The sequence below is a fragment of the Amblyomma mixtum genome, chromosome 3 (assembly GCF_055824585.1).
Source record: "Amblyomma mixtum isolate Tamu chromosome 3, ASM5582458v1, whole genome shotgun sequence".
NCBI lineage: Eukaryota > Metazoa > Arthropoda > Arachnida > Ixodida > Ixodidae > Amblyomma > Amblyomma mixtum.
This window is the reverse complement of record NC_143014.1, coordinates 306,392,432-306,536,610: the sequence shown is the minus strand read 5'-3', so window position 1 is coordinate 306,536,610 and position 144,179 is coordinate 306,392,432. Positions and strand designations below refer to the sequence as shown.

At 47.3% G+C, this 144,179-nt stretch overlaps 3 protein-coding genes, 1 long non-coding RNA gene, 1 other non-coding gene and 1 pseudogene across 10 annotated transcripts in view; 3 read left to right on the top strand and 3 right to left on the bottom strand.

Annotated features, from left to right (window-relative positions):
* LOC149355504 (uncharacterized) overlaps nt 1-3,472 on the bottom strand; it is a 17,972-nt gene extending 14,500 nt beyond the window's left edge. Inside the window, exons 1-2 of one of the 3 annotated variants that reach the window (XM_089583817.1) lie at nt 3,109-3,472; nt 458-539 (exon numbers count right to left, since the gene is read on the bottom strand). In XM_089583817.1, the coding sequence (XP_089439943.1) occupies nt 458-539; nt 3,109-3,124 (98 nt within the window). In that variant the 5' untranslated portion in view covers nt 3,125-3,472. The remainder of the gene's footprint in view (nt 1-457; nt 540-3,108) is intronic. The other 2 variants (XM_089583818.1, XM_089583819.1) reach the window with 2 other exon arrangements.
* A 26,538-nt stretch (nt 3,473-30,010) lies between these two features.
* On the top strand, nt 30,011-30,082 carry TRNAP-UGG (transfer RNA proline (anticodon UGG)). Its single transcript has one exon. It is a non-coding gene; the product is annotated as a tRNA-Pro (tRNA).
* Nucleotides 30,083-63,254: 33,172 nt separating this feature from the next.
* Nucleotides 63,255-104,559, bottom strand: LOC149355502 (uncharacterized). Of its 4 annotated transcripts, none has more exons than XM_089577655.1 (5): nt 104,515-104,559; nt 80,950-81,103; nt 78,805-79,161; nt 75,155-75,343; nt 63,255-65,875 (listed from the first exon to the last, which is right to left on the bottom strand). In XM_089577655.1, exons 2-5 carry the CDS (start codon nt 81,063-81,065, stop codon nt 65,758-65,760), a joined length of 780 nt encoding a protein of 259 aa, XP_089433781.1. In that variant the 5' UTR covers nt 81,066-81,103; nt 104,515-104,559; the 3' UTR covers nt 63,255-65,757. The 4 variants fall into 4 exon arrangements, with proteins under 4 accessions (XP_089433781.1, XP_089433780.1, XP_089433779.1 ...); XM_089577654.1 differs by having other exon boundaries at nt 80,950-81,116; nt 104,515-104,550; XM_089577653.1 differs by having other exon boundaries at nt 104,451-104,547.
* A 4,686-nt stretch (nt 104,560-109,245) lies between these two features.
* Nucleotides 109,246-118,524, bottom strand: LOC149355501 (BEN domain-containing protein 5-like; annotated as a pseudogene).
* Nucleotides 118,525-118,816: 292 nt separating this feature from the next.
* On the top strand, nt 118,817-122,447 carry LOC149355500 (uncharacterized). Its single transcript, XR_016289723.1, has 3 exons — nt 118,817-119,905; nt 119,973-120,089; nt 121,845-122,447. It is a non-coding gene; the product is annotated as an uncharacterized LOC149355500 (long non-coding RNA).
* Nucleotides 122,448-124,662: 2,215 nt separating this feature from the next.
* On the top strand, nt 124,663-143,870 carry LOC149355499 (uncharacterized). The gene is made up of 5 exons (XM_089576131.1): nt 124,663-124,707; nt 124,962-125,027; nt 126,511-126,537; nt 127,387-128,134; nt 143,746-143,870. The coding sequence occupies exons 1-5, from the start codon at nt 124,663-124,665 to the stop codon at nt 143,868-143,870; spliced, it is 1,011 nt and encodes a 336-aa protein (XP_089432257.1).
* Nucleotides 143,871-144,179: the final 309 nt, after the last annotated feature.

The window sequence follows — 144,179 nt, the reverse complement described above, 5'->3', positions numbered from 1 at the left end:
CACAAAAAGCAATGAGGTGGCCCATGACAAAATAAATAAGGAGATTGTATGTGAAACACCCATACACATTCTTTGAGTACATTTACATGACTGTCATAACCACATTGAAAGATGAGCTGGCTGGAATACCGCTTTATTCTTATGCATGATGAAAAGAGCCCAACTATTCGAATATAGCATGCGCAGGCTTTAGTTAATTACTATTAGGGTGCCTTGCACCAGCGTCTAATGTATTCTTAAATTGAACATAGCACCCAGTCGACCAGTTTACCTTGCATAAATGAGAAGAGAAAATGCAAAAGACATGCATTCAATACCAAGGAGCCCGATATCTCACGTCACAACTGAGCATGATACGAAAATTAGTAGTGCATTTAACAAATTCCACACAAATAAAAACAGCAAAACATTTGTCGAGTGGTAATGCAAGTAGGGGCAAGAGCAAAAAAAAAAATACCGAAGAACACTGGTGAGTGAGGTGCAGGGAGGTCTGTGGGTAGGGTTCCGTGCCTGGGAACAGTTCCGAGCGCGGAGAACTGCTGCCGGCAGTCAACCAAGAATAAATAAGAGAAAGTGAAAATGAATAACAAACCATCACCAATTGCGAACGACCTGAAAGCGGGCCGCATAAGCGAGGCATACAGCAAAAAGCTTGAAATCCCAAATAAGTGTGCAGTTGCATCCCCAACAGTTCAGTGCCCTGAAGGAGAGGAAGCATGGACGCCTACAGTTCAGGGAAGACACAAGAACGACCTAACTGACATAATATTGCCAAATTCTGTTCCAATGGGGAAGCACAGATAAAAAGTTTACAAATGACTAGTACATATGCGCCAGCCTTCCACATGCGATCACTGTCTTCAAAATAATTTGCATGACGAATATTAAGAAGTAAGCACTGATCCGATGAGCACCAACACCGAGCAAAACCATCCGTCGTCTGTTCGCAGTTCGCCTAGCGCGAGTGCTTCATCGCGCAGCACTGCCGCTCATAATAATCTTCTAAATAGCACAAATCCATCCGATGGGTACCAGCCGCGAGCAAAATCACCCGTTGTCAGTTCCCTCGCCTGTTCTCAGCTGTCCACGCAAAAGCGCTCTCACCCGCGGCACTGATCGTCGTCTTCTACGCAGTACAAATCCATGCCAGTTGAATGTAGTAAACATTGTAGTTTTTCGCAGCGCTAGCAAGCGACCGCATAACTCTGCTGTGATCTCTGGTGGCATTTTTATTTACCACGGCACCTGAGTACTAAACGCAGACTATGAAGCAAGACTTGTCACGCAGGCTATACGTCCGTTCTTTTCAGGCAACGCATTATAGGCACCCTGCGCATCTAACTCCAGCGCGACGCGCGCGCCACTGGCGGCGGCGCGCGCGTCCCTGTCAGGAAGGCGGGGGCAGCCCGACAGCTCCCGCTGTGCTGCGCGCCGCCCCGAAGCAGTTCTGGGCGTCCTTACCGAGCAAAAAATGGCACATAACAACAGCAGGACACACTGCTGTGTTGCAGGATGCAATAATGCATATATAAATTCGCCTGGGACAAGGTTTTGTGGATTTCCGACGCGACATTGGGAGACTGCCCACCCTTCGCGACGGGCAACACGCACGTGCGGTTTCTGGTCAAGCAGTGGTCAAACCCATGCAGAAGCTTACTTGACTCATGCATGGCTGTAAACAATATGTGGTCTTGAAAAGCCGTGCATAACTCGCCCGCAGTCACGCCTGTGGAAGAAGCCGAAATTTTGCGCAGTAAAGAATCGTTTACCTTACTTCCAGTTATGCGCGGCATCCTTGCTCGCTTCCACTGCGCCTTGTCGTCCAGCGTCTTTTTCGACAGTAAAGGCACGTTTTCAGAGGAAACGGCAACATGTTCCTGATAAAGCTTTGCATCCACATCTGAACGACTGGGTGATAATTTAGTACAATGCTAATGTCGAAAATTTAGGGTACTTGTACTGAATGTGTAGAAATTAAACAAAGCTTGGAATGAAATCCCGCTTTTTGAGTACACGCATTCTGCAAGAATCCTGCATGAAATAGCTGGGATACTCCTTTTTTGCACAATCCCAGTCAAAAAGTTTTATGTTTTTCGCAGGAGTTTCAGTGCGCACAGGCGCTTCGCCGCAGCTTGCATCCTTTTCTGCTTGCAAAAGCTCGTTCATTGGACATCTCATATCATCAAAACACTGATGCACGTGTTGCAACGATAAGGACCTGGCAGTTGCTGGAAAAATTAGAAAATATGAGCGGCAGATTACGCCATGGGTACATCATTTCAAGGCGTAGTTTGAACAGGGCATTTCACATCGAACACCGAAGTTGCGGCAGACGAGAATGTTATGAAGTCAAGTTTGCGCCGCTCGCTCAAAAACTGGACTTTTCTAATTACCTTCAATGTTATGCCGCCTGGCCGTCTTTGAAAGTTTAGGGTAAGTTTTTTAAATGCAGGAACACTGCAGGCTTGCGGGTGGCTCGTTTTGGAGAGCGTTTCACACCGCTCCAAAAACACGGTAACGGCAGCAGCGTGTTTACATTTGCCTGCCTTGCAACTGCAGCTCGCGGCTACAAGCAGTCTACTGGAAGATAGCTACATAAAAAAAAAAATGAGTGAGAGTGCAGCGCTGATAGGCATTAGATAAAAAAATATTTATTAGCGTTAATTTGATCGTTTTCGGTGGCGCAGTGATGCTAGTCTGCGCAATGCACCGGGCTGCTACTTCGCTCCCGTCGCACGACACCACCTCTTTCACAGTGTGTACATGGCCTGCTTCAAAAAGCTTCGTTCCTTTCCTGACATTCGCTCGTCGAAAGAATTTTTCAGCCTCATGAATGAATAGGTCGAAATCCCGCCCCTACGAACAGCGGCAGCCGCTAGCAGACGCCATCCCTTCGCAGTCGCGGGGCGAGCCTTCCTGACAGGGACGAGGAATTGGCCGCGCGGGGGAGCTGAACGCAGCCTCGACGGTGGCGGTGCCTGGCGGGTGCCAGGCACCGCCAGGCACCGCCAGGCACGCAGACTGCCTCCACTGCCATCCCTATATAGCCGCACACTAATAACGCGTGTGAATACAGATCAGTAATAGAGAAGCGGTGACGGTACTCACCAATCATGCAGCTCATCCAGGCTTAGTAAAACCGCGCCGTCGTCTTCATTGCCTTTCCAGATGACAAGACGTCGTAGCGCTGCCTTTCTTCACGGCTTTGCCCGTCCAAACTCACCGATGTTGACTGGGCGTAATACTCGTCGTTGGCTTCCAAAACACACTTCTGTTCTTCACACATGTCCGCCGCACAAGCACTCAAACAATGCCATGAAAATCCAAATAACACAAAACGTGAGGCAACGCACGCACTGACATGGCGCCGGCGTCAGCGGCTTTGCCCTTGTTTTTGCGTCGTTGAAAAACTGCAACTCAAATGCGCTTTTTTACTACTAATATTTGAATTATGTTCAGAAGAAAAATATTTCAATTGTTTTAAATTTATTTTTTTTATTAAGTGCGAACACTAAAGCGCTTTTAAATACTTTTGTAGAAGCTGCGATCCTGTGATCCCATCACCCAGGGTGCCCCGGATGTTCTAGCAGACGATGGAGCAGACGACGGCGCAGACGACGCTGTTGACGGAATGAAATTTCGTTTGCTGCCAGCTAAAATCTCTTAATTGCGACAAAACGGGCAAAGAAATGCACCGTACCTCAAGCTGGTGCATATCAAGGATATGTTGGACGTGAGCGGTAGGACTGAGAGCAGCTGCGATGCATTACTTTGACTGACGCGGGCATGCTCGACGGAGATTTACACGAAACTGAGGGCTTAACTGTGACCCGTACAAGCGGATAACTTTGATATCAACTGCTTTGCGAAACTACGCCGATAGTTGCGTCACACTTTAGCTGATATGCAACAGCGGCTCGCACTCGCCGCATCTTGCTCGCGTGTACTTTCACAATTGAGCAAGAGCCCACATGGAAGCCGATAGAAGCAACTGTGTTTTCGAGTTCAGATTGTTCCGCGAAATACGAGCAGCTTGTTTTAGCACGCACTCGAATTGTAGTTCTCAGCCAGTGCGTCACGAGCGGTGACGATGGCCTCGATGACGAGCGTAAGAATCACCTTAAGGTGGCCGCAACGAAGCCGGTTTCCCAAGCGTATACAGTGAAAGCTCGTTAATTCGACCCCCGTTAATTCGGAAAATCGGATAATTCGACGCGCGCGCGAGGTCCCTACAATTATACATAGGAGACTATGGGGCGAAACTCTCGTTAATTCGAACAAATTTTGCCGTGCGTCGGTTAATTCGACTTCACTCCGCAGCCCGCCAAGCCGGTTTGCCGAGAGCAAAAAGAAAAAAAAAACTGCCATGAGCGGCGCTACTGTACGGCTGATAGGCCATCCGTATGGTCATATTATCATCCATCCATCCATCCGAGGAAGCGAGTTAGCGGCGGCCGAAGCGGCTGGCGTCTTTTTTTTGTGCTTTGTTGTGTCGCAGCAGTCGCTACGATCGCGGTTATTTACGGCGCCTTTTTTGGTAAATGCGCGCTTTGTCAGCGTGTTTACTGCGCTGCTTGTTGTTGCTGTTTTGTTGCGACTGAGAGAAGGGTGAAAGGAAATTGCAAGGGATTGCCTACTGGCTCAGCCGAGCCACCACCGCTGCCATGTGCAGATAGAGGAGAGTTAAAAGATCAGAGGAAAGATAAAGAGAAAAGATAAGACGCGCGTCCCAGCAACAACGCCGTCCCCGCGAACGCTGGCTGAAAAAACAGATAAGCGGGGAGCCGCGCTCCCTTCACCTCCTCCCCACCTCCTCCCCGCGCTGCTTTCGGGTGGGTAGCGCGCAGGGCCTGCGCGCCTCGCCTTTGTGTCCTGTCAGCTGACCGAGGATGAAATAATTAAAGTGACAGGCGCTGACAACGACGACGATTTACGATTGTGAGCAGTTGTCCCAAATGCCGAAGTGCACGGTGAAAGGAGCCGCAGAGAAGCCTTGTCTGTGCGGGAGGACTTCTGTGAACAAATCCCTGACGGCGCGTGTGCCGCGGAGCACCTGGCAGCTGTTAGAGCTATCGTAGTCGCTCAAATTCGCTCGAAAAAGCAGACGGTGATTACAGATTTCCTTGCCAAATAAAGGTATACGTCCTGTTGCGGCAAACATTGTTTTTTGTTGTTCATTCGAAAATTCGACATTCGGATAATTCGACAATTTTTCGCGGTCCCATCAGTGTCGAATTAACGAGCTTTTACTGTATGTGAGCTAAAAGTTGTTTACCTGTGCTGCAAACGTGGGCTCAGTCGCAGTCCAGCCGCTAGCTGCTCAGTTTTCCAGCCTTGCGAGCCCAAGTCGCTGGCTGCTGAGCATTGCGGGAGCTGAGCTTTCAGAAATGACACTGCCCGCGAGCGCGCCGGGCGACAAGTTTGCACTGCTCCCTGGATGTCGTATTCGTCGCTAAGCCTGGCAGGTTTCATATCGATGCCAGAGCTGAGAGTGCTTTCGAACTGGCTAGCGCTGAGGTGCTACTCTCTTCACTGTACGTTGTACTGTGAACCATGTCTCGTAGTGAAATAAAGATATGCGCGGTTTCCGCGCTAACGGTGACGTCGAGGACGAGTTTAATAAACGCTGTAAGGCAGCAGATATTCGATGCATATATGTGTGCTAAATTTGTTCACCTATGCTGCATGCAAACGTGAGAATAAAGTCTCGCTCAGTCGCAGGACAGACGCTCGCTGCTCGATTTTCCAGCCTTGCTTGCTCAGTTCGCGAGCTACTGAGCCAATCATTGAGCGAGCCGAGCTTTCGGCAACGACGCCGCCCGCGGGCGCGCCGGCCGACGAACTGCGCGCTGCTCTCTAGCTACCCTTGTCGTCGCTAAGCTTAGCCGATTGCACATCGACGCCTAAGCTGAGTGCGATTCGGAACTGGCTAGCACTGAGGTGCTACCCTCGCCACCATTTTACTGTGAGCCCCGCGTCATAGTGAAATAAGCTCGGTTTCCGCGACCCCTTCAGGAGCAGAGCTAGCAGAAGCCAGGCGAGCTGCAATGGGCAGCAGAAGCGGCTGTGGGAGAAAATTTGTTTTGCTGTTACCGCTTCTACCAACAACTCGATATTGGCTAACGATACTCTATCCCAGAGCTTAGTAAATAGACGTGAACAAACAATACCAGTGAATTTTTCTGACGCCGGCTTCCAGGCTGGCAGGCCGGTCCCGAGAAGAGCGCCCTTACGCTTGCATGGCAGTGGCGCACGTCAAAACCGCCCCGACATTCTACTCTTCGCTCAGGTTGTCGTAGCACACTGTTAATAGCGAGGGACCAGAACACTTTAGTGGACCGAGCGTGAGGGACCAGAACACTCTAGAGGACGAGGCGCGAGGGCGCAGGAGACTGAACCAAAGCGCGCGATCGACTGACGTCAGTCCCAAGACTTCTCATTTCACGTGAGAATCAAACGAGCAGGCGAGCTGCAGGTCACTCTTGTAGGTGTGAGGAAGTGTCGTGGAGCTGCTGCCCGATCGCAAGCGACTGCTGGCCGCATGACCTTTGCTATTGCGAGTGTGAATGGACATTAAACGCACGTTTACAGTAGGGAGTCACAGAGTTCGCGCGAGTTAATTAAGCCCCTTGGTCACGGAGGGGGAGCCCCGAACTAATACATCCTCATGGGGAAGTCACTCACTGACCGAATTCTTGCGGCGCGACTTCATGTCGCAGAACTCGCCACCCAATCCTTGGCGTCGCGGGGTAACGCCACGTCGACTGGCAAATATTCGGGTTCTTGCTCCTCCGGGAAATTACAGCGCAGGCGCGACGCAACGGTCCACGCGCGCGCCCTTTCTAGGCGTCCGTGTTCAAACACGCTCATGGCTGTACTAGGCCTTAGGATTCGTACGCTGTCTCTATATTTAGCGAGATGGTTGTGTCACTGTCATGAAATTTTCAATGGAAGCAATGAACGAAGTCGTACGTAAGAATATATATATATATTTTTTCATATTTTATGATGATCTTGCAGCATGCGCGGCTAAAAACTGAAACGTGGAAACTTGATATGGGAGTCGCCTTGATCATTTATACAGGCAACAGGTCATGCGTGCGTAACATACATGCTGCCTTTGTGATAGCAGGACGATTACTGCGAGTAATCTTCCAGCTTTTTCACCATCAGGTTACTCTCATTACGTGACGTTAAGCGACGCGTATATGTGACCTTAGCCTTTTCTCCGCATGTGGTAGTGGGTACAGTATGTTGCGAGACGCACAGGTCACAGCAGCCACGAGTACACTGACCTTCAGTAGCGCTATTCGTCATGCTCGCGCCGGATGGAATGAAGACGCTCGCGTGGCTCGCAGCATGCGCAAGCACTGCCTCATTCACAGGCACCGCTAGCATTCTCGCTGGTGCATATGCTTTCTCTTGAGCATGGTCTTCTTTCGCTCACACTGTCATGTGCGAACTGAAGGGAAGATTGATTGCGAGCGGCGCCTCTCATCCCCGCCAATTTTCGTGCGGCCGGTAGCTAGGTAGGGAAGCGAGTTGCAAACTCGAGTCGCGTTTGTGAATTAACACTTCATTTAATTCCCTCGATGATCGTCGCCAATCGATCAAAGCAAGTCGCATCGTCTTCGTGGCTCGCCAAAGTGCAAGCGATTTAACACGAAATTGGTGAATGTCCGCCTATCACTATCCCACGATGGCGCTACAGAAATTCGAGATTTCTGTAGAAAACCACAATTACCATCGACTGCAACCTCTAACACGACACTTGCCTCCACAGATATTTGTCCCAAGACAGAACCCACGACAGATATTTGTCCCAAGACAGAACCCACGACAGGTATCTGTCGCAAGACAGACCCACGACAGGTATCTGTCGCAAGACAGATACCTCGACAGGCTGTAGTGTCGCGCGACTGAACCCGCGACAGGCAACTCTGTCGAGGCACGCAGGCCCTGTCGCGCGGCACGACCCTCCCTGAAGCACGACAGCACCTACGACAGAAACCTGTCGCGCGACAAATCCTGCGACAGGCACCTTCTGCACACTACAAAATATAGGAATGATGACTGTCGTGCGACAGAACCCACTACAAACACTTTTGTCGCGAGAAAGAACCCACGACACGAGCCCCTGTCGCACGACACAATGCACTACAAGAGAGCTTGTCGCGCGACACAAAATTTTGTCGCGCGACAGATACGCGACAGAAAATTCTGTCGTGCGTTTTGATCGGGATGTCCACGAGGAAGTCAGTTTTTGATAACGGAAAATATTTTGAAGCCATATCTAATACTGATCTTTCATACATTTTGGGTCTCTCGAACCCAGAAGTGGCTGTACTTGAGCTGTCGAAAATAATTTCATCGGCAATCAATAAATGCACATCGCTCCAATCATCCACGAGAAAATACGTTACCCCCATTTCCCCATGGATAACTACTGCTCTGTTAAACTCTCTTAAGAAAAAAGAAAACATGTATAAGAAAACTAAACACCAGCCGTTCAATCTGCGTCTTAAATTGAGATATAAAAGGTATTCCAGTGTACTAACGTCGCTTCTAAAGAAAGCTAAACGATGTTATTATGAAAACCAGTTATCCACACATACTAACAATTCTAAACGAAAATGGCAGCTGCTTGACGAATTTCTGAATATTCGTAAGTCACCTAGTGTTGTTAAATCTATTTTTCACGATGGTGTTACTTTATCTGATCCCGAGGAAATGGCGAATACATTTAGCAATTATTTTTTCAATTCACCTAATTATCCTATCTCTTCGTTATGCACACCTTCTCTTGAGCGCTGCCCTCACTCCTTTTTCCTTACCCCCACGTGTCCAGACGAAGTTCTATCTGTAATTGCTAATTTAAAGACGACCGGCCCCGGCGTTGACAATATCCATGGAAAGCATGTGAAAAGTATCCGGTCATTGCTTGCTCCAGTCCTTAGCCACATCTGCAATCTCGTTTTTAAATCTGGCAGTTATCCCAAGCAGCTCAAGATAGCGAAAATAATACCGGTCTTCAAAAAAGGCGATCCAGCTTTGCCAAATAATTATCGTCCGATTGCAATTCTTCCTTTTTTTGACAAAATTTTAGAAAAACTAATTGAAGTAAGGTTGTCTAGTTATATTGAAAAATTTAACATATTGACAGATAGTCAACACGGCTTTCGGCGCGGACTATCTACAGATACTGCAATAGCGTCTCTCATAAATTACGTTAGGCTAACAATTGATAAAGGAATGTTCTCAGGAGCAGTTTACATAGATTTTAGCAAAGCATTTGATTCCATTGATCACTCCATCTTGTTTCACAAATTGGAATCTTATGGTATCACTGGACCTCCCCTAATGCTCTTGAAGAGCTTTCTCTGTGACCGACAGCACATAGTCTCTATTAATGACCATACATCTAACATAGCTTTAATTAACAAGGGTGTTCCACAGGGCTCAATTCTTGGCCCTGTATTGTTTTTACTCTACATTAATGATTTACCATCCTGTTTAAAGAATTGCAATAGTATACTATACGCAGATGACTCTACCATGCTATCATCGCACCAGGACATTAATCAGCTGATTCTTAACCTACAGAATGATCTTAATTCTCTTGAGCGTTGGTGCCACATTAACCGCCTGTCCGTGAACGTCACTAAAACTTGTTTTCAGATTTTCCATCCCCCTCAGAAGTCATTGCCCATCACACCACTTCTATACCTCAATTCTGCTGCTATTTCACCGCAAGATCGAGTTTCTTTTCTTGGTGTTATCATTGACCCTCACTTAAAATTCCATCATCATGTAGCTGAAACGTGCAAGAAAATTTCTTATGGATTACGCGCACTAATTAAAGCCCGAAGCTATTTTCCAGTCCAAACTTTATTATCTCTTTACTACGCATTCATCCACAGCCACTTAAACTACGGTATCTCATCTTGGGGTAATGCCTATCATATTCATCTCTGGCCTTTAATAAAACTGCAAAAGCAAGCCATGCGCATCATAACCAATACCCCTCGAATGTCACCCTCCCGCGTTTTGTTCATAGATTTAAACGTTCTACCTATCTCGGCCCTTTATTTTTACAACCTTGGTATCCTATTCTTTAAGATTCTTCATCATTATCTCCCGCTAAGCATATTTCCTCCCGGCACGATCATGAGCAACACCGTCACTCGTTTTGCGCTGCGTAATAACTTTTTACTACCTAAGGTCAGAACTAACTACGGGAAACAATGCCTTCATTTTTCATCCGTATCATTTTGGAATTCTTTGAACATGGACATCAAACAAACTAATACGCTTTCTTTATTCAAGGTCAAACTAAAGCTTTTCCTTCTTAATTTGTGATTTTTTGTTATGTTATTGATTCTATGTATCGCGGCATCTGTGAGTGTTTTATTTTACATTATCGTGCATTACATTGTTTGTATTTAAATATTTCAGTAACTAATATTACACTATGTGCCTATATTTATTCTGTTTCGTCGCTAGTTTATGTGTTGTGTATTTTATATTATGTTGCTTATTGAAATTTATTTTCATGGGAGGTCCCGCCCGCGGTCTTGTACCATGGGACCTCTCGCTGTATAGAATTGTAAATTTTATTGTATTAATCAATAAACTTTCAACTTCAACGGAATAATACAATTAAGGGCACTTAGAGGTGTCCTGAATTCGAGGTCATTAATCAGCGCTCGCTTTTAGCAGGTTGTAAATTTCACCGCATCGACTAGCAAAGCTTTCGTAACTTACAAATTCTATGTGCGCACACCTCCTTATCATCGCATCATTGCTGACCCACATATGACGCCCGTATTGTGTGCGTGCGGGCGCGTGCGGTCGTGTATGTGCGTGCGTGCGTGCGTGCGTGCGCACGCATGTACAAACCGGCATTCATTGGTTCTTTTCTTTTACGTCAATATTGTTGTGCACGTCTTCTCTGGCGCAGGCAGCGACGCAGTCCGACAATTGGCGGTGATTCCTTGGGCGGCGACGAAGACTGCTATCGCCTTCGTCACGATGGCTGAGCCGCTGAGCTTGTGGTACGCCTTGCCGAGGGAGGGCTGCCGCTCCTGCCAGCCGCTGCCGTAAGTTGCGTCTCACAGACGTCGGCTTACTGCTCCTCGCTGCGGCGTTCCGCGCACAATTGTGCACAAAACTCGCCACCTGAAGCAAACGATAGCTGAAATGCTATGGAGCTGCAGTGTCTGTGGAGAGCAGCCTGGTTTCGTGGTAACACAATGGGGGGGGGGGGGTGCTTCGCACTTCTTTTTCCACGCAGGGTGGTCGCGAGCTGATGTGAAATAGCCAAGCCACATATCACAGGATGAATGCATCGACCTAAGGGCACTGGTATGCGTGCAGTATACATGACGAGCAGGGTAAACAGACGGTGGATCCGGACCCATGAGGCAAACATGAGAATAACAATGTGCTTGAGTGGACTTTACAGGCAGCCAAAGACCATGAACAGCAGCTTGCCAGTACCCCTCAAAAGCAGAGCTCAAGAGGAAAGGATTCAATGGCTGTATCTTGTCATTACTCACCTATGGAAAGAAACATGGAGGCTAACGGAGAGTGCAGCCGGCTATGGAAAGGAACAAGATAGGGGAAATGTTAAGTCGGAGAGAGAGAAAGAGAAAGCTGAGTGGCCGAGGGGAAAGATGCGTGTTAATGATAACCTAGACGAGATCAAGGGGAAGTGGGCAAGGCAAAGCATCTAGCATGGAGAGCTAAAATTCCGACGTGCCCTTAGTGTGACGGAGAGGGTTCCCAGAGACGCCGAACGTAGCTGGATGTGGCACAGTCGTGGGGAGAGATCAGATTAGGAACTTTGCGGGACGCAATACGGGGGCAAATCTGGAATGTGAGACGCCGTTGTCCTGAAGTGGATGTTGCTGGGGTGATGGTAGCGATGATGATCATTTCACCGCGGCCACTGAAACATTGCGGGGCTTTGACTGATATATACCCCGTGTTTCATGGAAGACAATTAGGATTTTCGAGGTAAAGATATGGTTTTTTCTGCAGTTTTACCAGTGTTGGCGGACACCAGAAATCCTGTGAATCAGTTCAAGGAGTTAGCTGTTTAACTAATTTTTAATAACTAACTTTTAACCATCCGAGTTAGGCGTCAAGTTGCAATTAGCTACTTGTAGCCGCTCGTTAATAACAGCCATATCAGTTTTTATAATTTCGAAAATGCGATTAACCTTGGCGCTGTGCCTCGACAAAATGTGGCGTTTTTTATTAGTTACGTGCACTGGAAAGGTTGATTTGGCTGCATGTTTTTCGAAAGCGCATGTATTTTGGAGCGATGTCACCAAATCTTGTCTAGCCACAGCGCCGAAGATAATCTCGTTTTCGAAATTCTAAAAACTGTTAAGGCTATTACTAAGGACCGGTTACAAATATTTAATTGCAACCAGTTGCCTAGCTGTGATAGTTAAAAATTGATTATCAGAAATTAGTTAACCAGCTAACAAATTAGGACACCTCACCGTCTTTCCGGTTGTCGCCATCACTGGTGATACAATGCCGCAAAAGGCTTATTTTAACCCCAAAAAGCCTATCTTTGCAACTCACATGGTATTCCCTGAAACACCTGGTATATTGGCGCGAACAAAAAGTAAATTTTGCTGACCCACTCCGCCTATTGCGTTCATTATACTTGGCATCATGGCGGCATGGGCTTTTGAAAAGGTGACAATACTTGAAACCAAACATTAGATTGTATGTGTAGGGGAAAAAAATGCCATGCAGGGAATTTGGATGCCATAATTATGGCAACACAGACTTTATTGGTAGTTTTATAGGCTTGTCTTCTGTTCGGCACAGGAGCAGCACATGTCCCAGTTCTGCAGCGTTCGACTGGGTCTGTTGAACTTGAAAACAGTAGGAGCACGAAGCCAAAAGCTATACAAAATCCAAACAGTTTCGTACAGCTCTTTATTCCGCTTCAAGAGCAGATGCTCTACCAGTGGTCCTTTGTATCTGATGTCAGCTAAAGTGCGCACTCAACAGACGTTACTGACCGGAAGTTCGCGCGAAGAAGCTCCGACTTGCGAACACGGCCTAACCATTTCTCCGCATCTCTTGTAAGATTATGCCTTGCTCAGCTCTCCAAAGGGCAATACACACACTTTGTTGGGGTAAGATCAGTGCTGGCATGCTGGAACCGCACTGCCGTGCATTGGGCGGGCAGATCGCTTATTTTCTTCACGATTTCTTGTGGGGTACCGATAGGGCAGAAAGTTAGTCACTTATAATAAAGCAAAACGTCAACCTAATATGAGACCTAAAACGACACGAAAGGTCGTTGAACCTTGTTGCAACTAAGACGACGGGACCATGCGATTTCTTAGTTGAAGCCATTGTTTCGTTGCAGCTGTAGGGGACCTTGGCCCCAAATATCGCGTGCTAACTGGCATAGTTATCATTTTGTAGAGAAAGGAGAACATACAGGTGTTTAGTCTGCAGTTGATGTGTGCTGACGTTGTTGTGGCCTGCTTGTTCGTCTGTCCTTTTGTGAAACCATCCAAAGAGAGGCATTGGCAATAGAGTCGCCGCTGCTCGCCCACTATTACCGCGGCCCTTATCAGCTGCAATATATTGAAATGGGGGTTAAATAAGCGGCTCCCCCTCGTCTACGGCACTGATACCCCAGGACTCGTTTTGCGGGCGTTGAAACCTAAGCCGGCCGCGGAAAAAACGCCTACCCGCTGGCTAGGCTAACATGTTCGGGGTGCTAACCTGTATTTGGAAGCGTCGGGGGCATTGTGTGCGCGCTTTTAAGGCTCTCTTCGGGAAATAAGATTGCTGGCAACAGGGAGAGGTGCTCAGGAAATTTTTACTGCGTCTCTGTCAAGTCTCCCCTTGTGCAGAAAATACCCGGAGAAGAAACTCGAGTGGCCAACCTCGGTCACGTGACATTGTGACGTAACCCCAACCTGCCTACCTGTTTGTGAACAAACTGAACATCGTGGCAGGTGGAAGTTAAATAATTAATGTATCGCGAGACGTTGCCCAGGAGGAGGGTGGAACCAGCGGAACACAGACGCAGGACAAGAAAAAGGAGGTACACACACCACACCGCACCACACCACACACCACACCACACAATGGTGTGGTGTGCGTACCTTCTTTTTCTTGTCCTGCGTCTGTGTTCCGCTGGCTCCACCCTGACAACATTATGAACCAACTAGCCCAGCAATTTACGCCCCAGGAGGAGAAACCTGGGTCGCACAAGCGGCACGGGTGGAAGAACCTGCCATCGCTGGGCCATCGCTTAAATGCTGCACCACTGCGCCAGGAGTGGTACGAAGAATCCCAGGGCGCGAGGACTCCGAGGGCACGAACTGTCAGCGCGCTTTTCGTCAACGTATTTCCTGTGTTCATCTTTCATGTGTGAAAAACTCTTTTTTAACGGTAGGCATAAGTCCAATGACCTTGGTAAATTATTCGAGCGCAGAGCGTCATGTGCATCGCTCGCCGTGCCTTCGTTCAGCGGGCCTAGTACCCAAACTGCCACATGGTCGGTGAAGATAGACCTGCTTTAGCCCAAGTGGGATTAGCTTGAGGCTCGTCTTATCCATCTTAAGTACATGTTACACCGAAAAAACTAGATTTCATTACATGGGCATGAGCCGCCGCAGTGGCTCAGTGGCTATGGTGCTCGGCTGCTGTCCCGAAAGACGCGGGTTCGATCCCGGCCGCGGCGGTTGAATTTCTTTGGAGGAGAAATTCGAGGCCCGTGTACTGTGCGATATCAGTGCACGTTAAAAAACCCCAGGTGGTCGAAATTTCCGGAGCCCTCCACCACGGTGTCTCTCATAGCCTTAGTCGCTTCGGGACGTTAAACCCCATAAACCAAACCAAACAAAATATGGGCATCTGTAGCATCTATCCATAGTTTCGTTATAGCGAGGTTTGACTGGAGGTACATTCGCAAAGACCGCAGGCATAGATAGCACTTGACAACTCGCTCTCATGCCGTTATCGCATACACTGAAGCTTGGACGCTCGTTCCCTCAAGTGAGGAGCGGGCGCTCAAAGTGCCTCTCTCCAGACCTCCGCCCTCTCCTTGCGTCTCTTAACTTTGCTTCCACCGTGGTGCAAATAAACTTGGACGACGCTTAAGCTTTGCCTGTAAGAGTACAACCAGAGCTTTGTCTGACCGCCGCCATTAATCAGCAGCCGCTATATGCAGCGGCGCGGAGGGTGAGGATGGCACTGCTTTCTGTGCAGACGAACAGGCTGCAAGCATCGCCTGCATACTTTACGCGGCCATAGAAAAACTGTTGCTTCTCACAACAGTTTTCAATGGCCGCGTAGAGCACCGGCAAAAATAACGCCAACATGCAAAGGAAAAACCGTGCTCGTATACCTGCGAATACTTTCCTTCCTTGTGGGCGAAGAGTGCAAAAGCAAAGACTGACTGGAGAAACGTCTTCATTTGTAGCATGACGGTGGATTGTCGCTGAAGGAGCAGGCGGCATTTCTGAGGGTGGTGGTGGTAGTGGTTTATTTAAAAATAAAAAAAGTGCAGTAAAAGAGTGTTGCCGGCTGCGGCAATTGCTATCTAATATCTTAAGCACCCGAGCTGCAGCCGGCAGAAATGAAAGGGAAAGGGAGAGGATAGTGAGGAGAAGTATAGACGGGAGCGACAGCAAGAAAGGACAGGGGAGAGCTTTGTACACTATTTACAAAATACAAAAGTAATCAAGTTCGCGCCGCTCGCGCGCTAATGTCCAAGTATTGTCCGCAAATAGGTGCGCGTGAGCGGCCACTGCGCACAATCACAACAGAAGTAAACTCTATGTACATAGCCGCGCGCACGTAGCGTCCTATCTCAGACTAATCGCGCGTGCGACACACTGCGGAGCGCCCGGCCGCGTATTTCTGAGGGTGAGTCACTCTGAAAGGAACTGTACCTCAGTGTCTCGCTTTGTGCGACACCGCATGGGCCACAGCATTCACTGGGAATCAATTTGCTGCGTTGAACTGGGTTTCTCAGTGACCACTGTATGTCTCCCTGGTTCATTCGCCACCCTCATTCCCTCTTCTCTCGACTACGCAGGCTGCGGCAGCTGATGTTGGCATGCATTCTTGGCCTCCTGCGAGAGCTCTGAGCAGCCCCGGAGGAAGACGGCGAATATTTCGATTTTATTTTTTCATATATTTTTTTGTTATTAATGAATTAGACACACTTAACAATAATGTTATAATTTATTAAATCAAAAGAACGCAATAGCCGCCTCCTCATTCCTTTAGCAGCCTAGAAGCGCTCTGTGAGCGTTTATCCATTACTGTTCACTGAGGGGCTGCCCACTGTTAAAAAGCGGGCAAAACTGGAGAGAGAACTGCACTTAAAGTGCTTCCACGAGCTGTAAGAAAGGCTGAGTCCGTATCACATTCAGGATAAAGGATTCAATGGAAGCAAGTTCACAGGAGGAAGAGTCATTACTGACGGATTAGCTGCAGTACCTACTCCTAGGGCATATGTAAACTTGGATGGTACGGTCCAGGCAACGGCGACTTCACGTTAAAACTATCCTCAAGGGGAGGTCCAACGTGACAGCACGTCATCCCTCAGCAAGGGAGTGCTGGAGTTTTCGCTTAGGAAGAACTACGCTAATGGCACTAAATAGTCCTGGTTTGCAGTTGTGGACTGAAAAAGAAACTACATATAAGATAAGATAAATGGCTGCGTGTGTGAATGCGACCGGGCTGGAATACCGCGCCGAAATACATAACGCGTCATAATACGGTTGCCTAAGGACAGCTGTCGAAGTAGCGCGACTTGTTGAGACATTAGTTTCATACCCTCTCGAATTTAGGGGACAGGGTAACCTGTTGTTGAGGTGAAGAAATGATCCATTACATTTCGAACTGCGATCCTGGGGCTCCGAAGTCTATATTGAATGTAGTATTCAGTGCGCGTTGCAGAATTCTGCCGAGCCGTTCTTGTGCTACTTGAGATCCCAAGTCCATATGTAAAAGCAGCATGTAGCCCACAATGTAAGGGTAGTGGATGTGAGAGAAGTACGGCAAAGCAATAAATGCAAGAGTGCTCAAAATAAAACCTACGATTTGTAATGAAGTGGGATCCATGGGAAACTGCGGGCGAAACCCAGCTGCACTACACTTTCAAGAGAGACAGCGCAGATCTGTGTGTACAACTCTGGCTGGTTTTCCCCGCAACGGAAGCATATTTCCTCTTCATTGCATTTTGCACCGCGGTGGCTCTGCAATTGCGCTCGGCTGCTGACCCGAAAGACGCGAGTTCGATCCCTGCCGCGGCGGTGTAATTTCGATGAAGGCGAAATTCTAAATTCTGCAAAATTCTGTGCGATGTCAGTGCACGTCAAAGCACCCCAGGCGGGCGAAATTTCCGGAGCCCTTCACTACGACGTCCCTCATAGACTGAGTCGCTTTGGGACGTTAACTCCCATAAAACATAAGCTTAACAGGAACAAGATTGCACACTGGACAGAAAGGAAAAGCTACCGTGTGACATGACACTTCTTGGTGACGCTCGTTCATGACGTCGATTCGGTTGTGGATTGTAAGGCAGCAAACATTGCAGCCGTCCTTACAGCCAGTGGAAGCGATGACAGTCAATGAATTGACGTTGTTATGACAGCAGACGAAGCTTGACCAGGTGGAGTAGTCTGCAAAGCCGTGTGTCTATAACTTCGCGGGGCAAGGGCTGAAAATGAACAGCAGGACTAATTAATCCAATGATCCCGTTGTCTTACCGTGCTCCTGGCTGTCATGCTTTGTTACTTTGTCTTGAGACTTAATGCAGCTCGCACTCAATAGCTGGCAAGCAATGACGTACGTCTTAAAAGTACTGACCTTTTTCGGTCAAAACCGACTTAAAAAAAAATTAACGTCGGCAAAGTGTTGTCGATTTTTGTTCGGTTTATGCCGGAAAGTCCAACCCAGTTTATAATTAAATGATTTATGAGAGGACTCCTTCCTTGGACAACAGCGTGACTACGACAGTGAACAGAACTTCAAAATGCGCGTAAACCACTAGAAGCCAAATGAGAGAAATGTTTTTTTATTTATTTGCTACTTTGCGCAACATACAGGTATTACCCAGGAGGCAAGACAAGATGAGTTGCTAAAGCTCCTGTCTGGGTCTCGACCTCACGCAGGGTACAGCAGCAGGAGAGCTTCAATCTAGGCGTTACTTTAGTTCATCGTGAATTCCAACCGACACTTGCTTTATGCACAGTAGCACGTATGCTCAGCTTGTTGTAAGCAGGCGTGTGAGGAAACAGTACTGTAGTTTAGAATATACTGACCCTGATAGTACTTGTTGCATAAATTCTCTCGACTTGAAACAACGCACAATGCTCGGGAGGAAACACAGAAACGACGACGCTGACTCGCGACACATGAATTGACATCAAAAGCTATTCGCGTATTTAACGGGATATAGACAGCGCCACCAACCGCGCATAACGGCGGACAACTGGATCATCATAATGGTACAGTCGGATACAACGGATACAGCTCAAGAACAAAGCGGCAAGCACCACTCAAAGGACGCCCTCAAGCTTATCCGACGAGCGATTGTTGTGACTTCGCTGTTAATCCTATTTCACGGAGACACCTGCCAGCTATCTACAATGTCACGCTTGTTGGAAGTATACAACAGCTGTATCTAGCCGGTACTCGCGTATGGAGCTGAAAGGTAACGAAAAGCGTTCAGCCTAAGTTAGGGACAACGCAGGGAGGTATGAAAAGCAAAATGATAGGTGTAACGTAAAGAGACCGAAAGCGGGCGGAATGGGTGAGGGAACAAACGCGGGTTAATGACATCGCAGTTTAAATCAAGCGGAAGAAATTGTCTTGGGCAGGGCATGTAATGCGAAGTCAATATAACCGCTGGTCCTTAAGGGTAACGGAGTGGATTCGAAGACAGGACGAGCGCGTAGCAGGGGGCGGCAGAGAGTTAGGTGGGCGGATGAGATTAAGGAGCTTGCGGTGATACGGTGGCCGCAGCTGGCAAAGGAAATGGTTGATTAGAGAGACATGAGAGAGGTTCTTGCCCTGCAATGTGTGTAGTCAGGCTGATGATGATGATAATATCGTAACGGCGACGCCGCTGGCTCGAAAAGTTTCTTTGAGGGTTTTAGCTGCTTTAGTAATGGGCTTTCTGAATCAGCATTACTAATTCATGGTTTGTTTTTCTTTCGTTTTTTGGGCGGCATATTGTAATCAATGATAGTGACAACTACAGCGTCACGCCTTGAGATCACAACGAAAGTGCTTGAGGAACGTCAATGCGATGGCCAATGTCGATGGTGCTCATGGGATGCCTGCAAAAGATTTTGCTACGCATCGGAAGAATGGACCATTACCTTCAGTATTTCCATAAGAGTAGCTTACAATATTGCAATATTAAATTTTTTTTTTCAAGAATGCTCTATAGACTCTCTCTTATGCTGTACTGGGTCGTCGGCACGCCTGGCGACGATATTAGATCGATAGTAGCATTAATTCAGGAAGACTATGAGGTGCAACGCAGAGCGCAAAAGTGAGTTGCAGTTCAGCACCAGGCGTGATCGACTGCGGCGTAAGCCTATTGCTCTTAGTCTCTGTGGGATCATTGTAATGCGTTGCTGGATCGTCGGCACGGCTGGCCACGATATTAGTTCGATAGTAGCATTAACTGAAGAAGACTACGATGCGCAGGGCACAGCGCGCGAGAGTGTGCATATTATTTGGATTGCAGTGCTAGTAAAACACGACGATGAGCAATGCACATCTGTGAAGTTCGCGGTAATTCATCTATAAAAATTCACATTGGAAGTCGATAAACACATTCCGATACCTGCACGGCCTACACATGCCGACGTGCTATGTAATAGTCACGGAAAGATCAAAAGCTAGTGCACTTTGAAGCCACATTGTAAATAAAGGAAGTACTTTATAGGTTTACATGGCATTTCTATGGAAAGCTCAATTTTTCACTATCCAAAGATGTAATTTGTAAGCTGTAAATTGCAATTGGGCTATTTTGAAGTGCCAAAAAATAGGAGGTATAGCGTACGCGTTTCTACACTCTTAGAAAAAAGAGTGTGAGAAAGGGGTAAAAAGGGCATAGCATAGACTTTTACACCCTTTAGAGGGCCCTAGGAATAACTTTACACCCGTTAAAAACACGCTCCCGATCACTTACCCCCTTTCAGAAAACTTGCACCCTACTTACACTCTCTACCAGTGTTGATAACTACGCGTCCGTTCATGCCCCTAAAACAGCGGGAAGGCTATAGTTTGCTCGTGTGCCACGACGGGGCGCTCGTGCAGCATTTTGTGCGGAGTGCGTCTTCATAGAGTTGTCGTTTGTGTTCCTCGTTCTCCTGTCTTGTCCCATTCGTGCTTTTCTGCAATGAACCAACTAGGCCACAAGAACGTTCTACTTCATAGAGGGACGGCGAAGAACGTATATAATGGTCGATTTTTATTGTGTGGCAAATATATCAAGTAAAAAGATTAAGCTGAGCAGTCTATGCTGAAAACGGAATGCAAATCCTTAGAGCTCTTTTTCTTATAGGCTATTTCTAGTACGACAAAAAATATTCGATGCTTTAATATGACATGATGCGACGATAAACTCCTACGTTCACGTTCTATGCGCATTTAATCTGCGTCCATTATCAAGAAAATGCAATATTTACATCTCGCGCTCAGCTGCACGTAACAACAAGATCGGCGGGTCTTGATTTAGTGTGATAATTACACTTACATCATAAGCTCACGTTTGTCTGTAGGACATTCGTGGTTTACGTATTGCATCAGTCGATGTTGCGAGTGCTTAAATAACCTAAACGCAGTTTGCACTTGACAACTTTGCTGTTAGGAGGACGGGGGCGGGGGTGAGCCTACGGTAATATTTTACATAGAACAGAAGAAAAACATGATTTTTGGGAAGCAAGTTGAGTCCTCGGCCACTTTATCCTCCTCCCTAGCAGTGCAAGTTTTTTGTTTATTTCTCCACTAAATCTGAAAAGTTCTTTTGAATACTATGCGCCAGGAGAAAAACAGAGAGCAGAAATACTGCTTGTCATTAATTATTGTGTGATCAATGAATGAATGCTCAAACTTTGTTACATGCCATATTTCTCATGGCACACTCGCAAACAAATTTCTGTAGAAAGGGCTGTGTACGAAAGAGGGAAAGGAAGGCGCCTTCGGCCACGTATGACTGCAGCAAGTAGTCCGAATAGTGTTTTGTCGCGAGTCCACTACTCCGCATTTATAAACGACCAAAGGGGGCAAGAGCGCTTCGCTCGAAAACCGATGAAGCTCGCGGAAGGGCGCGCATTTGTCACTTAACCTGGTTTCCGTGTCTGCTGAATATATCATGATAAGAGCCTTCTGCATGGGCGTGGCTCGCTGTCCAGTGCAGTAGTTCCCTCGAAGTCAGTGTTGTGGTCACAAGCCTCACTCACAGTGTCCGCCACTGCGCTTCGTTGCCTGTTCATTTGTTTGACATCGTTTTGTTCAGCGAAGTTTTTGGTCTCGCCATGACTGTAATCTCGCCGATGTACGATGCCGATCGCGCCGCCGCAGAAGGCTCTTACTTGAGTCATCAGACACACGCGGCGCAATGTAAACCACTCCCAAGAAACTCTTCCCCCCCTATTACATCCACGGTTTACGTTCAGTGACCCGGCGGATGACTAGCAGAATGCTTAAAAATGCAAGCTACAACTCGCCCACAGTCGCACGTGGTGAAAAAACCGAGTAGGTTCCGAAACGTGTTTTTTTTTTTTTGGTTGGCGTTCTCTTGAATCAATTATATTTCAGTTGGAACCATTTTAATTGTAATCGGTTTGCTATTTTCTGTAAGGTGTACAAGACTGATTTATAACCGAGCTGTGTCAGCTGTGTCCTCATTTTCTGAGTAAGGAATGCGGTTTGTATCACTGTTCATAGTTTTCCTATGTACGAAAGAGGTGGGGGAAAAGGGTAAAAAAAATATTTTTTGTATTCATCTGTCTTTCCTCGGCTGTTCTGGGGGGAAACGGTAGAGGTGAAATACCAAGAAAGCAGACACGAGGGACACGCGGAAACCGGTTCAGAGAAGGAAAAGAAGAGAAGAAGCAAGAATCTGCCTGCAGGAGGAGGAAATAGTGAAGGGCATGAAGAAAGGTTGCAAGGGACACGTGGGTTCGCTCATTTGTCCTTCCGCGAATAGAGCGCGACCCGTCATTGTACTGCGTGTTACTGGCAGCTGCTGCCAGATGTGGTTTGGACTTGGCGCCTCTGGACCGTGCTTCTCATGTTGTCTGCTATGCGAACTCTGTGGTGTGCAGTCGCCGAAGGAATAACGCGTTTCGATAGCCTGCCAACAGGCTTACTTCGCGACGACGTCATCAATCCTGGTAAGTACTGTCGAACGTTTATCTGCTTGTATTCTGTAGAAGGGTGAGGAATTACTTATGCTCATGTACACTTTCACTAAAATAATTCAATTTCGTCACCGTTTTTCCATGCATCTTAGTATAAATATATGCAGACTAATCGTAATGGTGAAAATTGCACAGTGCAAACCTTATATCTCCAGCAATAAGTTTTGGACGCTCAGCTTTTACATGTTTTCGACGCAGTCGCCTTTCATGAGCTATTGACGGCGGATGTATGTTGTAAAATGCACGCAACTTCCAGCATGAGTGAAGCTATTAGGCAATTTAAGCTTCAGAGGTTGAGTCCTACTTTCATATATGAACCTTGATTATTTCTCTGAATGGTTGAAATTAAAAAGAAAATAATTGAACTGGAGACCAACACTTTTTTATTATGCGGCTCAGAGCCATTTGGCAATCTTTGTTCCAGACGCACGCGGTTCGGGTGGTCACCGTGATATGTGAGACACTTACTGCGTCATTCATTTCCTTTCCTCAAAACCAATTTTCAGTTCTTTCTCCAAGTCGCTATAGCCGTGCTCAAGCTTCACCCGCAAACATTTTTCTGTCGCTATTTCACGTCAATAAACCCTCACAACAGTTCACAACTTGCAAAATTGCCGCTGACTTAGAAGATATTTTTTAACACAGCAGATTTTTTTCCCAGACTGCATTATCACTTCCTGCTCGGCCCACAAAAGGGGAAATGCGTCAGTCGATCCCGAAATAGATTAGGGGCTTCTCCCACCTTCCTTTTCTAGAAAGAATGCGAGACTGTTCTCTGTGAACGAGTGCTTTTGGTCAGAAACCATCCTTCTTGAGGAGCTGACTTATATAATTTTGCAAGTTGTTGCAGAAAGAAACGCAAGATCTCAGTGCGCATGCGCTTTTGTGGAGGCTCTGTGGAGGCTTTGCTTTCGCTTTATTTTGTTTTTAGGTTTCCGTGAATAAATAGTTTCATTCGCAGATGATACATCCGCAAAATAAGGCCGCCGAAATAAAAATACGGGCGGACTGTTTCCTTCTACGGATTACTACGTATTACTCCGCCGATGGCAGAGCGGCAAGCCGCCACGGGACTGGGTGAAAGGCACTCCACGCGTTGGTCGACTCCGCCCACCGTACGGGGGAGAATTAAAAAAAAAAAAGCGGGAGCCGGACGTTAATTCGATTTAATTATGGAAATCGGCCACAAAGGGCAATAAATCGAAGTTTCTTAGAATGCTCGGAACGTGTAGATTGAGTTCCCGTGGCAAAAAGACGAGTTCAGATTCCTCTTCACTGCAACTTTAAATATTTGTACTTACCGGCATATTTCAACGATCTTTTTTTTTCTCACACAGGTTCGCTTGGAGAATGGATGCCATCACGACGTTGACAGAAGACTGCTGAGAATTATTTTGTTATTTTAAACTCAATACGAAATAAACCCTGTCGTGCGTACTGGTGTACTGTCACTGGAGTGCAAAACTGCCCTGTGATGTGCTGCACGGCACGCCACAAATTTATCGCACTAACACAAACATAACCAGGATTGTGGAAGAGAAAAACGTCTGTGAACTGCACGTAAATGAGGTAGTTATCATGTCTTTTCAGCAAGCAGCTTTGCTCTGTAGGTGTATGATAACATACACACTTGCAGGGCAATGATATGCCCACTGATACGGTGCAAAGTTGCGCTTCGGGAGCGGAGCGTCGTTATGAACTCATTAGGTAGGTTTAACTATAACCCTTGTGAGGGTAAGTTTACACTCTAAAAAAACCAGCCCAGAGGGGAGTAAAGACAATTTGAGTCCTCAAAAGGGCCCGCTAGTCCCTAAATTTGCACACGACACTCTTCTTGCCACAAATGCGCGCTGTGCGCAAACTTAACAGACTAACTGCCGAGAAAGAGACTAACGGGGGGGCGAACCGCAGCATAGCAACACGCGAAAATCGCGCGAGAAGACTCCGACTGCAATAGTACTCGATTTTTGAAGCGCAGGGCGTGGTCTAAGGCCAGTGAGAGCACCGCCGTTGCCTGTGACGAAGCGGATAGCCTTTCGCGTGAGAAAAAGGCTTCGTGCAACCGAAACGGCTGGCAGCTGTGCAAGTGCATAAACAAATACTACGAGCTTCAATACGTGTCGAATGTGAGTAGTAAAGGTTAGGGTTGGGCAAGTACACGTAGTTTCATATCGTTGCCGTTTGTTTACGAGCTTATGTGATACTGTGCAAGTATCGGCGACACTTAGCGAACCGGAGAGTGGCAAGCAGTCAATTCCCTGTTACCGCTGTCCGCCAGTAACAAAAAATGAGGTGAACCATCGCCTTCTATATTTGTTTTCAACAGGCTGTAATGTGCAGCTGGCAATTGCTAGAAGTAAGACCACCTTATAAGCAAAAAAAGAAACGAAAAGAAATCAACTGTTGTGGTTGTGAAGTACCGGCCGTAATGTACACACAGTTCAGCACCTCTTCTTTGGCCAAAACTCGATTTAGACAGTTGTGCGTGCGCATTAAAGCTTACCACAGGTTGTTCCAAAAGCATATGACACAAAAATTGCCATACTGTGCTCTAAACAGCAATATGTTTGATAACAGCTTGAGCGGTAAAGACAGACAATGTGTGTGTTTCGCATATAAGGCTTTTATTTTCTGCCTCAGACCGTCTGTTGTGGTGGTGTAGTCGTATCCGCGCTCGGCTCGTAATCCAAAGGTTGTCGGTTCGAATCCTGGTGTTTTCATGTATGTTTATTTCTGTTTCCTTTATCGTTGTTATGTGTGTTAAGCTCTGTCGGAAACTCTCCCCCTCTTAATTACACTGGAAGTCACGTGTAGTTTGCTTTCATTAAACGTCTGCTCCCGGGGACTAACTGGAGCACCGTTTCCAGGGGACCAACAGTTACACCCTGCCCCCTGTTAGTCCTTTTTTTACCCTTTCTAACATGGTGTAAATGTGCACCTGAAAAGATCAAAACCATATGCTCTTGCAGAGCAATGTTACGCCCATTGATAAGGTGTAAAGTTGCACTTAAGGAGCGTTGTAGTAAGCTCATTTGATAGGCTTAATTGTAGCCCTTGCGAGGGTAAGTTTACGCTTTGGGATAGAGCATAAGCTTATTCCGAGTGGATGCAAACATGCACCAGAAAGTAAAGCATATGTTTGCACTTTCATGGCCTAAGCGTTAGTCTTTCTTAGGAAGGGTAACGTTAGTCATCAAGGGCTTATACTTACACTTGTCCAAACGGAATAACATTAGTCCTATTGCAGCCTAAACATTACACCGTACGCACTTAGTCCCCCGACGAGGGTGCAAATTTGCACCAAAAGGGGCTCGCCACAGCGTCAGTGGATTTACCCCCTTAAAGGACTAAGATCACACCTTTTTTTCTTAGAGTGTAGAGCCTTTAGGCTAACAATATTTTATCAGCCGTTGTCGTCACCAGCGCCACTACCGTCCCCACCTCCACCACAGCAACAACCAACCACCACCCCCAGCACTACAGCTCCTATAAAGCTACTATGTAGTTGCCAGATCATATCTCCAGAGACACCATAGAGCAGCCCTAGGATGGTGAACTCTTTCTCACGAGATTCCCTCGCTGGAATTTTTGTTGGCTTCGTGAGTGAAGATACCAAAGGAGGCCTTCAAATCTTCCTCTACCGATATATGCTAAGATAGTGCTGTTTATTAAGGCGAAAGCCTTTAATGCCTCATACTGTCGTTGGCAAATGCGTCGGCAGGAGTGTCGACAGACGCGTCGGTAGCCGTGTCGACAGACGCGTCTGCAGGAGTGTCGACAGACGCGTTGGCAGCCGTGTCGAGAGACGCGTCGGCAGCAGTGTCGACAGACGCGTCGGCAGATTCGTCCGCCTTTGGCCATCACTGCTTAAAAGGCTCAAGCTTCCCGCATGAATAAAGGCGCACCTAGTGAATGCATGGGCTTCATAAATAAAATAAAAGGAGTAAAGTAGAGAAATGGAAAATAAAAAATAAAAATAAACAAAAATAAAAACAAAATGAAAATGATTTGGAAATAAAAATAAAAAACAATAAAACTAAGAAAAGGAGCTAAAAATAAAAAATAATAAAAATTAAATAAAAACAAACAGTGGCCAGGAAACGCTTTCGCCTTGCAGCACTTTAGAGAGCCAAAGTGCCCCCTGAATTTTTTATTGCCCGTCCAGAGAATGTGCAGTTTTCGTAACGCGAATATTCTGTCATGGGTGCTGATATCTGCCTGGTCTGAATCTACTCTGCCCTTGATGAAAATCGAGCGAGTGTTCACCTGAGCATTGATATAAGCGATTCTCACATATTTTTTCGAACAATTTGCTTATAGGATCGGCACAAGTAATATTCCCAAATGTTCGATAAAATTATTAGGATCCTTCTCGGTTTAGGTACTGGTGCCACCACTACTTTAATTTCTTGCATTCATAGTTCCCATCTATGCGGGAAGCTTCGTGATGCAGCATAACAGGCCTTGTTTTAGTGCGCAGCTCTTTGGCGCCCGTTTCTCCGTTTCGCGGCGTCGCTGTCGCCGTTGTCTGGTGTAATCAGCGGTGGACACCTTACTTGGGCTTTAAGCTGCGAAACCAATGTAGCGGGAGCTTCGAAAGCAAGGGAACGGCGCATCACTGCCCTCTTGGAGCAGTGGACACTTCAATCGTGCTTTAAGCTGCGAGGCGGTAGGGACCGATGTGCGCTGCATGCGTTTGTATTGACAACGTTGTGCCATTTTAAAAAAAGGAAGTGCGCATAACTGGTTCCCTGGGTCAGTGGACGCTTGAATTGCGCTTATAGGCACATACATGGGGCGATGAGAGAGAGATAGAGGCTGCATGCGTAAGCACTGACAAGAGTGAGCGAACTCTCGTGTTCAACCATTAGCTGCCACCTATCAGTGTGGCAGGGTGGGTGGGGACTTTAATATACTTATAAAGAAAAATAGGAATTAATTACCACTTATGCGGGAGAACATCGCGTTCCTCTCGCTCGTAACGCCTCCCACGGCTGTGAAACCTCGCGAAATACTTGCATAGACCTCGTCTTTGAGAACCAGGCGTTGGTGGAGCAAAGGGAGCATGTATCTATCTATTTCTGAGACCACAAAGCTTCCTTCATGATAGTCAAGACCTGTCAGTAGAGTATTTCTTGAAAAACGAAACTGTGTGAAAAATAACAAGTTGTCTGTAATTGTACATACATCTGTTGGTCGAATTCTTAGCCTCAATCTCTCGAAGAGCTGAAACATCTGATCAGCTACGCTCAGATGTCGCATTAGGAAGTGACGTAACATCGGCAATTTTTCTCGTGTCCCAGAACTCTCTGGATTATGGCTCAGGTCACCTCAACTTTTCTTGACATATCCTTAATGCGGACCTATTGACGTGCAGTGGACTGCCTCGTAATTGTAAAAAGGGCTTCAATGCTCTTTGTGGCTTGTTCTTAACCAGGGCCTTCGTTGTAGGGTTGAAAACCTGGGTCAGCTGGAGGAAATATGGTTGGTTCTATAAAACATTTTTGCCTTGCCTTGTGCCTGTTTTGATGGAAGTTTTCCAAGCATCTTATGATGTGGGTGTCCTGCCTCCAACTTTCTATTCTGGGCACACAATATTAATTCCCAAAAGCAAAGATACTAATCGGTTGAAAACTGTTGAGGGATATCGTCCAATTTCCCTCTGCAATGTTGATTACAAAATTTTTGCCAAGGTTCTTAGCAGTCGTCTGCAACTCGTCATTATGGACTTGATAGGTTCGCATCAGGTCTGTGGTATTAGAGGCCGCAGTATTCAAACACATATCCATATTGCACGTTCAGTATTAGAGACAGTATCAGATGAGACAGGCCAAGTAGCTCTGATTCAAATTGACTTGGCGAAGGCGTTTGATAAAGTTCGGCACGATTTCTTGTTCGCGGTCTTGGAGTATGCAAATATTGGTGACGTCTTGCTCAAAGGCATAAGGCTGTGCTATAAGAACTCCTATACAAGGGTTATTGTTAATCAGGAGCTAACGAAACCAATACCACTAGAAGCATCTGTTCGTCAAGGATGTCCACTGTCTCCATTGTTGTTTGCCCTATATCTGGAACCCCTCTGTCTCAGTATTATTAACAGCGCAGCTATCCGCGGTTTCTCTTTGACCCAATGTGAAGTTAAAGTTTTAGCCTACGCTGATGATGTCGCCCTCTTTTGTTCTGACAAAAAGAGTGTACTTGAGGCTCCAAACTTGACTAAACAGTTCTGCGATGTATCAGGCGCGGCTCTTAATTTAGAGAAATCCAAAGGCTTTTGGTTGGGTTATTGGGGAACTAGGCCAAGCCAGTTTGGTGGCATTGGCTGGGACTGTAGCCCTCTTGAGTACCTAGGCGTTCCGCTGCACCAAGTTCGCAACAGTACAGCCTACTGGGATTCACAAATTGTAACTCTACGGCGGCAAACACAGGCTTGGATGGGTAGGGAACTCTCAGTGTTTGCGAGGGCACAGGTCTGTAACACATTTTTGTTTGCAAAGCTCGCGTATGTCCTTCAAGTCCTGCATTGTGCGAGGAGGAAGGTGCAAGCAATACACAGAATATTTGCAACATTCGTTTGGCGCTCTCAATGGGAGCCCATGAGGCGTGACAACTTGTTCCTTCCCTTAGAAGGTGGTGGAGTGGGCCTTGTTCACCTGTTCGTGCATCAACTTGTTTCCCGTTTTTTCTTTTTCAAATCGGCAAACCACCCGTTTCTGGTAGCTGTGCTCATTAGGCGGCTTAGTTTTCATTTGCCTTACTTATTCGCACCGACTGCGCAGGCTCGTGAGGGGACTTTATGGGGATTCCTAAAGGAGGTTGCTGACACTTTCAATTTCCTCACTGTGCGCTTCTCTTTAGATTACCTGTATAGCCTCTCGAGAAAACAGATGACCCAGGCTCTCACTGAGTCTTTCTTCCCTACACCATTGTATCGGCAGCCTTATCTGGGGTCTTTGGACATCAGTGTTCTAAAGCGTGTTAGGCGGATGTGCATTCAGGCAGCCGCTAAAACATTCTTTTTTAAACTACACACAGCGACGCTGCCTGTCAAGACATTTCTTAGTGACAAGGGGATGTTTGTACCCTGGAATGTGAATTGCCGTCTGTGTAACGTGCCTGAGACAATTGATCATTGCTTCATCCTGTGCCGTGATACCATGTTCTTTTGGGACATACTACAACGAACTCTTAAGAAGGACATTGAAATTACATCATACACTATTAGATTTCTGCCTGTTGACAAAAACTCTCTTGTGCCTTATGATCTGTTTGTGTTGATGGGACTATTCAGTCTTTGGAAAAGCCGTATGATGGACAGACATGCCGAGCCACCAAGATCGTCCAAATCTGTGTTTCGTGAACAGTGTGCTTCCAAGCTGGCTGCCGTGTCTGGATGAATGTGTGTGCCTCCCTGAATTTTGATGTTTGGATAGAGATGCAGTGTTGAGGTAGGGCTATGGCGGGCTCCTATTAAGCAGCCCGGTAACTTGTGACTCGAACCAGTCTGACTGAAGTTTTCCTCCTTTCTACGGAAGTTCTTCCATGCAATAAAGAAAAAAAAAAGCGGCCCGTTGGTCTAGGGGCATGATTCTCGCTTTGGGTGCGAGAGGTCCTGGGTTCAAATCCCGGACGGGCCCGACGACGTTTTTTTTTCTTTGCACCTGTAGCCCGGATTCTTGGGATACTTTCCAGGCATTCACGCCTAACGCCTACACGCTCCCGCTTACGCCGGAGCTCGTCTGCGGGAGCGCTGCTGGGTACGCGGGCGCTGTCGTGGCTGGCATGCACCAATCGGAGGATGCGGCTGCCGCGACTTCCGTGGCGAGTCCTTGAGCTGACTGCAGCTGCCACAGGTGCTGTTTTTTTCGCGGTGTGAAATGATTACCAGAAGGAGTGCGTCCAGCACAGGCACATGGAGATGCTTGTTTTAAGTTCGTAGTTTTCCAGCGCAACGCTGCAAGGCCAAAGAAGGGAAGAAGAAGGACGAAAAGAAGGTCATAAATATCGCGGAGCTGTTAAACTATGAACTTCAATTTACAGTATCATCTATCCGAACAGCTTACTCCACTGGAGATGCGTCTCTCCCTATGCTATACTACGCCTCGCGCCGGGTGCTCTGAGTACGTATAGGCGCATGGAGCTAAGCATCAGATGTTTAGGGGGCCATGACGTATTCTGGACGCTTATGAATCATTGAATCGATATAGCGGCCAATTCAAGGAATTCTGCCAGCATAGACGAAGTAAAATTTACCGCGCCTCATCTCCCTCTTAGTGCAATATTTTCATCTAATTGTGAAACTCCAGCGCACATAGCACAGGAGTTTTAGGCCCAAGTTCCCGTGTCCAACATTGTCACACGCTGAGACATGGCCCGGATTATCTCACTTTGCATTGCTCATTCCCAATAACCTTCCTCTGCTGTGCGCCGCGAACAGTGGGCACAGATCGAACGGTGACCTTCTTGTGACGACCCCACATAATGCGCAGGTCCACACGGGACGGAGAGGCAAGAAGACACCGTATGGCTCAGTTTAAACAAAAATGATGTAATCAATAATTATACATGGTACATCAGAGGCTGGGGTGTCCGAGCTTACGTGGCGACGCCGTCATGGGGGCGATGGATGGTCTCCGGAGTTGCGATCCGTCGGTGGCTGGCAGAAGCTGCGCGCCGTCCGGCTTCGGCGCTGAAGGACCCTTTTTCGTGAACGATCTCGTCCTCTGCGTGCCTTTCGTCCGCACTCGCCAGCTATATCTGTTCCGCCGGCCACGCCCGATCTCCTGTCTTCCCGACTGGAATGTTTTTTTTTCTTCCTCCTTTCCACGGCGGCGCCCTGCGGCATCCCCGACATCCCTGGTTGGAATGTCGTTTGTCTCCCGCCGGCAGCTTTCTTCTCTTGTCCTTGTACGGCCAGGCATGCCTAATTGGGCTGGCTTTCCCTCCCGCCGGCGCCTTTGCTGTGGTCGCCTCCGCTCAAGGAATTTCGCTGGGGCTACTGCTGACAATGGCCCTAGACATTCCTGCTACACTAATCCGCTGAGGCTCGGAGGGGCATTCCAAGCATCCCACTTCCCATGGTCGTCGCGAGGTTGTCGGCCTTGTTGATTGTTCACGGTTGAGCACAGAGAAAATTCCGCCGAAGGTATGGGCCCTGGTAGCTCACGCACGGAACGTCACACTCGCTCACCCTCCAGAAGAATGTTCTCCGAACATTTCAGTCCAGGCAGCTCCCCTGCTTTTTCTGAATCGCCTCGCACATTCCGTCCGACAAAACACTTTTCGCTGCACACAACACCACTGCACTGCACCATATGCCGCAGCTGTCATAACTGGCGTCTCCAGGGGCAGCACTGATCTTCTTTCACAGACAAACATGAAACTCAGCACCCAAGCCTCTCCTTGCTAGTCCAAACTGGACGAAATAAATTTACCACAGTTACAAAGGAGCTCCCACTTCCAGCACAATCACGGCACAGACAAAAAAAAATATATAGATAACGAAAGGAAGTCGGGCATGTTCTGCATCCTGTGTAAAAGTGTTACTTAATGACAGAAAGGCTTAACTAGCAACTCCGATATTTTAACACATAAGCACATAGCAATGTTATGAGCTGCAGCATTACACAGTCTTAACCAGTCCCCAACTCCGCTCTGTTTACGCCATTAGTCCGACTTAGCTTTCCGATTTCGAAGTGGATATCGGCGTTCATGAGTCGTACCAAGTAATTCTGTGACCCCTTGTCTGCTTTGAGACTCGCGAGGGCTCGTGGCAGGAGCCTCTCCTGGCGTTATCTGCGCGGCAACCTCGCGCGCTCCTTCCTCCAGCAATGCATGAAGTAAACCCGGTGGCATTCCTGCCGTAACCTCTGGCGCTTGCCGAACAAATGCAGGAGAGGGCGTTTCTTGCGAACAATCTGCGCGCTCCGCTTCACTTCGGTCCCCATCAAAATCTGCGCTTTCCCCCTCCTCATTTCGTGAATACTGAACCGGTGCCGACTTGAGGCGATTTGCGTGTATCCTTATCAAGCGGCGGTTCACGTCTCGGACCCTGAAGTTTACCGGAGAAAGCTTCTCGACAACCTCGCACGGTCCTCTCCACTTCGTCTGGAACTTACGAGCCAACCCAATCTGTCTTTGGCAGTTTTCGATGTACACGCTGTCCCCCACATCAAACGGCGCGTCTCTAGCACCGCGATCGTGCACCTCCTTCCTGCGCTTCGCCGCTTTCTTTAAGGCCTCCTTTGCGATGTCCCTCGCCACTTGCAAGCGCGATTCTAGCTCAACCTTATAGTCGTCCAGTGAAGCGTATGGGACACGACGGGGGCCCTCTGGCACTTCACTAGGCTGGTCCGGGTCTCGGCCGTAGAGAAGAAAGAATGGCGATTCGCCCGTGCTCTCGTGTGCTGCGGAATTGTAGGCAAACATTGCATACGGGAGCCACAAGTCCCAGTCCCGCTGGTCGCGCGAAACAAAATGCGACAGGAACCCGGCCACGGTTTGGTTCAGTCGCTCCACCGCGCCGTTGCAAGCCGGATGGTACGGTGTTGTCTGCTTCTTAGTGATCTTAAGCAGCTCGCAAACTCTCCTCATTAGCTGCGACACGAAGTTTGTTCCCCGATCTGTCAAGAGTTGCCTCGGAGATCCATGTCGGAGCACGATCTGTTCGACAAATGCTCTTGCAACCGTGTCTGCTTTCTGATCTGGGAGTGCTACCGCTTCCGCGTATTTTGAAAGGTGATCGACAAATACTAAAATGTACCTGTTTCCAGAAGTGGTCGTGGGCAATGGGCTCATTATATCCATACCTGTCCGCTCGAAAGGAGCCGAAACCTTAGGGAACGGCTGAATTGGTGCTGGCCTGCGTCCCTTGGGTGTTTTTCTTTCCAGACAGGAATGACACTTCGCACAGTAGTCTCTAACATCCTGTCGCATGCCACTCCAAAAGTACAAACGCTCGACGCGCCTGCGTGTCTTCGCTACGCCAAAATGACCGGCGCACGGCGCATCGTGGAACGCGCGAAGAACCCTTTCTGTCCACGACCGAGGTATGACGACTCTCTCCCAAGCGGTTTTCTCTGGTCTCCCTTTCCTGGTTGGCCTCGTGCGCCGGCACAGGGTGCCGTCTTTGCCAATGAAATAACCTAGCTGTTCGGGGTGAGATGGTGCGCCCTCTAAGCTTTCGATTATTCGCTTCAGGTCAGGATCTTTGCACTGCTCTGTGCGTAATTCGGCGGGGTCGACTACGGGGACAAACTCATCTATAGCTGACACGGCAGCTGTACGGCTGAGCGCATCAGCATTCAGATGTGTCTTTCCTGACTTGTGCTCCACCTCAAAGCAGTATTCCTGCAGCTGTAGATTCCATCTAGCGAGTCGCGAGCTAGGGTCCCTGACACTCATCACCCATTTCAGAGGATGGCAGTCTGTGACTAGCTTGAATTGGCGGCCGTAAAGGTAGCATCTGAAGTGCTTTACTGCCCAGACAACGGCGAGGCACTCCCTTTCTGTAGCTCCGTACTTCTGCTCTGTGGGGCTCAGCTGTCGGCTAGCAAAAGCCACGGGATGTTCTTTGCCCTCGATAACCTGCAGATAACACAGCACCAACTGCGAACTTTGACGCATCTGTGGCCAAAACGAAGGGCAAATTAAAATCCGGGTGGCGCAACAGCGGTGCACTCATTAGCTTCCTCTTCAGGGCCCCAAAAGCATCCTCCTCGTTTTTGCACCAGCGAAAGGCGACATTTTTGGCTGTTAAGGCAGTGAGCGGCTTAGCGAGCTTGGCGAACTCCTCTATGTGCCTTCGGTAGTAACCGATCAGGCCGAGAAACTGCCGGACCTGGCGGACACTAGTCGGGGATGGAAAATCCGAGACACACCTTAGTTTCTCAGGGTCCGGTCGCACGCCGTCAGCTGAAACAACGTGCCCGAGGTATTTCACCTCGTTTTTGAGGAATTGGCACTTAGAAGGCTTCAGCTTGAGACCAGCTCCTCTTAGTCGCACCAAAACCTGCTCAATATCGCGCAAGTGGTTCTCAAAACTGTCACTGTATATGATTATGTCATCCATATACACGAAGCACAGCTTCCCCAGAAGACCCGCCAGGATAACATCAGCGGTTCTCTGCCAGACAGCAGGGCTGTTGACCAGACCCATCGGCATTCTTTTCCATTCATAGTGCCCTGAGGGCGTGTTGAATGCCGTTTTCTCAGCATCTGCCGGATCCATTGCTATCTGCCAGAATCCCGCCGCCATGTCCACTACCGTGAAGTACCTGGCAGAGCCCAGCTGAGAAAGCGTCTCCTGTATATTGGGAATGGGGTATGGATCGATGCGAGTTACGGCATTTAGTTTGCGGTAGTCCACCACCAATCGATACGAGCCATCTGGCTTTTCCACCAATAGTGCCGGTGCTCCCCATGGTGACTTTGAGTGTTCGACAATGCCGCGATCAATAAGGTCCTGCACCTGCCGCTCCACCTCCTCACGTTGGGAGTAAGGAATCCTGTACGCACGTTGGTAAACGGGCGATGAAGTGCCGGTTTCTATCCTGTGCTTTATAACGCCACAGCAGCCCAAATCCAGGTTGGACGCGGCGAATACCTCTGAGTAGTCGTTCAGCAAACCTACCAGAGCCTCCTTCTCCCTGGATTTTACGTGGGAAAGATCGAACAACGCATTTGGAGGAGTCGAAGGACTAGCATGCTCTACAGTTGCGAGTACCGTATCGGTGGGCTCATGGTTCTCTATCGCAGAGGTGAAGAAAGCCAATGTTTTGTTCCTGGGAAGGCTCAGTGGCTGCTGGCTACAGTTAACCACCCGTAGGGGCACTCTGTGGGCGTCATTAACAGTCACGAGGCACGCGGCCGCCTTCAGGCCATTACTAAGAGCGTCGACCGGTTCAAGCACTCCCACGGCGCCGCTCTCTACATCTGCAGGCACATAAGCGTACAAAATGTGCTCCGACCACGGAAGGACGACCGCCTCATCGACCAGCTTTACGGCAACCCGCGAATATACCTTCTCTAATGATCCCAATGTTTGACGGGTGTCAATATCGGTACTGCGAATCTCAGCCTTGCTCCTGTTCAAAAACGGAACTTTTGACCCCCCCGCATTAACTTCTTCCTCAGAGAATGAGACTACTACCTTCCCTTTTCTCAAAAAATCCTGCCCTAATATACCTGACACTCCGTTTGGCAGAGACACCGTGTCCGGGCATACGTAGCAGGGGTGCTCCAATGCAATTCCGCCGAGAGTGAAGTGTAACCGGTAGAGCCCACTTATGCCAAGAGGATCCCCCGTTATGCCTACAAATTTGGTTGCCATACCACCAGACGCTTCCAACACCTCGCGATCCCCTTTCCTTCGAAGCGTGTTAAAGCTGCTTTCCTTAAGCAAGGTCACCTTTGACCCCGTGTCTATCAACAATTCCATGCAACAACCATTTAACTTGCAACGCACAACAGGGCATGCCTCGTCGGCCACACAAACCACCACCACCTCATTAGCTGCTGCTCCCTCCCCACACTCATCAGGATGGGGAGGACAACCTAGTTTTTTTTTGTCCCTGTATCTGGAGCCTCGCTGTAGGCTTGCTTAGGGCGTGTCTCGCCTGCTTCTCTTTGTGGCTCCCCACGGCGCACGTTTGGGCAGAACCTTGCGATGTGTCCGCGACCCTGGCACGCAAAGCACACGATTTCTTCAAAATCTCGCATACCGCGCCTGTAGCTTTGTGGCGGTCCCCGGTTTCCAGCGAATGGGCGCCGTTGAGCGCCCGCTTCAACCTGGCGTTCCACCTGGTGAGATAGCAGCTGCTCTAAGCGATCTAACCGCTCTGTCAAGAGAGCAACCTCAGGGTTGGGCACCGCTCTCTCTATGACGCGAACTCTCGCTGCGGCCGCCGTTAGCGCCTCATTTCGTTCCTCATCCAATGCGGCCGCCACGGCTTGGTCGAAATTGCTCGGCTTGCGCGAGAGCACGAACCGGCGCACGGGGTCTTGCAGACCAGCCACAAACAAAGCGGTCATTTCCTCTTTAAGTAGTTCCTCCGCGTATTTCTTCTTTAGCTGGTCTCCTTCCTCCTCCCTACCCAGCGTATCGTGCGCTAGGCGCTGAAGCCGCGACGCAAACGTTCGCACGTCCTCCCCTACCATCTGTCCGGCGTCACGGAACCTCTGTACCCGCACATGACGTGGTTCAGTGTCGAAATGCTCGAACGCGAGCTTCTTAAATTCCGCAAATGATTTTGTGGATTTTACTTTTTCGTCTCGCCAAGCAAAATTATGAGCAGCTCCTGCCATCTTACACCTCGCCATTCCCAGCATTTGAGCATCGGACCATCCCCCCATTTTCCCAATCTCTTCTAGCATGGAAAAGAAATCGCAGATTGGAACCCCTGTCTTATCTCCCGTAAACGTCGGAATGACGCTTCCTAATGCCAGCATGCTTGCTCCGAGCGACGGCTGTGGAGTGGGAGCTCCGTCAGTTACAGACATTTTTTCCGCTCCAGCCCTCCGGTGCCTCAAGCCTCTCAAATGGGGGTCGAAGTCCCACAATCAGTCCCGTGATTCCCCTTTGATTACAATTTTGAAGTCATGAATGTCGCAGCATTCAGAGGACATTTGCTTTTGAGACCCCACTTCTGACACCAGTGTGACGACCCCACATAATGCGCAGGTCCACACGGGACGGAGAGGCAAGAAGACACCGTATGGCTCAGTTTAAACAAAAATGATGTAATCAATAATTATACATGGTACATCAGAGGCTGGGGTGTCCGAGCTTACGTGGCGACGCCGTCATGGGGGCGACGGATGGTCTCCGGAGTTGCGATCCGTCGGTGGCTGGCAGAAGCTGCGCGCCGTCCGGCTTCGGCGCTGAAGGACCCTTTTTCGTGAACGATCTCGTCCTCTGCGTGCCTTTCGTCCGCACTCGCCAGCTATATCTGTTCCGCCGGCCACGCCCGATCTCCTGTCTTCCCGACTGGAATGTTTTTTTTTTCTTCCTCCTTTCCACGGCGGCGCCCTGCGGCATCCCCGACATCCCTGGTTGGAATGTCGTTTGTCTCCCGCCGGCAGCTTTCTTCTCTTGTCCTTGTACGGCCAGGCATGCCTAATTGGGCTGGCTTTCCCTCCCGCCGGCGCCTTTGCTGTGGTCGCCTCCGCTCAAGGAATTTCGCTGGGGCTACTGCTGACAATGGCCCTAGACATTCCTGCTATACTAATCCGCTGAGGCTCGGAGGGGCATTCCAAGCATCCCACTTCCCATGGTCGTCGCGAGGTTGTCGGCCTTGTTGATTGTTCACGGTTGAGCACGGAGAAAATTCCGCCGAAGGTATGGGCCCTGGTAGCTCACGCACGGAACGTCACATTCTGTATTCTTTCGCCAGAGCGCAGCATTTTTAGCCAGCAGCAACGACAATGCGGATTATTTTTCTAGTGGCGCCGAAATATAGAGTCGATTCCCCTGAACACGCGAACAAGCGTCTTCCGTACTACTTTTTGCATCCATACTGACCTTTTGGCCACAGCTATTGAAAGACATATAATTTTGTAGTAGCGACATTTTGTTCCGATGAGCAGTCTTCCTTCCCCCCTTATGAACAGTCGCTTTCGCTCTTTACACCATTGCCCCCCCCCCCCCCCCCCCCCCAAGAGGAGGGGTCACGTTTTCTTTTTATAGATTGTCGAGCCCGTTGTTCTCAGGCATTCACTCAGAATGATTCTGTCGCTTCTGAGTGAGGCGCGTCGTATTCTAGGCCTTAGTTGCGCACGCAGTTTAAATATCTTTGTATTTGTGCCCTTGTACTCCTTGCTTTGTCCACATTTTTATGGTATTCCTTGTGCGATGTAACTGTTGCGTAATCTGCAAATAAAAAAAATAAAAACACCTGAATACCACAGTCCTATAAAACAAGGCAACGCCTATGGAATTTTAACTAGCTATAGCGGAGAGCTTCGTGAATACGAATATGACTCTCGGATGCGGAATAAAACCGAACGAGATCTTTGAACCGGTATCCTCAGTATCTTACGCAAGGACGTGTTCCTATACCGATATCCCATGTGGCCCGTTCATCTAGGGGTATAATTTTCGCTTTGGGTGCGAGAGGTCCCGGGTTAAAATCCCAGACGGGCCCCTTACATTTGCATTTAGGTTGCTCTGACGCAGTAATAAATGGCAGGTAGTGAAGATTTACCTTTCAAGAGAACTTAGAATCATTCATCCATCGTTGTCGTTGCCACCAGCGTCACCACAGCCACCACTCCTCACTACCGTTCATTACTACCGCTCCAGTGAAGTTGGAGTATTGTCGCCAGATCGTGTTTTCAAGGCCTGATAGCCTAGGAGAGCATTTGGAACGGGAGCTTCTTTTTGTCAGGATGCGCTTGTTGGAATTATCGCTTCGTAAGTGAGGATACCAAGACAGCTTTCATATTTGCCACTACCGGTATGCTGAGATGGTGCTGTTTATTTGGACCCTCTTGATAATGTGAAGTATTTGTAACAGGAATGTAAAATCATGGATGCTCATATCTGGCGGTGATATACGCTTCCCCTGCTGAAATCAGACAGTTCTTTTAAGAGTTCAACTAGGTTACCCACGTGCGCATTTTCGATTTTTTTTAGCATCCGCGCAATTAATATTCCGAAATGTTCGATAAAAGGATTAGGATCTAGCTCGGTTTCGACTGCATCGCCCTCAGCACGTGAGTCACTTGGTTTATTAGAGTTTCCTTGTACCGTAAGTTTTGTGATGCAGTCTAACATCTGTGTTTTCCGTCTCCGAAAACTCTCCCCGTCATCACGCATGTTATACCAATTTTTCTTTGCGCATTGGTAATGCGCACTTGTTGAAGTGCAGTGGACTTCTTTGTTATTGAGAAAAGTGCGTCAATTTCCTTCTGAGGTGGGTTCTTAACCCGGGCTTTCTTAGTATAGATTGAAAACCTGATTTGGCTGCAGAAAATATAGTTGACTCGCGGCTAGGCTTATCGTCTTTATTGCTCTGTTATTTAATCAACAGAGTGGACATTACCGCTAGTTGTTTGCTCCTGCTTTCCAAGGCTCGGATAAAGCTGCACAACTTCCTAACACCAATGTCTTTCCCAAATGAAGTAGAGTGTTGATCTGAGCTTACGCGTGTCAGGTGTTTAGATACCTCTGTGCCTGTGCCGTGACGCGTCCCTGGTTGACAAGATGTTTTAAAGACATTAAACTTACATGACATAATTTGTCCAAGTTCCATGGAACTCTCCACCACCTTTGGGATGTAGAAATACTGTGTGGGAGCTTTTGTTTCACAAGCAGATGTTAGCAGTCCTAGAGCCCACTTCCGAATATGGTGGCACTCTTCGACTTCTCTGTTAGGTCTGCACACTTGGCCACTAAAATGTGCAAATCAGAATTTTTGCTCACGACTGTGTTTTTTACAGGGATGTAACTTGTTCTAATGATCATGTTGTCCTCGAAAGAAATCTAAACTACATTCTTACGTGGCGCAGTGAATGGGGCAGGCATATTAACAATCAGAAATCAGTACTTCTCTATATAAATCGTAAAAAACCTCACTTAATTTTTCCTGCGCACTAGATTCTGCACACAGCTTATCGTACATCCACCGGGTTGCATCCATGCGTGCCTTTTCCATGAGACGCTGATGCTGCGCCGGTCACGTGGCGATGGTTACGCCCACCTCACCGCGTTTTGCGACGCGTCGCCTCTGTTTGCCGGAGGGAACACTTCTATCCATAGGATTCTTCCAAATAAGACGCGACTCGGGGTCTACACCGATGGAGCTCTCGTGGTTTTTTTTGGTGAAACATCGTCCCTTGCAGTCATATCTTTATTTGCCTGCATCGACGTCTTTCTTGAGGCAAAACTTCAGCAAAAGAAACGCAATCACAATACGACGACACATTCACACAGATGACCGCGTCATTAACGCCTGGTTTATCGTAAAAGGGCATGATGATATAAGCTCGGCGTCCCACGTACATGCACAGAATGCACAGAATGCACTAAGCCAAATGCAGAAAAACATGTTCTAGAAGTCAAACTATAGCCGATAAGCACGGTAAGAAAGGGTTTATATTGCGGCGGCGAAACGGTCGCATTCCTATCTTTACATCGCATTTTAAGCATCATTTTCACAGCCATTGCCCGTTTTCCTTTCTGGCATGCTTCCAGCAGTTCATGTGCGGTTCGGTCTTTACGGAATCTTTTATCCTGGGAACTGAAAGAAACAATTGGGAGCTGATATGTATAACTGCAACGAATTTCAATAACAATCTTTTGTTTATCAGCATGCCGCAGCTCCGTTTACGGACCCAGGTAGGAGGAGAGGGGAGCAACAATTTTAATGAACAAGAATGGAAGGAAACAACATAACTACGCACTACATAGTTGCAGTGAGATTCTACCCATTTATCGCATGCGGAAAGGAAATCTTAATGCAGTTAGTGAACCGGGATGACGCTGGTTACGCCCATCTCAAAGCGTTTTGCAACGCGTCGCCTCGTTTTTCCGGTAAGTTGTTTCCTTTTGACTGCAGAGAGAATTCTGGTATTCCTTCAGCTAAGAACATTGTTAGCAAGTCGTTTCTTATGCTTCGTGAACATATTTTGCGCCTGTAGCATAGGAAATGACCTGTAGCGCAAATTTACCGTGCAACCACCTGTTCGTTTTTGCGCCGTCTTTTGCGAACGAGCATTTCAATTGTTGTTCATGGTGTCTAGGCTTTGATCTGAAATCGTAGTAGTCGCTTTTTATCAAGGATGCAAGCGTACTTTTGTGATATGATGCACTTAGTATGTTGTGTTTGGATTTCTGAACAGCATTTTGCTCAAGGCTGATGTACTGGAATTGCGCGCAGGCCTTAAGAGACTTTTTTTCTCTTCTTACTGGTGTCTCGCAGTTGACAACTCCTTTAGTGTTATTTTCACGGGTGTTGTTTCAGAGGAAAAACGCGCAGCGCGTACGCGCAATTTTCTATTTTGTTCGGAACACGGTGCATGAGCTTCACCAAAACTTACTTTTTGTTGCTGATTGTACTATGCAGCATTTTATAAACAGTATGAATCGGTATTATTTCAGTGCGATTAACAATGTAAACAACAAAAATATGAACATTTTCATGAAACCATTATCTCCTATTGTGTGCAACTGCGAAAAGCGGAAAACCGACTCATTAACGGCAAAAATTGCAATAACAACAGGTCTGATCACATCATTGCATTATTCATAAACGAATTCAGCCATGCTTAGGTTCCACGAGAAGCTTGGCGGTATTTTCATAAAAGGTTGCGGTCCGCGACAATATTACGTCTGTATGCGCGGCATGCATAGAAATAACATATTAAAACAATTGCGCACCACTATAGATGATGTAGTTGAACACTTTAAAAACCAAAGGTAAATTAGAACCGAAAGCATGGCTATTGAAACCGAAACGGAGCTGAAACACTCGTCTAAAATCTCGTAGGATGAAATCAACGGTCTCACCAGCTGTTCCGGGCACTGGCGGCAGTGCCGAAGCTCAGCCGCAGGGACCTTACGGGAGTGTCTGCTCCTTCTCGATGCGCATATCCTTCTCGATACGCATTCTTCTACTTTTCCTACTAATTCTTCCTCTTGTTCTTTCTCCAAGCTCGCTTAGAAAATTGGAGTTTTGTGGTACTGTAGAAAATGACTCAGCCCCTCGAAACGGTAACCAGGGATCTGAAAGCATCTCCGCTTTCCATGACTTTCCCCTCCGCCTTACCAGAGCTCCCATTTAAAACTCTGCATTCTTTCGAACTGTTCATTTTTGTTCATCTCCGTCCTGATCATTCTGGAAACCAAGCATGATTCCCATCCTAACCTATTCACCTTCCATTGTGCCCGGTCAGAAACCCGCGGTCGTGACGGACTGAAAGGCTTCGCGAATGTAGACGTGAAATGCATTGCGGCCCTGGAATTAACCGCGTCCTCAGTGCTTCCAAGTATTGCCGTCATCTCTCCTTGTGCACGCGCCGAACGAACGGAAAGGAAGAGAAAAAAGAAATTCCCGTGGTCTTCGTTCTTCTCGCGTCTTCTGCTCGAGCGTCGCGAGACATCGAATGGACGCCATATTTTCTTTAGAACCGCCCCTTTTGGTGCATCGGCAAGCTATGTGCGTCCACCCAGCCTATCCCGACCCGTCGGCTGCTAAGCTCCACAAGAGTGGTTCCGGACTCCAACGCGAAATGGCGAACGATCTGAGACAAGGAGCTCGCAGCTGCCGGGGGAGCTGCCGTAACATCGCAGCCCTTTCCATGCGGCCATCGAGGCGGCCGCTGGTCCCCCGGCTCGCCAAGCGCTTCGTCGCCTCGGTCCGAGGCCTCAGCTGCACCATCGGAGCAGGACCCATTGGTGCCTACAGACCGCCCCGTGGTCAAGGCGAGGAGGCGCTTGAGGTCCGAGAAGCGCCTGTGCAGAAATGCACCCAGCCGGGCACAGCCGTCAGCCGTCCTCACAGCGACCTACTCCGTGAGTTGGCTCCTAACTCTTCTCCCTAGCTTCAGTGCACTTGGTGCATTTCCCTGCCAGCTGCTCCCCCGAGTTCTGCGAGTGTTCAGATGGTTCAGCCTGTAATTATGCAGGACCCACAAGCCGCAGTTAAGAAGTAGCCAGATGGTCTTCCACTGCGAGAAGCATTACGGTCCAACGCACAGTTATGTTTTCACGCCTAGGGTTTGGAACCGGCTCCTCGCTACTCGTAAGCTTTTTCTGGACATAGTGACATGGGTGTAGCATGTCTTGCATTAAGAGGAAAAGCTAGCAGCTTGATGTTAGGCCTGGTGAGGGCCTGCTGATTGCAGCTGCCACCCCGGATTTCAAAAAAAAGGGGGCACTTAACCCGCAACACGTGAAAAAAAAAAGAAATATCGGATGTTTACCGCTGCGGTGATGTGAACTTCAGTGGCAGCTGGGCTGAGGGCAAACACAGATATAGTTTAATAATGCAGGGCAGAGGTGCCTTTTGCGAGCTTGTTCGAGTAGCCAGGTGCAGTCTTCAGTCGCGGAGTGTGGTGGTGGAGTTGGGGAGCTGTGTAGTGCAGAGGGTAGCAATGCGTCTTCAGGACATGCATGGTCACGAATGATCCCTATATAAGAGGGGTGTTCGGCTGGACAGATACTGCGAAGGAGAGAGAAGACGGGACTGAAGAGGGAAGGGGAGGCCGCAGCTGTCTACTGCAGTAGCAATAGAAAATGGGAACACTCGCCAAAAAGAAGAAAAAGGAAAAACAAATTGACGTTTTTTCCTTTTTTTGTTTCTTCTTTTTCTTCTTTTTGGCGAGTGTTCCCATTTTCTATTGCTATGTTTTTCCTTTTTCTTCTTTTTGGCGAGTGTTCCCATTTTCTATTACTATGTTCCCTCCTCGCCAGACGGGATTCCGTCGAACCCTCGACTATGTCTACTGCAGTGTTCGGACCAATCAATGATCAGCATTCTGGCGCATCAGCGTGGCACTTTGCGATGAGGCATACGTGTCGTCAGCTCATGCTCGTTTGTGATGGCAAGAACGACGCCGCATGAACGGAGCCATAGCCCTCACAGCTGGCACGGCAAGAAGAAAATTGGTTTGGAACTTCTGAGTTTGAAACGGCGATGCTGAAACCTAGATGGCATGAAAAATGGTGACATACCCTCGCAGTTCGCCACTCCAGATCATCCCTCGCCAACTAGCGGATTGAGCGAAAAACCGCCGCATGAAGTCCTATTTGGTGAAACGCGCTACTTAATCGTTGCTCGTGCGGTGCGAAACGGTGTCGCAGTTCTCTTCTAGCTGCCGTCGTGCCAAGGCAAAAAAAAAAAAACAAACGAATAAGTAAACTTTGACGTTGTTTTTTTTCTTGCGATTTTGTGTGCCTTCTCGCTATAAAGTGCTCACAATGCAAACTCGTTGCAGCTCTAATTAACGAGACTATGCTCCTCGGAGAGCGGCAAAAATAAAAACCGTGAGCACAAGAAAAAACTTGGTTGGATCCGTGGTCATTTTCTGGCCATGGCTCCCCTAATTCCTTTCCGGTGGTCAGGTGGGCGAAGTTCCCGGAGCCCTTCACTGCGGCGTCCCTCATAACCGTAGCTTCTTTGGACGTTAAACACCTATAAACCATAAACCACACACTTAGCATGTAAGCACTAATTTACTGTTGCATAGTGCTATGATCTTCATTTCGTTTTGTAGACGTAGTGTCATTGATAACTGACGTTGTGATGGGGCACAGTGTATTATCTCTAGCTGCTTTTATGGTGCTCGAATTGATGCTTGCCCTCAACCGGCAATAGGCCATGAGGATTACATTTCAGTGCGATCGAGCTGCGACGCTGCCTTGCTGAGTGCAGCCAGACGTTACAGCGACGGCGCACGTAGAAGAGTGCCTATGTAATTTAGTATCAGTAGATATTAAGCACTACATCCAAGCCTATCCGCCCCCTCCCCCCGCTTTCTCGCAAGCTGATCCGGAGCCCATTGAGAGAAAACCCGCCTCTTTGTGCGTGCGCGTTCATGACTGGTCGGTAACGGCTGCTCGGGAAGAGCAACCTGGATCGCGCAAACCCAACGGCGGCAGCACCTGCCATGGCAGGGCAGTGGCGAACCGCTTAACTGCTCCACCACTGCGCCAGGAGGGCTACGAGGACTCCCAGGGATCTATGAATGTCAAGTTCAGTATGACCTCACGGAGACGGTCGGCGCATCCGAATGCAACCTGATGCGGCAGCTCTTGGGGAGCAGGCGCGTGCCGCCCCTTCACGAAGTTAGCGCGTAGATAAGGGGTGCAGCGTCATCGCGGCGGCGGCTACGTAGAGCAATGCATAGGTAGAACTGACAGCTGCGTGGCATCTGGTTACATCACGCTGCAGCGCTGGGCGACTGCGTCCATGAAGTGAGCGGGCGGGCTTACGCTTTCTCACACGAACGCGTATTTGAATTTTGTAATTCTATTTGCCGCTTTCTTCAAATTGTGTTTTCGGTTTTAATCTGCAAAAAGAACACCTGAACGTGGCCGCGCATTATGTTGCGGTGCTGCCTGCCTGCCCTTCTCGACCTCTCCGGACTCGCGCAGTTCGGAGCTATTGTTCATCGGACACAAATGACGAATCGGTATGCAAAGGTAGATTGGTCCCGGTAAATCAGCTCGTGCGCGTAACTACTCCTGAATAATTTGTCAGAATAAATTTATGAGGACGATTTGTTCCACTGAGTACCTTTTCACTGAAAGACGACTTTTCTAGGCACTCACAGGAGACGACAAAGAGTGGTGTCAGAATTCTTGGAGTCAAAGTATTGTTTAGGGTACTGGAACTTTACAGCCAGCCCAGACACTTCGCCGTTTCTCGGGCCATTATTTTATGCTGGTTTAAAGCGGCAACCGCAGAGAAATACATCCTTGTAGGAATCAAACGGTTCTGAAGAGCCGGCAGTCAACGTTTATATTTTCCTAGTCAGTTTGCTATAGGAATTAAAGCCACTTGCCCATAGCAGGGAGTATGTTCTTCCCAGAGATGCTCGCTAAATTAATGGAGCAGCCAGAAGACCATGTGTAGTGGACCCAGCCCATCGGGCTCCCTGAAAAGGATTTTTAACTTGGCAAGGATCTGTTGCTCGCCGTACTGCCCATAGGGCGAAAAAATCCAGCATGCTTATCGGTGTAGTTGCTTAGTCCTGTTAGAATGAATTCTCGACACACCTGCGAGAGTTCACACCACAAGGTATAAGATATTGAAGCACGGCACTATGCAAAAGTTACTCCGCGGACCCATAAAATAAAATACTGACATCTCTGTGTTCCGCAGTTGTGCAAGACGAGTCAATTTTCCGTAATTGCTTTTTAGGCTATGTTGCCTCGTTGGGGCGTTGGTGTGGTATTATAAATACCTGCACATTTATGAATTGAGTAAAAAATTTTCTCCGTATTTGTGAAAGTTAAACAAAAATTGACAGAGATGAGGTAATGACCTAAACTAGTTGTGCGTACGACTTATAGACTTGAATTGTGACCAAGAATGCGACAAATCATTTTTTGTCGTTATTTATTCTTTTGCTGAGTTAGCTGCTTTGCTTACTTACCATGTCAACAAAAGCGTTTAAGCGGTCAGGGCTGAGCTCTAAATCTTAACTGAAATTGGGATTGGTCTTGTGAGAGCAAATAAGATAGCAACTTTAGGACAGATAAAAGTGCTCTAAATTCGCCAATATTCCGTGAGAACTTTCTTTTCCTTCCTCCTAACTCCACCCCATCGACCAGCAGTCTTCATAGTTCCCAATTTTCGTGTACGCTTTTATTGCCCTGGCAGAAAGCTATGTGGGAAGATGTGATTAAGAAGTTTGCGGGGACCAGGTGGCCGCGGCTTCCACAGGACAGCGGTAATTGGAGAGCTATGGTAGAGGTGCTTGTCCTGCAGTGGCCGTAGTCAGGCTGATGACGGTGGTAATGATGACCCTTCACTGATGAGGACCCACTTTTGATGCACGAATGTTTCTTTGTTTGTGCGTTTACGCAGCAAAATTCAGCGTGCCTTTTTGTTTATCTGAATATTATTGCGAGCGTCTTCTCGGGTGCAGCCAACGGCGCAGTCCTGGAAGCCGTTTCCAGTGGAGCAAGGCATCTGGGTTGCGCTCCATGCATCGCCAGTGGTGCGGTGGACAGCCGGGCAGCACCTGGGATGCCATTGCCTTCGTCCTGACGGCCGAGCTGCTCGAGCTTGTAGGCCGTCCATCCGCGGCGCTGCTGCTGGTTCTGCCGGGTCCTCCCGTAAGTGGCGTCTCCCTAACGCCGCCACACTGCTCCTTGTTCGGCGTTCCGCATCTTCACGGGCAAACCTCGCTAGGAGGTGCCGACGTTAACCATGCAGACACGCCTAGTTTCAGGATGACACAGGAGAGGGAGCGGGCCGTACTTCCATGCAAAGCGTTGGCGACTAACTGGTAAATAACTGTGCAGTATGTCAGGATGGCTGTTGAATGTAGATTTCATGCAGTGGTATAGGAGCGGTTTATCAGTGGACCAGGGCATGTAGTGACTGCAGGTGCGGACTATGAGAGGGAAACAGGATACAAAAAAAGGCGACGGTTCATTTTGAAATACTCATAAGTATTGAATAGCAGTTTTGAGTTTCCCTCAAGAACTACTTATGCAATAGTTATATCTTGGCAGTAATCGCCCGTGGTGCGGAAACATAGAGGCTAACGAAAAGACTTGAAGTTAAGCTCACGAAAGTTCAGTATGCATACGCTTGCACGCGCGCGTTACGTCGGAGTATAAACGCGCGTGCAGCGCTGGAACACAGGGCAAGTAAAATACGAGTGGACGAGCACTGCAAGATGATGACGACGCTGGGCAGGTGGGAGGGTGGTAGTCTCTGTGCAACAGCGTTTATGTCAGCCGTTTAACAGGTCATGCCCGAAAGCGACGAGGGGCGTTGCAGGGTCAAGTCCCGGGAGGCGAGCCACATGGGCTACGGTGTGGGGGAAAGAGGGGTGGGGTACATGAACCTTGTGTGGCACTGTGAAAGGCGGTGTTGTATATTTGCGTACGTGTGTGGGAAGGTTTAACCACTGAGGTGTGAAAGTGTACCCATGAAAATAAAGTTTGGCTGGTGTATGAAGCAGAATAAATTTTATTTGGCGAAGCGTGCGAGTTTCACAAGTTTCAGTGAGTTTTTAGGTTTTGGCTGCGGGCACCGTCGGAGGGCTCGTCCATGTGGTCTCCGGCGCCAGACATGCAGTATCGCATGAAAGCCAGCCGATTGCCGGGGATGCCCATGTGAGGAGGGATTCATCGAAGAGTCACCGGTCGTGGGCTCAGGGCTCTGAGTGGGGCATCTATGGCCGACCCTGTAGGGAAGGGAAGGGCTCTTTCGTGGAAAGCACGTACGCTAACGTCTGATTGGAATACGTATGCGGTTGCGGGGTAATTGTGGTCAAGTGTTTGATGGAGTCTGGAATTCCTTGAACTTTAGGGTGATAGTGGTTGGTGGGGAGCTCTACGGGCCGGTTGAGTGAGTGCTGGTTGTTGAGAGGGAAGGGCGGAGGACGATGGCTGCTGCGGATCCCGCGGTTTTCGTGAGGCAGCCATCTGTGTAGGTCACCGCCGCAGTGTCCAAAGGTGACTTATGTTTTATGCATAGGCCTGGCGGCGGCCTGCGAGTGTGTGTGCAGACTTGCTGCGTGGAATGAATGCTAGGCGAATGTTAGAGGTGTAGATCGGAGACTGCGGTGCGTCTGGGAAGGAGATGGGTGCGTAGGGGGTCTGGGATAGCATTCACCGCCCAGCTGGTGAGCTGTACAGGCGGATGATTTTTCGCTCTCGGTGGAGGCTGAGGAGGGAGAATAGACCGTTACGTGCCTGCTAAAAAATTACCGCACTGCCTGCCATCGACCGGAAACAAAACTCGTAAAACACGGCCAACGGCACACTCGAATCTATGGATGATTTCTGGTTACTCGAGAATAGCAATAACCTTCTGGAAATAAGCATTGAATGAAAAACTGAGTTAGAAGATTTTCTACTTTATTATAGGAACCATTTATAGGAAGGAAATGGGTCTCTTGCGTCTGAAGTCCATGCAGCGTCGTCGGTTCCAATTTGCTTCATCGCGGCAGCTCGAAAGTCCACCTGCGCTCTATTGTGCCAGGCAATTTGTGCCCCTGGTTTGTGCCAGAAAAATTTTTCCTCCCGCCTGTTTCTGCACATCGGGCTCTATAAAGCGAACGTTGACGTCCGCGAAGCATTCTTAAAAAACGCTTTTACGCTACACCATCGAGAAAAAATTTACCTAATTATCTTCACCAAGCTTTTAGCTGCAGAACTGCGTCCACGTTGCAGCTGAATATGCTTTCAGTCATGTCTTGTAGCAAAGTGCTGCATAGACGGGATATCTATGAAGAAATAAAAAGTTATTAGAAGGCTCAAGACCTGCTAACACCGTCTTGCTAGCCATCGCAGTGTCCGTCGTAACAATTTGCTTTGGGCAACTTCCTCCCCGGATTTCGCTATTTCTTCTAGAAAATACAGGAAGAGGCACACAGACGCCTGCGGTGGTCCTCCATAGTTGCTGCGCCCAATTCTTTAGTAGTGGTTTTGTGAGGCTATATTCCGCTCCCAAACACTACTGCATTTGACCCTGCTCGTCGGTCTCCCTACACACTTTGGCTGTTGACAGCAACTTTTTGAGCTATTTCTGTTGGGGCTTATGTTGAGCTCATTCGGAGTGCCATCCGAATACATGCGTAAGAAGTCAAGTGCAGTCGATAAAGGAATGAACAGTGCATTAAAGTTCGAGGGTCACCTGGCAGTTGAAAGCATTTTTTTTTTGATTCGGACTCGGAGCTGCATAGAATGCCTCGCCATGCGGCCTGACTCCTTGTCCGGCTTTGCACAAAGCATGCTCTAATATCCCGCGCCTACCCCGTAATATTGGGAGCAATCTTGTCGTGCAGGTTATCGCACGATATATTAGGTAATGAAAGGTACAAAATTCGTGCAAAGAGCGAAAATGAGTCGTCTCGAAGTGCGCCTTCTCTTTTACTGGCGCTGTCAATCAAGCGGAAAATATCTCATCCTTCTTGCGAAATCTGCGCCCACTGAATACGTCAGCCATGGGGTGCAGACGAGTATTGATGAAGCGACACTCGAGGCAAACTGATGTTGACCTCTATCGACAAATTAAAGAGCTTTTATGAAATGCGGCTGAAATTGGTGGAAGCGCACCTTTTATCAGCAACAAATATGAATAAAAATGGCAGGTGGCGCCACCCTCCGCTGTTTTAGCAAGGAAAGTGTGATGCTTTGCGACATATAGAGGGTGGTGTCTTCTGCGTTGACCTCACGACATTGAATGGAAGGGCGGCGAAATGTTTAGGCCCAATTTTCTTGGCAACAGAAGCGCCTTTTGCTGCAGAACGAAGATAAATATAGCCAGAAAGAGCCACAAAATTGGTTGTTACTAAGAACAGAATTGGGATGTACGCGTGTTTAGTGTCCTTTTATGTACGGTGAGCTCATGCAAGGTCTCTTAAATATGCTCGGAGTGCACATTAACGGGGCCACAGGAAATGGAATTTATATAAGGTTGAAAACATTTACCAGAGTCGCGTCCACTTTTCGAAGAGGTGACTCGCTTTCCTTTAGTCTTAACGTGTCTGGAAGCATAAGTAACGGCAACATGCAAAGGAGCAAACGTGCATGCACCGCGGCAAATACTCTTGTTCCATGTGGGCATTAAATGCAATATCGAAGGCTGACTGGCGATAGCTCTTCAGTTGTCGCATTACGATTGAGTGTCACCGAAGATGTGGCCGGCATTTCTGAGGCTGCCTCGCATTGTCAGGAATTATCTATGAGTCCTTTGATTTGACTAAGAACGCACAGGCCCCAGCGTTCACTGGAGAGGAATTCGGTGCTTTCAGCATAATTTCCTAGTGTCTGCTGTGTTTGTCTCCTGTGATTCGTCACGCTCGTTGATTTTTCTCGCCTACGCAGACCCCTGGAGCTGAAGATTCTCCTCATCCTGGGCTTCTTCGAGTGGTCCTCAGAGCCATGAAGAACACCGGCAGGAGTTCTAATTTAATTTTGTCATATTATCTTGAAATCAGTGATTTGGTTATATTTTCAATTATATTGTAATGTATCAAATGAAAAGAATGCACCAGTGGTCTCTTCATTCTTTCTTAAGAACCTGCAAGCGCTGTGCGAGCGCTGATGCACCCTTGTCTCTAGGGACTGTTTATTGTAATAAGCGGCTAAAACTGGAGTTGAACGGCGTTGAAGATACTTCGATTCTGCAAAAGTGGATACCAGCGTGGGGGACAAAGCATTCGATCTAACGAAGGGTTGTTAATGATCCAGTACAGTCATCATTCGCCCAGATTCACGCCAGTGCCCCGCTTGTCACCTGGCAGCTAAAAGCAATTTCTTTTTATTCTGGCGGGAAGCTGCAGGGAATGCCTCGCCATATCGCTCGACTCCATGTCGCGCTTTGCACAAAGCATGCTCTAATATCCCGTGGCTACCGCATAATATCAGGAATAATCTTGTCGTGCACTGTGACATGGTGTCATGCTGCTACGCTTTCGACAGCTCCAACTTCACGCGAAGCCGAACGCCTTTTGGAGACGCCCAGAGATAACATGCTGTCGCTCAGGAAAGTATTACTTAGAGGTTACGTGTTGAGGTTACGCTAAAGGCCGGGCCAAGTATCCCGGAAACAGTTAATTACTTCGGTTACTGTTCTAAGAGTTGTGTGGTAACCCTTTCAAATAGCCAGCTGCAAAAATTGGGCTGTTGCGTTAGGCTACGATAAAGCAAGGATCCTCACGACGCACGAAAGCGCAGATTCGGGCGCGGACATCGCATCACGTGATTCGACGCCATTGTCGCCGCGTCGTCCGTCGAGAACAATCTGACGGCGGTCTCCTGCGTTTCAAGAAGTGAAACAATTCAGTCTGGAAGCAATGATGGTTTCGTTTCATCATCTTTTATTTGCTTTTGCGAAAGTGCATTTGCGAGCCCATTACGTTGGCGCTTTTCCATTCTGCTGCTGGGGTAGCGGTGTGTGGTACTTTTCTCGCTGTTCGAGAGATCCTAGGATGCTGCGGCGAGGAGGGCTACGAGGACAGCAGTTTAGAGAATTTTCAGGTCTGTCCTTTCCTACTCCTCTATCGCTTGCTTTAACACGGTTAAATATACAGGGTGTCCCAGCTAACTTGGACCAATATTTATAAAAAACTGAGCGTTCTTCAAGACTGAAATCGCGTGGATGTTATTCAGGTTTATCTAAAGTTACAGTACAATTTTTTGCTCCTCCTATTTGAATAATTAGTCGAGATAAATAAATTAACTTTTTAAATATAGCTTGAAACGTTCAGGCGTCAATGGGAAAGTTGTGGAGCTCCACAAAAATTGTCCAACCCAGGTGCTTCCAACGAGATAGACTTAGCGTGGCCGTTTTTATTCGGGAAAAACGAAAGCCCGCGGAGTTTAAAAAATACCACGTGACAGAGCGCTCCGTGCGCCCGGATGCGCCGCGATTACAGCGCTCTCATCCGTGCTTTGTAAGAAACATCACCCGCTTCGGGCCTTTCGTGCTGCCCAAGACAGGGCTTCGCGATGTGCTTGGTTCCAAGATAAGCGCCAGTGGGTTCGGGCAATAACGTTTCTGAGGGCAATAACTGCACACTCACGTTATCAGAATGCATGCGGAAGAACGATGACAATGTCATGAGTTTGAATTTGGGAGCAAGATCCCAACAAGCAAAGACGCATATAACAAGCCTGGTAACGTCGTTTGAATTACGCTGAAAAACAGGAGCCGCGCTTTCTTTTCATTGCCGCCCGTACCCACTGGCGCTTATCTTGGAACCAAGCACATCGCAAAGCCCTGTCTTGGGCAGCACGAAAGGCCCGAAGCGGGTGATGTTTCTTACAAAGCACGGATGAGAGCGCTGTAATCGCGGCGTATCGCGGCGCTCTGTCACGTGGCAAGTTAAGCCTCAGCCATTTTTTAAACTCCGCGGGCTTTCGTTTTTCCCGAATAAAAACGGCCACGCTAAGTCTATCTCGTTGGAAGCACCTTGGTTGGACAATATTTGTGGAGCTCCACAACCTTCCTATTGACGCCTGAACGTTTCAAGCTATATTTAAAAAGTTAATCTATTTATCTCGACTAATTATTCAAATAGGATAACTGTAAAAATGGTGCTGTAACTTTAGACAAACCTCAACAACATCCACGCAATTTCAGCTCTGAAGAACGCTTAGTTTTTTTAGAAACCTTGGTCCAAGTTAGCTGTGACACCCTGTATATGGAATCGAAGTATTACCGCTCCCGCTGAATAAAACTGCAGATTCCTATGACTACAACCAGCCGCTTCGTGTCCCAACTGGATGATTGGCGCTTCTTCTCTGCCTCGATGGCCGCACATTATATCCCCTTTTTCAGTAGCCCGACAGAAAATTACATTTAAGGCTGACCTTCATGCCTTTATCGTTAAATAAATCTCTCTTCCCGCCTCACTCATGCCGACCGCATTCTTCTTTGTGTATACGAGTTCCGCTGATAAACTTGCATAGCTCCTCGCAACAGCAAGCAAGGAGCTGAAATCATGTCGCCTTTCCTCTGCTGTTAGCCTTCCGTATAAAGCTCACACGTAGACTCCTGTATACTTTCAAGATTTTTTTTGTTCGTATGTGTATGCAACTTTTTGCAAACCTTGCTTTGACGACAGACTATGTTGTTTCTCTTTCACGTTGCCCAGATGGAAGGCCGTGGGCGTGAAGAGCTTCCAGGTTCCGCGAATGTAGACGTCAAATGCATCCGTCCACTGAAATTATACGCGTGCAAAGGAACGTCCGAAAAAATCAGCCTCTCCCGTAATCGAGAGTAGAGTAAGCATGAAATGTTTACGGGCATAACATATTGGTTGTAGATGGTACTAGTCAAAATCTTGAAATGGGTCCAGTGTTCACCACGCCACACCACACTCTTGTTGCGTCGAAGCGATCGCCTGCAATAGTGCGGGCTTAGGTAGGCAGCCGCTTACCGTGGCGGCCTGGTCGCTTTCGGGAGCGGCCGCATAATCATGGCTTTGTCGGCAGCGGCGAGCAGTCTTCTGCTCTGGCGTATCACTCGCAAAGGGATCGCTTTCCGCAAGACGCTTCCTCCCTCCCCTTCATCAGGCTTCATTGCTCGGCTTAAACAGCTGTGACGGTGGCGGCATTGAAATGCAGGACGATGCAGAAGCGTACGCGGATACGACGAGACGCAGGCCTGACAAGAATGTATAAGCAGCGCGTACTAATACTCCGCGATCGTGTATACGTCTGCCTGCCAAAGGGGCAAACGTCATGAGCTGAAGGCCCAGCGGCCGGTCTTTTACATGCGCGAGTGTTGGACCGCAGCGCCATCTTTGCAGACGGCGCGGAAGCGGCGGCCCCCCACGGCCCTCTCACGTAGTCTCTCCTTAAATCTCGTACGGTGCCCGGATGCTCTCGTTTCAGTGCCCGGATGAGTGGAATTCAGTGCCCGGATGTTGGCTCTCGGTCTCGGCGTGACGTCACCACACTCCCGACAACGGGAGCTAAAAGCATTTCATGCTTAATATCAGAGCCATGGTTCCTTGTGCACGCACCAAATGAAGGATAAAAAAGAAACGGCTGGACGTCCTCGTGGTTAAAATGATCATCAACATCCAAAATCTGCTGCTCCAGCTGCGTGAGACATCGAACGCACGCCATCTTTTTAGAACCATCCCTTCAAGAGGTATCGCCGCGCTATGTGCGTATACGCAGGATTTCCCAATCTGCCTTCTTGCCAGTTTCGTCAGGGTGGCTCCCGCCTCCAGTTTGCGATGCAGAACGATCTCGGACAAGGAATTGACTGTTGCCGTGACAGCTGCCCGAACAGCGCAACCCATGACCCGCAGTCACCAGGGCTGCCACTGGTCGCTGAGCTCGCCAAGCGCTCCGTCGCCTCGGGGCCACGCAGCACCAGTGCCATCGGAACACAAGCCGCTGCTGACTACCACCACCTCCCCGTTCAAGGCGACGAGGCGCTTGAGTTCCTAGAAGCGCCTGCGCAAGGATCCACCCTCCAGAGCACAGCTGTCAGCCGTTCCCCTAGCCGCCTCCGGGGTGAGTTTGCTTCTAAGCCTAGTGCTCTGCTCAGTTGTTTTCATACGTACACTAGATTGGTTTTACTGTAAGCTGCTTGTCCGAACCCTGCGTACAAGACATTCGGCCAGTGCGCGTGTTTAGAAGTAGCCAGTTGGCGATGGATTGCGAGCAGCATTGGGGGGCAATGCAGTTTGTATTGCGAAACCTTTACTAGTTACATTACAAAAAAAAAATGCACCACCATTTCAGACAATAATATACATATCGGTCCTCCATACGTAGTGCTCCACCTAAACCTGTATACAATAATTAAAAATAGGCTTTTTCTGTTAGAAGATGGCTTTTTTCGGCATCACATTTTATGCGGTGTAGTATGTACAGTATGGTCCACTGTTAAAGGGAACCTCGCGCAGCGTGGCCGGCGCGCTCCGCGAACCGCCCCTTTTGAGAAGCGGCGAGAAATGGCGACACCAGGCGCATGTGCAATAACCGCGGAAGGTGGATCCAGCCCCGCGTCGTCTGCTACGGCGCTCTTTCGGCGCTTGGCTTGCTGAGGTAGAAACTCTGGAACGCGACGGGTGAACTAAGCACAAAAACCAGGTTTTCCTCGCAGCTACGTAGTGAACGTGCGTTTAAGCAATATGTATTTTTTTCATTTCCGATTCTTCTTACGCAATTTTTCCGCGATGCAGTAGTGGTGCAGGACAGACGTGTATAGTTCTCGTCCACTTTCTGTTCTGAACCCACGAAAGTAAGTAGCTGCGGCGGGGCTATTAGTGCATTTGGTACGCCGCCATTAATATGCCGGTGATCTTGGCAAGTAATAATTACCGGAAGTTGCAGCGGATTAATTCCGAAATGTATTCATTACTAAATATTGAATAAAAAGGCTACCTTTGCTATAAACTGTCAATATTGTGAGGTAGTCTGTGTGAAAAGCAGATTGTTATTGGAACCGAATCTGGACTTGACCACAATATGAAAAGTTCTGAAATCTTTCCCTCGCAATACACAGCATATCGAAAGGACAGGGGCTTGGCGGGGGTGGTTTCGTTCTCGTTCGCGAAGATAATCAGAGCGTACCGTTCCGCCATGTTAATGATTGTGCGGAATCATTGTGGCGTAAACTAATCTTCGCTAATGCATGCAACCTTTTTCTCGGGTCTGTTTACAGGCCTCCAAGTTCAAATAACCCGGATGTATTTCAGAGCGTTTAAAATCACTGTCAATGCTAACGTCTGATATGATAACTACTGGAGGCGATTTCAACATGCATGTTGTTTGGAGCAGCCGCCTTCACCTCGAAGGAAGTCGATCAAAGCTTCACTGTGCTTTTTATGAAATGATCCTCATCTATGCGCTTTTGAAATATGTTGATTTCCGTACACGATTATGCAGAACTGGCTCAAGGGTATTAGATTTGTTCTTTTGCAACAAAAATGATGAAGTTGAATCTATCACATTGGCACCTGGAATAAGTGACTATGAAGCTGTTACTGCCACTGTTTTTTTACAGAAAATTAGCACTTCATTGTAAGCGTTCAAGACAAGTCTTTTGAGACGAAAAAGATGACTACATGCCTAAAAAATGTATTAGTTACTTACTTACCTTTGTTTCTCACTTATACCGAAACGTGTGACGTAGAGGGCTTGTGGGAAACATTTAAGGAAAAGCTTCTCGATTGGGGTACAGCCTGAATACCTTCCAAGACTGTGTCGGGTAAACAGCGCGCTGAGAAACATTAAATATCATGGGAATTGTGCACATCTATTTGAAAAAAGATATATAAAAATATAAAAAATATATAAAAAAGATCCAGCCATTATTCACTAGGTTTAAGGCATTGACGGGTCTACTTAAGAAACAACTCAAAAGTGGTATACACTCATATTTATCGTCTTTAGCCGAAAAAATCAGGGTTAACCCCAAAAAGAGATGGAAATATATTAAAAATACCAAGAAAGATAACATTGGAGTTCCACCTCTGCTGTACAGTATTGAATTAGTAGGAGAAGATTTGAATAAAGCGGAATTTTTTAATGCATACTTTCAATCAGCTTTTTTGAGTGATCAATCAGACCGAAATCCATTCCCAAATGATTCCGCCCGTTTTGCAGAAATGAAAGATTTCATAGTAACGGAGACAATTGTAACAACCCTGCTGTCTGATCTAAATTCGCATTCTGCCCATGTTCCTTACAATATACCTGACCATATCTTAAAGCACTTGTTATGGTAACAATATTCATTAAATCATTAAAGTCTCAAAAACTTCCCAGTGACTGAAAACTGGCGAAGTTAACACCCGTACAATACATAAAGACGAAAACATAGCAAAACATTGGAACATATCATATATTCTTGTCTTATGAAGAGCTTAAATGACAACTTTTTCACTCCAGCTCAACGTGACTTTCGTTCAGGTGTGTCTTGCACTATTCAGCTCAGGGAATTCATACATCATATTGTAGTAAATATGGATAGTGGTGCTAAAACCGAAGTAGTTTTTCCTGCTTCCGCAAGACTCTCGCTGTGGTGTCGCGTTCTCTCAAAAATCTCGCGCGCGCTACAATACGCATCATTTGGACTTTGTTTCATCAATGTATATAACCAATGACGAAAAAGAACAGCAGATACACACCAACGGGAAACTTTCGTTCAGACATCTGTGCGTCAAAAGCGAGTGCGGCGCTGTACAGAATACTCTCTTTAGTTTCTCCAGTAGGCGTTTTCTGATAGGTGCGTCTCCAATTCACAAACGTCTGTTTACGAGCTGGATGTTTCCACTTTCTTTACAAAGACCACGTGAGGGTGAATCTCGCTACTGCTCCCAGAGCACGCTAGCGAAGCGCACCGAGCCATCAGCAGCCCTGATGAGTTCGGTCGGTGAAATGCGTATCAGCAACGACCAGACAGAGGATCATCGCCAGTGGGCCAACGATAAATACGGCCACCACTATGACCACCGGCCGGCGACGTTCTCGATTCGGAGCGAGACGAAGACGCACTTGTAAATCTGGCATCAAGAGGGAGAACAAGATGTTCGTTCGCTTGTCGACCCTGTGTCGTAAGAACGAGGAGTATAGAAATATGACTGCCGTGTTCCGTGTTCGACCAAAGCACCATGAAAGGCTCATGTATTGGTCGTCCCACCGTGCATAATACGGCAAACGAAGCGGCGGAAACCGACCGATGCTCCAGGATGCTGCTAGAAGGGCCGTTCAAAACCTTGGTTGGGCGAACACTCTTGCTGTTAGCATTCCGTACGTCCATCCTGCGGGTGTTTCGCTGCGATCGTGAACTCGTTCAAGTCACTTTGAAACTAAGAATGAAGTTTAAATTCACATTCTGAGCTTCGAAGTGACTTGGACGAGTGCACACTTCCCTGCGAGGACGTAGTGAGCCAAGTGAGAAAACTGGTGCATACGATTTCACGGCATAAAGAAGGCAGGAACTATGGAATTTTTGACATTACAGAATGGACAATGCGCGGAAGGGAAGCCTCAGTTCCGCTGACAAGCACTCCGTCAAGAAGTCTCTTCTTCGTGTGATCCAGACTGAGACCAGTGTTTTTGCTGAAACGTTGTTCAGCTGCCTAGCTGTGAGAATAGTTAAGCATGACGATGAGAAGAACTGATGTTGGGCAGGGCCATTTTCTCCGCATTGTTTCACCTTCGCCGCTCTGCTAGCAAATTTCGATTGTTCTCGTGGTTGGAACACTTTGCCACTATTATCGTATGGGTATTCGTTTGATTTGATGCGAGTGGTTGAACGTCACGCCACTAAAGGCAACAGGAGCACAGGTTAGGGAGGCTAAACAGTATCGTTTTCATCGAAGTCAACTGCAGCAGTGCATTCCATCTTCCTTAAAGCTGTAGGTCTTAATTCATTGCTAGGTGTCCGCCCAAGCCTCCTAATTACCTGGATGTGAATTAGGCTGCAGTCCAAACCCTGCACACTCACTCTACAGTAACACCTCATTACAGCCTACCGGCTGGTAGACTTGTAGTTCGACCGAAACAGGTACAACTTTACTGGCAATGGTCTGTATGCTATCTCATAAATCCGGAGGATAATGAAATAGAACTTACTAGTAGAAACATGCGCGAGCTTTCCAGTGGGCTATTCTTGAGGGCAGCATGCCGAAGCCTTGTAAAGAGGGGATGCGAACACAAATGGCTTGCTCAGCAGGCGTGCGTGCACGTCTCGCTGTCACGCGCGAATGCTGTAGACTCCTGTATACTCTACTCTCTGCTGACTGTGCCTCCTGGAGAGGTCACGCGTTCTTCCAGAAGATGGAAAAGATTCTCTTGCTTTTCGATTCCTCTTCTTTCCCGCTGCTCGCGGCGTCCCCAGCCGAAGCAAAACGCAGCCGCGCAGCTGGATCATGTAACAGAGGGAGTGCACAGCGCAAAGGGAGCCGCTCAGTTAGGCAGCGCTACTGGTCACATGGAAATATTACCATTTGCCTCCTCACGCGACCACGTCTGGGACGTTTCCGACGCCGAGGAACATGCAGCAGCAGCAGCAGCTTTCTAGCTCGATGTTTTCACGTGACATCAACTATAATGGTAGTACGTGGCGAATTCCGCCATGTCCCTTATTTTTTCACCCTCCCTCGTACGTAGACAGAACACATTTTCCTACTGCCTCAGAGAACTTAATTTCGTAGCTTCATATGCTTAGACCAAGAAGCGGTCAGAAAGGGTGTGGTAATTATCGGTCGAAGGCATGATTGGGCGAATAAGTACGAAAGAAGCTAGTACCAGAAGCGCAAGAAAGTCACAGAACGTGGTCTTGTGAGTTAATTTCGTTTCCGTCGGCGGTGTTGCCCATTACGAGCATTTATGTCAAAACAAGTATGCCGCATCGTAAAGCCCCGTGCATGCGAAGCGTTGGAAATAGTGTCTCCAAAGACGCGCATAGCTCCTTTTTGTTAAGAACCCTCCCTGTTCACCTCGTTTCGATGGAACTTGTGCAATTTTCCCGCCGATGCACCCATCAAAGTCGTTAACCAGTTCGAGAGCAATAAGGCTAGATGTTCAGAAGAGATACAAATTATGGTCGGAAAACAACTTGAACATCAGATGTGGTTTGTGATCAAGACAAAATTGCTCGAATTCCCAGAGCTTAGCAGACGCAAAGTCAACATCAGTTTTCCTCGAGGTATGATTTTCTAGCGCAGTTGTACGACAAAAGCGTGGAATACTTTGGAAACATGTAATCTTAAATCTGTACTCTTGGACGCTGCACTAAGTGAACTGAAATCAGGGACCAATTCTGGAATGACCGCGCAAGTTAAAACTTTCTATTCAAATAATTTTTTAAACTATTTTCTCCCTTGCACTCGATACTGCTAAAGGCAGTCTGCTCTCTTTTTCGAAAATTGTGATTCATTCGCACGTTAGTCTTCCGGAATAACATGGTCGACTACGTAGTCGTAACGGCTCATACTGTTTGTGTTGCTCTATTTGCTCCCCCATTTACAGCCATCTATGATAGGCTTACGTTCAGGTGAAGGTTACGAAAACACGGCACGATCCACAACTAAGAGACACAGAGACACACACAGGCGCCTGTGTGTGTCTCTGTCTGTGGATCGTCCCGTGTTTGCGCAACCTTCACCTTAGCAGTAACATGTACCAACTAGGCCCTACCGAAGTTTTATTGTAGGCTTCCGTTCGCCGTAGCAATACGGCCAATGACCAGGTGCTTTTACCGCAGCGGCAGCCAGGACTGAACAAAAAAAGCCGTCTCAGCCCCACACCTTTTTCTTGTAGCCATTTTCATTTAGCCCCTCATCCTGTTACATCTCCTGCAATATTGCCAACGCTACGAAGCAGGCCGTTAAGCATCTTTTCGCTCATTCATTGCTGACTTCAGAAGCGAGAGCGTCCGACGCTTTCATGACCATATTTGCACGCAGTGACAAACCACGCATGCTATCAGTCAGCGCGGTTATCAGTTTTTAGCCCGTGAGGTCTTATTGTAAACATAAAAGAGTTTACTTAAGGAATACTTACTAGTGTATGCAACTAAAATTTCTGCAATGTGACAGCAGATACTCTATATGGAGCAAATGAGACTATTAACACACATATAGGAGCACTATTGTCGAGAAATACTAGTCCTCGTGTTGGAAACGCCTTTCTTATAAACAATAATTTATTTCGCAGCGTTTTGGTCCCACGCCTTCCATGCCTAGTGGCCCAGCGTTCTTTCGTCTACATAGCATTGAATCGAAAATCTAAACGTATACTCCTTTATACTTTGCCGCTTTTAATTCATTCGCTATATGACAGGGTTAGATAATTCGGCTAACTTTAAATCTAGGAGGGTAATGCAGCATTATTTTCCGAACGCTGCTTCATTTGTGAATAATCCATCTGTCGTGTGTGGATTTTTTGGGCCCATTCCAGAAAGAAAGTCATCATCATCATTTATTGAACCCTTAAAGATCCCGTCTGGGACATTACATAAGGGGGGGGGGGAAAGTATCATGTTTTGTTGTGGTCTTCAGCATTATTCAAACAACAAAATCTCAAGTTCAAAATCAGATTTTGCATTACAGCGTACCTTCATATTTGGTTGCGGCGGAAATAAAAAAGTTTCTCAGATATTCAAGGCGTCTTCGCGTGAAATGCAACATGCATGCCCGGTCGACATTATTATTGCTTAAATATATATCTCTGTATATATGTCTGCTCACGGGGTACCGTGAGAAGCACATGCCTACAAATTTTTCGAAAAATTTTTCTTCCCGAAAAAAATGTTAAGCACGATTACGATTCCCCCTAATGCGAAATTTCGGCGCTGCTCTGTCGGTGTCCCAAGCTCTGCAGGCTCACTGTTTTGCTTGGCTGGGTCGTCGCACGTCTGGCGACCATAATGGTGCGGTATTAGTATTAGTCGATAAAGACATTGTGCAATGCGCAGCGCGCTATAAAGTGTATATTAATTCGGTAGTAGTATTAGCAGAAGAAGGAGGTGTGTAATGCACAGCGCAAGAGTGTATTGCAGTTTAAAACGATGCGTGATAGGCTGCGGCGATTGCCTAGTGAATAAAAATAAAGCGATAGCTTAGTGCTCTCGTGCAGTGGCCAGCGAAGCTTATTTGTTTGCGGCGCAGTGGATTCGCAACCCAGTCGCAGAAAAGTTTGTTTTTATTTACTATTTGGCTCGGTTACACCGGCGACGGCGTCGCGGTTCAATTCACGAAGGGGCGCTAAAGAGCTGCGCTGTAAAATTGGCAAAGCTGGATGAACGCATGCCAAGCTCCGCATTTCGCAAAACTTTTATATTTGACCACTTAAGATAATACCCCTTGTATCTAGCTACATGTATATTTTCTTCTAATACTAACTTTGGTTTATTGATTTATTGGGGTTTAACGTCCCCCCCAGTGACTCAGGCTATGAGAGACGCCGTAGTGAAGGGCGCCGGAAATTTCGACCACCTGGGGTTCTTTAACGTGCCCTGGCATCGCACAGTCCACGGGCCTCTAGAATTTCGCCTCCATCGAAATTCAGCCGCCGCGACCGGGATCGAACCCGCGTCTTTCGGGCCAGCAGCCGAGCGCCGTAACCACTGAGCCACCGCGGCGGCTAATACTAACAGATGAGACAATGTATTTATTGTTTTCTTGACTGATCATTACAGGCAAATCCTATAAGGTGGCGTAATTTTAAAAAATATATAGAAAAGTAACGTCCTTGGTTTATATCCATTTTTAAGAAATAATGCTGTCGTTACTCCGGCATGTGTTTCGAAAACATGATCGATTGTTCGTATTATTCTAAACTAAAATTGCCAGATGTGACGATTTTAGTTAAAGTGCGGTCATATAAGGAGACTGGCAACGCGCATCTGGTTCTAACATAAAAACAACGAGGCTGTCATTGAATGTCGAAAGTTGTGCACAGTGCGAATATGTTTACCCTGTTAAAATATATAACGTACCATTATTCAATTCCCTTTGAAGCAGAAGTGCTCGGATATAAAGTCTCGAAGACAGAAAGATTTCTTACTCTTTCACGGAGACACAATACTGGAAGCGATTTTTTTATTGCAACTTTCCGTTCAGACAAACCTGCCAAACAAAGACCCCATCAGAGAGTCTATAACACTGCCTCTAATTTCCATAACGTTTCATGCTTTTCTTGGAAGTGGTCAGCCAAAGACCTTTTAAGTTGATGGAGCGTGGGGCCTCAATAATACCTCTTATCAGACAGTACGCAATCGTGAAGTGGGATAATTGGCCACTTGAATAATTAATGGTCCTGTAACTGTGGCTCAGGCAATATGAACTTCCTTCGTTGAATCTTGATTTCAATTGGTGTCGTTACTGGACCGTTAGAGGCTGTTGAGTTGGTCTGGCGCGCCAGTCTGCAGCTTCGGCACTTAAATGCGATGAGATATGCTTTTCGCGCCCTTCCCTTTCTTTCTGTAAGGAGAGCATTTCCCCATCGAAGTACCGCACTAAACACGACCACATGGGCATTAAAACTCCTGCCACACCAACTGAAGGTGCTACCAAAAAAGCTAAGCAAAACTATATAATCAGATACACGTGAAGAACACCATCACCAAACCACTGTGGTACTTGACCGGCAGCACTCTGGATCAATTAGCCAGCCTGACGTTGCAAAGAAAGAAAAAAAAGCTAAATCTCGTGTGTTCCAGCAGTTTTCTACCAGTCTCGAAAATTTTCAAATCACAAAGGCTAAAATCACAAAGGTATTATCACAAAGGTATAATCACGAAGGTATTAGCTTTTAGGTTCTTCAATCCAAAAAAACACTCATTATTAAAGTATCATTAGTAACGCCCTCAGTTTGCATTTTTTTGCGTAATTTGGGAGTAAATATTTCGCACAATTTTTTACTTCAGAATTGGGTAGAAATCGGACTTTTCAAGAAAAACTCACAATACTGTTTTTATTTTTGTTGTCAATAAAACCGCTCATTTTTTGGCTTATCATTTTCTTGCTGGCAGTTGGCAGCACAAAATATGCACAAAATGACACATCCCTTTATTTGCTTGTAACTCATTTCATCGCCTACATTAACGTCATCATACGGCAGACTTAATCGTCACTGCTAGGCTTGCGTGCCTTAGTGCGAGAAAATTCCCTCACCAACATAGCGCCCATTCTAAACGCGCACTGCCTGGAGCAGGACCAATACCAGTAACATGGGTCCGCTTGAAACAATGATGCCGCCATGACGTTCACCTGTGTAGTTTCTAAGACGCAATTTCTTAATTTATCTCTAAATTAACGAACGTAAGAGAGGTTGAAGATCAGCAACCAAGATGTGAAAAAATCAGTTTGATTGAGTACAAGACATTGGTCAGTTTCCGTGTGATGCCGTCAGCATTTTATACTGCTAAACTATATCATATTAAGGGTGTATTTTTGTGTAAAAATCGAGTTGAACAAATATTTCAGAAACACGGTCGGGTGGAAGCATAGGGCATAGGCCTTTTTTAGCGGAAAGTGAAGGGCACTGTCTACATGGCACTGCGGAGGAACAGCAGAAGATAGGTAGGTGCAGTTACTTTAAATTCTCAAAGAGCAAAGACAAAATTTACAAGCTCTAACTAGATCGAAGACACCGCGAGCAGTCTGACGCCTTCCGCTATGGACCAGACGCGGTAAGGAAAAGCACATGCAGGCCCGGTTACAGGCTTCCTTGCACTATGCATGGCAGGCAGAGGGAACGTGCCAGCGCCATAAAAAACAGGAAGTCTCGGGTGACGGCTGCAGAGGCGTCCCGGCGGATGTGAATACTACATCGCCTGGCATCCCGTTGCTCGGCAGGCGCAGGTACATCGACCTGCCGGAAAACGTCGCACGTTGAGGACAAAGGAGAGCGAGGTCTGATGACAGCGGGACACAGCACAGCAGTCGCTATCTTATTTCAGCCAGTTGAGAAGAAAACAAAGAAGGTCTATATGGCTTCTCCAATGCTTAGCAGTGCCTTCAGAACGCGAGGTGAACAAGAACAAAGACGAACTTTTCGGGAAAAACTTTACACCATTAAGTTGCAAATAAACACAGTTTCTGACACTATATTTACCTTTCTTTACGGACTAAAAAGAATTGTTTATTCGCCGGTCTAGTGCGCTGCTAATTTTATGTGTCGATTTCAGACTGGCCAGTCTAAGTCCTTTTTTATTCCGGAATTTTTCAGCGGCGTGAAGAAGTTAAAATTTTGGGCATCATACAATTTGCGACCGTAGGCATGAAGAGGTTGCCAGACATAGTTTAGCACTGCCCTGCACATAGTTTCATGCAGCATCAGTGAAACAATTCACTGCATGGTTTGGTGGATTGTATGAAGTGTAGCAAAGGTTCTCTCGAAACTTCAAGCCTTAGAAGAAATGTTAATAGGTAATGGCAACAATAGATTTTGCTTAATTACCAGTGTCCCGCAAATTCCCACGAAAATGGCTGCTTAGGCATTGCCCCAAAAGCAAATGTAAATCACCAGCTGTGCCTTGCAGAATTCTTTCCCTAAGGTATCAAAATCCCATCTAGACACAACCTTCAAAAACGCCGCACACAATGAAGAAAGCAAAGTACAAAACTGCCACAAGTGGTGCCCTTGCAGGAGACACGGCAGCGCCTCCTGGGCACGTGCAGCCAATGCGGGTCGCGCATGGCATCACGAAAACCTGCTGCGAGCGGCCACAGGGCTGGCTGCCATCCTCGAGTGGCGATTGGCGGGCTCTGTAGTACGGATCGCCGCCACCGTGAAGCCGTCAGCAGTCCTCGTGGCAGCCCTGCGCAGTGCCGTCTGCTCAGGTATTGGAAGGCAAACTATTTTCGAAATATTCATTATATTTTCTTTCAGAAGAACAGCAGAAAAAACAGTGATGTGTGCTGATGTTTTTCTTGGTCTCGGTCACACTTCGCTTGTTTCACGAATGTTCCCCAAAAGACTTCTTTTCTGCTCATTACCAACTGCTATGTCACAGATTCCAGATTATATGCCTAATAAAAGAAAATTTCAACTTATGATACACGTATCTGTCATTAACAAGCATGGAAGTGCGCCTGCAGATTTAGGTGACCGGTACATTAAAACACAACATAAAACTACAGTTTCACGAGTGAACACACCTTGAGTGTTAATTTTTATGTCCGTGAAGCACATTCATTGCTCGATCAACCTCTGAGCAGGCACTCGAAATCGAGGCATATATCACGTCCCCTGGTATTATAGAGGAGTATGAAGGAGTAGGAGATCGTTTACCGTAGCTTATTTCCAAAATTCTTTTCCCTTATGAGCATACTTGTACGCGTGAAGCAAAATTCACAATATGGGAAGCATACGCCGTTAACTTCGCCTCCTACAGCACTTGCGCTTCGGGCTGAACAGTTTTAGTCAGAAAGAAGCGGATCCAAACCCGGGTGCCCCAGCAAATCACCAAAGATGCACTTCCACGCCAGCAGCCACTCACGGCCTATGCGCTGCTTCCATAAAGCCCCTGTGCATGTCCGATGAGAACACAGAGGAGGGAACGCCACGCTAGCCACGATCAACTAACAAAAACACTGTGAGCGCGACAGCTTCAAACGATAAGAAGGCATCACTACTATTGCAAAATGACACTGTTGTACATGTAGCGAGAATAAAGAGGCAACAGGTCACGAAGGTAATGAGCCGAGAACCAGAGCCGAGAACATAAATATAACCGTTTCCTGAAAGATGGCCGCGAAGTTCTATTGTGTGTGTGTTTTTCATGTAATTTGTTTAACAAGGCCTTTTCGTATTGCTTGTCACGCACGAAACTAACTATGTGCATTTATGTGCAACGATTAAAGCCGCTCTCAGCTTTTTCTGCTGTGGTGGAGACTGTTGTAAGTGATACTTGCGCCTTATCTGAAAATTTCTTCGCCACCCCTGGACTCAACACGGAGACAGCGACGGCCTTTTTCTCATCCCGTTCACAGTAGGGCACACTCAACTCTGTAGAACGCCACCATCAAGACCGGCAGGATTTCTACAGCTAATTAACCACCAAAAATACTTTTTTAGTAGATTCGCGTGGATCTAAATGAGCCCTTCCCCACCTCGACATAGGTAATAAATTGATGGCGAACGAATAATTATTCCCGCAATGCAAAAACAATGCCAGTCTTCTAGGCGGTTGCTCCTATTTGCGAGAAACCTCCTACGTCAACTTACGACAATCTCGAACGACACAGAAGGAAGTGAACGCAGGCAAATTCATAAATCTGGTCGCTTCTCACGTGACAAGAACCATGACACACAAGTATTACAAGCCTTCGCGGTTCTGCGCAATTGCCTCTACTACTTTACTCGAAAATTCCCGCTTTGCCTCGCCAATGCGCTCCCACAAGTCATTTGAAGTTAATATAGGTGCTAGTGAACTTAGAATCAAAACCTTAAAGCATTCTCGTCACCAGACAGTGCGTGAATGACGAGGACATTTGCTGTCAACGGCGGGCTGTCGGGACAGCTGAAGAAACGGGCATTGCTCATTCAAGATCCGTTTTGCGCCCTGTGACAACTCGGCCCGTGAATAGCCCAACTAAACTGTTCTCTCCAAAACACTTTCAATGAATTATGACACAGTTGAAACTGTGGATGACTTTGCTCAGTCGATTAACCACGGAAAGCAAACCGACGCAATATTCATAGATTTCCGCAAAGCATTCGATAAGGTGTCACATAACAAACTAATTCATGAATTAATTTATTACATTAATTAAAAACGACAGGATACTTGCATGGATTACAGCTTATCTCTCGAACAGATGTCAGTTCGTCACTCTAAACAATATTTCTTCTAGCAGTGTCCGGGTTATGTCTGGCGTCCCCCAAGACCTGTTTTCGGACCACTCTTATTTCTTTTGTTTTTTAATGACATTGTGGCAGATCTTTCAGTCCGCGTGAAGCTGTACTCGGATGACTGTATCCTGTATCAAATGGTGTCTTCAGTTGACGGCCAGGTGCGTCTAAATAATGGCCTAGCGAAGGTGGTTGCGTGGTGCAACAAATGGCAGATGTGCATTAATTTTGAAAAAAACCGTCTTCATGAAAATTACAAACAGGAAAATGCCTCTTCATTTTGTGTATGGTACTAACAGCATATCATTATTAGAAGTGACAGAGTATAAATATTTAGGCCTATGGATTACTAACAACCTTTCGTGGGCAAAACTCATAGGCGCTGTATTAGCAACTCAATGCGGAAACTATTTTTCTTGAGGCGCTCCCTAAAGTCATCCCCACCTAGTGTTCGTCTATTGGCGTACAATTCCCTCATCCGTCCGTTACTAGAATATGCCGTAATCATTTGGGACCCTTTCACGTTAACAAACATTCAGAAATTAGAGCGAATACAGCATAAAGTAGCCAGATTTTTTTTAACTCATATGGCCGTGCATCTGTAAGTGAGCTCGTGAGGCGAAATGGGTTACCTCCCGTCGTTGAGCGCAATCGTGTTTGTCGATTAAAGTTTTTCTTCCAGCTTATAAAAGGACATTATAAAGTTGATACCTCCAATTATTTTTCTTACTCCTCAGGTTATAACACGAGACAAAGGCATGTACTAACAATAACCTCTTTGAACGCGCGAAATAACTGCTTTAAATATTCTTTCTTTCCGAGGACAATTCATGATTGGAACAAACTTAATAGCGAGACTGTTAATCAAAATTCTTTACTGCTGTTTGAAAAGTGCCTGCAAATATTATGAATTTCTTGTGTGTTTATATGCTTGCAATTTGTTTTGTCCCACCCTGCTATGATCTGTACAAGATCGCAGTATCTGTAAATAAATAAATAAAATAAAAAAAGTGTATATGAACGGTTTGCAGTCTTGAGCAGAATGTGGTGGGACAAATTTGAGCATTAATTTATTTATTACTCCATAATACGTGAGACAAGTACAGAACTACAGATCTTCCCTTCTTCTTGGCGCATGATATCCCCAAGTGATTCTAAAATCTACCGGAGAAATAACTAGAAAATACGCAGATTTGTGCAGATAAAGGTTGTTTCCTTTCATAATGCTCATGACTGTGCACTGCTGAAGGTCATTCTCTTCTGCAATACGCGTGTAATGGTCCCTGAAGGCGAACAAATGAAATTAAAGAGGATTACAGCCAATCTAATATCACAATTTACTTTGGCATATTCTCTTTTATTCCTTCGTGCTTTTTCACACAGACTGAACCCTTCAAGTCACGGCTTGGATGCAGCTTTGAGTACTGACGTTACCTCATCGATCTTTTTATTCAGGTTTTTTTTATAAAACGGGCAACCGTTAGGACAATTACACACGTTGATACAGGTACACTGACAAGAGGCGCACCGACGCTTAACGAAATTCATTACAAGCTCGCATCACAGGTGGTGCCCCGGTACTGCGACTGGGGGCTCCGTGATGACTGAGCGAGCGGGAGCCTTGCCTTGCGTCCTATGCTCATCAGCGCCAAGAAATGAAAACTTAGCGCACTTTACTGCAAGCATCTGCAAATGAGGATCACCAGTCTGCTGGCGCGTTAAACACCAAAACCCCAAAAGTGCCAAAGGAAGCGCGGTGCCCAGCTAATTACAGCGGCTGATGGCGGAACTGCTCAAGCAGCGGAAGCAACCGGGGAGACCATACGTAGTGCTTATGTTGAAGAACGGCAGCAGGCGAAGAAGCGACGGAGGACGTCCAGTTGCCTAAGCCCACGGGCAATACCATTGTGTGACTGCCACAACCTATAAGCCGTCCAAGGATGTGCTGCGTCTTTTGTGCAATGTTACTCTTACAATCGCTGTCGACGACGGCGCTTGTCGGAGCTGTCGACGACAGCACCAGAACTGTCCTCTTCTTCGTTGGTCCTTGTCTTTTCGCGCTGCATTATTTAACCATGAATAGACAATTCTTTCTTTACTTTCTGTTGCGCTGTATCAACTGGAATTTGCATGTTTTTGCGGAGGTTGGAGTACTTCGAATAAAAAATTAATACATGTTCCAAATAGCTTGAAGGTACAGTGCACATCTCAAAATGTAAATGATCCTTTCTTTTTTATGATTTACACAAAATAAAACCGGCTCTGATTCACGTATAAGAAAACTGATCCCAGAATGATTCCCTGCATGAAAAAAAGAGGTGGAGTAGAATCAAACACACTCCAACATGCCCCGTCCGTCCTGCCTCACGCTGTGTGTGTTTGGGTTTCAAAGTTTCAAAAACTTTTGGTTGGAAATGTGTCGAAGATTCCTCCAAGGTATCAAACCCAACAGGACCAGCAAATCTTTCTAAATGTTTAGTTTTCAATGTGTGCGTGCGTGCGTGCGTGCGTGCGTGTGTGTGTGTGTGTGTGTGTGTGTGTGTGTGTGTGTGTGCGCGTGCGTGCGTGTGTGTGCGTGTGTGCATGTGTGTGTGCGCGTGCGTGTGTGTGTGTGTGTGTGTGTGTTGTGTTGGGTTTTATGGCACATAGGCAACTGAGGCCATCATGCGCCACCCACAAGGTATTGTAAAAGTTTATTTTTGAATATTAGAGATATGTAAAAAGTCATCCTTGGTGTAAAGGCCTTCAGACATTAATATTACCTTTTGAACATGTACACAAATTTTAAAAATGGCTACTAGTAAAAGCTTTAAACGGGGCTGGGAAACCTCAGTAGCTATCCTTGGCTGGACAAGGACACTGAGACTCCCAACCAACCAAAATTAAATACCTCAGCCTTCTTCTCAGGCGTGAGAAAGTGGCTGAGGTGCATTAGAATTAAAACAGACCTGTGGGTAAAAATTTAGAGCCACTTAAAAAATCCAGTTTCTTTAAGAAAGCTGAAAACACATGATATATCAACAATTGAATCATCTCCTAAAAGCAGTGCGGGATGAAAAGGGAGGTATTCGTTATAAAATTGAGCAAAGTACTTTTTCCTTAGTTTTTCCAATTTCATACAAGTGAATAAAATATGGTTAATTGTAACTTCAACTCCGCATTCTTCGCAAAAAGGTTGCTCTTTTTTTGACAGTAGGAAATTGTGTGTCAGATGCGTGTGTCCTATACGAAGACGACAAATGATGACTTCTTTGAAGCGTTCTTGGTGGGTGCAAGATTTCCATTCGCCTAAAACTGGTTTTAAAAAGTGTAGTTTGTTGTTTGATTCATTGTCCCAAGCGTGCGTGTGTGTACGTGTGTGCGTGTGTGCGTGTGCGTGCGTGTGTGTGTGTGTGTGTGTGTGTGTGTGAAGAAAAGCTGGCACACTCACGTTTGTGCACTTTTTGTGTTTCTTCTTTCTTTTTAATCAAAAGTGAAAGTCATTAAAGCGTGAATTAGGACACAAATTTCATGTTGCAAGTATGATATAATAATTTAAATGGCAAGTGCTGAAGTGTATTTCGTTCCTCCCAATATTCCCGGCGTCAACACGCCCACGCATTGACATAGTGACGGACAGAATCAGAAATACCCAGGTGCTTTGATATTAATGCAATTCTAAAGCTGGTGCTACTGTTAGCTTTAAATAATTTGCTCGCTAAAACTTTAGTACCTATCGGGGCAGTTTATTTGCTTATGGCATATCTTTCAACCCAAGATATTCGCAACTGGAAAAGTACGCTTACAGAATTAACATTCCCTGTGAACTTTTCCTTGGGTGAAAAGAAATTGCCGAAGATACTTTGGAAATTCTAAAGTGTATTTGGCGAAAGCCTTGTGGTCAACCCACCGAACTGATTGGCGCGGAATCACTGGGCCGCTTCGGAGGAGGTTGCGTCGCTGCGCGGAGGAGAGGCCACACTTGGCACGATTCCAGCGCACGGACGGACACCGCGAGCATGAGCCATTAAAGGCTTTCGCCTTGAAACATCGACGTTCGATCCTTACACCGGCGCGAAGAAAAGAGACTGCTGGCCGTGCGGCTGAGTTCGAACCGTAAATTCCTGATGCTATCATTGCCTTTTTGTATAGGATGAAACGCTATAGGACAAGTTGCCGCTCAAACTTTCATACAAACACTATCAGTGCTCCAGGCCTGAAACGTGTAGGCCGCGCGATCGCGGTTGAAGTTCTGAGATGCCGGCATCTGAAAACGACGACACACTTTTCTTTTTGGTCGCAAGCTGATGATGCCATCCTGGTGTGGATACAAGATTGTGCTTATGTTTCAGTAGACATCATAATATGAGTCGGGAAGAGAGATGGCGTAATAGAAGACTTAGCGGTGCAGCTGCCACTGTGAGGTGACTATCACTTATGCCTTAACCTGCTCTGCAACTGCGCCGTACTCGTCCGGCGTAGCGTTGTGTATTTGGCCTCCGTTTTGCCCACTTTTAGTTCGGTGTCCACAAAAACACACTGCCGTTGACTCTTTGTAGTTCATGAAACTGGTCGAAAGACCTGGCTCACAGTGCGGTATTGCGTGTCCGTGGAGGAACGCTCGTCCACCTCGTAGTACCTACCTGGTGAGGGCATATAGATGCACCACCTATATATGCCATCTAGCGCCTCTTAGAAGGAGGCATCAAATTCGCATTCCTGCATTTTCAACCAAGCAATTAGTGCCGGTCGACGATCACTGCGACGCCGAATTTATAAATCGTGGCCGATATACCATATATATGGCTCACTATGCCCTCGAGCGTGCATACTGAAGCTGGCCCAACAAACACTCTGCAATGCCCGTTAAAGAGTTTGTGGCTAGAAATTTTCTCCCGAAATTAAGAAAATAAAAATGCGATTAACAAATAATAAAAATACTCATCGGAGGAATGTAACAAGTGAAAGCAGCGGCTTTGGCTAGCAGCTCTATCACTGCTCCGCGGCGCCGGTGGCTTCGGCAAGGTCTGCCAAGCCTAACTCCGCGTAGCTATACGCTTTTCAGCCAAAATTATATCATGTGGTCGCACCTTGTCTTTCCGGGTATTGTTTAAAAATAAGCACCCTCTGATGATATTGCCTTTCTAAGTCAACTAGGAGATGAACTACAAAAATTATCAATGACGTAAACAACCAAACCAGAACGGGTATTCTAAAAACTAACATGCAGAGTAATGTTCAATAGTTCGGAAGGGAACCGCAGTTTATGATTGGTTGCGAGGTGCCCCAAGTGGTAAGGGAACATGTCCGCTTAGGGCTGGTAGTGACCGCAGTTTCCGATCATGAGAGGGAAATAACTAAAAGAACAAGAATGGGGTGATGCGCATTTGGCAGGCTTTCTCAGATCGTGAATGGCAGTTTATCAATATCCCTCTAGAAATATAGAACAGCTGTTTCTTACCGGTACTCACCTATGGGGCACTATACACGGAGAATAACGAAAAGGGTTCAGCTTAAATTTATGGCAATGCAGAGAGCTATGGAAAGGAAAATGATAGTTGTAGTGTTAAGAGAAAGGAAGTGGACCGAGTGGGTTAGGAAACAAATGCGGGTTACTGACATCCAAGTCGAAAGCAAAAGGAAGAACTGAGCTTTGGAAAGACATGTAATGAGAAAGCAAGACAACCGATCGTCGCTAAGGGTGGTGGAGCAAAACGTGCTTTATCCGACCTTAGATAATTAATCGACCAATATTATGCTTCATGCTCACGGCTTAACCACGGAACATTTCCCATTTCAGCTCCAAGGTTGACGTTAACCATGTTTAATCCTCGTGGCAGTTCAAGCACTTGCGCTATTCTGACACGACAGCGTCGCACCAAAGATTCAAGTGCCATCGGCCATTGAGCAGATGAAAAAGCTTTGTAGCGCTTTTTAAGGCGGAAGCCTTTAATGCCTCATCGTTGTAAGCAGGAGCTGTCGACAGAAAATGTCACGCTTTTCAGTTGGTCGAAACGGTCGTGACGACACAGTGCGCGAATATCAAACGGGGCCAATTGTACTTCGGCTACTAACCATGCAACCAATTAAAGGGATCGTATAGTGATGCTCCAAGAAAGTTTGACTGAGTTTAGTTAATTGCTTACTTAACCAATTAGTCCAATAAACCTTTCTAGTCAGACCAGATAAATAAAGAAAACTTAGTAAGAAATTGGCCGAGCTTGGGAATCGAACCCCGGTCTCCGCAGTGCGAGTCGAGCACGCTACCACTCCGCCATGCCAACTCGATGGTTTGGAATGAACAAAGGTGCGTCTAGTGAATACGGTATCTTCGTTCACTCCCATCTTCCTCCCTTCCCGTTACGGCGAGGTTTAGGTGTCCACCGAGATATGCGAGACACATTTCCTTTCCTCAAAAACCAATTTACCGACGAGCAAGTCGTATTTGTCCGCGTTTCTGATTGGTCCAAATTGTCGTGACGTCACCATGCGCGAATTTTGACGGGTGTCCACCGAAATATGTGAGACAGTTACTGCGCAACTTCCTTTCCTCAAATACAATTTTCGTCTAGTGTCTACTGAGATATGTGAGACAGTGGCTGCGTAATTTCCTTTCCTCAAATACAATTTTCATTTTCTTCACTACGGCCCCTCTTTCTTCTTTCACTCACACTTCCTCCCTTCCTTTACCTTGCGGCTCAGGTGTCCACCGAGATGACAGAGGATTACAGCGCCATTTCCTTTCCTCAAAAAGCGTTGCGTTCAAAGGGCACGGCATCGCGCCGAACGGATGGTGGCGTTCCGTGGACTCCCTGGCAGCGCTGCAACACGCTGTCGCGTTCCACTCCTAAAGGCGAAGCTTAAGCGTCATTAATGAGCAGTTAATAAATGCACCAACAAAATGGGAAGTGAACAATCGGGTAGCAGAATGCAGCACTCAGGCTTTCGCCTTTCACCACTTTAGCCGCTAAAGTTCCTCGTAATTTTTCTTATGCTGGCATGAAACGAGCAGAAGGGGCCATCGTCACGGGTTCCTGGGTTACGTACCATCTAAGCCCAAAAAAGAAGCATACGATTATCTTCTTTTTACAACTTCGATTTTCATCTGCACAGCCCATCCCTATTCACCACTTTCTCAGCTGGGTCATCCTAAACCATCTCAGTTCTGAAGCTCTAACGCTTTAGAAAGGCTATACTTTTCTAAAGCAGCCTGATCGAAAAAGTTCGGCGTCTCAAGCTGTGGGCTCTCGCCAAATGTACGCACCATATGGTTCTGCTCAGGGTCGGGTTGGTCTGCGGAAGTTCTGCCATATGACGGCTTTCCGCAGTGGCACGAGCGGCGCCCAGTGGGAACTCGTTGAACGGCGCTACTCGGAGGTTCAACCCATTGCGGTGGTGAAAGGGATGACGCATGCCCCATGTCCTGCTTCCGGCTTTCATCCGACTACCAGCGCTGCGTGCAAACAGGATGGTGCAGTGAGGTCATGTTAAAAGCTGAAGAATGCGTTTAATCTGGGCGAATTGATATCCAGAACATGAAGTTCGCTGATAGATTAGATCACGCAGCAGCTGGTCGAAACAAAGTTTGCAAAGAACCAGGGCTAGTATACTTTACGCGGTCATCTTCTTAGATGTTGCTCGTTACAAAAGCGCATAAAGGTGCTAGGAGAACTTGTTTTTCGTTTTGTGGATATTGTGGTACGAATCTCAATGAATGCTATGAGTGCCGAAAGCCCAGATCCACGAGGTCTTGCTGAAAAAGTGAAAAGCTGAGTATTGATTATTCCGCTCCAAGTAGTGGTAGCTTCACAGTGAAACGAAACTAGTGAGCAAATCCTCAAGACAGCTGGAAATGGCAGTCAGATACGCAGGGGAAGTGCAAAAATGATTCCGCTGCCTTCTCATACATAACTACTTTGCCAGTTGAAGCACGACAAAGCAATATTTATCCCATGTCTGCTTCGGAGATGTTTGGATTCCCCTATGAACTAAACGGCAGTTAGCTAAATAACGCAAATTCTAAAATAGTTTTTCGTAAAAAATACTTTGACACAACTACATCCGGAATAATGGCCTCCGAAGTTAACAAACTTTGAACATCGTTGAAAGTCAGTGAAACATAAAGCGGTAAGAAGAGAACCAATCAAACTGAAGAAAAAGACAAATGCAACAAACAAAAACTTACCAGGACAAACCAGATATCACCAGGCGAAGCATTTTTTTCTGATTCTATGTGCACTGTGAAGACCTGCGCACTGTACACTCAGTGTCGCTGCCTGGGTCTTGTCTCTGCCTTAACGATACACCTCAGCTGTTGTGCAATGTAAAAAATACCTCCCACGTCAATCTTGAACTGTGTTTTATGGGAAAGAGGATGTTACTTCACAGCCCCTTTTATGAATGCTGTATGCACAGCGCAGAGATGATCGCCACCAACTTATTGTACAGTTTCATACTGATGCGTAGCAATGAAGAGATGAAGCGAATGTTTCAGGGCATCTCTACTTTCAAAATGCTGATAATAAAAAAGAGCCGTTATCTAATTTTTAGCTTTCAGTGAACGACAGCTGAAAACATCGTAGAAAGTGCATGGATAGGTTTCGCGAATAATTGTGGAGAAAATATCATGTTAACCTCGGAACTCGGATGTACTACCACACTTATCGTATGTCCGTAGCAAATGTGTACCACGCGACTTAACACAGGGACAGACCGCAATTATGTTTGAGACAGAGCTTCTTCTTGAGGCCTGGAACTACGACATCCTTATGTCACATTTTCATTTTGAGGGAAGAGAACTATTTCCGAGAAAGTGCGTTTCTGCGCTTATTCTATCTGCACCCTGGCCCTGTCGCCTCATTAGTGATGCCAACCTTGTGATTTCAAGAGAAATAAGGAATTGTAAAACCACAACTTTTGCTCCGTTCTGGAGCCTCGAAAGAGGAGCTTGGAACACAAGATGCTTTCATGCTTTTCTACTTCGGGTACACAAGCTTATGTGCATATTACGAGGGAAAAACATTAGACCACATCCCTACATTCCAAAAGATTTGAACATTAGCTGGCCTCTTTCGTTTCAAGTTCCTTCAGAGATTGAGAGGTGATACAGGTTAAAGCTTTCACTTGTCAATCCAGCGTCACCAAGCAGAGGTGAGACGGAACAAACTGCCTGCTTCAGAATGTAACCGCCTACCGAAGCCTTATCATAGGCCTTGAGTACTCGTTCCTGCAATGCAGACACGTTCGCAATATAATACCGCTGCAGTTGGAGTCGGAAATATTTGATTGGGTGTCATTTGGAAGCGGTATTTCTCTTGCAGTGAACGTAGTTTGGCTTATGGTGATGAATTGTTCTTGAAAAACTAAGCCAGTCTTCCGAGACTGCCGAGACTGCGTCCGTCTGATAGGACTGAGGTGCAATTCTCACTCGGTACACAAAAGTGCCATACCACAGGCATCGGCGCCAAATGCCTTGTGCAACAAAATGGTTAGAGCCAGTGTTCTTTTCAGCCACGTAACTAATAATAATCCGACTCCCAATGCAGTTTCACTCGGTTCGTATGTGCATAGATCAGAAGTATTCGCCGTGAGAAGAATTTGAAGGAAGGGCAGGCTGTTCCAAATCCCACAGCCGCAACTCCAATACACGGCTGCTGGGTTGTACAGGCGCGGCCATAAGTAAACGGAGCATGCTGTTGCGTTGGGAGTGCTATCACGCTTTCTTCATTGGTAATGAAGAAGCGTTGTTTGTCTACAAGAAAGCCCACCAACCTCTACTACCAGCATGCGCGCACCACTGCTGGAAATTTCAATGAGGTGACGCGTGAAAAAAATTCGAAGACAGTTGCGTGCTCCGTTTACTTTTGTCCGCGCCTGTATATAGAATTATGTGCCAGTCAGTGTGAGGGTGCCCTGCGCAACAAAGTGCAGGGCCGCCCTTATAGTGAATGGCACAAAATTCAGTTTGAGACATTTCAGTTTGAGGCATTTGAGACACAAAATATTGAGTTTGTTCTGTCCTTAATAATACAACTAATACTCCTGAAATTCCTCTGGTGAACAAGCCAGGTCACAGGCACTGTCCAGCCTGCGCTGAGGTGCTCACCGCTCCTGGCTGCTCCAGCAGAAGGACGGAACAGAAGGCCCCGTTGTAGTGCGCCGCGGAGCGGTATGGTTTGGTGTCTGTGCGCACCACAGGTGCGCAGTTTCCGAATTATGCGAGATACATATCAACTTTCTTCGGCCACAGCGGCGAGGGTACTCGCTTCTTCTAAATCTTAAAAACAAATATGGTTATCATTAATGGCCAGCTGCGAAGCTCTTACTGCAAAGAGACCGTTTAAAAGTTGACTATTAGAATTTAGTTAATCACTTTCTACTGAACATGATTACCATATTCTCTGGTGTCCGGCAAGCTGTTGCTACTATAGCAGAAAAAAGGCGTCTTTACCTAAAAAAATTTACTTTTAAAATTAGTGGTGGGCTTCCCGGAGACACCCGCTATATGAATGCAAATCTAATCGCATTCCAAAGTATTGCACTTGCAACGGAAAACCAAAAGGTGATAGCTGTGGCACGTCCTTAGACTAATGTGGTGCTCCAGTCCATTATGCGCGCTATATATTGCGGGGCAGTGGCTGGCACGTACGCATCCCAGCCGAGCTGTAAAACTAAAACCATACGTCCAACTTCAGCGCGTATTTTTTTTTTTAGTGTCACATCTCACTGTGTGATTGCCAACAAACAATAGTGGAAACCGTATCATTGATCATTTATACAATTACATTTCGAAATGTGGACACGTCGCGCATAAAATTTGCGGTGCGTGTTCATAGCCTCTTGACGCTCAGCGCCGCTATGTGAACCGTTCGCGACAAAGTGCAGCTCAGCAGTTAGCACTTGAATATCACTAACCTTTCTTCTTTGCCAGGCAGGGGAAGCACCAGCGAGAGCACGATGGCGATGGCATACGTGAAGCGGCGCAGCAGATGGCTTCTGGCAGCGCTGCGCCTGGCGGCGTGGCTGTACTGATGCGTGAGCCGGCCGGAGCGGTGGCGCGGGATCTGGGGGGAGCGCAGGCCGCTCCGCCGCATGTGCGCCTCGCTCCTGTGCCCATCAGCGTCCCCTCTGTGTTGTTCGCGCCGCGGCGGCTCAGTGGAGCTGCGACGCAGCTGGGGCTCCCATCCAATTATACGGAGCGTGCTTCTAGGGGCCCACCACCTGCCAGTTCTTGAAGGCGATGAGCTGGTCCCAATGGTCACCGTTTTCAGCCTGCCGTAGGGAGACATTAGACTGCGGCTCCAGATGTAGTACTTAAAGGCGTTTGAGGGCTGCGCTTTGCAAAAGGTCCCTAGGCATATGGGGCCATTATCTTGTGGTTTAGCAATTAAGGACGTCTGGCAGTTGACTATTCGGAGATTTAACAGGCACACATACTGCATGGTAAAATCGCTATAACTGACATTTTAGGAATTTTTCGCGTCACTTCAAACGCAGGCTGGTTCATACCGTGATAAACCTATTGCCGTAATTGCCGTCTAAAAGAGTTGGTGTTTTTTCCTTGACAGGCATAAAAATTGTTACGCTTTTAGTTTTCCCTTCTACGCAATACCAGCGATCATTTCGGTCTTAAAGGTGCACTAAAGAGGATTCTGAACTTGTCTTTTTGCCGCGGGAACTCGATCTACACGTTCCTAGCATTCCTAGAAACTGTGACTTATTGCCTTGATTGGCCGATTTCCTAAATAAATCGAATTAACATCCGGCTCTCGCCTTTATATTTTGAATTCTCCCCGTACGGTGGGCGGGGTCGACCAACGCCTGAAGTGCCTTTCAACCAGCTCCGTGGAGGCTTTGCTTTCACTTTATTTTGTTTTTTAGGTTTCCATGAATAGTTTCATTCGCAGATAATATAGCCGCAAAATAAGCCCGAGGAAATAAAAATACGCGCGGACTATTTGCTACTACGGACTACTACGTATTACTCCGCCGATGGAAGAGCAGCAAGCCGCCACGTGACTGGGTGAAAGGCGCTCCACGCGTTGGTCGACTCCGCCCACCGTACGGGGGAGAATTAAAAGAAAGCCTGAGCCGGACGTTAATTCGATTTAATTACAGAAATCGGCCACACAGGGCAATGAATCGAAGTTTCTAAGAAACCTCGGAACGCGTAGATCGAGTTCCCGCAGTAAAAAGACAAGTTCAGATTCCTCTTCAGTGCACCTTTAATGCAGCGTGCAGCCCAAAGGCTCTGCAAATGAACTGAATGAAAGCAACGCATGAGGAAACAAGCAAAGACTACTAATTCAATTCCCAAACGTTTCGCCGAAGTGCGGGGTTGGGATCTTCACGTAAGATTCATTTCTTCGAGCTTACCGGCATCCGGGGTTGAACTGCAACGGAGTTAAGCTGATGAGCACGAGGCGGGGGCTGCCTCGCTCTTACGCCCGCATATCTCCATCGTAGGACACAACTTAAAAGAAGAGAAGCTCGCAACAACAACTAATGGCCCGCAGTCATAGAACCAACGAAATCAGTTTTTGAATGTCCGACTCTATAAAACAAGCGAAAGGAATCGAAATTCTTGATATCATAATTTCATCTTATGATATTTCTGTTTAGTTATGAAAATCTTGAACAAATAACTATTTCCCTGCCTGGGAGAAATTTTTCGTGGTGATTATCATTTTTGGCAGAGCTTCACTGAAAACACAACAGAGGAAAAATAGGAGCACGGCTATGTACTGACGACCGGAATTCGGTGCATGCTAAGTACGTCAGATGGTTCGAATTATGCCGGAGTTGTGTTGCCTACTCAAGGCGCACCATAGGACCTAAAGATCCGTTCACCAAAGATACTTTGTACCCTCAGTTAATCCTAATTCTCCCATGGTCGTTTGTGAAAGAGATGAGGCTTCCCCGCGAATGCAAGCTTCTCAAACGCTGAGCCGTGCCAATGTTCTCAGACGACAGAATGCGGCACATGACGCTCGAACGTGCGCTTAGGTATGTTGTCTCAGTCATCGGTACAAGTTGGTCATTTGTTCATGCGTTGCTCACCGGAAGGTATTTAAAGCAGGCAACGCAGGATCTTCCCTCGAAGCATCGTGGGACGCTGAGCTGCCTGTGCTGCTCGCCACCTGTTCCGGCATCTGTGCGCCCTGTTGCTCGCTCATCTTCTCCGTTCCCTTCTTAGATCGGTCGACGCAGACACCTGCGGTAGGAAACTAAGATGCGTTATCGCCTATCTCATCTCTCCACAAAAATTAACATCACTCCACTCATGCTTTTTCAAAGGCAGTTAAAGAACAATTACGGGACGCTGCAGTACTAATGTAAAAAAAAAAGAAACAGCACTATCTCGTCCTTAAGAGTGCGACATATTCTGGGACGCATCACAGATGGCGGTGCAAGAGACGACAAAATTTGCGATGCACTATTTGCATTCTGCTTCTCTACGTTGCAAGCATCGTATTCATTCTGTAAGGAGCCGTGTGGTTAAAGCCGCACACATTTTGATGTCCTGTTTTTTGCGATTGATGCACTCAGCCATCGCTGTTAGCTCGAGTGAGACAGCCAACCAACACGTAGCACTCGTGAAAGCAAGTCAATCGTATGTTCACTCAATCGTATGTTCGACGTGGACCGCTATGCGTGATGCATCGCATGAGCGTTCAGTCATTTCGGTTACACGGTTAATGCCCACCAGGGTTTGTTCCATACGCTTCAGCAAAAGAAGGCAAGTTCATATTACTCGTTATACAGCGACCTGCAGCACATGAACGAACTAAACTGGAGTGCCAGCGAGGTCTACAAGTTAAGTCCTGGCAGCGTACCCTCTCCAGCAAAGTGGAACTTTTCACACCTCAGCAAACGATGTGTCCGGGCGCTCAGTTAGCATCTGTTATCCTTGATTGAAGAAACAAGTCCTGGAGCCGTATTTTATAAGTATCCATATGAAATGCATATCCATTTTTCATTCCATTTGGATTGAAATCAACGTGACGTCAGCATCAGCCGAAAGCAGCAAGCGGCCAATCGCACAAATTACAAGGTAGCGGGGCGCCACGTCGACGGATATCCTTCGCCTCTCGCCGCTCGCAGTGGTTAACCTGGCCAGGTCCGGCCGTCAATGAGCCAGGGGTCCGGTCGCTTGTCGCTTCGTATACGGACGCTCGAAAGTCACCGCTACATCACTGAACAACAGCGACCATTTCCAGATTATCAAATAGATCCGAAATCGAAAATGGACAAATGCTTCCTCAAATAATGGAGCTTCTGGTCTTTTCTGCTCCATTGCCGCTCATTCTATCGCTTATGAAGAGTAGCCTGGCGATAGACATTTTCCTGATTATTGATTTTTAGCAACCTTCGAGGGCGTGCAGCGAAAATTGCCAAGTGTTTACAGTCTGCGTAACGCCCTAAACACAAAGTTCTCGCTGCTAGCTGCCTGTCTTGCGCTAATGCCTAACACCTACAGCAACCTCCAAGACATACAAACTTTGCGGCTACCTGGGCTACCACAATGACCGCAACGGGTGCGCCGCCATGCGGGCGACGCTGGTCGCGTGATGACACGTGACTGCCACTTGACCGCATGGTGACGGCCTACGGCAAGGATGCCGCCGGAATGTTGTTTTTTTTTAGACAATGCAGCTTCGATTTGGCCTATTGCCGCGAAAACAAATCGTAACAGTCAGGAGCATGTGAGATAATATGAAAGCGCAAGGGAACGGCGCACTAAATACATGTTACCTACAAATCGTAGAATTTAAATATTCTTTCAAAGACGGGGCACGAGTACACCCAGGAAGGCAGCTCAAAATTTCTAAAGTGCGCGGAAAAAAACAGCATTGAACAAGCCAGTACGAAGAATGAAAGGTGAAATTTTTAGTTTGTGACAGCTTCTCAATGGTGATAATAGCAGAATTTAAAAACTTGCCAGGTCATCAGCGCAGGTCATCAGCTGCTTCAGCTTTTCGATAGATTGAGGCAAAGAATTCGAGCAAGACATGTATGTACAATTACAGACAACTTGTTATTTTTCACACACATTTCTTCTTCAAGAAACACTCCACTAACAGTTTTTGACGGTCATGAAGGAAGCTTTGTGGACGGAGAAATAGATGGATATATGCTCGACTTGCTGCACCAATGCCTGTTCTCAAGGCGAGGTCTGCGCAAGTATTTCGCGAGGTTGTCACAGCGGTGGGAGCCGTTATGAGCGAGAGGAATGCGATGTTCTCCTGCATAAGTGGTAAGAAATTCCCGGTTGTCTTTATATCTACATTAAACTCCCCATCCACCCTGCCACCGTGGCAGGTGGCAGCATTTCTGGCACAAAGTTGTCAATGCCAAAGCATACAGCGCAAATCTGTCACTACCGCCACGTAGCTTAAAGCACGATTGAAGTGTCCAGTGTTCCAAGAGGTCAGTTATGCGCCTTCCCTCTGGTTCAGGTGTCCACCGAGATATGTCAGACAGATCCTGCGCATTTCCTTTCCTCAAAAACCAATTTACAAATTTTACCCTCTGCTTTCCATGTCCCGGCTCTATTGGTTTCGCAGCTGCGGGAGACAGATACTGCGCATTTCCTTTCCTCACAAAAATAACGAAGACACTTTGGAAATTCTCAAGTGTACTTGGCGAAAGCCTTGTGGTCAACCCACTGCCGCTTCCCCGAACCGCTTGGCGCGGAATCACTGGGCCGCTTCGGAGCCATGCGTCTCACTCACTCGACTGCAACGAGACGTCTGGCGAAGGAGCGGCGGTGTAGCTGCGACCACCGACGCGCGCGCGCACTCGTTCTACCGCTACTGTGTGACGCCACGGTTGCTGTGCACAGCTGCGCTCCCCACTGGCAAGCCGGTTGCTAAGGAGGGGAGGAGGTTGCGCTTTTACTTTCTAATTTTCAAGTTCCCGCTCCATTGCTTTCGCCGCTTAAAGAGTGTCCGCTGTTGGTTACAACGCACAACGGCGACGGCGTCGCTGCTAAACGCAGAAATGGGCTGAGAGTTGCGCTCTAAAATAGTTGCCAAGCTACTCAAATCACGGATAGTCGAAAATCATGTGCGAGAACTTGAAACATTCAATGCGACGACTTGTGAAAAGTGGATTGAGCCCAAGGTAAGACAGATGAGAAGAAGGCCAAAAGTATCTGTGTTATCGGTGAAATATTAAACACGCAACTTTTTTTTTTGCGGGGAATCTATTTTTTTTTTACATGAGAAAAGCTTACTGGGACTCAGAACAGATGCAGCCTTATTCCAACATTGGGCGGATCAGAGTTCAGTATGTAAGCAACGGCATCTAATGGAGCAACACACAAATATGCCACGCAAGCATCCCAGGCTTTGGAACGCTTCATTCAAAAAAACTACTACTGGGGCTAGTTGAAAATACATTCTTGAAGGTATTGGTGGGCGCTATCAAAATACGGAAAAGGGTGGAACACACAGGACGAAGCGCTTTCTAACAACTGTTTAATCTCTGAATAAACACGACTATAAACACATATTGACGAATATGTGTACATAGTCATGTTTCTGCAGAGATTAAACAGTTTTTGCCGTGGTGGCTCAGTCGTTATGGCGCTCTACTGCTGACCCAAAAGACGCGGGTTCGAACCCGGCCCTGGCGGTCGAATTTCTATGAAGGCGAAATTCTAGAGGCCCGTGTAATGTGCGCTGTCAGTGCATGTTAAAGAACCACAGGGGGTCGAAATTTCCAGAGCCCTTCCCTACGGCGTCCCTCATAGCCTGAGTCGCTGTGGGACGTTAAACCCTATAAAACCGAACCAAGAAAGCGCTTCGTTCAGTATGTTCGTCCCTTTTCCTTATTTTGATAGCGCCTATCAATACCTTCAAGAACGCTTAATGAATCTGATGGATGAGTTTAGACAATGAAATGCCCTGTGTGAATGTAAGGCCGAGGTGTCTGTATTCCAAAACTCTCAATTGTATTTGAACGCATATGTTAAAAAGGAATCAGCGGTGCGCCTACAGGATGACATGAAAACAGCTATGGAGCAGGTCGTGCTCATTTGCCACGTGGCGAACCATTTACAGAAGTTTGAGACGTAGTTTTTAAGTTCAAGGTCCTGGAGAGAATTAACTGTACATTATTGTACGCAATCGTTAGCATGCAGGCATATGTTTGTTAATACAGCAAGCACTAGATCACTTATAGGTATATCAAGAAAAGAACTGGGTCCAGAACGAAATTATGTGGAACGTCTGATGAACGTTCAACGACTGATGATCTTGTAGAACTGAAATATACATATTTCGAGCGTTGAAAGAGATGACTAGAAATCCGGTTAACAGGATTATAGCTTTTTAATGCAAAGTTAAGCTATTTCATCAGTTTGCAGTCAAACGCAGTCTGAAATACCTTCGATGTGTCTATAAATATTCAGCTGATCACCCATATCAAGTGAACGAGAGATGTCATGAGACAGTTCATGTAACTGTGTTATTGTGGTGAGTACACGACGATAAGGCATGCTGTAGGTAACATATACAGAATATGGGTATCATATAAAATATAGGTATCAATGCATAATAGCTGATCTGGTTCCACTGGGGATGAAAAAACAGCTACAGAAAGCAGTTGTTTGCTCGCAACTTTGTTACGGGGCATTGGTATGGAGCTTCTTTAATCCATGGAGCACAACAAGCAAATCTAATTGAAGTTATTGTGCAAAAATGCGTTCTGCGTATGTTGGCATCTCGTCAGGACCCTTATGCAACTTTCAGAACAGCTCCGCTTTTTCCACAACATTCCATGTTTTGTGCTTACCGATTTGCTGCATGAAATTTCTTCAAGCCGACCAGGTATGCTACATAAAATTTCTTCATGTCATACGCAAAGAAAAAATATTCGTACAGCAGGGTTCTAGAAACGATGGTGGGTATAACTTCATACGCGCCAAACTACTCAAAAATGAGAACGAATTATGGAAAATAAGTGTCTGCGTTCCAGTCAGTAGATACACTTAATAGAATAGCAGAAATTGTAAAATGTGCCTGTTCTAAGCAGGCATTCAATAAACAGAATAAAAAATATAGCTGAGTAGAAATATTTGCCTTCATGATTTGACACTTATGTTTCTTTATTTATTTCAGTGTAATTCCGCTGATGCAATCGCTCTCGTCGGACTAGACCTTTCAGCTCCTTGTGAAGTTTGTTTTCTTAGGACTTGCGCTCCTTTATTTCGTTTTGCTTTACAGACTGTCAATTGTTTTTTGTCTAATTTTAGCACATGTGTGCTTACTGCTTTGCGAATACTAAGCAAATATATCTCCAATTTTGTAGTACCCGCTTGACCTCTATTAGATTTCTGCTTTCTATAGATAATTACTGATTATTTGATAGTGCTACCTTACTACATTTTATGTGCATTGGGTTTTTAACTTTTAATGGTTTAATTCTGTAATTTTCTTTGCTCGCTCTCGATTCAATACAAGAGGAAGCAGGGACTTCCATCACGCATTCAAATGCCTTTAGTCCCAGGCTCTCTTTGTACCTCAACGGTGAAGAAAAATAAAATCCTGAACATTACTCAGGATATTCCGGGACTCAAGGAAGACGACGATATGCTTGAAACTGGTATGTTCCAACGATTTATAAGGATGGGCTCTCCGTGAGAAAGGTCTATACTTGGAAAATATCTGCATGCTACCAGATTTGTATCTAGAGAGAATGTTCGCTAGGTTCCATGACGAAGGAGTTGTGTCGCTTGATAGAGATTTCAGAAAAAATAACAGCAAGGTATCTACTTGTGCGAGCAACATATTGCACAAGAAAGAATTCGGGTATCTCATCGGGTCCACCGCCATTTTTACTGTCCAAACTTATAATCTAATTCAGAACACCTTGTTCAGAAACATGAACATCATCAATTGAAGAATATGTAATACAAGTGTAGGGAACAGTTTCTGGCAGTCTTTGGTAAAAACTGTTTGAAGATAGCTATTCTATGCAGATCCAACAGACAAAGGTCACAGCTGGGAATGCGGCAGAAAAACTGCAGCAGAGTCTTCCGGTTAAGAGGTTTTGGTGTAAAACAGTGGGCTACGGTGCGCATAGTCCAGACGACGTTACCGTGTTCGTGGCACCTATCTTGGATTTACAAATAGCGATAGGAAGTAAAAATATTTTGAACGCTCAAAAAAATTTACAAGGTGAGGCGGAATTGCATCCGCAACCGTTCATGGCTCTGAACCACTAGTTAATATAATCTGCAGTTTCTCTACCCGGCCCACCAGCATAAAAGTCAATCCGGAAGTTTAGGAAATGCGGTGCATTCTCCCATTATAGCGACAAATGCGAGCAGACGCGTTCAAGCGCCTCTAGTTCAAAAATATTCTAAAAAAGAAAATATTGCCCTGCCTAGAATTAAATTTTTGTTCCTTTTTCTGAGCTTGTAAACTCTCTCTGGCTAATTTTGATAACCGGGATGTCGGTCGGTCGGAGTGTGACGTTTAACGTCCCAAGTGGTACATGGGCTAGAGGGACGCCGTAGTGGAGAGCTCCGTATTAATTTTGGCCCCCTGGGTTTGTTTAACAGCGCTGATAGTGCACAAAACAAAACAAACGGGTGACCAAATGTGGTCACCCGGGCGAGATTCCACCCCACTACCTTAGAATCAGCAGCCAAACGGTAAAGCCCGTTTGCCACCTCGACGGGTAGGTAACCGCGCTGTGACGCTTTAGTTTGTTGTCAAGCAATTTTACAATGTTTTTTTCAGTGGAGAAAGGAACAACATTAGCCTACGAACATACTTAGCAGGGGAGTTAAAATATTATTTTTTCCGAAACTAAACCTCCATCATTCCACACGCAGACTGGCGCAGGCGGGTACCTCATACTTGGATTCTACGGTAACAGTAAACTCTGGCGAGCTTTTCTACCACACTCGTACAAAAGGGATCACTTAAAAGCACCGCAGTGAGCTTGATGTGATTCTCAAAATTGAATCTTGCAAAATTTATTTGTTCTGTTTAAAACGCACAATTCCTAAAATGTTACAGTAATTCATGTAATAGAGGACTAGACAGTAGAGGAGTGAACTCTAGAAGAGGACTGATACGAGCTGGCTGGTACATGTTGACGGAAATGATGTAACAGTACTCAGACGGGAGAAAAGAAGCGAGTCAATCACATACAAACACAAAGCGCAAATGCTTGTCTCGTTCCCTTTGACCCGTCTTAGCATCTTGAGACCTCCGTTAGAATCATTAATGCTTAAAACGGGTTGGAGTACAGGAGAGAACATTCTTCTGAACCCATCTAGAAGGCGTCCATCCCGAACACCTAAATCGCAACCACCGATTTTCCGACCAACCCTAAGGGCCACGGTGCTGAGCATGCTAGAGATATCCACGCAGGGATCGGCAACATCGAGTCAACGGTCGCCTCACTCGCAAGCGCCAAGCCAGAGAAACGCTGCTGCCGTACCACTGGCCGGTACGGGTAGGCCTCCGCTGCCAGCGACAGGCTTTATTCTGGAGCGACAGTAGCACCCGCTTCTACAGCTGGAGACGAGAGTGACAGCCGGACCAGCGGCAGCTTTTCTGCCCTCTTCCGTCAACATGAGGAGCGCAGGTATTCACACGAAATGTTCCAGCGGATGACTAGAGCAACCCATTATCGTCCCACGATGCCCGGTACGTACAACATCGAGAGATAGTGCAGATGACAGTCATGGCAGCATAACCGAAGAAGCATTGGCAAACTTTCTCCCCTTTCATGATATACTGTTGCAATCTTGGGGCTGGTGCTTTCGAGTGAGTGACCGCGTTAAAAGCGATTCACGATTAAGAATGAATTTGTGAATTGGCATACTGAAATCCCAGGCGCTTTCAACGGCTTCACGTTTTCATGTGCGAATGTAGTCACCCATTGATTAAAACAATATGCTTCAGTTGAAACTAACCACGAAATCCGTGATTGTCGCGGGGCTTCTCTATAACACGCTGCTCGCCGCTATCTTAGGGTTTCTCCCTGTGAAGGAAGGATATATCCTCGTTGCTTGGTTATATAAACGTGTATGAGTTCCACCCGCACTCTAGTCATTTGACACCATGGTGGTATCAGGAGAAAGGACCTACAAGAGCGAGAGTAACTAAATTCACAAAACGAAACAAAGAGAAGCTCCATTCCGTTTCCAGCTGATATGAACTGCAGAAATGTATTGCATGCTGAAGAGTGTTTTTGTGCGTCTTTGTTACTCGGGGTGCATTCAAAAGCTTTAAGTATGTGGCTGTAAGATTTCTTGTTTTCAAAACAACCTCTTTTGGAACAACCCTGGCCAAACGCGCCCCTATAGCTAGGAGGTGCTATGATCGGCGATCACGAACCTGGATAGAATTCCTAGAAGACATGAGTCATCATGCAACAAAGGTGCGGCAAGGACTGGCGACGGCGGCAGCAGTGGCGAAAGCAGCGGCGACGGCGTCGGTGCTGCGTCAGGTGGCCGAATCTGCCCTCGGATCGCCGGACGGCGTGATGCTGTGAGAGGTCAAGCTGTTGATGTTACTTGAAAGACGGCGGTGATAGCGACAGAGGCCCCGCGATCGGACATCACGTGGGAGTGCAAGGCACTTCATTCATCTGCTGGGAAAGAGAGTGCACTTTTTTTCTCACGGAGGCACCATCCTTGCCTAAGGGCTTAAGTCGACACGACAGCCTTCCATGACGTGTCTTTTCTCCTGCCCACCGGCTGGGAAACGACGTGCCATTCCTTTCCCACGGAGGCGCTGAACCTGCCACAATGGTGAATTCGAAACGATAGTGTTCGAGGACTTGTTTTAGTCCTTTCCATCAGCCGAGAGGCGAGAGAGCATCAGCACCGCCCCCTGACGTGGGCGGTACCAGCAGTGCCCACATCTGCCCGCCTGATTGGACATTGTTTTCCGAACTTTATTCCCCAGTCAGGGACCTAGGGAATACGAAGTGTATTTAACGGGATGTTGTTTTGTGACTGAAGCACCCCTGTTTCGACTATAAATATGTACAAATAAACCTACTGTACAGTTTCCTCCGTATCGGAGTGCGAAACCGTCCTTCGGAGCCGGGACCTGCGGAGATGGACGAGTCACTCATCTCCAGGGCACCTCCGTCTCCAACAGAGGGTACGGTGGGTAGTTCCCTGGTGGGTCGTGCTTCTGGGGAGTAGATGCTTCGCTGACCGAGGCTTCACATAGACAACGCCGCCGGCATTTTCCTAGGTGCCACTGGTACTGGTATCGCAGTGAAACGCCTACCCAACCTGTAGAACTAGCTCAAAAAAGCAGATGGTCCGGCGGACTCAGTTCCAAGGGTAGAGTGGAAATCTTCCTCTGATGAAGAGGTTCCACATTTTAGGGCCGTTTCACATGCATGCGACTCTCGCCTGCGACGCTGCGAATTCTGTCGGTCTGCGACTGGGCAGGGCCGTCGGTCTAGCCGCAGACGGCCTGCGACCAAGTTCCGTCCGGTTGGAATCCAGTCGCAGCGTCGGTGTGTTCGCTCTGCGACTGACCAATGGGCAACGCCGAGACGGCACGTGAAATGACGTCACGCGGGAGCAGCTGCCGCGGCCACGACCGGTCTCCAGGCGCGCGAGCGAGAACGCACGTGCGTCGAGACCGGCCGCGGCAACAGCTCGCACGTGACGTCACGTCACGCGCCGTCTCGGCGTGGGGTCACGTGGGAGCTGTTCCCGCGGCGTAAGCAAAACTGTTTATTCTAATGAAAACATACGAAATATTCCCTTGCATCTAAAAACACGCTGGTCATAACATCGTCAACACATTCCGCGCAGCGTTTCTGTCGCGTTTAATCGTGGGTTGCCTATGCGAACATCGAGCAACCGTGTGTGTGCCTCCGACCGAATTCGCTGGGTACGCGTTGCATGTGAAAGCACTGTGCGAAAATCGCACTGCGGCGTCACCGACTAGGCCGACTATTTTCGTTCTAGTCGCAGCATGTGAAATGGCCCTTCGTCGAGTGATAATGAAAGATATTTTCGCTGTTTACATGCCTTTTGTGAACTACCCTATTGATTAATTCACAGGGCTGCTTTGAGCTCCAGAGCAGTATTCTTGCGAGTTTTTTTTTTCTTCTGAGGTTCAATCTACTTTCTACACCGAGCGTTTTGTTAAAAGGAGCTCGTTCACCGCGCAGTTGCCATTATTTTATTTATGTTTCACACAAAACTTGTATAGTACCCTATCGAACTTCGGGCGGTGACCTAGATGCAGAGCACGGTGTAAGAATGCCGTGATGCAGACTTACTGAGCTTTCAAGTTCGGCACGGAACAGCCAGCATGAGCCAACCGAGTGTTCGTTCTTTCGCGGACAGTTTCCCTTTTTAGACTAGCTCGCTTGTCCCTGATTTTCTCTAATATAACTTTCTCGACACCAATAGCGCACCACTTCCCACGTACCTACATCCCGTAAAGGGTGTTATCTGAGCTCCGTAGCCTGGACACGGTAAATAAGCGCCGTAAGAACAGTCTGCGAAGCTTTATGTTAGCCCCTCGTGATAGCATCCAGAGCTCTATTAATACTCAAGTGTCAGAAGTTGCCCATATCACCGCGTAGTATGCCCCAAGCGATGCCCCTACCAGCCCCAGGGCTTAAATTTCTCCAGGATTGTCCAGGATTGTTGAAGGGGACAAAGGTGTTCTCGATGACGAGATGAAGTTAGAGTGAAAGTAAAGGAGACGATTTCAGTTAGGGTTTGGAATGGAAGAAAAGAATACAGGACGTTCATAACCGGAGAGCTCTTTGCATTTTTATAACTTGTTTCATAAAGTTAATGCAAGCACACTATATTGAGAGCAGCTAAAATTGTTTTGCCGCTTTTCTGATGCCATTTTGATCTCGAATTAGTTTGTTGCAACCGTTTGCTAAATTTGAGGCTGGCGGGAGGAAAACGGAATGTATGCGGCGCCTTTTCGAAAAAAAATTCGCTGTTTTCGTGCTTGCAAAGGCGATTATTAGCACTGTCATATCTGAAAGATGAGCCGTTCAATGAGAGGAGGAAATCATTTTTTCAGTTTATTGCAATTGGCGGTTGTAGATTGTGGATGGAACTTCTGGGCCTCTAAAAACGAGCCCCAGTGCCGGTTCTGGTTCCGTACGATCGGACGGAGAGGGAAGTTTTTCTTCTTTGTTAGGCAGATGCCCCTAGTCTCTTTTCTACAACGACTGTGAAACCTGGATTTTTTTTAAACTCCTCGATGCAAAAGCTACCATGCGTTCTGTTTCCCTCCCTGCTGTTCCCATGGCAGCAAATTGACGCTGACAGCGGCTTCTTTGTCTAAGAAGAAAAGATAGCCCAGGAAGTCGGTTTGTAATGTGTGCCGCCACGCGGGCACAGAGTTAGAAATTGGTGACTGTGAATACCATAATTAACAAAAATGAAAATTGTAGGGGACGCTTAAAGTGCGACGGGTGTGGTGCGATAGCGTTAATGAGTGACTGCCCATCTATGCGCAATTGCTCCCTCTCTACTTTGCATTCATAGATCCCTGGGAGTCCTCATACCCCTCCTGGCGCAGAGGTGCAGCGGTTAATGGGTGTGCCACAGCCCCGGCCAGTGGCTGTTTCAAAGAGAGCACCGGTGGGGCTTCTAAGACGCTGGTTGCTCTTCCCGAGCAACCTCTCGCGATAAGTCAAGAATTTTACTGCCACGTGGGGAAGGGGGGATCCGACGATCCGATTATGCAGCCTTTTCGTGAACCCCCGCCACCAGTTTCGGGTCGTTGTAGTTTCCGCTACCAGACTCTGTTCTGGTGCAACGCCAGCCGGGGCGGTGGGTATAGCCGGGACCCACCCTATGGGGATGCGAACCCCATAGGAGTGGCAGCGACTCCTATGCGACTGTGGGGGCCAGTCGCGTCCGTGAGGTCCGATGCCTGAGCGGAGTAAGGCCTGGGTTTATACTCAGGATGCACCCACGGAATCCACGGCATGGAAGGCATGTACAAAGATTGAAAGGTTTTCAAATGCATGAAACCTCCCTCCGCACGCTGGGGCGTGCACGTCTGGCTGCCGGTGCGCCGGTTTCTGGTTCCGAAGAAACCCGGTCCCCGCGGGGGTTTGTATTAGGCTCTAAACGACGCCTCGGGGAAGCGGTCATACACCGACTGCAGGGCCGCAGAGGTCGTTGCGGGACGCCGGGGAGGGGCTTTGTAGTACGACCGAGCGCAAAAATTGTCGATGCTGTGGAGTATCGGTAAAGTAGGCCCGGGTCATCTCAGTTCTTGGCATGTGGCCCGGTCAGCCCTGCCTTGAACACTCGCTTCTTTGTAAGTGCTGAACAAGCTAGGGGGCAATATAAGTCAGCGGTTGATTAGTCGGAAGCACGAGTGGGTCCCCTTGGAGGTGTTACGTCATGGTGCCGAGGGCCGGAGAGCTGATAGGCTGACGATATAAGCCTCTACTGGCAGGATCCCACCATAAATGCTTCCGATGTCTGAAAAACCGCGAAAAGAATGCTACGGTTAGTAGCTAGTAGGTTGGAAGGACCCCTATTGTCGTGGAGGGACGCCAGATAGCTGACCCCGTGTTAGGATCTCCTCTCTTGCGGTTGTGGGTGGTCGGTAATCCTATGAGTGGGGCCCGCACCATTGGGCAATCTTGAGGTCCTCGCTGTATGTCCAGGCAGGCCAGTAATGCTTGGAGTCAAGATAGACTGAAGGATCAGAGCAAAGAACTACGTGTGCTTCGTCCTGCCTTGTGTCGTGTTATTGTAATACTGAGCGCATTTCTACTAGAGCTATGGAATACCAACTAGCCCAATTTGTCGCACTGTTAATAAAAAACTCGCTGTCCTAATTCTCATCTAAATTCCTATAACCAGTTTCCTGACAGCCTAACAACGCATCCTTAGAGCTCATCCTTACCGCTACTTCCCAGGATAACTCATGGCAGTCTTCCCGAGCCCGATCCCCCGGCTGTCGATCGGTATAGTAGCTTCCTCATGCCCATTTATTTGATTTTTCCACCTTCGGGTGGCCAAACTTAAAATTGCCCTATGGCTTCCTCTTGCAATTTATAATTAGTTTAGGCCTGTTGTACGTATGTGGTGCAGGCAGGGGCTCTTATTTTTCATTCTTTTTTGTTGCCCCAATCTACTGAATGACACCTGCCACGGTGGGCATATTGCGATTAAGAGATCTAGGGAGCCCACTCAGAATGCTTCGCTGGGGATTTTTCGCTCACGCCGACGACGACGACGAAGATGATGACGACGGAGGCGACGCCGGGTTTCCGCTCAACGGGGCCCTTAACTTTATTGCATTAAAATATAAATTTCAGCCACAGTACGCCGCATTTTGTTAGAAACAAAAAGCCTGCGGCTCAGCTCAGCTAACCCTGGTTATGCGAGCCAAGTCACGCTAGCATAAGCACCGTGAAGTCACGCTGTGGCCTATGGCTGCAGTGCCGCATGTCTGCCACATTACTGTCGGCGCAAGCGCATGCAGCCCACATGTCTCTCTCACCATCGCCACGTACCGCAAAATGAGAACTAGGCGTCCACTGACACAGGAAGCCCGTTATGCGCCCTTCCTTTCCTCAAAATCAGCTGAGTCCAGAATGTTGTCAACGCCAACGACAACGAACACAGTAAACGCCGAGGGCGTACCGCTTCAGTGCAGCGTTTCCGCCAGAATGTTGTCAATGCCAACACATGCAGCGCACATCTGTCACTACCGCCATGTAGCTTAAAGCGCGACTGCGGTGTCCACTGTTCCAGGGGTAAAGTTATGCGGTTACGATCGGAGAAGAATTACGACGATTACGATCGGAGCAGAATTCTCCCCCTGTATAATACGTGTTTAGCCCAGAGCGCTCCGTTTCCAAATAAGCAGAGCAAATAGGGATGCCCCTAACTCTTTCTGTTTCAAGCCGCCATGGTGGCTCAGTGGTTATGGCGCTCGGCTGCTGACCTGAAAGACACTGGTTCGTTCCTGGCCGCGGCGCTCGCATTTCGATGAAGGCGAAATTCAAGAGGCCCGTGTAGTGCACGATGTCAGTGCAAGTCAAAAACCCCGGGGGGTCGAAATTTGCGGAGCCCTTCACTACGGCATCCAACATAGCCTGAGTCGTTTTCGGGCGTTAAACCCCATAAACCGTTAACATTTGAGTTTCACTTTCGGATTCGGAAATCTAGGGAATATCATAAGCAAAAGCGGAGTCAAACCAGCGAGACATTTCACCCCGATCATCACAGCCCTCGATCTGTGGCTACGCAGACTCAGTTGTAAATTTGGAGGCGGATATCACGGAAGATTGGCCTGCTTTGCAGATTCTTGGAAACTCAACGCTACTGGCATGCGACCGCCTTTAATATATAGCCCCGCCGCGATGGCTCAGTGGTTACGGCGCTCGGCTGCTGGCCCGAAAGTCGCGGGTTCGATCCCGGCCGCTGCGGCTGAATTTCGATGGAGGCGAAATTCTAGAGGCCCGTGTACTGTGCGATGTCAGTGCACGTTAAAGAACCCCTGGAGGTCGAAATTTCCGGGGCCCTTCACTACGACGTCCCTCATAGCCTGAGTCGCTTTGGGACGTTAAATCCCAACAAACCAACCAACTAAACCAAGCCTTTATTATATCACTGTAAACACTGGCACTCACTGCAGTGAGTGAAAGTTTCTTTTGTAATGATACAACCACTGACGACGGTAATTATCTTTTAACTTTGTGTGTACCTGGTCGCATAAACGTTGTTAAGAACTCTATTTTCTATTATTCAACGCTAAATTCTTTCCTGAAGTGGCGAACCCCCAATTTTGAACTGCTTGAATGAAACGGTTTCTGTCTATGTAATATACTTTTTCTTTGGGGCTCCTGTACCGTTGAAATCAAAATAAGAAATTGAGAGTTTCACGCCGAAGCTTTTTTTTTTGTGAAGTGCGTTCTCATATCAAAAACTTCTGGAAAAACTGCACACATTCAAAAGATTGTAAGGACTGGACAGAAATATCACCGCAATTTCGCAATGCAAAGAAATTTTCGAAAAAAGTATCCAACGACAGAGGTTGGTTACCGCTAAATATGGTGCGTTCAGCAAATGAAAAACAACATTTCGGGACAAAAAAGGAAAACGAGACTGTTGTATTGTGCTAGCGCCAAAATGACAAACTCTGGCCACAAGAATTCAGCTTAGGGGAGACTGCTCCCGTCTAGAGCCGACTCTGAGCAAAGTCTTGCGCATATCGCCACGATCACTTGCGGAGGGAATTTCCAGATTCAACGTCCGGATACTGAATGCCTTCCTGCAGTGCCTGTAACGCAGGAAGGACGTCCTGGTATTGTCGAAGACAGGTAGTCTCGGGTGGCGGCTGCAGCGGCGTCCCTGCGAACGGACATACCTGCGCCGCCTGGCGTCCGCTTTCGCCGCACGCACAGGTGCAGCATCCTGTGCGACACATGCATCTTCCTTTCTACTGGTGCGGCTGAATCTGATATCGGAAATGCGGGCTGACTTGCTGCGCCGGTACCGACTGCCCGAAAGGCGCTTTTTGTCTATGCATCCCTGAGAAGTCTACCTGATACAACAGCGAAAACAAAAAGAAAGAACCCACTTCCACGCAAAGAAATAATTTAAGCCCACAAGAGTCGTGCTTTTATTTTATTAAAAGACGATTCGAAATACTGCCTGATGTCTCAGTGTCAGCGATAGGTCAGCAAATATTCACTACAGCACCCCACTCTCATTCGCCTCTATTCTCGAAACCAGTCCATGTACTGTTAATTAAGCGACATATCTTACTGCCATGTGGTATTGAACCGAATCTGTGATTCGTTGCACTGCACGCCAGCTGTCACTTTACAAAACGTTAGAGGGCAGCGCGGAAACCGCACTGGGGTAATGCGAAAGCATTCACTCTTCCTCGCCGCCTGTAATTGCTCCTCTTTGCCTCCAGCTGCTCCCCTTTGCCCCTATGTCGTTTGTGATGTCGCGTCTGATGATCTAGTCACATAATTCACCTTAAACCACAATTAATGCACCTTACGCTATAATTCCCATTTAATTCCAAAATTAACTCATTAATGCACACTTAATTCACATAATTCACAATTTCGACAGTAATTCAATTTAGTTACACTTAACTCATTTATTTCAGAACAAATTCACTTAATTCACAATTAATTTACAATTGTTTACTCTAATTCACCTTTATTCATTCCAATGTATTATTAAGTCACATTATACCCACATTAATCCACCTTAATTTACCCACCTTATCCACCTTAATTCACCTTAATTCACTCTAATGCACCTTAATTCATCTTAGTTTACTACTGGCGTTTCTATAATTGGTTAATATTGATTACATTTCGATTAACTCCAAAGCTCCCATCATTTAACCTCGCTAGTCATTTCGGCCATTCAGATTTCGCGCCGCGCTTTGGCTCTGCCCCCTTTTCCGGTCACGTGCGCCACTCACGTAGTACATCACATGGTACATCACATGGCGATTCAAATTTAGCACCACCACTCCCGGCACGACCACGACCACTTTCGGTCACTTTTCTGGCTCTAATTAATTAACTAATGATCCGATCGGCACCAAATTTTTTGCGCTGCATTCTCACATCATCCTCGTTCGACTAGAGCCACATTTGAGGGGATATCTTTTATAGCTTCCCACAATCGCTACGGACATGGTTTTGATGCCAGAAAGCCGCCGACATAGGCTATAATAATGCTTTCGCATTAATAAGGCACTCTCACCTAAGGTAGTCATGAAGGTATAAGCTTCCTTACAATCCTTTCGATACAGCCATTGCCAGATATGTAGTACATTATATGTGCACCTATTGGCAGTGTCCTCCCCCGAAACGGCGCCGCTCCAATCAGTGGCACGCAAACGGTTGTTGATCTTTTCTACTGCCGTACCCGCAATCTTGCAAAAAGCCGATGTATGAAGCCTGCTTTGCGGCAGGCTGCCAACCTTCCCACCGGGTTGTAGGCAACCTGCCGGGTGTGCGTGCGTGCGTGCGTATCAGAACATCAACACTTCCCACCGTGGCAGGTGTCACTTCAGTTAATGATTGGTCGCGAGTGGTTGCTCGGGAAGAGCAACCTTGGTCGCACAAGCCCCACTGCAGTGCAGGGGCGCATAGCTTAACCGCTACACCACTGTGCCAGTATGATATGAGGACTCCCAGCGATCTATGAATGTCGAGTATGACCATTCGTGAACAATGGATCCGAACACCGGGCCGGAACCAAAGTGAAAACCATAGTCCTAACACACCTAATTCGAATATGGCCTAAATACGCAAATGGACTATCATCAGTGTTTTGCGACTGTGGCAGTGCAGTTTATCATTTTTTCCTAACACAGCAAAGACTGAGCAATGAAACTGGATTGATGACCTAAGTAAGCCCGAGGATGAGACACTCTGGAACGAATACTGTCGTTATTTTTGCGCAGAAGTAGCAAACGTCCGATGGGTATTATTCGTCCAGAAGAGGACCATCCAGAAAAAGCTCTTCCATGTGAAGTCATCATTAGATGAATGCCCGTAAATAACGACAGTATTCGTATCAGAGTGTCTGATCATCGGGTTTACATAGGTCTTCAATCCAGGTTGATTTCTCAGCCTTTGCTACCTAACAAATAAATGATCAATGGAGCTGCCATAGTCGCGAAAAAACTGATAATCGATTTGCGTAGTTAGGCCATATGCGAATTGGGTGCGTTAGGACTGCGGTTTTCACTTCGGTTCCGGTGTTCTGATCCATTGTTCGCGAATAGTCATGCTCTCCTTTATATGCAGATATCGCGTATGTTCCCGTTCACTTTGTCACTGCCTCTACATGAATAGCCATTCCGATAGGAGATGACAGAGACAACGGTGCTGTGGTTTATTAAGCACTATGTCATTTGCAGCTGCTTTGGTCAGTTTTAAACATTCAATTGATATGCATGTACTCCAGCAACAGACTCTGACTTGGATGAAATAAAAAAAACAATCACTGCCAGCTGATAATGGAGCCGCATCTGCGCACAGCTTTAACAGCTGAAAATAAAACAACGCTGGCTTCCTTCTGAGATGTGTAGCAATGAGGAGTGTGTTTTTGACGAATCAAGCATTGTAGAAACACACCAAGCCCCCAGAAACAGCGCAACGCAATGGGTCTGTGAAACGATGCGTTAAAGAAGAAAGGGCTCGGAACTAAGAACTAAGAAACCAAGCAGCTTGCTTCGCGCTCGGTTTCCTTGATCATGCCGTCAACAATCAAACGCGCTATATAAAGGCTTGAAAGCAGGAGACGATACGAGGACTTGGAAGTTGACCGAGGAGGCTTGTTGAACCTAACAAAAACGGAGCTAATGGGCTCCAGTAAAATCCCAGATTATTTTATGTAATTCTGTAAACGTGTTAGCTAAAATTAAACCAGGTGCAGTCAATTCAAAATCTACTTCGCGATCGTTACTCTCTTCAAATGGCAAATTCCACTAGTTCTAAATGGACAAATTATGGTCTGAATTAGGCAATTAATTTTGCAGCTTAAACAATGTAATGCAGAAAAATCTTTAGCGCAAGTCTAGAAATTACCAGGGAATAAAGCTTTTTAAGGCATATTTGAAAGATAACGGTCTTTGATGATTGCTTTGAAATCCGAATCAAAGCTGTCAGTTTCCTGGAATTCTGAAATTTTGTCAAATGTCATCACGCCATCAAATAAAGAATTCCCCCTCTACAAGTGCGAACTTTCCCTGGCGGGAGTAGCAAAGGCCTATTGATACCGAGGAGGAATTTCAGCGTCAAGTTCTCAATCTTTCTTGTTCCATTATTTACCCCAAAACTGCCCATCTTGGATCCAACGCATGACTGTTTGGATAGTGTTCATGATTGTTTTCTACGAAATCAAGAAAGTCAAAAAGTATTTCAGATATCTTCAAACGGAAATGCTTCCATGTTATTGTTGGAAAAAAACTTCAGGCTAACAAAATTTTCTTTTTTGTTCTGCGGGGATCCAAACATGCAATTTAAAGAAATCGGAAAAGCGAAGTTTTCCACTGTTATGGCGTGATTTATTTTTCTGCAAGAAAACTGCAGCCCTTCTTCAAAATCATATATGTCCATAGCCGCCGCAGTGGCTCCGTGGTTATGGTTATCGGCCCTTAGCCCGAAAGACGCAGGTTCGATCCCAGCCGCTTCCGTCACATTTCGATGGAGACGAAATGCTAGATGCTCGTGTAGTTTGCGATGTCAGTGCACGTTTATTGGACCCCCAAGAGGTCGAAATTTCCGGATCTCTTCACTGCGGCGTCCCATAGCCTGGGTCGCTTTGAAACGCTAAACCCCTCCTAAACAAATCAAAGACCCATTCTCTTCTGTCAACTGATTTGCCCCATCCCATATAAAAATTTAATTGGAAACAAAGAGCCGTCATTGCCCCTCGATTGAAGTCCCTATCTGAATACACCCATATACCGACCGACACTTCTCGCGTACAGGACGTGTATGCAGCTAGAGCGGAAGATTTCGAATTACATGGCAGATTTTTAAAACCAAAGCATATTTTCCTCATATAAAGCAGGCTTTCGCAAGTGAACCTCTGCTACCACAAAACATTGTAATTATTTGTTTATTTATCATTTGGTTATTTATAACACTGTTATGTTTTATAATAACGGAGTAATTGCTGATTGGCATCAACCCAGGCACAGCTATACGGCAAGGATAGCTTCCAGAGAAATTCGTTCGCAATAAAGAAAAATTCCTCCTGGTCCGGGCTTCGAGCCCGGGGCCACCACTTCACCGGCGCAGTCGATCTACCAGCTGAGCTAACAGGAACGGCTAGCCCAGGGCGAGAGCGAACTGCTCAATAACTCGAAGTGTGAACAGTGCTGGTGAAATGTTTTACGGGAATCACCCCATGGTGGAGTAAATTCGTAATAGTAGAACAATTAATCGTTGTTATCGGCCCAAGCTCAGCCATACGGCTACAAAGGAAGACTGTACAGTTTCCACAGAAGCTTCGAGTTATTGATCATTTCGCTCTGGCCCTACCATACTCTCGCCATCCCGTTAGCGCAGTCGGTACACCAACTTCTCCGGAGAATCGGTGGACCCGGGTTCGAACCACGTACCAGAAAGAATTTTTCGTTAACTGCGAAGTTCCTGTGGGAGATGTATGACTATCTTCAGTAGCCATATGGCAGCGCTTGGGCGGATGCCAGTCATCAATTACTCCCTTATTAGAAATCTCCACCTTTGGGTGTTCTCCTAAACATGTTATCAACCATCGCATTTTATATATTTCCCCATAGTGTTTCCTCGTAACAATAAATTTGATATTTTTGTTGTACTTATTTTGCTCTGTCTGCAGTGGCGCGTATTGTATTACTCCGGCGCTATTCACCTATTATATTCGTGCTGCCTCATTGATTCATGGTGCAGATAGGAAGAATGACGTTATTGTTTACGTTTTGCTGAAGCTTTCAGCGTTGGCTTACTCCAGCCCCGTGTTAGTTCTTCGAATATAAGTTATTTCGCCAATCCGCTAAAACAAAGTGTTTTTTTTTCGGGTAAAGAAAACGATCACGGCTAGGGATGGCACGTGCCCAGCTAAAACGCAGGAAAGAAAGAGACAGAACAGCGCAGACGATTCCTGTGCGGAAAGCCTTCCCTTGTGGCTGCCTTCAAGCTCTCTCACAATAAGACAGTTTCTACCACTGTTACTCCAGAAAGGTTCCCGCGTCCCCTCTATTAAAGAGAGCCATCAAAAAGACTCCGACGTGAGGCCCATGCGGCGTTCACCACTAAACCTAGCCGTGCCATCACCTCGCCTATAGTGCGTTTGTGCTACCGTTGCTTTGTCGTTCAATAATTACCGCCGGTAATGCCTACCACACCAGTGCCGCTGCGGGCATTCACACGTACGTTGTCTACGGAACGTCCTAGAACGAAATGAAGGCTGTTCTGTCTGGGGCTTTTTATCGTATATCGCGTCTTCAAGCTGGCCATTGCGATGGCCGAACTACAGCGCTGCCTCCAGTGGCGCGTTTTGGCATGGCGCCGTCGCAGCAGCAATAGGCAATACGCACTGCCGGTCACCTTGATCGCATGTTGGCGGCTCAGAGCTTACGTTGGGTGACGTGTGCGACATTCTAATTAGTGGTGTATGGTTTTTGTCATGGAAACCATGACAAAAAGCAATGGTTATTTTTTACGCGCATGCAAACTTTACTTATAAGCGATCAGTTGAAAAAGTAAGATAAAAACACCGGGATTTATGAAATCAACTCCGTGGGGAGCATGGAATCATCCTGTGTGTCGAAGATAGTCATCACAAAGAATAGTCATCACTGGCGGCAGAATTTGTCAGCAAGATAATGACGGAAGATGTGCCACAAAGCTTGCTGTTTTGTGAAATATTTCTTACTGAGTTCGCTGATGCTTCAACAAGCGCACTATTCGCAGGCTGAACGACACTGAACTCGCACTTAACGAAAAATTAATGCTGGCTAGAGCGCACTGTGAGAGAAACCAGCGAAGTCGTAATGCACAAATTTGCATTCAAAGCGACTTAATGGGGTAATTCCGCTGATTTTCTTGTTTAGTTTCTTTTCATGCAGCAGATTCTGGTGGAATAAGCTTGAAACTGGATTCTTATCACCTTTCTTTTTTAACGCGTAGTCATAGGTGGTGACACAGCATGAAATATGCGTTGAAGCACGGTAAAGCAAACATAGACATGCACAGAGAGTGGGACTCGGCTTATTCTTACACATTTGGTTCATTAATACCGACCAGCAGAAAGTAGTAATTAAAATGCTACAATATGATGCCAAGGAAACTTCTGGTACTCTACAAATTGCTGCAGGAAATTTTTCACAAATTAGCGATGTTTTGGTTTAAGAAAGGGAATTTTCGCTTATATCATGCAAAATCACTGCAGAGTGGGATTGTTTAGAACTGACATCACGTCATAAATCTGAATAAGTTTTTCCAGCGATACCTAATCTCACCCACACAGAGGGAATGCGTGGAGCCGGGTTGAGACTGTATAGCAGTAGATTATATGCGGTGCCGCTGCCACGAGAGGGCCACTGTCGTTCGTTGTGGTAAGCTCAGGCTGCCGCAAAGTTTCTCCAAACATCCTGACCCCACTTCTCCTCACAACACCCTTGCGACCAAGGTTCCCGAAGCGGATCGAAACGTGTTTTTCTTTTGACGATTCGGGGACGATTGATACATTCCCCTTTGTGGGAGTATTAATACAAAACGAATGATGCAGTAAATCGCTAAGCGCAAGCGGCGGTGCTATGTTACGGCCCTCTGACTTCTGGAGTTAAAAGTATAGAAGTCAGAAGACATCCCCCCCCCCACACACGGGTACAAAACACTACAAAGCCGGTACCAAAAAACAAGGGTGGAAAGACAATCAGACAGTGTGATGCGAGCATTGTAACGCCCGCAAGCAGGGATGATTTTCCCTGAAAACTTTTCGATATGATGCCTTTCGTTGGCTCAGGAACACGTGGTTCTTGCGCAAGCTTAGCTTACTTTGGTGCACATCAGGTGCTGCTCCTTCGTTCTCTAGCCGCGTTGTGGTTGCCTGTGCTGCCTCGGCTGCTCGACGCGGCCAGCACGCTGTATCATCTCTGGGTCCAGGCTGACGTCTGACAATCCTTCCTCGCTGAAACTGTGGGGCTCGGCCCTGGGAGCGGGAGCGCACTAAACAGACCCTCAAAAAGCGAGCGGCAAGGCAATTCCAGGGAGCGAAGACTATACAGAAATATCCTCGAAAACAGATTTGACAGCCGTCGCCGTAGCTCAGTTGATAGAGCACCGGACGCAAAGCTCGGAGGTCGCGGGTGCGGATAGCACCGGCGGCATGTGGTTTTCGTCCACTTTCTTAACAGTTATCTTTAAGCCATAAAATAGCAACACTTAGTTTCTATATAATCACTAGCACACATTGAAAAATAAAAAAGATCCCCTATTCACCTTCCTATCGGTGACTGTTGGCTTCCGTCATGCATGCCACACCATGTCACACAATACCATACGATATTACCCCAGAACGAACCTTAATATCTCCCAAATATACGCCGCTATGCAACTAAATTAGAAGCTCTCTTCACGACAGGCCCTATTTTGTGCCCACTTGCTTATTGCGACTGCGACTAGTTACAATGCCTGCTCCTGCATAGAAACACATCCATAGCCTATCGATGGCACCAAGGATGAAGATGAAAGTAATATTTCGAAGAAATGCAGTGGGGAATAACAGGCGCATCCAGAACTTACAGTATCATAAATCTAGCGTTTTCCCACAATAAAACCCGCGCACAACAATCGAAATCCCAATGTCCATTTCCCGCTTCGTTGCTGGAACTGCTGCTTAGCCCTCAGCAAGTTGCAAAAAATGCAGCTCTCTAGGGGAAGCAGCAGTGAAGTCAGCGAAGGTTAACTGCTTAAAATGAGCGGGGTGTTTAGCTGACCCTGTACCTCGCTGCGCGAAGGCCAGTATCCAGAAGTGTGCCTCATAATTTACTTGCCCAGGCACAAGACAGGGCGGAAGAACTTACTGCTTGGATGTACTGCCGGCATGCGCAGACGTCGCGAGGCGGAGTTGCGATGGGACCAACTTACCTCGCTTGTCAGCACGTCGTCCGGCTGTGAAGCGCTACGGCGACAGACTTCCGGCCTCTTCCCTCTGGTGAGTGCTGTCTCCAGGCGCGATCACGTGATCTTCTGCACACGGCGAATGAATGTTTGTTTTTTTCGGATTGCTCTTCTTTCCCATTGTTCGCGGGGCTCCCAACCGGCGCGTAGCACGACAGCAGTAGTTCTTGGAGATCGTGTAACAGTCTGGCCGCCTTCGCAGAAGGAGCTGATCCGCGGAGATCGCTTCCGGTAGTATGCAAGTCTGGCCCGCCCTCTTGCCCACAATAAAAAAAAGGTGTGATATTAGTCTCTTTCGGGGTAAATCCCTTGTCGCTGAGCTGACACCTTTTTGGGGGCAAGATTACGCTGCTTCTTGGAGACTAAGCATTTATGCTCCTGCACACCCTTTCAAAAATTCCATCAGCTTGCCGGTCTGAAGGAACCCGTAATTTGGGCATGATGGTGACGTCCTGATGGTGATGGTCCTGATGGTGATGGTCCTGATGGTGATGGGCCTGATGGTGATGGTGACGGTCTGAATGTATGCTCAGATCGGTGCTCGGCAGATACTATGCCTAACTTCATATATGTTCAAGATCACGCACCATTATGTATCGCATGAAAGGTGTATGACACTGAAAAGCCTACTTTCCCACTATGCCAAGCTTGCTAGCTGGTCATGGTCGATACTGACGTACTAAAATGGCTAGAGTGCTTTTTAACAGACCGTCAGCAGTATGTAGCAACTAATGGAACTAACTCACATTTACACCCCGTTCTTTCTGGCGTTCCTCAATGTACCGTGCTTGGGCCCTTACTCTTCTTAATATTCATTAATGACCTGCCTGATTCTGTTACATCATCAATTCACTTATTTGCAGATGACTGCGTCCTTTTCCGTGAAATAATAACCGACGATGACGTACGCGCAATTCAAACTGACATTAACAACATCTCCTCTTGGTGCAAAGCATGGCAAATGACGCTAAACGTTAACAAGTGCAAATTCCTGCGCGTGTCAAGGTCATCTAGCAACTCACCTACGTATCACCTTAACAATGTAGCTCTCGAATCAGTAGCGTCATACAAGTACCTTGGCATTCATATCGCTTCTAACCTTAGCTGGAACAGTCATGTCGAATTCATTGTCAACAAAGCTAACCGCATGCTAGGCTACTTAAAACGGAACTTTCGCTCGGCCCCTTCTAGTACCAAGCTTCTCTTTTACAAAACGTTAGTTCGTTCGCAACTTGAATACGCATCTTCAGTTTGGGACCCGGGCACTACTGATCTCATTAACCAGGTAGAAAAAATTCAAAATAATGCAGCTCGTTTCATCTTCTCTAATTATCACCGCACCGCGTGTATCCTCAATGAAATCTAATCTCAATCTGCTACCCCTCACATTTCGTCGAGATCATGCACGGTTATGCCTTTTTCATAAGATATTTTACCATGATGACTTACACGATAAATTGCTCATTCCGCCTTCATATGTATCATCACGCATTGACCACGCTCACAAGGTTGGCATAAATTCATGCAACACTAGATGTTTCTCCGATTCATTCATACCCCGCACATCTAAAGACTGGAACCGCCTTCCCTCTTCCGTTGCAACAATTGAAAAAGTTTGGTTATTTCAGTCTGCCGTGCGCAATATAGACCATGCGAGTTCTTCTTAACATTGTATAAAACCTACCTCTTTCCTGTGTGTTCATATATTAAATAATTTCACCACTGTGTGCACTCAAACGGTATCGCGAATTTCATTGTGTTATATTAAGTGTTATGGGACTTTGTTAAGATCATTTTTAACCAAACTTAACTGTCACTTACAGTATTACTTGTATGTTTTTGTTGCTGTGCATATCTTTTGTTTGTTTATTGATTAAAACCCACTCCCCTCTGTAATGTTTATACCCTGAGGGTAATAATAAATAATAAATAAATAAATAAAAAAGGGACAGAAGAGCTTTACAATACATCTTTAGCAAACCACCTAATTTATACAAATAATTTATTGATTCTCGATCCTGATGCGAATTACAGTTGAACCTGCACAGGCACCGCTTGCTTTCGTTCCGGTAGCGCCACGCTTTGGCTGCTCGAGAAGTCACTTCACTTCGTATGCATGACACTAGATGGCACGACACGCGTTTCTCGAACTGTTTTCAGTTACCGTTTTTCGAGCCTATGTTCCGTTCGCCGTGCCGGCGTTTGCTCTTCGATGTCGACTTCGTGTGTGTGTGCGCCGGGTCGACGTGTTTGTGCGCGCCGGGTCGTGTTGGTGCTTTGACACATCGAGAATGAATACGTCCACGAAAAAACGGAAAATGTTGTCTCTTGAGGACAAAATTGCTATTGTGGACGCCATTGCTGCAGGCGAGAAAAAGAAGGATGTTGCTGCCAGGTTTCAAATCCCAGCCAGCTCTATCTCTACGTTTCTCAACGCGAAAGATGCGATTCGCAGTGCAGTGGAGTCCGGTGCTAGTGGCAAAAAGAAGGAGCTAAAGCCATCAACGTACGCCGACGTAGACAAAGCGGTGTTCACGTGGTTCATGGACATGAGGGCTAGAAATCTTCCGATCAGCGGCACTCCCTTGCAGCAGAAGGCACGGGATTATGCCTGTATCTTGGGATTTGATGACTTAAAAGCCAGCAACGGATGGCTTCAAGGCTTCAAGAACAGGTATGGCATCGCTGGAAAGATTATAAGTGGTGAGTCCTCTTCTGCGAACAGCGATGCTGCAAATTCTCGGGTAGAAGAGAAACTCACCAGCAATTTTAGAGCGCTACGATGCGTCCGAAGTCTACAACTGTGACGAGACGGCCCTTTTTTATCAATTGCTCCCGAACCGCACCCTTAGCCTGAAAGGCAACGTCTGCCACGGAGGCAAGCAGAGTAAACTTTGTATAACTGTTTTGCTTTGTGTTAACTCAGACGGGTCTGACAAGCGCGTCCCACTGGTTATCGGTAAGAGTGCCCGCCCCATGTGCTTCAAAGGAACACACCGGATGCCCGTGAAATACATGGCTAACACGAAAGCGTGGATGACGCGGGTCATATTTGGTGACTGGTTGAAGGCGTTCGATGCAGATATCAAGAAGCAAGGCCGCAGAATTTGCTTATTCTTAGATAACTGTGCTGCGTACAGTCGCGGGTAAAAAAGATTAGCACACGCGACGGAACACCGGAGCGCCGGAATGACAACGCGTGGCGCTGCGGGTGGCGAAGAGGCTGATAAAGGCCGATTCACACGACGGACCGTTCGCCCGCGGCCCGCGCACTACGTGTGCATACGTCAGCACTTTGAGAGGCGCGCTGGATGCATGGATGGATGGCGGCCGACAGCGCGCCCCTCAAAGTGCTGACGTATGCACACGTAGTGCGCGGGCCGCGGGCGAACGGTCCGTCGTGTGAATCGGCCTTAACGAGAGTGCCGGGCCGTTCCCATTCTACTGTATTAGGGGGGTTCAGCGGACTGCCACGGACAGCAAAATTACTGGCTAAAAGCAGCGCTATCATCTATTGCTTCCGCGAGTTCCTTTTGACAAACCATTGCGGACATAAAAAAAGGTAATAAAAAGAGGCCATCTTTGCTCATGATAACCGAGCCAAAATAAATGCCGCAAGCACAGTCACGTAGGGTCGGCACTTCAACGCTCGGGCGGTGCACGCTTGATAAAGCTTACTTCATGCCGTCCCCCCCTACGCTGCAAACATGGAAACGGCCCGTTAGGCAGGTCTGCGTACCGCAGCGCCACGTGGTGAGATATACAAATTCTGATCCCCAATGATCTGTGCTAATATTTTTTGCTCGCAACTGTACCATCATGTTGAAGGCCTCGACATTTCAAATATTGAACTGTAGTATTTGCCCGTGAACTGCACTTCACTAATTCAGCCCCTCGACAAAGGGATTATCAACAGCGTGAAGTGCAGCTACCGGCGTAGACTGATCCAAAAGCTGCTTCTGAACGCTCGTCTTCAGCGGGAAATGAAAGTGGACATTTTCCAAGCAGTTGAGATGCTTGAAGCATCGTGGCGAGAAACAAGTGCGGCCATTACCGCCAACTGTTTCAGAAATGCCCGCATAACGAAAGAAGTTCAGGCTGCGCAAACTGACGAAGAGGAGCCCTTAGGAGTGGAGCCTTCCGGGCCATCCGATCTCGCCGAAGCTTGGGGCTTACTGCGCGTGAGTGGAGCAGCCCCTGATGACGTGCAGCTCTGTGACTTTTTGTATGCGGACGACTGTGCCGTCACTACTGAAGGGATGTCGGATGAGGCGCTGGTTGAAAGTGTCCGATGTCAGACCGGCGATGATGATGGATCTCCAGAGGTCGGGTCAGCATGTGATATGCCTTCTACAAATGAAGTGTTGGATGCCATCGACATTTTGCGACGCGCTGTGGGCTCGCTGGACGATGGCGGTACAGCTTTAAGTGTCTTGATGTCCTATGAGCGATCAGTGGTGCCGACCCTCGTCAACAAACAGCACAGCAAGATCACTCGTTTCTTTTCTGTGCTATAAATGCATTCTGGGCGAGTTCACTGGCCTTGATTTTCACCTTAGTTTCGTTTCTGTATTTATTTTTTGAACTTTCTCGCGGAAACTGCGTATAATGAAAACCTCCCTATAACGAATATTTTTCGGGAATCTTCAATTTCGTTATATCCAGGTTCAACTGTAATGAAAATAATGAAAAAAAAACTTAATCGCGGCACGGTCCTTTCCTCTGCATGTCCCCCAGCTTTTGGGACAGGTGTTTTCGGACAGCCTTTAGCCGCTTCTGCTGCAGATCGGCTGGCACGTCTCCCATGTACACGTGGAATAGAGCTGCACAGAATCAAATATATAATGCATTAGAACACAGCTTTATATATGGCTGGATATGTGACAAAAGCAAAATTGTGGAGCAAGTAAAATATGGCAACATTTAATTTGCCCTATCAATGTGAAAATGAAACAGAAAAGCTGGAACTAGAAGCCACATTTCCAGCATTATACTTCATCTCACAAGTTGTTTGCAGCACTGTGAAGGCTGCAGTTACCTAAGCCAATTTGAACGGCATGCTCTGCAAAACGTACTCTGCACCCTTCTTGCTGCAACTGGTGGCTCCCTGCCTAGGGAGGAAAGAGCGCAGGAGACTCGGCCGACTCCATTTTTAATAATGGTGACAATACTTCGAGGCAGGCCTCCGCAGTGCTGTGTTCGTGCAGATTTTCTCTGCTAATTTAACCCGCGACTGAAACGTTTCCTTATACTTTCAAAACATTACCAAACCTGACTTTCCAATTACTGCAATAAATGTTTGGAAAGTTGTCACAACACTGCTCAAGTATTCGAGGGACTATTTGTTGCTTGCACTGGCCAATTGAACGAGAGAGCGATACTCTTCGCAGTGCTGCAAAAAACTTGAGATGAAGTATAGATGCATAAATGTTAACAAAATTGGCACTGGTGTTCTTTGATATTCCTATAAAAATCGTCTCAAGTATGATTTTTTAAAGGGCCACTGACCAGGGTTTGGATGTTTTTAGAAAATAAGCCCAGTGGTTAGATCAGGCATGGAAGATAGTCCCTCCAAAACACTAGAGAGGCACGCGCCCCGGAAAAGAGTAAAAAATTCAACGCAAAGCTCTTTCGCTCTTCTCTTTTTGAAAGCGACCTCCTTGCGTTTGAACCCCTGAGTGTGACGTCATGCCCGTAGGCGTTCCATCGGTTTGGCGGCGAAGGGTGGGTGTAACCCAACACCCCCTGTCCTCTCCTCGTTTGCGGTTCTCCATCCCGCATTTCGTTTTCTTTTTCCACTCGCATACATTGCCGCTGTCGTGGTATTCCAAAGACATAGAAAAACAGAAAAGACACAAACTCACAGGAGAAATACGCACAAAGACACATCTGGAGGCTTGTTTTCTAAGAAAAGCCGGCGGTGTCCGCGGGCCCGCGCTTCGTTCGCGCGCCCCTCTGGTCATAAAACGGAGGTGGGTCTTCCGGAAACAAACATACATGCATGAAAAGTACGAAGGGACGACACGAAACTCCACCCCTGTCACTAACATCGGAAGAAAGGCTTGCGAGAGAGAAGGACCTCGCAGCAAAAGACGAAGGAAAGGAAGACGCATTGGCACTTTGATTTCCCCGGCTTTAACTCCGCATAACTCCAGTATTAATGCGTCTATTCAAAAAGTGTTTGCGGCCACGAGTTCGGTGTGACGATGCCTCACAACCACCGGATTCAGGCCGGAGGTGGTCAGTGGCCCTTTAAGAGCGCAGCTCTTAACGCCTATTCATGGACTGAGCCGCGGCACCGTAACCAAGCGAACCAACGGATTAAAGGCAACCAAAGCGAAGACATCGCATGGAGGAAAGCAGGGGAAGATAGCAAAAACAAGAACGCGTGAAGTAAAACAGACGATGGCACAGTGGCAGCGTGAAATGGGCCGGTCGCCAAAGACGGCATCACTGAGGTTTGTGTGCCCACGTGTGCAGGCGCTGGAGTACCGCCGCTCACTTAGATATGGCGTCCAAGCGGTGCATGCTGTGCATGCTGTCGTCTGCTGCTGTGAAACTGCACTACTTCCCACAATCTCCTGATTAGCAAGGCAGTCGTGATACACGACATCCACTTGCGGCGGCCGCTGCTGCTGTTGTTACGTGCTACATGAGACATTCCTGAATGCAAGCCTTGCTTCAATCAACATTTTTTTACTGTCCCGACATTACACTCAAAGCAACTGAAAAAGCCCTCTCACCTTTCAGCGAGGAGACTTTCTCTGGAGAAAGTGCCGGTTTTGCTTCTGTCATCCCAAGTGACCTTGATTTATTTGATATCACTCCTGTCACGCTGCGGCTTCATAACTGGTCTGGCGTCCAGTAAATGAGCGACGCAACGCGACAGAACATGGAGTCTGTAGGTGACCGCAGCAAAACGTCCCAGGCACTGCGGTCCAGCCACACGCCGGAGCCTGCATATACCTGCAGCAAATGCCCAGAATTTTATGTGTGCACACTGAGACAAGTCATCAAAGAGGACCTAAATTAAATATCACTTGAAAACTGGATAGAAAACAACAATATGGACAAATTTTTTTTTACAGCAGCAGTGTGTCAAATCATGATCAAAACCCTCTACCTGCTACACCATGCCCATTACAGAAAAAGAACTAAGCATCTGTGCACAACATTAAAATCAAGCTACACTCGACTTCTCAAAGTGACAGTAGGTTCATCAGCACAAAATATATTCAAAAGGCCAAACACTTTGAAAGATATGTGGAAGCAGCTGCGTCCTAGTCAACAGAATTGGGGTGGCATCAGGGTCCATCCACGACGTTCAGAGATACCGTTTTTATTCGAACCTAGGCTGATACTTAAAAAAATGGTATCGAACTCTTAGGCGGGCTTAGATTCAAGGATTTCATTTCAAGGTTTCATATTCATAAAATACAAAAAAAGTTGCACTTCAGTGGCGCCCCTACAAAATGTCCGCAAAAAAAGAGCACTGTAGCCGTTACTATCCGTAGCCGATGCCGATCAGACCTCACACGAGCATTCGCTGCCATTTTGGCCTTGTTCTCTCCTCGTGTGGTGGCATGAGCACGTTCAGTGACAGTGGAAGTTTTCATACGTGGTTTTTCTCACGGACACCATGGCACCAACCAGGCGGTTTCGTTATACAGTGGAACCCCGCAATAACGAAACCGCCGGGGAAAGCAATCTTTTTCGTTCTCGTGAGAATTTCATTATTGCGAAAATGAGAGAAAGCAGACAAAAGAAAAAGAAATACCACAGGAACCACGTTTTACTGAAAAAATTGCGTAATTTTGACCTGCCGTCCACGGCCTCGGAGGAGTTTTAACACTCGATCCTCACAACTCAAAATATCTTATGTGGCCACGTCTTCATCATGCGTCGCGAGGAATGACCGCACGGTGAGTGCATCAAGCACATCTCGCGGACTCGCTTGCTTGGTTGCGGTTTCGTCGCCGTCATCGCTCTCGTTAGCGCCGCGTACGCTTCTGACTATGACATCGTCTGTTAGTTCCTCGTGTACGAACAAACCGTCGTCAACGGACAGGAAGTCCTGCAGACCCAAGCCGTGCGGCGCAGTTTTGTCCACACTCAGAAGAGCATCCCATGACTTGCTCAGTGTGGAAAGTTCGCTCGCGTCACCAGGCGCACTTGCACCTTCTGCTGGTCACTCAGACTCTGGCGGTGCAGCTGGCACCTGCTGGTTATTAAAGCCAGTGTGCTATTAAAGCCAGATGGCTGTGGCCATAGACACGTTTGTCAGCAGCGCGTAACGGACCCACTTGCATAATAAACCCACCCACCACTTCAGTCGTTGAGAGCTTACATTCTTTTTAAAGCGCTAACTTTTCTTAGCTCTTTTCTGTTTCAAGCTGTTTCCGCCGTCTGCGGACTTGCCTGCGCACCAAGATATGCTGCGCATGGCTAGCACGGCGTGTTGCTTCTGTGGAAAGGAAGGGAGGGGGCATTGAAGCTGGCAGAGCGCCAAGATGCCGCGCGCCGATAACGTCACAGCGCGTTTATAGTTCGATGGCGGAGGGGTGGTACGCTCGCTCGGCAAAGTTGGTAGCGTGCCAAGATTTCGTGCGCCGTGACAGGAGCGCCGGTGACCGCGCGCTTTTGTTGACGAACCAACTAACGCACCAACTGACAGACGGCTGGCCGAGCCAGCGGGCGGATATTAAATTTTCACTGTCGCAAAAAAATCTTAAAACTTTTTCCCGCGCGTAATGAACCCTCCCCCAAATTGGCGTCAACTTTTCTGGAAAAAAAGTTGGTTCATTATGCAAGTATATACGGTTGGTTTCTAAAATGCCTAAAAAACGTTTTAACACATTTTTGATTAGGATTTCACCTGGATTCCACTGTTTCTATGTTATTTTGAGATCGTGCAAAGAAAACTCGAGACCCGCTACGGCAGAAATTTTCGTTGTCGCGGGGCTGCCGGTTGAAGATGTGTCGTAGTTGAGGGGTATGAAATACATGTAGCCCTATGTACCTCTGCCGGGGACTCCGAAATATTTTGTTGTTGCGAAAATTTCGTTGTTGAGGGCTTTCGTTATCTGTAGTGTTGCCTTCAAGCACGAAATTAAAAAAAAGACTGTTCGCCATTGGAGGAGGCACTGTAATGAAATTTTTGCTTGCGCCGCAACGAGAACGGCTTTCACAGGCCCAAAGAAAGGCCGCCATCCCGAAGTGGAGTTAGCACTGGCCGAGTTCATGAAGTCGCAGAGGTCAGCAGCACTTCCAGGGACAACGGAAGTGCTACAGGCCAAAGCAAGAGAGCTGGCTAGAGAGTGAGGCATTCCCCGGGAACAGTTCAAAGCTGGCTGGGGTTGGTTGCAGAAATTCATGAAGCGCTTTGGCTTCAGCCTCCGACGTAGCATGTCCATCTGTCAAAAGCTGCCGGGCGACTATGAAGAGAAGCTGACCGCATTTCAGCAGTTTGTTATAAAGAGGGGTTATCAAGGCTACGTAGTAGGGCAAACGGGAAACACCGACCAGACGGGTGTATGGTTTGACATGCCAGTGGCGTGCACAGTGAATGAAAAAGGTGCAAAGGAGGTCAAAGTGTGCTCAGCCGGATGCAAGATGCAGCGCATGACAGTAATGTTGGGCTGCACAGAGGATGGCCACAAGCTGCCGGTGTACATAATTTTCGAACGGAAGACTCTTCCAGCATGGAAGTGTTCACAACAAACGCGATCGTCCGCGCCAATGAAAATGGATGGATGGCGAGCGAAATGGTTGAGGAGTAGATAAGAATCATTCGGCAACGGCGTCCAGGGGCCCTCTTGGCCAAACATTCCCTCCTCGTCCTGGACTCCTACTGTCGGCATCTGACCGATGGCGTAAAAGGTGCGCTTGCCAAGGCCAGTACTGAAATCACCATCATACCCAGCGGCATGACAGGCCAGCTGCAGCCTCTTGATGTATGCCTCAAGAAGCCTTTTAAGGATCGGCTGCACAAACACTACGTGGACTGGCTTAGTGAAGAGCGCGAGCTTACACCAACAGGTCGCATAAGGCGCGCATCGCTAGGAGTTGCGGCCAGCTGGACCGCTGCAGCCTGCCTACAATCGCAGTAAGTTTTTTTTTTTCTCTGGACTTCAACTTCCGGGTCTCAGCTTAGAATCGCGGTCTGGCTAGATTTGAGTAAATACGGTAATTCAACCCATATGCCCAAAATATTTCATGCAATTACCTTCCCATCGTCCCGGGTGGCACCTATGATATCTGCTCCAGGCAGCTGTAAATCGCAGCTGCCACCTTCAGCGTCAATATCCGCATCTGAGGAGATTTTTGGGAGGCATGAAAACAGTTAACACTTTCTATAAACCCCAACACAGAGCTCCATTGATTCAGCTCCCTTAGATTGAGCCTGCTGGCCACATTGGCTGTGATGCAGAAAGAACTGGAAGAGGGTACGGCTCACGTGCAGTAAATTCATGGAGCAGTAACGACAAAGTATGCTACACAGGCAGAGTTCCCTGCCTACCATGTCTGCTTGCTTGGCACTGCAACATATTCAAGCGAAGTGGTGAGTAATGACATAATTAGGTTGCTGATAACAATAGTTGAACAGCATGTATCACAAGATGATTCGTTCACCGTACTCGTCCTGACTCATAGCCGCTCCACTGGTAGACGGCAGTGCTGTAAAAATGATACACTTTGAGTGACATCCACACACCACAAAGCTCATTTAAGCAAGGCCCCTAAAAGAGGAAGTACCGGTTCTGTGCTACAGCATCTATATATCTTTTACACCTAAATAGCCAGCTTACTCGATCTACTAAGCCAAATGGCTTAAGCCACCGCACCTTATCACAGCCCTTGCAGAAGTGTTTACTGGTGGCCCTACAATGTACAGATTTGCAACTCTAACACAAACTATTTCACACCAACAAGACAATCAGCGTGCAAATAACCTTTATTCTAATATGAAGCCTACATATTTCAATTCAGCTCATTTGAAGGCAAGGGTGCCTGCCTGCCTGCAATGTCTGTTTGGCCCAGCGGCGCATTCAAGCCAGGTAGCAATAAGGCAAAATTAGGCTGACGATAACAGTAACACAGCATACATCATAAAAGGGTTTGCTCACCAAACTCGTCAGGGCCACTATTACCGGCCACTGCGGCGGTCGATGGTGTCGAGTGAGGCAGTGCTGTTTAAATGATGTACTTTGAAAGCAAATCCACACCACAAAGCCCACTTAGGCAGGGCTCCTAAAACAGGAAACACCTTTCTGTGCTACAACAGCTATTCAGCTTTGACACCTACAAATCAAGTTAATCTACCTGGTTGAGCTGAAAGGCATAAATTTATGAACCTGAGCTACTCTGCAAGTGTAACACAGCACACATTGCAAGCATCTACGTTCACAAAATGGCCTTAGCTACTGCAACACATCACAGGCCCTATGAAAGGGTTTCTTGGTGGCCCTACAATGTACAGATTTGCAACTCTAACACAAACTAGTTCACCTGAACAAGACAATCAGCGTGCAAATAAACTTTATTCTAATATGAAGCCTACATATTTCAATTCAGCTCATTTGAAGGCAAGGGTGCCTGCCTGCCTGCAATGTCTGTCTGGCACAGCGCCGCATTCAAGCCAGGTAGCAATAAGGCAAAATTAGGCTGACGATAACAGTAACACAGCATGCCTCACAAAAGGGTTTGCTCACCGGGCTCATTAGGGCCCCCATTGCCAGCCACTGCGGTGGTCGATGGTGTTGAACGAGGCAGCGCTGTGAAATTGATACACATTCACAAACCAGAGAGCAAATTTAACTAAGGCCCTTAAAAGAGGAAGTATGTGTTCTGTGCTACGTCTCTACATCTTTCACATCTGCAAAATGAAACTTACAAAGGCTGTTAGCCGAGCCAAAAGGTCAAAACTTATGGAGCTGAGCTACTCTGCAAGTGTAACACAGCACATATTGCAAGCATCTGTGTTCATATAAATGGCTTGAGCCACTGCAACTCATTACAGCCCTTGTGAAAGGGCTTCCTGGTGGCAGAGGATTTGCATGGCGACGTCGGACAGTCCCTTTACCAGTCGTTTTTGAACGCTTGCAACTAGAATGTTTCCATCACTGGGCCAATTCTTGCCGCAAAAGTTAAGAAGTTTGCTTCCCTTGAATTGCTTGTTTGTTTCAAGAGGTTTAACGTCCCAAAGTGACTCAGGCTATAAAAGACGCCGTAGTAGAGGGCTCCGAAATTTTGACCACCTGAGATTTTTTAACGTGCACTGACATTGCACAGCACACGGGCCCCAGAATTTAGCCTCCATCGAACTGCAGCCACCACGACCGGGATCAATCCTGTGTCTTTCGCGTCAGCAGCAGAGCGCCATAACCGCTGAGCCACCGGGCGGCCTTACATGCCGGAATAGCTGATGGGAAAATAGACCACTAGGGAATGTCAGAGCACGCTTCCGGACCTCCTGACATGAAGGTGTCCTTGTTAGAAGCGGGGCAGTTTGTGTACAGTGTGTGGTACGAGGTGAGGCAGGCCACAATAAACAACTGTTCAAGAAAAGCAGGCTTTGTGCTCCATAACTGCACTGTCTCGGAAGAGACAGATGACTTGCTCCCCAAAGCTGCCGATGTGGGTTCTGATGTGTGAGTGGCGGCATGGTGTAATGTGGTCTGCCGTTACTAATGAGTGTGGCACTAATGATTGTACAGGTGTGTGTAAGGCTGCTGCCGCACATCCTATTGGAGTTTGCATGTGATGCACACGGGGCGAGGACTGGCACACTTGAAATTTTATCTGTCTCACCTATGCAAATGAATTACTCGTGAACAGCTTACGCTCTGCTTAGATGTCAATGCAGAGCAAACTAAAACCCCTAAGTCTCTCAAGTCTCTTAGAAAGCAATAAATAAAGAAAGGAGGCAGTCCAGAAAATTCAGAGGATTGAATTAAAGCAAAGCAATGTATATGGGTTTTAACACATGAACAATGTGTTGGGTGAGCTGGTAATGGTTGCAGGCTCTAGCAAACAAAGTGAAGACAACACAAAAACAAGCCAGTAGCCTCTCCTCTCTTGCGTTAGTGTTTTCATATTTTGCGGCCTCGCAACAGTGGCTCAGTGGTTAAGGCACTCGGCTGCTTAGCTGAGGGACACAGGTTCAGCTCTAGCCGCACCGGCCACGTTTTGATGGAGGCAAAACACAAGGCACCCATATACTGTGTGGTCTCAATGCACGTTAAGGAACCCCAGAGATCTGAATTAATCCAGAGCCTTTCCACTACAGCGTCCCTCATAGCCCATGTTGCATTGGGACATCAAACCCCATACACCAAACCATATTTTGCGCTAAGTCGTGTATATAGTACAATTAGTTGCATATAGTAGCAAGTTTATAAGATTCGCCATTGTAAAGGCAATTGAATTGAGATGCCGTTAGCTACAGGTGGGCTTAGCCTTGCTGTTTCTGCCAGCAATTGCTCCACAGTAGCGACACCTACAATAAATAAATCACATAATCCGGCACTGAACTCACAAACAAATAATAGTCACTCCTGCAGTTACCATGTGGAGACTAGGTTTATGTCCAGTAAGTTCTTTAAAAGAAGACGTGAAGCCTCCTTTCTACAGAATTGGTCCCCACGCGGGAAAACAATGTCCTGAAGGGGGGTCCTGCCTTCTTGAGAGAACAGGCACTCGTGACTGATTTCTACCGCCTGGGGTGCCTTCACATGCACTGAGGGCGCACAACACGAGTGTTTTTTGCATTTGGCTGAGTGTTTGGCTGGGACTTGTCCTCCACTTTGTGCTCAGCTGCAAAGGATGCCCACCACTGTGCCACCCCATTAGCTGAATGAAGTAACCAAAGTAACAGATGCACTTTAAAAGAGCTCACTTGCCTCTGTTTTCCTGTATCCGCAGTTGTGGCACTGTGCTGTTGCGCAGTTGTGGCACTGCGTTTACCTGCACGTCCATACTCGACGCACAGATAAGTCTGCTTTCTGAAATGTTCGACATAACAGGTCGCATTAGATGGAACAAAACAAAAAACTAAAACTTCACACCACATTATCATCCTAGGCGAAGATTATTTTACAAATAGTTAAAGCTCTGCCCAAGTATCGCTCTTCTCTCACCCCAAAGTAAATACATGCCACTGCTGCCATATCTTTTTCACAACCTGTTTTCAAGTGCAGGCAAACCCTAGACCTTCCGACTGTTGTGACTACAATTATTTTTAAGATTCTGATTCCAAGTGCTCTTAAAGGGACACTGAGGACAACTCTAGCAATTTTTTTTCTTAGCAAAATTCGATAGTTGGGCACTTCGTGGCTTAGTTGTCGCTTGTGCGAAAGATGCATTTATTGCTGAGAGATTTGGAACCGAAGTTGAAATACTTTTTCCCGCCGCCCCGATTCAAACGGGCGGCTCTCTTGTGACGAAACAGAGAAACAGTGACGTAAACGCCTACTCCGTGATTGCTGGCGCAGTGTGGTGCGGTCTAGCAGCCGAAATAAAAGCTACACTGTAAACACAAATAAGCCCAAATAGGAGTATAAATGGCTAGTGTCCGCTTTTAAACTCCTTATTGAAAATTGCGCAATCGACTTTAAGTAGTAAAAAAGAGGAAATCCTCCTTTTTTACTGCCGTCGCGAAATCGAGGAGTAAAATAAAGCATTTACATGATTTTACTACTTTTGCAAGCAGGAGTATGTCGGCTTCAATACTCCTTCAGGCCCTTTATGCACTCCTTAGTGTCTGCCCGCCTCCTAGTGGCAGCTGCCGGTTCGCTGCACTTGCAGGTGACGACGCCGGCTCTGTCGTCGCTGCCTGCTCGCCTCTTCTTTTGCTGCTTCACGCACGTTTGTCATGTTACAAGACACCGGATCGCCGCAACCTCGCGCACCAATGTGCGCCACAGACAGTGCCTGTGAAGCCCCCAGTGTATTCGGAGGACGCTTAGTGTTGCATCGCCTGCGACGGCAGTCTGCGAGAGGCTTAGCCAGCCGAGCTCAGCCGAGCCAACATGGCGGTGTGTGACGCGTCGACCTCCCCGAAGCCGCCAGTTTGCCACCCGCTCCTTTGCGCGCTCTTGTCGTGACGTAAGACTGGACATCATCGACCTTAGCAGCAACGTGCTGCAATGAACGTCTCACTCAAGCCAGCAATATGTGCAGAAGCAGCGGCTAGTCATTCATTGTCTACGCAGCATACAAGTGTTGGCTGCTGCCGTTTCGCCGCGCCGACATGGCGGTGTGTGTGTGACGCACCAGTTTTCTCGACATCGTCGGCCCCTCGTTCTTTCGCTGTATTGCAAGAATACTAAAGACCGGATTATCATCGTCGTGTGTTCTGGTAAGCAGTATTAAACTCTCCTTTGATGCCATAGACGCGCATGCACTTAACGCCGCTCCCTTTTCAGTGTGCGTAGACTTGCTGTGAACCACGGGTGCGCCGAGATGAAAGGCTTAACGAGAACAGCAAAACAGCAAAGGCTTCATTGTGGTCCGGTGGAGCCAACTCACACAGCAGGCATGAAGTAAGTATCTGAGAAATTTGTTGTTGCATGCGGCTGAAAAAAAGAGTGTGGCACTGCAGTCGTGGCTGTTACGCTAACATGTACAGCTGGAAGTCCGGTCAGTTCTTCTAGGGACCAAATTTTCTTCATGCGTTCACACCCCATGAATATGGAAAAGCTGTACAGGCAATGACAGGTGAAAATGCACAGCCTTGGGGTCTGTGAATTTTTCTCACGTTATTACGAACAGTGCTGAGAACCCTGCCCTAATCGGTTGCTTCCTTTCCTGTGTTTTAAGAGGGCCTTGTTATGCAAACAATGCAAGCGATTTTATTCTTTTCAGTCATAGCACAGGACATGGCGACGCCTTAGCGCTCACGGAGATTAGCTAAACTGTTACATTTTCCGAGTTGGTGGCATCTTAACGTTGCAGCGATTTTCGGCAGCGGACATGAGGTTTCAACCATACTGAACGCTGCCTTTTCTGGATGGTTAGGCGTCTAGTTCCAAAATGTGGTATCTTGTAAGCTCTTCACATTTGAAAAATGTTAAGTTTCCACTTCGCGTGCAGTTCCCGAACACATTCCATTATGTGAAACTCGTGGAGGCAAGCGTTCCGGTTCAGACTGCTGATCCCAGGAAGGCAGCGAAAGAAAAAGAATAAAGCATACGCCAGTGTACAAGAGCCCCTGCTCGTGCTGGACGTAGTACACTGGCGAAAGCAAGCATTTCCCAGAAAAACTGAAGCAGCACAAAGCGGATGCCAAACAAATGAACAAGGAAGGAAGCGCGGGTTGACAAGACTGACTTCGAGGGAACTATCCTTGCATCAACTGTCTACGATCAGTGACCCGGCGGATGACTAACCGAAGGCTTAAAAAAGGCAAGCTGTGAGTCACTCGCAGTCACACCTGCTGAAAGAACCAAGAAGATTCCGAAACATGTTTTTTTTTTTTGGTTGGCGTTCTTTCCCGAAAGTATATTCCTTTCCCAGCCAGATAGACCTGTGTAGAATGTTTTCTTTTGAACCGTGGCCACGAATGTGAGGGCAAAGCTTAACAGAAGGCAGGTGGCGGCGGGAGGGTGGGTCTGGTGGTAGCTTTCTATTCCTAACAATGCCTGCAATGTCAGTCACCCTTGCCCTGCCTTTGACCTATACACAGAATGATGACGTCCTGAAAATGCGTTGCTGCGGGCTCTCCCATCAAGGAAATTGCATGTAAGCTTCCGCTGCGTGTATGCAAAGCGCTGTCTTTTGTTTGCATGTTTTGATTTCAGTAATTGGTTCTGATATGGTGCCTGAAAAGCATGAGGAACCTCTGACAAGTAAAAAAAAATTATATCTCGAGGCCTCTTTTGGTGCAGGAACGCAGCCAAAGGCAGCGCGAATGCGCAAGTGCCTCAGTAAGACCATTTTATTTTTTTCAGTTTTATGCTTTGCGGAAAAAATGTTTCCTATCGATGCTGCTTCCCATTCGCCGTATTGCCTTAACGTTTACGAAAGCGGCTCTCTGGAATTTGTGATTCCCTGAAAACCGCGTTTAGCCGCTGTCATCCGACAGGGTACAGGTATGTATTAGCTAGTTGATTACCTACTATGTTCTACTAGCTAATCTTTTGTCATGAAAAACGTTTAAACTTCAATAATACCTACTTTATTGAAAAGTGCACTCTGAACGGCTTTGGGACGTTGACTTCTACACTTGAAGCACGTCATACTTCAAGCTTAGAGGTGCAATTCCTCTGATGCATTTTTTTTTCTAATCTTTCTTTCAGAAGGAGCCTGTATGTTGACAGCGAAGCATTTCAAGGTTCTCTCCTTGCTTTCAAGTGTGGCATCTCTATTTTCATTCCTTTGGGCATTTAAATTATGTACCCAATGACAGCGTGGGTTAAGGCACTCTTCTTTTCTACAGGGGCCAAGACGTTGGTTCTCTGTAACCGTCGAAAGCAAGCTGCCGAACACATGTCTCAAATGTTTTGTACCCAATAAAATATTGTTTGAAATAAATCACTGTAAGTTCATCGACGCATTTATCCTGGAATATCAAGCTCTAAAATGAGCCTTCCATACGAATACTTTATTTCAAATCGGCTTCCGCATCAAGTGAAGTAATATACTCGTTTGGGAATCATAAATGTAACCCTACAGTAAGAAAAATTTCTCAAAAAATTTCCTGTCAAAACTACTTAAAAGGAACAGGCACGTACTCCTGAAATGTACTATAAAAGTAGCTGCAAAGGAGTATATAATACTTCTATTAATTGCCATGCTAACTCCTTTGTGATCACAACTTTACTCCTAAATAAACTCCCGTCTGCAGAGCGGTAACACTTTACTCCTTCTAGCACTCCGAAAGTACCCCTTCAAGCAGAGGAGTAGACGATATACTCCTATTCTGAGGAGTATAAAAAACCCTTTTCGGGAGTGCGCTACGTGATGAGCCATTTACTCCTATCCGGGTGTTTTTCGGTTTGCAGTGTACCGCCGGCTGGGCGCTTAAAGCAGGAGACACATGTACGAAGTCTGCTGCAGCGCTGCGCGCGAACTGTCGCAAGCGGTTCACCATCGCACAGCAAGCAGGGACACATGGAGCGGCAGCGACGAACGCGTCGCTCGGCTCATCCTAAGCCCACAGCCGGTATCGCACTGCCACCCCGAAGGAGTGTCCGACAGCTGCCGAGGTGTACCCCATATTCGCATTAGTAAACACAAAACAGCCTTGTTATCAGAAAGACTGCTTGCTATATTCGAGCAGCGGCAAAGCTCATCTGCGCAAGTACCGAGCTTTCAGCAACGGCGTCGATCGCGGGCGCGCCGGGCGACGAACTGAGCTTATACCTGGCTGCCGTAGTCGTCGCTGCCTATAGACCTTTGCAGCGGAAGCCTCGAACCCAAAGCGTCGGAAACAGATATCAGGCGCCCGGTAGCGAGAGTAGCTAGCGTCTCATGGTTGCCCTCTTGCTGGAGTGTCGTGCGTGCAGTTACCACTGGTTACTACATTGGTTGCACGACATATCCGCGATGTCTATGCTAACATCTGGGCAGCACTGCGCTGTGTACGGTTGTTCAAACAACCAGAAGAAGCGCAATGCAGCAAGAAAACAGCGTTGCGACACGCACAATGTTCTGCAAGAGGACTGCGGCTGCAACATGTACCTGTTGCATCGGTTTCCAGCCGACCCGGGATTGAGGCAACGATGGATTAGCGCTGTCAATCGTAAGGAATTCGTCCCTACGGAATCCTCGCGCGTCTGCTCCGTTCATTTCATCGATGGGAAGCGGACATCCGAGAATCCAGAGCCGATGCTGCACCTTGGATACGCGAGAAAGGTAAGATGCGCTTTGTGTGTCCCCATCCTCGGCCCTTGTCTTTGGACGCGCTACAACTATGCAAATATGAGCGTAAAAGCTCAAGTTTTGACTAGCGCGACAAGCCCAAAAGCTTTCGTTGTTGACACCAGAAATTTATCGTAGGTCGTGAAGGGGCGACGGCGCATCAGGAAACACGAGATCGAAGTACCGAAGAAGGTAGGTTTACATGTGTTGGCGCGGTGACATCGGAAATAAGCGCTCCTCGTTCATTTCCAGAGAGCAAAAGAAAACCTTGCACCACAAGCCCGGTCTCTAAGTCCTCATCTGACGAATGTAAGCTCAATTGTCAGACTGATTTCTCGAAACACGCTCCGCACGTTTAATGCTCATTTATGTTTATCGCCAAGTGTTTCACCTAACAAAATGCGTTTTTCGCAGTCACAGCACTGCAATTCCAGTCACGATGCTGGCTTGCTAGTCCTTTGCTCTGCTGATTTTCCGAAGGTATGTGCCCACGGCTCATTAATAATGGTGTAAAATTTGATGCGGTCTTTCAAACGGCTTCTGTGCTGCTGGGCCCGCCGCGGCAATTTACCGGCCACGTCGTTTTGGCTGCGGTGTCCGAGGATGCGGAATCGAATCGCGGCCGCGAACCGAAGGAGGCGAGTGCTATGAAATGCCGTATGGTGCAAAATAATCCGGACCCCCCCCCCCCCTGCCCCCCGCTGCGGCATCTCTCGCAACCCATGCGCAGTTTTGGGATGTTAAACCACCCATAAGAACATCTGTGCTGCTGCCTGCACCGGTAACTTTCCGAAACAAGGCAGGCCAAAGTTATCAGGCACTCGAATTTGAAATGGGATGAAAAGTTAACGCCCTAGCTAAATTATAACTTGCCAGATTCAACACCCATTATCTGACCTCATGCACTGTTTATTTCAGTTCTAGAGACATTAATGACATTGACTTGTGCTGCAGTGATTTTTTTGTAACTGTAGATAAAACTGCCGATGATGTTGGTGTGTCTGCACTGCAGCTTGTAGATCGGTCAGCTACAATAATATGTCTAAAAAAATGACGACCAATGAACCCATTCAATAATTGGCTCGCATTCTGTGCTTCAAAGCTATATTGAACTTTCTGTTTCAAAGCAGGAACTTTTCATCATTAGTAAGTGCTGTGTATTTTTTTACCATGGCATAAAAAATTGTAACTATCGTGGGAAAAAATAACATAGCATCTTCTGTTCCATCACAGACATCACAGGACGATTGCACTATGGAGGCTGCCATGGCAATGCTGGAGTTGCAGCAGACAGACACAGTATGAGGACATTTGTCACCCCAAACTGGCCGTGTGCCCAGAAAAGAGCATTTGTGCAGTGCTGGTAAATAAAACACTTTTCTTGCAGGTGTCACAGGATGATGATGGCATGGAAGCTGCCATGGAAATCCTCGAACTTGAGTAAGTAGACAGCTGTAACCTAGAACTGGGTACATTTACAGCCTATTGCATTTGTGCAGGATCGAAAGGCAGTTTTTTCATGTAAATAGAGTTGCATTATCATTTTGTTGCAGACAACACAGACAGCAGAAGCTGCCTTTGACCCTGACATAGGCTACAAAGTTGCACACGCTGATGCGGTGAGTAAAATAATTTTGTGATTTTAACATGTACAGGGGGACGTTCCATTCTTGAGGCCTGCGTAGGCAACTTTTGCAAAGAGTTGTTGACAACGCATTTCCACTCGAAACCTCTGTAGTCATGCAAACAGTAGGGAACTACAGTTTAAAAGAGGCATGTGTAAAAGTACTGGAAAGCATCCACAGCAGCTGCACAAGTAGTCACCGTAGTCCTTCACAAAGAAAGTAACAAAATCCCAAAAAAGAAGGGTATTAGGGACGAAGGCTGACAACCTCGTATTTTTCACGGCACATCTCAAGAGGTATTTAAATATCTGGATTATGTATATGGTTAATGGAGAATGCTTTAGTAATCAGCGATACTGCTGATGACATTGCCCTGTTAAGTAATGCAGGAGATGAACTGCAAAGTGTGATCGAGGACATACATGCAAAGCAAAATGAAGGGTCTAAACATGCAGGAAAAGTAATGTTCAACATTCTCAGGAGTCAACGACAGTTTACAATGCACATCGAAACATTGGGAGTGTTAAGGAGTACGTTTAATTAGGGCCTGCTGACTTGAGATCCAAATGGGCTCGAGTGCATATAGCAGGTATTAGGTCACGAATCGCTCAAGATGAAATTGTACAACTTTCTTTTACCGGTGCTCACCTACAGCGCAGTAACATAGACGATAAAAAAATGGGTTGCACTTAAATTGAGGACAATGCTGCGAGCTGTGGAAAGGATAATGATACATACAATCTTAAGCGACAGGATGAGAGAAAAGTGGGCCAAGGACAAATGGAAGTTATTATCACCCCATTGAAAATCAAGACGAAAAAATGGGCATGGACATTTAATATGAAGGCAAGAAACTATTTGTCATTAAGGGCCATGCTTTGGGTTCCAGGAAACCAAGGCATGCACAGCAGGGGTGTCAAAAAGTCATGTGAGCTAATGAAACTGCCAAGTTTATGGGGACAAGGTTGCCACAGCTGGCTGAGGACAGCATTAAATGGGGAGAAATGGAAAAAGCCTTTGCCCTACATTGAGTGTAGCTTGGAAAGCTATGATAACGACGGTGATTGAACAAGGGCAGGAAATGTATTCTCAGGTGGTAAAAAATAAAAACATGCTTATTAGCATTATACTTCACAGAAGTATGAAGACGGGTAGAAAGAACAGAATATCAACCACGGTCAGAACAGTTAATGACAGCAGCTGCACTTAGGCACGCCTCTCTGCATGGCTTCGTTGCATTCTGGCAGTATGCAGTCATACAGTATTTCGTCCAACCATATAATCTCCGGAGTATGCACAGCTTAACATGCAACATACGAGTGCCGAGTGCCAACATAGCAGTCAACCACCCGAAGAAAAGACTCCACATCCTTAGACTATACTACGAAAAGCAGTTTTTTAATTGGAAAGTCTTACATCATGCCGATTGCTTCCATGGGTTACACAAACAGGACAGTCCTGTTGTCTTATGCTGCAGGTAAAAGCATGCTTCAAGACTGTCAAGGTGAGTTCAGTAATGGCGGCATGAATCCTTGTAAACTCACAAATTTGGGAATGCAGACATATTTCTGTGCTGTGAGAGTAATTAGAAGTTCTCTGTGCCAACAGATGGAAAACAAACTGGCTTTTTTTTTCTTATTTCAGATGGTACAAACAGATGTCACCAGCAGTAAAGCGGAAGTAGGATTGCCAACAACTCACAAAGACAAGGTAAAGGCATACTGCACCATTTTGCTCATATTTTTCTTGGGTCTTATAATGGTAGTTCAGCATCCATGACCAAAATACATTTTCAGGCAACACAGACCGTGGCTGCTGCTGACTTCAATGTCACAAAAAGGCCTCAAGTACAGTGTACAAGCAGTGTGGGTGAAACATCACTTTCCACATTTATCTGGCATCACTGAGAAAATATAGTGCCTTCACAACCGTTTGCTATTACACTTAACTTTTAACAGTAGTGTGGTGCACAACAGCACGTACAACTTTTGTCAAAAAAATGCTGTAACATTAGCGTACCATTTTTATTTGCACTTAGCATCAGTTGAAAACTTTCAAGTTGTGGGATTGACTGCTTCAAAAGATTGAAGAGGAGAAACAAACCATAATACACCACATGTGTTCAGTCATTTCAACAATTGATTTACTCTGGGTAATAGTATGAGCTACCACATTAAGAGTAAACATGGCTTGGTGCACAGGTGCATGTATTTCAAACAAGCAATGGTTTGATATCTACAAAAATGCTAATCACTTGGACCCAGCTGTTCAGAGCATGGTTCAGCTGCAGCTCAAAACACCAAGCTTGGGGGCTTGGTGCCTTGATTCTGACATCCTGCCTTTCTTTATTCAGGTTCCAAAACACAGCAAGTCAACACAGTGGGAGAATGTGACCTATGAGGACCATTGCTATGCACAACTGCCCATGATTGGGTTACACAGGCCATCATTTGTGCAGAGGCTTTCTGCTGAAGACATTTTGTTTTACACAGGAATTTCCCAAACAGCATTCAACAACCTTGTGAAAGCAGTGTCGGCATTGGCAAAGAAGACGAGCACATTGCCACGTGCTGACCAGCTGTTGATGTGCCTTATGAGGCTTCGTCTCGGCCTCCTGTATGGACACTTGGGACGAATCTTCCAGATGTCAGTTTCTGCTGTAGGGAACAATGTCCGCTACATGCTTCAAGTGCTGTGCAGAGTGATGAAGTGGGTTGTCACCTGGTTTCCAACAGAAGACATCAAGGATAGCATGCCAGCATCCTTTGTGGAGAGTGGATATGGTTCCACAACATGCATTCTTGATTGCACTGAAGTCATGTTGCAGCGTCCAAAGAAACTAATGGCCAGAGCACAGACATTCAGTAGCTATAAAGAACACAGCACCATCAAGTTCCTCGTGGCTATTGCCCCTAATGGGCACATAATGTTTGTTTCGAAGGCTTATGGCGGACGTGCTTCGGACAAGCTCATCACAAGGGAGAGTGGCATTGGGGATTACTTCATGAAAGGAGACGAAATCATGGCGGACAGAGGTTTCTCCCTTGATGACGAGCTACTTGTGCTAGGAGTCCGGCTAAACACGCCAGCCTTCACAAAAGGCATGTGGTCATGCAACATGGTAGAGTTTTCAGGAAATACAATGCCACATTTTGTTTGTTTTGCAGGAAAAAAACAGTTGAGCGAGAAGGAAGTTACCGCCACAAGACGCATTGCATCTGTCCGCATTCATGTGGAGCGTGCAATCAACAGGATCAAGAACTACAGAATCTTTAAACAGGCGCTCCCAATCACATAAAAAAAAACAATTAGTGATATGGTTTTTGTTTGCGCAGGGCTGTGCAATCTTAAGCCTGCTCTCATTAAACAGGGTGTCTAGCGACCTGTAGACCTAAAACTGAGAGGAAAATTTGCATATTGTTACGACGAAGTGGAAGTGGAAGACAAAGTGAACTCGCGCGCGAAAGGGTCGAACGAACAAGAAGAGGTTGATGGTGCTTCTTGTTCGCATTGGTGCTCCCTGCTAGGAACTATTCCCCTACGGCTTGTAAATAAATGTAAATAGTATTTCCCGTAACATCTTTGGTGGAGGTGCGACAAGACGGAACTACGCAGTGGACGCTACCTTCCACCCCCGACCTACCATTCACGCCGCCGCTACCTTCCACGGCCGACAATGACGGAAACAACTCCTCCAGATTCGGCAGCATCGTTGTCCTCCGTCGTCCTCACTCACCCTCGTGATCCTGGACCCTTCTCTGGGGACGACGACGCTGACGTCGAGACTTGGCTTCGCAAGTATGAACGCTGCAGCGCTAACAACCGGTGGGACCAAACTTTCATGCTTGCGAACGTCGTTTTTTACCTTAAGGGCACGGCGCTCAAGTGGTACGATACCAACGAAGAGACATTGGCCAGTTGGGATGACTGTAAACAGAAACTTATCGACCTTTTCGGCAAACCGCTCGGTCGGCAGCTTGCCGCAAAAAGAGATCTCGCAAGTCGCGCCTAGTCATCCACGGAGTCCTACGTCTCCTATATTCAGGATGTGTTGGCTCTGTGCTACACGGTAGATGCAGAGATGAGTGAGGCTGACAAAGTTGGACATGTGCTCAAGGGCATCGCAGACGACGCCTTCAATCTGCTCGTTTACAAAAACTGTGACAAGATTGCAGACATCATAAAAGAATGCCGCCGCTTCGAGGACGCCAAAAGCCGACGGATCACCCAGCATATCGCACGCCTGCCCAACACGGCTGCGTCTTCGTCCTGCCAAGATCTTTGTTCTCGTAACGAGCCGACCTCACCTGAGACCGTGACCCGTATTGTGCGCCGTGAACTTGAAGCCATTGCTCTGGCTCCCTTACCAACAACCGTAGCCAACCAGCCCCCCAACCTTCCACTTATTCAAGCCGTCGTGCGATAGGAAATTGCTAACTTAGGTTTAAACTCTGTCGCCGCTCATCATCCCTCCCAAGGACCCGAAGTCCCTCCTCTCTACCCTGTCCGGCCCGTTTACACCGCTCCTGGACCGCGCAACCCCTCCGAGTGGCGTACGCCTGACGACAGGCCCATCTGTTTCAACTGTTCCCGTGTCGGCCACATCGCCCGTCATTGCCATAGTCGATGGTATTCCTCCCAGCGGACCCGTTACTCGACCCCACCTTATCGCCCCGACGCTGCAGACTCAAGTTCTTTCTCGCGACCCCTGGACCCATCAAGCCCCACCACCGACGTCTCGCCGCCCCGCTTCAGCCGCTCACCATCCCCACAGCGCCGCCAGTCCCGTTCGCTGCAACGACCACGCGCTTCCTCTCCAGGCCCCTACGAACGATCACAGGCGGAAAACTAGTTTCTGCAGCGTCTAGAGGTGATGCTGCAGTGACGACCCGGGCCCAAAATCCTTGCTTAGTTCTTCGTGCCCCGCGCAATTTACTGACCATACAAGTCGAGGGCGTTGCCGTCTCTGCTCTGGTTGACACGGGCGCCCACATTTCTGTGATGAGTTCCGACCTACGACGCCGCCTTCGCAAAGTACTGACGCCTGCTCCTACAGCCGTTGTTCGAGTTGCCGATGGCACGTCCCCAGTCCTTGGCCTGTGTGCTGCTCGTGTGACGATTTCTGACCGACAAACCACCGTGCTCTTTACCGTTTTGAATCAGTGCCCTCATGACATCATACTCGGCCTTGATTTCCTTGGTGAGCACGCAGCCCTTATTGACTGTGCTACAAGTGTTGTTGAGTTGGACCTACCGTTCCTCTCAGACCCACCTGCCCCAGTTGTGCACCGTCTCTGTACTGCCGAGTTCATCCGCTTGCCACCTGAAGCCGCTACTCACGTATTGTTTAAATCTGTTCCACCTCTTCCTAACGGCCAGTATATCATCACTCCTGTCCTTGATTTGCCCGTCACAAAGAATGTTGCCCTTGCCCATACAGTTGTCACAGTCTCGGCAAACAGCGCATGTCTACCTGTTCTCAACTTCAGTACGCACGTCCAGACGCTTCCTCAAGGCATGTGCCTCGCCACGGTATCCCCCATCGACGACTACGTGATCTCCGCAATCACAAACTGTGTATCGTCCTCTCCGGCCAATCATGTCACAGCTCTTTCGAGACCTGACCACTTTGCCAATATGATCGCTTCCGATCTCTCTTCCGACCAAGCAGAGGCGCTTACCCATCTTCTGGCATCTTTTCAGGACATATTTGATTTCAATGACCGCCCTTTGGCTCGTACGACTTTTGTGAAGCATCGTATCAACACCGGTGACGCCGCTCCTCTGCACCGCCGGCCTTATAGGGTGTCCAGTTCCGAACACCAAGTGATACAACAGGAAGTCGAAAAGATGCTCGCTAAGGACATCATCGAACCGTTGTCCAGTCCTTGGGCCTCTCCGGTCGTCCTTGTTAAAAAGAAAGACGGCAGTTGGCGTTTCTGCGCCGACTATCACCACCTGAACCGCATCACAAGAGACGTGTCCCCACTCCCTAGGATCGACGACGCTCTCGACTGCCTCCACGGATCTCAATACTTTTCTTCCATTGATCTTCGTTCCGGTTATTGGCAAATCACCGTTGACGAGCAGGACCGCGAAAAAACAGCTTTTGTCACACCTGACGGTTTATACCAGTTCAAAGTCATGCCGTTCGGACTTTGTAATGCACCAGCTACTTTCGAACGGATGATGGACTCACTACTTCGCGGATTTAAGTGGACTACATGTATGTGCTACCTTGACGATGTTGTTGTCTTCTCACCCACATTTGCCTCGCACCTTGACCGTCTCAGGAGTATCCTGAGTGTCTTTCGCACAGCTGGGCTACAGCTCAACTCGTCCACATGCCACTTCGGCCACCGGCAGCTCACCATTCGGGGACATCTCGTCGGCGCCTCCGGTGTACGTCCTGATCCAGCAAAAATTGCAGCGGTGCAACACTTCCCTCGTCCACATTCCCAGAAAGACGTGCGCAGTTTTCTTGGACTGTGCTCCTACTTTCGCCGTTTTATTCAGGATTTTGCTCTTATCGCTCCTGCCCTCACTGACCTCCTGAAGACCGACACAGACTTTACCTGGGGCACTGATCAACAACACGCGTTTTCCACGCTTATCCGCCTGCTGACATCATCCCCAATTCTGGCACATTTTGATCCCGCGGCCTCTACTGAACTCCGCATGGACGCCTGTGGCTACGGGATCGGAGCCGTGCTGGCTCAACGCTCCCGGGGCCCACACCGCGTGGTTGCGTATGCTAGCCGCCTGCTGTCACCTGCCGAGCGAAATGACTCCATTACCGAACGTGAGTGCCTTGCCCTGGTTTGGGCTGTTGCTAAATTCCGGCCATACTTGTTCGGGCGTGCTTTTTCTGTTGTCGTGGACCACCATGCCCTTTGCTGGCTGTCCTCGCTGAAAGACCCTTCCGGGCGTCTTGGCCGCTGGGCGCTACGCCTTCAGGAGTATTCGTACACTGTCGTGTACAAGTCCGGACGTCTCCATCAAGACGCTGATTGCCTGTCTCGGTACCCTGTCGAGCCACCTGCTCTCAGTGACACTGACGATATTCCTTCCCTGTTTGGCATTTCTGATCTACACAACATCGCCGAGGAGCAGCGCAAAGACCCTTATTTGCAAACCATCATCGAGGGCCTCAGCTCTGGAAGCTCGAAGCGGTACCTGCAGCTCTTCGTTACCGAAAATGACATCCTCTATCGCCGCAACTTCCGTCCTGACGGGCCCTCCCTCCTTCTAGTCATTCCCCAGCAGCTGCGGTCTTCTATAATTGCAGAACTCCATGACCTGCCTGCCGCTGGCCACCTTGGTGTGGCACGAACTTACGACCGGATACGGCGCCGTTTCTTTTGGCCTGGATTATACCGTACAGTCCGGCATTACGTCACCACTTGCGACCTCTGTCAGCGCAGGAAGAAGCCTTCGGCACCACCTCCTGGTCTCCTGCATCCTATAGACGTGCCTGTGGAACCGTTCCACCGTGTAGGGCTTGACCTCCTTGGACCATTCCCGACCTCGGCATCCGGAAATAGGTGGGTGGCAGTAGCCACAGACTATACCACTCGGTATGCGATCACCCGTGCATTGCCTACGAGCTGCGCGACCGATGTGGCAGACTTTCTTTTGCACAATCTCATTCTGCAACATGGTGCCCCTCGTCAGCTACTCACAGACCGCGGACGCTATTTCCTGTCCAGAGTTGTTGACGACATTCTGCGTTCATGTTCCACCAAGCATAAGATTGCCACAGCATACCACCCGCAGACCAACGGGCTAACCGAGCGTTTGAACCAAACATTGACAGACATGTTGTCTATGTACGTCTCCCCCGACCACAAAGACTGGGATCTCGCCTTGCCCTACGTCACGTTCGCTTACAACACCTCGACATGACACAATTGGTTACTCTCCTTTCTATCTCTTATAAGGTAGACACGCCGTCCTGCCTTTGGATACACTCGTCCCATCTGCTGACCGTCCAGTCACCGCCTATGCCTGTGACGCCATTGCTCAAGCTGCAGACGCTCGCCAAATCGCCCGTACTCGGCTACAAGCGTCCCAGCAAGCACAGAAGTCTCTGTATGATAATCACCATCGCCATGTCACGTACGAACCGGGGTAGCTCGTTCTTCTGTGGTCCCCTTCCCGCTGCGTCGGTCTTTCTGAGAAACTTTTGTCCCCCTACCATGGTCCTTATCGTGTTGTGCGTCAGGTCACCGACGTCACGTATGAAGTTGCTCCTCATACACCTGCATCCTCATCATGTAGACCATCCACCGATATTGTTCACGTTATGCGCCTCAAGCCCTACCACGCAGCTCCTCTATCATCGACCTAGCGCCGGGACGGCGCTTGTGCTGCCGGGGGTCATGTTACGACGAAGTGGAAGTGGAAGACGAAGTGAACTCCCGCGTGAAAGGGTCGAACGAAAAGAAGAGGTTGATGGTGCTTCTTGTTTGCGTTGGTGCTCCCTGCTAGGAACTATTCACCTACGGCTTGTAAATAAATGTAAATAGTATTTCCCCGTAACAATATTTAGGAAATAAAGGAATTGCCATTAGACAGCATGGACTAAAATTATGCTGGCCTGCAGAGCATTGAAAGAGTGCGCAGCATGCGGTCAATGCACATCTGGCATGACGTCTTGTCTACCCTAATTTAGACTCTCATCAAAGTGAGCACCGTAAGGAACTAGAGCGGCGGCCTCAAGGAATCCACTGTGGAACCACCATCTGCTTTAAATATTAGCCAAGACGTCTGATAGTGTGTACACATTAGAAGCAAGAATGTGATAGCCTTCTCTGCACATTTTCATCAGTAATTGACTAGGCCTTTTAAGTCTCCTTGTAAGCACAAGACAAGAAGCATATATTGATTATAGAATCAACTTGAAAAAATTATTGCTGTTTGATTTTATTCAGTTCTTATCAGCCTGCTTGATCGCATTGACAGTGGCAGTTTCTAAATTAGGGTAGACAAGACGTCATACCAGGTGTGCATTGACCATATGCTGCACACTCTTCCAATGCTCTGCAGGCTAGCATAATTTTAGTGCATGCTGTCTAATGGAAATTGCTTTATTTCCTAAATTACATTTGTTTACATCGAGATGTAAATACACTTATTTTGCCATATCTGTGAGCCAGCTCATGAGCTGGTACTGAAGGAAATAAACTGTGGAGTGAACTGTCATGGTGCCGCTTAGTAAAGGGCTCAACAACTGAGGTGCAAACAGTGAAACAATATTTCGTTTCAGACAGACTGAATAAGCAGAGTATGTTATCAGTTTCACAACACATAGACCAACACACAGAATTGCTAACAAAACTAGTATCTATTGGTTCACCAGTAGCCATTATTTTGGTGTTTGCATCTCATTTGTTAAGGTTAGCACTTCCAATCCAGCCTTTTGATTCAAAAGCATGCTAACAGTGGAGATGGACTGCACAACACAATTGACAACCTAGAGAAACAAAGCAGACCGGTGGATCTAAAAATTGATTACAGTTGCTAAGGCCATGCACAGTACTCAAGAAAAAAAACACGGCCCAAAATATATTTGCTTCTGCACATTGTAACATGACTTGTTCTGCGTTGACAGAGGTACAAATCGCTCAAATGGGAGAGGAGCTCTTGTCGTCGCCCCTCAAGAGGTTGGCCCTCCGCGGTGGCTCAGTGGTTATGGCCCTCAGCTCCGGATCCAAAAGACGTGGGTTTAATCCCGGCTGCAGTGTTCGAATTTCGATGGAGGTGACATTCTAGAGGCCCATGTACTGTGCAATGTCAGTGCATGTTAAAGAACCCCCAGGTGGTTGAAATTTCCTGAGCCCTTCACTATGGCGTCCCACAAAGCCAGAGTTGCTTTGGGATGTTAAACCCCCATAAACCAAACCTCAAGAACCTGGAATGCCTTAATGTGCTATACAGCCCAAAACATGGCTTAGAAGCAAACCCCTTGGGCCATGTATTCCTTAAAAAGGGTGCAGATGTATGCATTTAACTAGAGTGAGCAAATATGGTTGTACCGATGAAGTACATCCATTCTACCACTGGCATGCAAATCTGACAATCGAGGAAGGAGCTCTGAAAAATAAAATTTTTTCAGCCGCGGTAAAGTCTGTGTTATGTACTTGTCATCAAAAGGCACTTCAACAATAACGTCATTTTCAACGCTCCATACATAAAAAAAGCATACCCGGGTCTTTGTACAAAACATCTGAAACTGGACCTGGCTGTAATAGCCATTTGGCCCACTGTCTTGGAGCACAAGTTCTGCCTCTTTGTTGAGACGTACATCATACTTGCCACTGCTGATTAGTGGTACGCAGTCATTCATGTTGAGACATTTGATTTCGAGAATGGCATCCATGCCTTCAATAACTCCATCAGAACTGGCAGAAAGCCACGGCAGCTCAGTGTTCACCACAGTCCCTATTTGTTTTACAGTCAGCCCACTCTTTTCTGAAAACTGTTTACGGGCAACAGGCTCCATCTGCTTGCCATACTTGGTGGCAGCATTTCCAGAAAAACTGGGCGAAAGCATCCTCATTGCTGCCTTCTCGCATCCTGTGCTTTCCCTTTTCGGTACTTTGCCGACATTGGACGCAGTTAAACGCAGCTTGTGGGAAAAAAACCACAGCGGCGTTGCTTGTGTAGCAGTTTCTGTCTGTAGCACCTCAGCACCACGGGGTGACAGCACCACATACTTTCTATAGAAATCATTGCACACCGTGCAGCTTTCGCTACCATGATCCCCATGTTCAATTCCATCACTGGCTGGTGGTGGAGGCACTTGCTGCTGCACTTGTGGATGAAATGTCTCGTACAGAAGAGTGCCTGCATAAAATACAAGACATCACAAATCAATTACATGCAACTAGAGAGAGAGAGAGAGAATAAACTTTATCTATAGTCTTTGAAGAGGAAGGCTCTCTTCTGGTGCAGGCGGGCTATACTGTCGCTTGGTGGCCTTGATCCCTTGGATCTCGGCGACCTGGTCAGCTCTCTCTGTGAGCAACTTTTGCTGCCACAGGTCCGAGCTGCGCAGCGCGGTCTCCCACTGCTCCTCTGTGGTTATTCCGCTTAAAGGGTTTTTACTGCAGGCCCACATGATGTGGTTAAGGGTAGCATTTTGGCTAATATTGCGAGGCAAGGGAATGTGTGCGTTTGGAGCTGCCTGAGAGTGGTTGCTTGCTCTTGCGTGGTGTTGGGAGGGGGATATTCCAATGTGCTTCTTTGATAGAAAGTCGTGATTTCCCTTAAAGTGAGTAGACGGCCCCTGGCTGAGCTGGCCCCGTGGTTTGGGAACGCGTCTGGTCCTGCCCGGATAGTTAGTTCTCAGGCTATGTTGTTGACCTTTTCGTTTCCTGGGAGGCCTGAGTGTGCGGGGGCCCATATTATTTTGACTCGAGTTTCTGGGCGGTATTTGCTAATTAGTTTTGCGGCTGGGGAATGTACTCTGCCTTTTATGAAGTTATTTATCGCAGTTTTTGAGTCGCTTATTATGGTCTCTCCGGCGAGACTTTTATGCACATGGCATATGCTATTGCTACTTCTGCTTTTTCCGGACTTTTCGCTGGTATGGTCGCAGCTGCTATGCAGTCCCCTTTGTGGTCAGCTATAGCCACAACATATGCCTCTTTGTGCCTGTACTCGGCAGCGTCTACATACAGCGCTGACCTGTCGTCTTTAAGTTTATTGAGCATATTTGCCGCGAGGTCTTTCCTTCTGCTGATGTGAGAGGGATGCATGTTTTTTGGAAGGGGTGGTATTATAATACGTTCCCTTATTTCCCCATCGAGATCCATGATTTGAGGTGAGTTCGGCCCGCATTTCACGTTGACACTTTCTAGAATTTTTCTGACGGCTGCAGTTTCGGAGAGTCGTGTTATCTTCCCTGTCAAGTGCGCCTCAATGAGTTCTTCCGCCGTATTACGCCTAGACCCATGAGCCTAGCTGTTGGGGTGTTGGGTGGTAGTCTCAAAGCCATTTTGTATGCCCTGCGTATTAGAGCGTCTATCCTATTTCTTTCCTTTTGCGTGAGTCTGAGATATGGGAGTGCATAGCATATGCGGCTGAGCACAAAGGCTTGCACTAACATTACCGTTTCTTTTTTCTTTTAGTCCTTTGCTTTTGCTGGTGACCCTCTTGATGAGCCTAGCTGTTTGGTCAACGTTGTTAGTCATATTTCTGATGAAGGTAGAGTTTTGCCTATTGCTTTGCAGTCGCATTCCCAAGATCCTCACTTCTTTGACCGTCTTTACACTCGGCTTTATCAGACGCAACCTCAGTTTCTCCCCTTCTTCCATTCGCAGCCTAGCCTACAAAACTTTCGTCCGTAGCAAACTTGAATTTGCATCCCCAATATGGAACCCACATCAAGCCTACTTAATAGCCAGCCTAGAAGCCGTCCAAAACCGTGCAGCCCGCTTTATTTCCTCCAACTATGACACCCGCTCTAGCATTACCAAAATAAAATTATCTGCCGACATCGAGCCTCTCGCGCATAGGCGTATAATTGCCCGTTTATCATTATTCCATAAATTGTACTATTGTTTTCCCTCACTTCGACACTCCCTTCTGCTCCCTCCCCTCCGAACATCACGCCGTCTTTTCAACTCCATGAGCATCCTAAGACTTCATGGCTCCTCAAACGCATTTAACAAGTCATTTCTGCCTCTTGCCATTAATGAATGGAATTCACTACCCGAATTAATTGTCACTGAACGCGATGCTCTGAAATTCCGCCAAATGCTGTCATTGCACTTGAAATCCCAATGTGGGTAACTGTTGCCTTTGCGTTTTATTTTTATGTTATGATTGTTTGATATACTACTGCACCTGTCTGCCTGATTTATAAACGTGTTTTTCTTTTTTTTTTCTCTTCCCCAAGCAACGATTGTTTCACTGTATACTTTTTCTTCACTGTATACTTTTTTTCAGTTTTTTTTTTCACTGTTTTACTGTACTTTTTTTGTATGTGTATTTTTTTTGACCTAATAATGTCATTACTTGCTTCGATGTTCGCCCCCCCCCCCCTTATGTAATACCCCGCCAGGGGTCTTTAAGGGCCATTAAATGATGATGATGATGATGATGTTCGTATGTCAAGGTTGTCTATCTTTAGTTTGATGGTTTGATGACTTTCCCTGCCCAGGGGGGGAGGGGGGGGGATGATGAGCAGCTTTGGATTTGGAAGGAGAGCAGGCCAGTACAGCTTTTTAGCAACTTCGGTTACTATGTTGGCCAATGCTTGTAACGCTTCTTCTACCTCCGCGTCGCTGCCTTTCTTTATCCATAGCTTAATGTCGTCTGCGTGTTAAACAGGCTCACAAAGCACATAGAGGGAAACGAGCTTCTACCAGCAACCATGGTAGGCTTCAGACCCAATCTATCTACGCAGGACGTCATGCTGCAGCTCAAAGAACACATTCTGGTCCCCAATACCCCCGGCTAAAGACACTAGAGCCGTCTTAGCGTTGGATCTGACCAAAGCCTTCGACAATTTAGAAAACGAAGCCATGCTAGCGGATTTCCAGGCTATCAAACCGGGCAAAAGAGCATACAACTACGTTAAAGACTTCCTCTCAAACAGGCAAGCAATCGTCAATATGGGAGACTTAGCTACATGCAACTAGTTTTATCCTCTTGTAGATTAAGCCTTAAAACATGCCCTAAAACTAGTGTGTGGTGAGTCAGACTGCAGAAAGGCACCTGTGTGCTGTGCAGTGTTAGTGCACATAGAATTATCTATGTGGTTGAAATTATACAGCAGCCTACCACTTCACTTCCTCTCCACCTTGACCCTCAAGGCATATGTCAAGAAACCAGTTTGAATGTCCTTTCCCAATAAATTTTTAGTGTAGCAACTGTTGAGGTGTAATTCACTTCAATTTTAGATACTGTTCTTATGGCGCTTTATACCCCTTAGCCTTAAGTGGGGTGAATGTTTTTCCTGCTGTATTAAGTGATCATGAAACTACAGGATACATTTCATTTACATACCAGTTCTCAAAAAAGCACTCTTGTTTTCATACAACAGACAAAGTTGTCGAGACCTCAACCAGCAACTATTACAAAATTTATCATGCAGAGTTCAGTTTCTATGACGGCCAGAGATATCAAAAGAAGAACAAGAAAGGACAAATGCTTGCACTTGTGCTTTTTGGTATCACTCAGCAGTGCTCGAGCCTTTTAATTGCAAGGCCGTGTAGAGACAAGTCCGTGTAGAGACAAGTCAGATACTGACAATAAATTTAGAAAGTGTTAAAGCTATTTAGCATATTGTCAATTCTAATTACCTGGGGTGTCAAACAGGTAGGGGAACGGTGACTCCGCATGAAATTTGCGGATCTCTTCCCGGGTCATTGGCATAAATGATGGTCGTTGGCGCTTCGAGGGAGGATCATCTACAACCTGTCTTTGCACCTTGAAAGTTATGTCATCAAGGACGGTTGGTTGGACGTTGCGTTTTGTGCCACTGTTCCACAATGCAGCCCTGTCAGTGCAAGATGTTGTGGTTAAGCCTTTCGAAACAGCCATTTCGATTTTCCACAATACTGCACCGACATGGCTGCATGCTTTCCCTTTTCCTGCCATGCAAGTACAACCAGCCGTTACGATTTCACCTTGTTGTTTCACACACGCCCAAGCAGTCCTTGGTGTTGCACTCACAGCTTGAGATGGGCTTACTGTGCCTTTCACGTAACACAGATCACTGGATATCTTGTGTGTAACAACTTTCCCCACCCATCCACTCTGAAGGTAGTTGTATGACTCAAGAGACCGAAAGTTCATCTCTTGCAAATCGCATGCTTTCGAGTCCACAAGATAGAAGATGATGTCTGCAGCATTCACACATGGCCAGTCACGAATGTCCTCTGACCACGCAGTGACTGCATCAGGGTGACTGTATGTGCGGTTGTCTGAAACAAACAAAAAAAATGCCTCCAATGTTAATCAGTTTCAATCTTTCATACAAAAACACATAGAAAAATACTCATAAGTGAAGCAAATTTGGGTGTAAGTTGGCCTGCATGCACACACACAGAAAAAATAAAATTGAGTATTGAATGTAGCAGGGCAGATTGCATATGCGATGGCAATAACATTTAAGAATCTCATCTGCCTGCTGTTAAAAGTGTCGGTAATTCATGCCTTGTAAGGAAGGAACGGAATACGCGCCAGATTATTGTACTCGACAGTTTCCCTCGATTTGGCAGTTTATTCTGAGTGAACGCGTATGCTGACCTGGCAGCGGTAGTCGGGAGGTCAGGTTCAGCCGCGGCGTACGCGCAAACACTGATCTTAATGCATTCCCGCGTGATATCTTCACGTAACTTAAGAAGGGACGGCCGAAAACATTAAGCGTGTTTTAGATGTGTTTGTAGCCTACACGAAGTACAGTACAGTCCGCTGTTAAAGGGAAACAGCGATCGTGTGGCCTCCGCGCTTCGCAAAGCGCTGCCGCTGGAGCGGCAGCGCTTTGCTCTAGACGGCAGAGCGTCACACATAGTCGGTGAATCTGGATCCCAACTGCACTGTGCGAGCATGATCATAGATCCCAGTAGCTTCTTGCGGTGCATATCGTGCAGTGACACACTGCTTCGAAAGCCAGATGTTACTGATTCAAAGAAAACTGCGCGAACAAGGCGGACATGAACGATGAAGAGGCAAACAAAAGCGTTGCTCCCTTCACCGTCCATGTCTCGTTCGCGCAGTTCTTTCTTTGAATCTGTTATGAACGAAATAGCCCCACAAGTTATCCGTTGTTACTGCCTGGCAGGAATTTACACAACCACGACCCTCGATGCACTATCCGCATGTCAAAAACGGTACCACTGTACAGAGCGGTGTTGATTATATTCAACGTCAATGCCGCACACGTAGCAATCGTTGGATGGCTTAAACTATGACTTACCTCCGATATCGACGGGTGCCTCGGAGTCCGGCGGCAAGCCGACACTGGCTGAGGCCGACGCCATCCGGCAGCCGCGCGGACGGATTCGCAGCATCAGGCGCCCACAACAAGAAAGTGTTGGCCTCGAAGCGTAAGCCGACACCTCTCAACACTGGCGTGTCTAGCACTGAAGCTAAACAACGACGCTGCGGAGAAAGACGACACAGGGAAACGCAGATGCAAACCACAACAGCCGCGCTGAGCCAACACTTGCCGGCGCCGACGCGATCCGGCAGTCGCACGGACGCTGGTAGCCAGAAAGTGTCTCTCGACGTGTAGGCGATGGTTCTCGACACTGGTGAGGCTAGCACAAAAGTTGCAAGACGACGCTGTGAACACGGAAGATGCAGAAAACAGCGATACAGTAACAACAGCGGCGCTGAGCCGGCTGTTGGCGCTGAGCCAGGCTGAGCAACGACAGTCCAATATGGTGCCGCCGCCAAGAAGACGCTAGGCGGCGCCAGTAGTCCAAATATGGCGGCTCCCTTGAGCGCCTCATTGCAAAGGTCTATACCGTGTTTTGCATCGAAGACACAGCGGACAGCGCTGTAATAAAATTATACTAGTCTCGTCATTGCTTTGATATGATCCACCTCTCACAATAACAATGATATGTACGATTTCCACGACACCAGCGCAGGAAGCAGCAGACGCCAGGCGAGGCGCCCCGAGCAGCAGCAGCAAAGCGTTTGTGGGAAGAAATATGCATGTATCGCCGCTACCACTGCTATCGGCAACCAAGTATTGGTCAACGATCCTCAAAAATGCTCTATTTTTGCCAGTCCTCTGCATCAGGCTTTGTTATGCCCGCGAATAAACAATTTTAGCCCCTTTTTCTGACGCCGGCGTACGGCATCCAGGCTTCCAAGATGGCCAACACGCCGGCCCCAGCAGCGCACCTATACGTCATCGTGACGTTACAGCTCTCAGCGCTCGCATTGGCTGCTGCCGCTTGTCGTTGCGACGAGGGGCTGCGGCGGGTCGTTGACATATAGCCTGTTTGACGCAGGCGGCGAGCTGTGATCGGACGTTGCGACGATGTTCGTTACCGATCCTGATAACGCAACCCGGTCAAAGAATTCCGGCCTGCACTTCAGCGGCCTCAGCCCCACAGAGCGTGCGATGCTTTGGGGGGCAGAGGCGGCTGCTTTCCGCGAAGAGCTGAAGCATACCGAAACTGAACTGGCCGCCTGTGGCGCGGCCAAGTAGTTTTTTCTTTTTTTTTTACTTCCAACACACCGGTTGTATTTTCTCCGTCTTCCTTCCGTGATAAAAGTTCACTAGCGGCTATGAAGCAAAACTTAATTCAATTTTCACACGTGTAACCTTCACGCCCATTTGTCAGCCTCAGAGACGCATGGTGTTTCTCTATTTCGTCATCCGCCTTGTACTTGCGAGATTGCGGCGACACCTGTATTTTAGCGCTTGCTCATTTCTACCTCACAAGAGCTCTGTTTTCGGTAAGACTGGTGTTTTTGTGATTAGGGGCTGGTATTCTATCGATACAAGCCAACTTCAATTTCTCCTCGTGTCCCTTTAAAGCCTGCCATTATCTGCTTGACTGCTCTCTTCTTGCCCCCATCTGTATGTGACCAGATTATGCACTCACCAGATGAAAATATTTTCAGTAGCAGGCTTTTCTGCAGGTCCGCGTTTAGTGCGCGAAGTTCTTTTACTTCCGCTTTAAGTGGCTCGCAGCCCCCTTCCCTGCATGAGCAGGTGCAGTGCGGAACAGCATGGGCAGAATCTTTTTCTGCCAGCTTTCCTTTAAGGTCCTCTATCTCCTGCCTCAATGGCTGGAGTTCCTGAAGTGCAGGACATTGGCAAGCAGCTTGCACCTCTCCTGCCTGGTCCTGCATTTCCTGCAGGAGGTCCAGCTCATGTTTTCGCTGCACCTCCTTGCGCAGCTTTTTAGCTGGTGGCGTTACCTGCAATTCAAAATTTAGCAAGGCCAACCAAAACTTCAAAATGCCACAGCAACGTATTCACAGTTTTCTACGGTTGGCTTCTTGAAAGCAAAATCAAGATGACTATATACCCCCAGCACCCATTATGAACAAGCTACAATCCCATCTCATCCTTCGTGCTCCCATACAGTGAAGCTGAAATAGAGCTTACTAGCCCAAAAAAATTTAAAACACCAAGCATGACGCTACACCTACCAATAGCAGCAGGTGCATGCCACTTCCTTTCCTTATGTCTCTACAAAGCTATAAGTAGAGCTAGCCATTATGCTCTTAATCTCTTATCACATAGCCTATCATGTGTGACACAGCATACTACTTCTTTCAAGTAGTCATGAAATATAAAAGAAGTCTGCATTATTTTCCAGATAATGGTTGCCAGACAGCACACTGTGCTCAGACGTTGGCGCCGAGGTCTGGCATTGACAGACCCCTGTGTCTTCATGCGTAGCCTCCTAATGCCACCATTTCAGCTCCAGCAAAATGGATAGACGAGACACTGGTGCAACGCAAGACAAGTGTTTCCGCTTAGTGGTTTTGCCTTAAGATTTAAAACAAATAATTCGTAATGAACAAGCCGCAGTCACAATACCTTTTCTTTGTCCTTTGTGCTGCGTTTCACGCTAGCAGGCACTAGTGGCCTCCTGCGCCGCTTCTCAGAATAACTTTTCATCTCCTCTTCTGTTTCTGCAATTGCAGAGAACAGGACAAGATGACCAAACAAAGCAGTGCTTCTACAGTGCTTTTTTACAGTTATGGCGAGAGGTATATTTTGCAGCATTCTTCATCAAGTCTCACCGGGTGAGCCAGCATGGTGTGCAGTGCTCTGCGGTGGTGGCTGAGAGTGGCGTCAAGAACAACGGCAAAGGGCACCCACCAGAGATTAGACCTACTGTCACCTAGTGTAGAGACTCATGGCTAGCATGTCATCGTTCAGGCCAGGCAAGTATGTAACCACTGAGGCATGGCAGCCAATTACTGGGTGTTCCAAACCTGGAACAGCTTTCAGAATACTTGTGCGCATGCTGACACTCACCAATTTCCAGGAAGTGAAGAGACACAGTAACATGCCATAGAAGCTACTGCCTAACTCCCACTGTTCAAACTTAAAATTTCTGAAAACCTAGAGGAAACAGAAACATATGTACCCAGTGCACCTTGTATACCCATGGAATACAAAAATACACCTGTCGAGAAAGTGTGTGAGCGTAC

Bases quoted from the DNA above. Each gene is read 5' to 3' on its own strand.
- LOC149355502 (XM_089577653.1), bottom strand. From the start codon at position 104,472: ATGCCGGCAGTACATCCAAGCA. The intron at 79,162-80,949 runs GTGAGCAACGCA...TCCCTACGGCAG, and splicing joins CCTGCTTTAAATACCTTCCG to GCTGAAAACGGTGACCATTG. The intron at 75,344-78,804 runs GTTAGTGATATT...GTTTGCACGCAG, and splicing joins CTGCCTGGCAAAGAAGAAAG to CGCTGGTAGTCGGATGAAAG.
- LOC149355499 (XM_089576131.1), top strand. From the start codon at position 124,663: ATGGAGGCTGCCATGGCAATGCTGGAGTTGCAGCAGACAGACACA. The intron at 124,708-124,961 runs GTATGAGGACAT...ATTTTGTTGCAG, and splicing joins AGTTGCAGCAGACAGACACA to ACAACACAGACAGCAGAAGC. The intron at 128,135-143,745 runs GCATGTGGTCAT...TATATTTTGCAG, and splicing joins CACGCCAGCCTTCACAAAAG to CATTCTTCATCAAGTCTCAC.